Source organism: Bufo gargarizans, chromosome 1 (assembly GCF_014858855.1).
Source record: "Bufo gargarizans isolate SCDJY-AF-19 chromosome 1, ASM1485885v1, whole genome shotgun sequence".
Classification (NCBI taxonomy): domain Eukaryota; kingdom Metazoa; phylum Chordata; class Amphibia; order Anura; family Bufonidae; genus Bufo; species Bufo gargarizans.
The window spans coordinates 400,557,345-400,701,523 of NC_058080.1; the positions used below are offsets into that span (position 1 = coordinate 400,557,345).

The 144,179-nt window shown below is 44.1% G+C and overlaps 1 protein-coding gene across 2 annotated transcripts; it reads right to left on the bottom strand.

The window, feature by feature from the left end:
- Window positions 1-14,124: 14,124 nt before the first annotated feature.
- Window positions 14,125-71,330, bottom strand: SNX30 (sorting nexin family member 30). Of its 2 annotated transcripts, none has more exons than XM_044285941.1 (9): window positions 70,866-71,330; window positions 37,354-37,542; window positions 34,579-34,689; window positions 30,588-30,746; window positions 28,866-29,061; window positions 25,776-25,987; window positions 19,349-19,435; window positions 17,930-18,082; window positions 14,125-15,154 (listed from the first exon to the last, which is right to left on the bottom strand). In XM_044285941.1, the coding sequence occupies exons 1-9, from the start codon at window positions 71,034-71,036 to the stop codon at window positions 15,095-15,097; spliced, it is 1,338 nt and encodes a 445-aa protein (XP_044141876.1). In that variant the 5' UTR covers window positions 71,037-71,330; the 3' UTR covers window positions 14,125-15,094. The 2 variants fall into 2 exon arrangements, with proteins under 2 accessions (XP_044141876.1, XP_044141884.1); XM_044285949.1 differs by having other exon boundaries at window positions 25,776-25,975; window positions 70,866-71,329.
- Between the last annotated feature and the right edge of the window lie 72,849 nt (window positions 71,331-144,179).

The window sequence follows — 144,179 nt, forward strand, 5'->3', positions numbered from 1 at the left end:
AGACACTGAATGTTTGCACTTGTCAAAATGATGAGGCAACAGTAATAGAGTTTTTGTCCTTATCCTGGACTTGTGCTTACTTATCCTGTCCCTCACTGTCTGCAGTGGCGTCGCCGGGGGGGGGGCCAGAGGGGGCCACGGTCCCCCATACATCACGCTGTGCCTCCCCAACTTCCATTGCGCTCATCTCCATAGTCATCTGCCTTTGCTGCGGCGGTGCAGGGGAGGGAGAGGCGTGTCCCTTCCCCTTCCTCTGATAGGCTGCCGGCCTAGTGCCTGCAGCCTATCAGAGGCCGGCGCAGGTGGCGCGATGACATCATCACGCTGCCTAAGCCATACAGCGCGGGACACAGGCCGGAAGAGGCCTGCATTGCTGAAATGGAGGTAAGTATAAGTGTTTGGTTGTTTTTTTACAATAGTTTTACAGGCACATTAGGGGGGCTCTTGTTACTGGCACATTGGGGGGGCTTATTACTGGCACGTGATGGGGGGCTTATTACTGGCACCAGTGGCACGTGATGGGGGGCTTATTACTGGCACGTAATGGGAGCTTATTACTGGCACGTAATGGGGAGCTTATTACTGGCATGTGATGGGGGGCTTATTACTGGCACGTGATGGGAGGCTTATTACTGGCACATGATGGGGGCTTATTACTGGCACATGATGGGGCTCTTGTTACTGGAACATTGGGGGGGCTCTTATTACTGGCACATGATGGGGGGCTGGGCTCTTATTACTGGCACATTGGTGGGCTCTTGTTACTGGCATGTGATGGGGGGCACTTATTACTGGCACGTTATTGAGGGACATTTATTACTGGCACATTATTGGTGGACACTAGAGGGGCATCTACTGAGGCCACAAAGAAGAGGTATTTTATATGGGGGGCTCTGTACAGTAGCATTTTATACTGGGACACATTATGGTGGGTACTATGGGGAAGGGGGGAGAGCAGTACTATGGAGTCATCTACGGGGGGCACTAAGAAGGGGTATTTTATACTTGCAAATTATGGGGGACACTGAGGTCATCTACTGGGGAACGATATATGGGGCATTTTATACTGGTACATTATAGGGGGCACGAGGAGGAAGGGGGAGAGGAGCACTATGGGGGCATTTACTGGGGGCACTATATAGGGGTATTTTATACTGGCACATTATGGGGGACATTAGCTTAACTGAGGGCATTACAAGGGGGTATTTTTTGCATTGTCACATTATAAGGAGAATTATTTCTACTGGGGGGGCATTATGGTGGGCTTTATTACTCCCCCATGGTATGACCCCCTAGTAGCAGCACCAGCCTCTCCATGCTCTGTGACCCCTCTGCCCCTTCTCCAAATCCTTATTATGAAATCTCTCTCATTAGGATAAAACACAACATCAGCTCCACCGAGTTCCCGGCCAATGTGGTGAAGTGGTGTCCGAGATCCCCAAAGCCAAGCCAAGTAATTGTAAATTTTCATGTGAAATATGTTTATGTTATACACATATAGCCTACACTGTGCCACACAATGTACAGTATACCGCTACACTGTGCCACACAATGTACAGTATACCCCTACACTGTGCCACACAATACAGTATACCTCTACACTGTGCCACACAATATACAGTATACCTCTACACTGTGCCACACAATATACAGTATACCTCTACACTGTGCCACACAATATACAGTATACCTCTACACTGTGCCACACAATATACAGTATACCTCTACACTGTGCCACACAATATACAGTTTACCTCTACACTGTGCCACACAATGTACAGTATACCTCTACACTGTGTAGTCTGTTCTATAAGCACCCTTGTTCTGTGGCGGCGGCCAGAAAATAATCTGGAAGTGCCCCTCCCGAGACCAGGCTCTGGATCCGTCACTGGTCTGGACCGCTCACAGGAGTGTACATTTCTTCTAAACTGTAATCCGTATCCTCTGACCTGCAGAAATCAGCACTCGCTCGGTAACAACTAACAGGCAGTGCCTGTAGGCTGTAGCCTGGCCCTGTTACCGAAGCTAGCCGAGTGGTGTAAGGTTAAGGTACTAGTAGAGATGAGCGGCCGCTGAATCCTGATTTTAAGTTAAAGTTACTGCAGGATATGGATTACAGTTTAGAAATGTCAAATGTACACTCCTGTGAGAGGCGGGGAGGGAGATCGGATGACACTGCTATAGGGAGGGGGATCTGTGGATGACACTGTTATAGGGAGGGGGATCTGTGGATGACACTGCTATAGGGAGGGGGATCTGTGGATGACATTGTTATGGAGGGGGAAATGGGGATGACACTGTCATGGGGTGGATCTGTGGATGACACATATAGCATAAGATGCTATATACGGTATGTGTCATCCACAGATCCCACCATAGCAGTGTCATCCACAGATCCCCCTCCCTATAAAAGTGTCATCCACAGGCAACTAGGACATGTTGAAATCTGAGTGATTCTTATTTTTGTTTTAAACCACAGACAGCAGGACTTTTCTTCCCTGTTGCGATTTTAGGTAAAGTATAGCAGCATTTCTAAGTGTACTTGTGTAAATGTATCGTTGTTATAGCTGCCCCCCCTACTTTTGTCCTGGCCCCTAGTGTGCCCCCCAAATATTTGAAAGCTAGAGACGCCACTGACTGTCTGCATCGTTTCTCCCACATACACAAGACCACATGGCCATTTAATTAGATAGATCATGTAAAGAATCCTTCTATTTTAAAGGTTTGCCCTGTGTGGGGATGATAAACCTCCGAACCTTTAATTATGTGAGAACATTGCAGACAGTGGAGGCACAGAATTGTGCCTTTTTTCAGTCCTCAATGTGCTCTTTTTTACTCCCTAAATCTGCATGCACCAATTTATCTCTGAGACTAGGATTCTTTTTATTACAAATTAATGGTGGATTTTTGAACTCCTCCACACTAGGATAGGCTTTAGTTAAAATATGCCAGTGTTTCCTGACTACATTGTCGAAGTTCACATTATAAGGAAGGAATTTGTGTATAAATGCTACCCTTTGCTGTTTGGTCCACATAGTGTTCTGAGATGGAAGGTTAAATTTAGCTTTATCCAAAATGGACCTAGGGTACCCTCTTTCACTAAATCTCTCAGACATTTTTAATGTAGTCTTGAGTCCTGTGTTATTGGCTCAGAAACAATCTGTCTAATTCTCTGGAACTGCAATTTAGGTATTGCTTTTTTTCAATGAGGGTGGATGGGTCAGGTCAGTCTCTTTCCTGAATAAATCAGTTGAGAGACGACCATGCTCCTCTTTCATAACAACAGTGTCCAAAAAACGTATTTTATGCTTGTCACAGGTAATAGTGATCATCAAACCTTCACAAACCATATTCAGATATTCAAAGAAACTGGATAGGATCTCATGTGGCCCCGGCCACACGCAAAAATATTGTCTATGAATCTTTTCCAAATTATAACATTTTCTTGATAATGCATATTATTCCAGACATATGATTCTTCAAAAGCTGACAAACGCATTTGAGTAGGGCAGGGCCACATTCGATCCCATCGCAGTTCCCCATCGCTGTAAATAATAAGCATCTTCAAACATGAAATAATTTTCAAACAACTAAACGTAGCATTTGCAGAAAAAATTATTGTTGTATATTGGAATAGTCACTTGTTAACAACACTTCTGCCACCGCCTAAATCCCTTTCTCATGGTCTATCGATGTGTAGAGACTCACAACGTCTATTGTCACTAGCCAACTATCCACGGGAATGGAATGGAGATTCGCAATAGCTTTCAAAAACTGCGCCGTATCCAGTCGAAACGAGCGGGTGTTTTTTTATCAACGGTGTAAGCACCTTTTCCAAGGTAATTGATAAAGGAGACAAGATAGAATCAACTGAGGCCACAATAGGGTGGCCCGGGGGATCCTGTGGTATGAGACCAGCACAGTGAGTGCTTATACATGTTCTTACAGGTTTTACCAATCCCTGGCTTCTCATTAAGACCTCAGTAATAAATCTGTATACGGGTGATTCACCTAGTCCGTGGACTGTGCGGGAGCTCTGTACGTCATCCTTTAGTTGAAATGTCTCCAGCAACTCAGCTTCACCTCCAAAGTTGTGAGACTGCTGGAGGCAGGAGCCCAAGGTGCGGGAACCCAAGCCACGCCCACCCTCTATGTCGGGTAGTGTGAGGGGCGGATCTTCACCCACCAGACATCTGCAGCGTGTGTTTGCTGGATGAAAGCCCTTTCTTCTTAAAGAGGCAGAAAAGTGGAGAGTCTAAGGCGCAACTGGCAACAAGACTACAAAGTCTTGTCGCCATTTTGCAAATCTAAGTCGCATTGGCGACCATTTTGGTCTCCATCTGGAGCCCTACAGAGGTTCACTGGATGGTGCAAGCTACTCATAAGCCTCAAAAATAAGAAGGCTAGATTGGACTTGCTAAAAAAACATCTTAAAAACCAGCACACTTCTGGAAGAACATTCTTTGGACAGATGAAACCAAGATCAACCTCTAACAGAATGATGGAAAGAAAAAAGTATGACGAAGGCATGGTACAGATCATGATCCAAAGAATACCACGTCATCTGTAAAACACAGCGGAGGCAGTGTGATGGCTTGGGCATGCATGGCTGCCAGTGGCACTGGGTCACTAATGTTTATTAATGATGTGACACAGGACAGAAGCAGCCGGATGAATTCTAGGGTTTTCAGAGACATATGGTGTGCTCAAATCCAGCCAAATGTAGCCAAACTGATTGTCCATATGTATTATGAAACGCCGACCAATGACCCAAAACATAAAGCCAAAGCAACCCCCAGAATTTATTAAAGCAAAGAAGTGGAATATTCTTCAATGGCCAAGTCAGTCACCTGATCTGAACCCAATAGAGCATGCATTTCACATGTTAAAGACTAAACTTCAGACAGAAAGGCCTACAAACAAACAGAAACTGAAAACCGCTGCAGTAAAGGCCTGGCAGAGCATTAAAAAGGAGGAAACACAGTGTTTGGTGATGGCCATGAGTTCAAGACTTCAGGCAGTCATTGCCAAAAAAAAAGGGTTTTCAACCAAGTATTAGAAATTAACATTTTATTTACAATTATTTAATTTGTCCAATTACTTTTGAGCCCCTGAAATAAAGGTTGATGATTGAGTTAAAAAAATGCTTTAGTTCCTCACATTTTCATGCAATCATTTTGTTCAACCCACTGTATTACAGCTGAAAGTCTGAACTTCAACTGCATCTGAATTGTTTTCTTCAAAATCCATTGTGGTAATGTACAGAACAAAAATTAGAAAATGTTTGTCTCTGTCCAAAGATATATGGACCTAACTGTATATATTATGTACTACAAGTGTCCTCGCTACTGACTATATACTATGTACTACATGTGTCCTGACTACTGTATATGCTGTATACGTCCTCACTATTGACTATATTAATTATATACTATATCACTATATCTGTGGTGTTACATAGGACTGCAGGTATCATCACTAATGGGATGGTCACCACCAGAATAAAAAACAGGGGTACTATCAGCATTGTAGGGATTTGCTGGTAGGCAGGGTAAGCGGACGCAGTACAGAGGCAAAAAAGTGTTTGAAAAGCAAAGCTTTTGTGTTTATTCACACATAAGGTATAGCATAAAACGCAAGTCACTTTGCAGTCTAGGTGTTTGTTCACACAGATGAAAAGTTCATAAAGCAAGAAAGTCACCTTATCTCCTGGGTGTTAGTTCACACCCTGCTAGCAGTTCTGCCTCGTCAAGTGCATAGGAAAGGCTTTAGGCAGCCTGTTTCCCTTACACCCGGGTCTCAGCCCTCCAACTCGGCACAAGTCTCAGATGCCAACACATAGATCCCCTCTGCTGATCCCAGCTGTCTTTTAAAGGCAGCTAGGTGTTGCTAAAACCCCGGACCGGCACCTGAGATCCAGTCCGGTGTTTGACCCCACCTGGCTGCCAATCAGTCCAGCAGCGCACACTGGGAGGAAAATACCTGTTTTCCAAGACAATACCCTTCAGTGTGTCACAGCATGTATGAAAGATCAATAACACAAGAGAGAAAGGTACATGTAAAAGACCGACGCACACCTGAGAAGCAAAAAAAAAACAAAAAAAACTTTACTGGACCGTAATAAAACCAATTAAAAACACCACAATTTTCTGGGGGTCTCAGAAAACATATATGCGAGAGATCCTCCCCCTACAGTGTGGTTTACAATAGAACTAGTGAAAGAGCTCAGCACTAAAATACACCAGGTAGAAAATATATATAATATAGTATTCATATATAAACTCATAAATAAACCAAATACATAAATACTATTTAAGTGCCTGATATATATACATAAATAAATAAAGATGTAGAATTTCATTATGTGACATCGCATGAACAAAATGAAGTAGAGGACCAGGGCTAGTGCATAAAGTTGCAACCAATTGGTATAAACACCATAAAACCTGTTGAGAAAGAAAAATGCCTCTTTCAGAGCACTGTGGGATTAGGCTACTGTCACACTAGTGTTTTAGTTTTCCGGTATTGAGTTCCGTCATAGGGGCTCAATCCTGGAAAAAAATGCTTCAGTTTTGTCCCCATTCATTGTCAATGGGGACAAAACTGAACATAGCGGAATGCTCCAAAATGCATTCCGTTCCGGATCCAGTAAAAACGCTAGGGTGAAAGTAGCCTTAATCCCCATGCATATCACTGCTATGAATTAAGCAGCTTAATTAGGGGTAATATCATTTGGTAGAATGGTCCATTAAATAGCCTAGATCAGTGATGCCAAACCTGCGGCCCGCGCAGTGACCGGACTTTATCAGCGCAGGGCGTGCTGCGAACGGCACAGGCAGCAAAGCGATGCTGCCTGTGCCTACAATCTCCCAGCCCAGCGCCGCCTCCTAGCAAATTTATTCACTGCACTTGCCTCTGTGAAATTGAAGAGAAGCGCCGTAATCTCACACAGGCGCATTGGCAGAGGCATCTGAATGGCGCATGCACCGTCTTCCAGGCCTCTGCCAGTGCGCCTGTGCGAGATTACAGCGCTTCTCTTCAATTTTACAGAGGCAAGTGCAGTGAATAAATTAGCTAGGAAGCGGCTCTGGGTGGGGGGGATATCTGTGGACGGCACTGAAGGGGGGGATATCTGTGGACGGCACTGAAGGGGGGGGGGGATATCTGTGGACGGCACTGAAGGGGGGGGGGGATATCTGTGGACGGCACTGAAGGGGGGGGGGGATATCTGTGGACAGCACTGAAGGGGGGGGGGGGGGGGATATCTGTGGACGGCACTGAAGGGGGGGGGGGGATATCTGTGGACGGCACTGAAGGGGGGGGGATCTAGGGAGGGCTGTGGGGATGTTTGGGTGGGAGGTCCGATGGGTATGTTGGGGGTGGGAGATCCGGGAAGGGGGGCCCAGTTTTTGCTATGGGGCCCAGTCATTTCTAGCTACGCCCCTGATTGGTAAGATTGGGCGGGCACTGGAGAGATAGAGCGCCCTGCTGTAGGAGAAGCCGGCGGTAGATGAAAGGCGGAGGGGCCAGCTCCTGGTGGTGTCAGCGTGCAAATTTTCCTATTTGTAGTGGAGATGAGTGGTACCCGGTGGGGTCTTCTGCTGTTGTAGCCCACCCGCCTCTAGGTTGTGCGTGTTGTGGCTTCACAAATGCTTTGCTGTATACCTCGGTTGTAACGAGTGGTTATTTCAGTCAACGTTGCTCTTCTATCAGCTTGAATCAGTCGGCCCATTCTCCTCTGACCTCTAGCATCAACAAGGCATTTTCGCCCACAGGACTGCCGCATACTGGATGTTTTTCCCTTTTCACACCATTCTTTGTAAACCCTAGAAATTGTTGTGTGTGAAAATCCCAGTAACTGAGCAGATTGTGAAATACTCAGACCGGCCCGTCTGGCACCAACAACCATGCCACGCTCAAAATTGCTTAAATCACCTTTCTTTCCCATTCTGACATTCAGTTTGGAGTTCAGGAGATTGTCTTGACCAGGACCACAACCCTACATGCATTGAAGCAACTGCCATGTGATTGGTTGACTAGATAATCGCATTAATGAGAAATAGAACAGGTGTTCCTAATAATTCTTTAGGTGAGTGTATAGTACAACTTAGATAAGTGATATACATGGTGGCACAACAGCACCTGGAAGATCCTCACTGCTCATACCTATGGTGGAGCACAGGGAAAGGAAGTAGGTCACGGGAAAGAAACAAATGTACCGTAAGTGCATGTGCAATGCAAGGATAAAGTCAGAGAACTCCCTAGAATACACATAAAGGAATGCATAGTGTATGCATCAAAGTAACAACATACCAATGTTAATACAATAAATACAACCCTAAGAAGATGATAAAAAATAAGGGCCAATACAGTCACGGCAAGCAAAATATAAATTAAAAATAATAAGAAAAAATAATTACAGCGAACATGATGCATACCTTTCACATAAATGTTATAGGCTGAGGCTACTTTCACACTAGTGTTTGGGGCTTCGCTTGTGAGTTTCGTTCAAAGGCTCTCACAAGTGGCCCCGAATGCTTCCGTCCAGCCCTAATGCATTCTGAGTGGATGCGGATCCGCTCAGAATGCATCAGTCTGGCAGCGTTTGGCCTCCGCTCCGCTCAGCAGGCGGACACCTGAACGCTGCTTGCAGCGTTCGGGTGTCCGCCTGGCCGTGCAGAGGCAAACTGATCATTCCAGACTTACAATGCAAGTCATTGGGGACGGATCCGTTTGAATATGACGCACTATGGCTCAATTTTCAAACGGATCCGTCTGAGGCTACTTTGACACTTAGAATTTTTTTTACAATATAATGCAGACGGATCCGTTCTCAGACGGATCCGCTCTGAACGCAAGTGTGAAAGTAGCCTTAGCCAGTGCTTGTGCCAAAGTACCATTTATATAACTATATAAAGATAATGACAAAATGAAATAAAGCGGTATATAAATAATATTAATAGTATTAATGTAGCGCACAACAAATATAGCCTTTGCATTATGGAAAGACCTTCAGTAAGGTGCATAACAATACAGAATATAAACCCATAACAGGGTGATCAAAAATGCAAATAAAAAATAAGGACAAATACAGTCGTGGCAAAGGGACAGATATAGGCTTAGCCAGCACATGTGCCAAAGTACCGCTCATGCGCTTTAAAAAAAAAAATATATATATATATATATATATATGTATATATATATATATATATATATATATATATATATATATATATATATATATATATATATATATATATATATATATATATATATATATATATATATATAGAAAAGCACTAGCAATGAAAAAAAAAAAAAAAAAAAAAAAAGAGAAAAAGCCCTATATAAATATTAATAATATTATTAATATAGCGCATAACAAATAAAGCCCCTGCATTATGTGAAGATGTTCGTCAAGGCACATACATTAAAAATGCTAAATAGGTAAATAAGAGTTAGAAAATAAGTAAATAGATAATATGGGGCCATGTAAAGCTCAAATGAGCAAATAGAGTCCCAACCTGCACCACCATAGGGACTGGCATAAGAAAAAAGAAAGAAAAATTATGATAAACATTAGAAAAGAAGGACTACATAAAAAGTTACATCCAAAAATGAATGAAAGTCACAGCACTGCATTATCAGAAATAAAAACTAACTAGGACTGCAGGTAATGTCTACTACCTTATCTCTACTTAGGGGGTGATCACTGTTATTTGTGGTGTTACGTCAGACTGCAGGTAAAGGCCCATTTACATGGAGCAGGCAGTTATCGGGAAGGTAGCGTTCCTTCACGACAATCTCCTGCTTGTCCGTGGAAGTGACTGCTGCTATTACATGCAACAATCCCTTCCATGGTATGAGGAGGAGCGATCGCTATGTCATCTCTCGTCCCTATACAGAATCATTGTTTAGACAGCACAATCTGCTGCCCACAAGTGATGATCTACACGTAGGTGGGTGCACTCAATGAGCGAATGTTGTGTGCGTTCATGAGGTGATCAACAGCACCTTTTAACTGGCCAATTATCGTGAACGAGCGTTTGTATGAATGTTCATGCATGATAATCGCCCTGAATATCAGGCCTTAAATGTATACGTCCTGCTACACACAATGATTCCTTTCTTTAACTCAAGGTTAAAGGCTGCATACAGTAATGTACGCATACATATCTTCTATTCATCATTTCACATTTTGAGTGGTGTGGCCAATGCCCAAGGACTCAGGTGAGAGGCACTATTTTCTCTCTGTGTTCAATCTGTTTTTTTTTTGCAGACCGTATACAGGTACTCCGTTGTGCATTCTGTTTCCATATTTCCGTTCTGCAAAAAAAATAGAACAGGTCCTATTATTGTCCGCATTACGGACAAGGATAAGACTGTTCTATTAGGGGCCTGCTGGTCCGTTTCGCAAAATATGGAATGCAAACGGATGTCATCTGTATTTTTTGCGGATCCGTTTTTTGCAGACTTCAAAATACATACAGTCGTGCGCATGAGGCCTTAGCATGTATGCCATCACCTTTTGTGTGTCTCCTGGCCAGTGAAGTACGCATCTTTCAGCAGATTTTTACCAATGAAACCTGTTACATGTGCACTTGGCAGCTGAAGACATCTGTGTTGGTCCCAAGTTCATATGTGCCAGTATTGCCGAGAAAAATGATTTTTTAATATATGCAAATTGGCCTCTAGGAGCAATGGGGGCGTTATCACTCCTAAAGGCTCGGCTCTCTCTGCAGCTGCCATGCTCTCTGCACTTTGACAAGATCAGGCAGTGAAAACGTCGTCACACTCGGCCCTGTCAAGCTATCCTGAATTGGCTCAATGCAAATGAGCATGTAACGTCATTTCACCAAGGGTATATGAGGGATCAGTCCTGTCACACTAATCTAATCAGTTTCTATGAGGAGATAACTTCTAGACTGGACCGGGGTGAGCCATGGATGACTTGACTTCTCCAAAGCATTTGACATTGTACCACATAAAAGGTTAGTATATAAAATGAGAATGCTCGGACTGGGAGAAAACGTCTGTAAGTGGGTAAGTAACTGGCTCAATTATAGAAAACAGAGGGTGGTTATTAACGGTACACACTCAGATTGGGTCACTGTCACTAGTGGAGTACCTCAGACCCTATTCTCTTCAATATATTCATTAATGATCTTGTAGAAGACTTGCACAGTAAAACATAAATTTTAGCAGATGACACTAAACTGTGTAAAGTAATTAACACGGAAGAGGACAGTATACTGCTACAGATGGATCTGTATAGACTGGAGGCTTGGGCAGATAAGGTTTAACACTGACAAATGTAAGGTTATGCACATGGGAAGGAATAATGCAAGTCACCTGTACATACTAAATGGTAAAACACTAGGTTAGGCCTGTTACACACGACCGTATGTATTTTGTGGTCAGCAAAAAACAGATCCTCAAAAAATACAGATGACATCCGTGTCCATTCCGTATTTTGCAGAACGGAACAGCTGGCCCCTAATAGAACAGTACTAACCTTGTCCGTAATGCGGACAATAATAGGACATGTTCTATTTTTTTGGAAATATAGAAACGGAATGCACACTGAGTACCTTCATTTTTTTTTTTGCGGACCTACTGAAATAAATGGTCCCGTATACGGTCCGCAAAAAAAACGGAATGAAAATACGTTTGTGTGCAAGAGGGCTAACACTCACATGGAAAAGGACCTATGAATTTTAGAGGACAATGGACTTGAAGAAGTGCTCCCACACACTTTTTTTATTCTCTGACCTGTTAGAAAGGTATGTGATGTAAACTATAGTGAAGGTAATCTTACCAGTGACTCTATTTGTCAGTTATAACCTACCTTCTGATCCCCAGCTGTGTCATGTGACCAACACTCTGATCGCCAACTGATACAGGAAAGGAAGTCTGTTACTCTCGGTTCTTTCCTAGAAGACCGACATAGAGGCTCCTATAAGAATACATAGAGAAATTTGCTTCCTATCCACACACAAGATGCTGTGTTATTTGAAATGTCAGTGTGTCAGTCATATGACAGCTGAGGATCAGAAGGGAGATTATAACTGAAATACTGTAGCTGGAAAGAAGATTACCTTCACTAGTTTACATCAAGTACCTTTATAACAGGTGAGAGTCTAAAAAATTATGTGGCAGTGCTTCTTTAACTGTTGCAACCAGTGTCAGGCAGCTGCTGTCAAGGTCAATTAGATTATGGGTTGCATCAAAAGGGGCATAGATGCCAGTGATGAGAACATAGTCCTGCCACTTTACAAATCACTAGCGAGACCACACATGGAGTACTGTGTACAGTTCTGGGCTACTGTGAACAAGGCATACATAGCAGAGCTGGAGAGGGTTCAGAGGAGGGCAACTAAAGTAATAACTGGAATGGGTGGACTACCGTACCCAGAAAGATTATAAAAATTAGGGTTATTCCCTTTAGAAAAAAAGTCAACTGAGGAGAGATCTAATAACTATGTATAAATATATCAGGGGTCAGTACAGCGATCTATCCCATCATCTATTTATCCCCAGGACTGTGACGAGGGGACATCCTCTGCGTCTGAAGAAAGAAGGTTTGTACACAAATATAGAGGATTCTTTACGGTAAGAGCAGTGAGACTATGGAACTTTGCCTGAGGAGGTGGTTATGGTGAATTCCCTAAAATTAAGCGTTCAAGAGGGGCCTGGATGAATTGTAATGTTACAGGTTATAGCGAATAGATTTCTGGAGAAGGGTTGTTCATCCAGGGAGTTATTCTGATTGCCTTATTGGAGTGTGGAAGAACATTTTCCCCTTAAAATGATAAAAATTGGCTTCTTTCTCATGTTTTTTTTGCCTTCCTCTTGATCAACTTTACTTACTTTACTTATACACTGTTACCGTTTACCATGTAAAGATCATTCTGTAAGAACCATTCTGTCCCAATCAGAAACACTTGACAGTGCTGTTGTATTGTGTTTTCTGGTTTGAGAATGACTCAATAAAATGTGGATTTTAGGGATTTTGAATATTGGAACTTTAATACTTGAATCCAAATACCGACTAATGTCTTGAAAAACACAAAATTATAAATAGCCTCCTCTAACCATTAAGATTACATTCAAAAATTCCCATTTGGAAAAAGAGGCTAAAACCTCTTTTATTTACTATAAAAATATCAAAAAGGTTTTATTAAGGATAAGAATAATTCCCTATATCAAAACAGAATATTAAAGGAATAACACCAAAACTAATGATAAAATACTCATTCTAAGCTGTACCAAGGACAAAATGCCCCTGGACAAGAATCCCATAAATATGTAATAACATGTACCAAAAGATAGGAATAATAGAGTAAATGTATAGTAAATGAAGCTCATACAGATAGTAATGTATAGTAAATGAAGCTCATACTATCTGTATGAGCTTTGTTTGCTATCCTTTAGATATCTAGTATTGCCATCTTTTGGTAGTTATTACATCTTTACGGGGGTTCTTGTCCAGGGGTATTTATGTGATTTTATATTGTAAATTATTATCCCTGATTAAGCTGTTTTGATATTTTTCTAATAAAGAAAATGATTGCTATGCTTTTTTTGCCGTGGAAAATTTTATAGGAGGATCAATGTGATAAAGAGATTTTCCAAGTTGAAACTTCTTGGGGGAAACTTCTGTGATTTTCTCATTGGGGGCAAACTGCAATGACACTGATAAAAATACCTTTTCAAGCTCCCATTTAATCCAGCGCCACTGCCCTCTGAGCTGGGTTGCAGCCATGAAATGTTTTTTTTGCCTGCAGCAGTAACGTTCCACACACTGCTTCATCCACTCACTGGCCTAAGCCATGCACTACATGAGACCACTGAGCCCAGCGATTGGCTGCAGCAGCATACAGGATGTCACCATTTCAGCCGCAATACACCACAGCTGAGAGGATGGAGTTGAGACACAGGAAGGAGCATTTACGTTTTCTCTTTTTTTATCATCCTCCCTGCAGTTTGCCCCTCCAAAAAAGTTTCAACTCTGACAAACTTTTTAACAATTGTTCCTAAGTTCATTTTGCTGGTTCGTGTGATAGATTTCATCCTTCAGTGTTCGACTGTAAAATTAAAATCTAATAAAACACTAATGCAAACAAGCTTTCAAATATATTTTATTATTTAAAAAAGTCATAAACATATTTCATTTCTGCTTCTGCACAGACTTCAAAAACATTAACAAAAAGTCTCAATCAGTTGTTCCCTTTGATGCACTTTAATTAAGGCCCCAATGTAAACTTAATTTTCCCTCAATAACCTGGCTGAGATGGGCAGAGATACAACATTTAGCGGTTTTTACGACATCGATCTCTGGGGGAAGTAAAAAAATACCATTGAAGAGGAACTACTTCATGCCACCATTACAGCTCATGCGAACAGGAAGGAGAAGGACTATACACAAATTTTCAGTACAAACGGCTCTCTTTAAAGGTAGGTTAAAAAATTACGGTAAGCTGTGTTCGGCCTCCTTCACACACACATGTTTTCGGTGTTTATAAGCTTGTTTTTTTGTGGCTAACATTTTTCTGACATCCTATAGAGAAGCCTATGGGACACACATCAAAAACAAAAAAATAAAATTATACACAGAGCATGCCACAAAACAGTGTGCATGTAGACATTCTGATAATTTGCTATAGATTTCAAAGTAACATCTGGTCGCAGTGATTTTGCAAAAACGTGTGTGAATCCAGCTTTATGGTGACATTTTAATTGCACTCAGCACGTTCTCAACTGTTGATTTAGTTTTCACTTAGTGTTAAGGAAATTGAAAAGCTCCTTCAGATTAAAGTGGTTGACCCTCGATTCAGAAGATGGGTTCAAGCCTCTTCTCAGCCTAGTTAAACCAGCTGCTGTTGAAATATTCCATGAGAGAGCTCTATACACATTATAATCATAGAAATAGGGGAGGAAATGAAAATGAGAAAAAGTTGTTGTTTTCGCACTGTAACATAAATTTAAGTAAAACGTCTTTAGCTTAATTAGTCCCACATCACAGATTTGTACAGTGTGAGATTTAGTAGACTCAAGCTTAGTGCAAGACGGTCCCCAGTTTCTTCCAGCTTCTTCACTTGGGCTCTGGTTTGTCTTGCAGCAGAGGTATAATAGACTCCCATGCTGTAAGGCACTAATGGGGAGAGAATTAGTTAAAAAAAAAAAAAAAAAAAAAAAGTGTTAAAATAAAAAGAAAAGAACATTCAATAAATCACATTTAATCTGCAAGTACAAGCCAGAGACAAATGATCGGTACTATAAAAAACGGATACAACTAGATGGATGTTTCCACCATTACAGTCATTATACATGATGTGTAAACTTTTAACCGATACAAGAGCTAGTCTTTAAATCAAAAGGGACACTTTTGAAGTGATCCCCATTAACCCCTTCATGTAATCAATCCAGCTATATGTGCTATAGCAACATAAATGGATCTGATCCTTTTAAAAAGGCAAATCAAGCTGCATAGTGCTATGCCATTCAAAAAAGATGGGTGGGCAGTGTGTCAGCCTGATAGTCCTGAAGTGAGCTCCCCATCACAAAATACACCAAACACATGCTGGAGGACATGACCTGTGCTCTCCCAGAAAGCCTCTATATACAGATCACTGCTAATGCTGATCTAATGGCCAGTGGCAAAAAAAAAAAAAAAAATCTGAAAACCACCGACCCACCCAAACAATTTTCTGTAAAAAAATATATTTTCCATGGGCATCACAGAAGCCTATAATCATGTGTCAACATCACAGAAGACACTGCATGTTATATTAAATCCAAACAAATCATTAATTCATTAGTTTTTGTCTCCCCCCGCATACAGACATGCATTTACATAACCACCAATATATCTCACAACCAGCTAAAGGCAGGGTGCACACCAGAAAAAGACAGACGTTTCTTCTTGGGTATTACAGCACCGATTTACATTAGGTGGGGCACAGTACACATAGTTGGTACTGTTATACACAGTGGATTATGTAGTATTCCAAAAGTTTAAACGTTGCTGTGGACATTCAGTCTTCAAATGCCCTTGGTCTTAGAAGGGTTGAAACAATATAAATAATATGTATGCTTAGACAGACATATAAAACGACAAATTACAAAAATAAGATACTGTAGAGTGCTCCGCTACAGTAGTTCCCAACATTATTACTGTGGGGAAACCTTGACGATAATTTGCTCTTGGAGAAGTCTAATCTCTAGTGATCATTCCCCATCACAGATACTAGCTTTGTACGAGCATGCAACTGCAAATATCTGGGATGCTAGCAGAATGTGAATATTCATATTACCAGACAGCAGATACAGGTCCTTCTCAAAAAATGTGCATATTGTGATAAAGTTCATTATTTTCTGTAATGTACTTATAAACATTAGACTTTCATATATTTTAGATTCATTACACACCAACTGAAGTAGTTCAAGCCTTTTATTGTTTTAATATTGATGATTTTGGCATACAGCTCATGAAAATCCAAAATTCCTATCTAAAAAAATTAGCATATCATGAAAAGGTTCTCTAAACGAGCTATTAACCTAATCATCTGAATCAACTAATTAACTCTAAACACCTGCAAAAGATTCCTGAGGCTTTTAAAAACTCCCAGCCTGGTTCATTACTCAAAACCGCAATCATGGGTAAGACTGCCGACCTGACTGCTGTCCAGAAGGCCATCATTGACACCCTCAAGCAAGAGGGTAAGACACAGAAAGAAATTTCTGAACGAATAGGCTGTTCCCAGAGTGCTGTATCAAGGCACCTCAGTGGGAAGTCTGTGGGAAGGAAAAAGTGTGGCAGAAAACGCTGCACAACGAGAAGAGGTGACCGGACCCTGAGGAAGATTGTGGAGAAGGACCGATTCCAGACCTTGGGGGACCTGCAGAAGCAGTGGACTGAGTCTGGAGTAGAAACATCCAGAGCCACCGTGTACAGGCGTGTGCAGGAAATGGGCTACAGGTGCCGCATTCCCCAGGTCAAGCCACTTTTAAACCAGAAACAGAGGCAGAAGCGCCTGACCTGGGCTACAGAGAAGCAGCACTGGACTGTTGCATGTCATTCGGAAATCAAGGTGCCAGAGTCTGGAGGAAGACTGTGGAGAGGGAAATGTTAAAATGCCTGAAGTCCAGTGTCAAGTACCCACAGTCAGTGATGGTCTGGGGTGCCATGTCAGCTGCTGGTGTTGGTCCACTGTGTTTTATCAAGGGCAGGGTCAATGCAGCTAGCCATCAGGAGATTTTGGAGCACTTCATGCTTCCATCTGCTGAAAAGCTTTATGGAGATGAAGATTTCATTTTTCAGCACGACCTGGCACCTGCTCACAGTGCCAAAACCACTGGTAAATGGTTTACTGACCATGGTATTACTGTGCTCAATTGGCCTGCCAACTCTCCTGACCTGAACCCCATAGGGAATCTGTGGGATATTGGGAAGAGAAAGTTGAGAGACGCAAGACCCAACACTCTGGATGAGCTTAAGGCTGCTGTCGAAGCATCCTGGGCCTCCATAACACCTCAGCAGTGCCACAGGCTGATTGCCTCCATGCCACACCGCATTGAAGCAGTCATTTCTGCAAAAGGATTTCCGACCAAGTATTGAGTGCATAACTGAACATCATTATTTAAAGGTTGACTTTTTTTGTATTAAAAACACTTTTCTTTTATTGGTCGGATGAAATATGCTAATTTTTGAGATAGGAAATTTGGGTTTTCATGAGCTGTATGCCAAAATCATCAATATTAAAACAATAAAAGGCTTGAACTACTTCAGTTGTGTGTAATGAATCTAAAATATATGAAAGTCTAATGTTTATCAGTACATTACAGAAAATAATGAACTTTATCACAATATGCTAATTTTTTTAGAAGGACCTGTATATGATTATGGTCCGGGAGCTTGTTGTTTTACCTTCTCGTAGTACTGGACATTCTTGTCAGCCATTCCCATGAGCAGCTGGCGAAAATCTTGTCTCTTGTTATTTTGCCACCTCTCCATGTCGGCCTTCAAATCTGCATTAAAGCATTCCACCTTGTCCTGGCACTTCTCTACCTCTGTTGGCACCTGACATCAGAAGTAGGGTAAAAAAAAATTAATTATTAAAAGACAGAAATAGCATGTAGGTTTCTAATATTAAAGGGGTTATCCAACACTATTAAATGCTCCCCCATATGTGGGACCCCTCACAATGAATATACTTACTTGGCTCCTCGCGCCACTCCTGGTCCCCACACCGCCGCTGCTGCTTCTCTACATGGACAGATTAAAAAATCCGGTGTCACGGGGGGCCAGTGGGTACAGGGACGAGCCTCCCTAACATCACGGGTGACGCTATGGAGGCTCGTCCCCATCTGTCATTGGGTGCTCCCCCCCCCCAGACACTGGACGTTTTCATTCGCGCACGCAGAGAAGCAGCAGCGGCGGTGCAGGGACCAGGAGCGGCACAGTGAGAGGGGGGCCAGGTAAGTATATTCATTGTGAGGGGCCCCGGCATATGGGGGAGCATTTTATAGTCTTGGATAACTCCTTTAAATATTTAGACATATGGTGGCCAAAAGAAGACTGCACATAACCGGTAGACCTCAGGATAGAGACCTGAAAATCTTCCTGTCAGTCTACCAGGCTGTTCTCTATGCGGCTTCAACAAAAGTAGCAGGAAAACTGCCACTCTGCAGGTATGAACAGTCTTGTTTGGGGGGGGAAGGAAGACTATGGCGCAAAAGCTGTAAATATTTAACTGTTGCTGCCATCAATATTATGGTCGCAATGGGATTTCTGAAAAAGGGACATGCAAAGATTTATAGCAGTACCTTATATGCTCTTGCCTAGGATAGTGGGTAAATGTATGATACATGGAAGGCCAAACACTCGATATGCAATGTCCAGGAGAAAGTGGTCCAAATGTATACAGGACCACCGGTCCATTTACTTCTAAGGGACTGATGGAGATGGTCGAGTCTGATAGCTGTGGTCCACCACCACTCCAGTGACACAGGGTACCCAAAGACCCCGATTCCCCTGATCGGTGGGGGTTCCAAGAGTCACATACTTATCTATGCTGTGGTAGGTGGCAAGTGTTGTCTGTGAGTCAACTCATTTCATTCTGACTGCTTATTATTAGAATAGTTTTGTTAAAAAGAGCACAATTCTAATAATACATATAAACAGCCTCCCTAATTAGGAATTTTTAAACATAATATAAAAGCATCCAGATAGCAGTAATCTACTACTGGTAAACACTCAGTCATAGAAGAAATAAAAAGTGCAATCACTTAGAAATTCAAGACATAAAGAGCTAGTGATAAATGGAAATGAAACACGGAAACTCACTCCTGTTCTCTCTTCTCTTTTCAAGGCTGTAGCTTCCAGCTTGGCTTCATACTCCGCTTGTACTTGATCCCTTTTCTTCAGTACATTCTAGAAATACATGTATTCAGTTACTGGTCATCTTAGTTTTCCCAAAAAGAACAACAGATTGGATTTTATCAATGTGTTGCAAATGAAAACTGTCAAAACAAGGCCCTTAAAGCTGTTCCATAGTCAGCTGTGATGCAGAAAGTCATCGGGTTCACAACATTCATTAGCGCTTGAGGTACTCATCAGTAGCATGAAATATATGGCATATCAACCAAATTGAGACTCCATAAGCCATCTTTATATAACACAAAGCTCTGCAGCAAACTATACATCAGCAGGGAAGAAGGCTTTGTTTTACAAGCTACATTTTTTCCTGCAAAATATTTGGTATGTAATTAAAGGGAGTCTGTGACTGTGATTTTGGACTATTATCTATAGCAATCCATGCATAGTACTGCAGATAAGGAGTCCAGATCACTATTTTTATTTTTCCTACTGCCTCCCCATTCCCCCGCTGTCAGCACTCAAAGCTGCACTGAAATACACAATCCACTCATGCACACCACTCCTGATAAAATATTTCAGTACAGCTTTGAGTGCTGACAGCAGGAGAAGGGGGGGGGGGCAGGAGGAAAATAAAAAATTGTGATCTGGACTCTATCTGTAGTACTAGTCAAAGATTACCGTACAGCCCTTTAGTGTGCCTTGATATGCTTCTGATTACATATGCCTACATAGCATATAGGATTTTATAAAAGGACATGTGCAGAGATATTCTCCCCTAAAGACACTGATCTAGTGGGAAATCTCTCTATACACAGGGAGTGCAGAGGAGCAGAGACTATATGGCTGTATTCCAAATATACAATAAAGTAACATTCAGCAAAGTAAGAAAACTTAACTCTATAACTCATCAGGGTGTCAGAAATAATTGTTCTCCGCTTAGGGATCCAAAGATTTTTATTGTACTCACAAAATCCCATTAAAAAGGGCATATCACAATAAAACCATGCAGGGACATCAAGAGTCCATGTGTATCCATGCCCAATGAGTTCGCCTGGCAGCTTTTTGCCCCAATATTAACTTTTTTATGGATATTTTGCAAGTGCAATAAACATTCCTATGGTACAAAGCAGGGTCTACAATGTTTCATAATTAAATTGGTTTTCTGGATTACCATGGATTTTAACTCCTTGGCGACCGCCAATAAAAATATACAAAAAAATTGCTAATTCATCATTTGTCGTCACTACACCCCCCCACAAATTTTTATAAAAAAGTGATCAAACTGTCACACACTTCAAAATGGTATCACTGAAAAGTACAGATTGCCCCACAAAAATGAGCTCTTATACAGCTCTGTACACATAACTACAAAAAAGTTATAGGGGTCAGAATATGGCGATTAAAAGTTTTTATTTTATTTTTTCAGATTAAAACACAAAGAAAAACTATATGCAAGTGTGGTATTGTTGTAATTGTATTGACCTGGAGAATTAAGGTAACAGGTCAATTTTACCGTATAGGGAATGCTGTAAAAAAACTAAACTGTGGCAGAATTGCATTCTTTTTTCTAATTCCACACCATTTGGATTTTTTTTTCCAGCTCCCCACTATATCATATGCAATATTAACCCCTTAAGGACCCATGATGTACATGTAAATCATATCTTGACGGGACTTAAAGACCCATGACGTACATGTACTTCATGAGGTCTGCGGGGCTCTGAGGGAAGATCGGGGTGGAATCGCGGCACCATGACTGCTCTTACCGGCAGGCAGCCATGCCGGGAAAGAGCAGCATGGTGCCGATCCACCCCCTTGCAGATCCAAGCAGTGCAATTGGCCGATCAATGTGTCTGTCACATTGCAGCGCAGGAAGCTGTCAGCAGCTGCAGGGAGGGTTGGGAGGAGGTCAGTGGCCGGTGCTGAACTGGTCAGCACCTGTCTTCTCCTAGGTCAGGCATGGGACACCAGTGTTTTGGGTCCCCTGCCAGTGCTGCGATTGGCTGGAACGCCACAGAGTCTTGTCTACAAATGCTCGCAGTTTAGGGAATAAGATCAATGAACTTGAGTCTATAATGGCATCTGAGAATATAGATTTAGTGGCTGTTACTGAGACATGGTTCAATGGGAGTAATGACTGGGATATAACAATACCAGGGTTCTCTCTATATAGGAAAAGACAGAGAAGGCAAGAAAGGGGAGGGGTGGCCCTGTATGTGAAAGATAGCATAAATTCTAATTTAATACAAGTTAGTGAGACCAATTTAGAGTCAGTTTGGGTTACGTTGCAGCTTGATAATCATAAGGTAACTCGTGTAGGTGTGATATATAGACCACCTAGCCAAGTCAAAGAATTAGATGATCTACTAGTTGAGGAAATAGCTAAAATGACATTGAAGGGGGAAGTTATCATTATGGGAGACTTTAATCTACCTGATGTAAACTGGAAAACTAAAATAGCTAGTTCTGCCAGGAGTACAGATATTCTAAATTCCCTACTGGGATTATCTCTACAGCAAGTGGAGTGGAGGAGCCAACACAGAAGGAGGCCATTTTAGATTTAGTATTCACAAATGGGAATTTGGTATCTGATATTATTGTAGGGGAAAGCTTGGATCTAGTGATCACCAGTCAGTGTGGTTTACTATAAGTACAGTGACTGAGTCACACCACAAAAAAAACTAAAGTTTTAGATTTTAGAAAAACTGACTTTTCTAAAATTAGATTAGTGGTATGCGAGTCCCTATCAGATTGGAACAGTTTCAATGGAGTCCAGGAGAAGTGGGACTACTTAAAAGTGGAACTATTGAAGGCAACAGATAATTGCATTAGGCTTATCAGTAAAAGCAAAAAAAAAAGGAAGAGCTCATTGTGGTACTCAGCAGAAGTGGCCAAAACCATTAAAAACAAAAAGATAGCATTTAGTAATTATAATAAAAAAAACAACAACGAGGATGACAGCCAAATTTATAAGATTAGGCAGAGAGAGGCCAAACAAGTTATAAGAGCTTCTAAAGCACAGGCAGAAGAGAAATTAGCTCATTCAGTGAAAAAAGGCGATAAGACATTCTTCAGATACATAAATGAAAAAAAGGAAACTAAAACAAGGAATTACCAAATTAAAAACAAAAGAAGGAAGCTATATGGAAGAAGATAAAGAACTAGCTGACTGCCTCAATGAATACTTCTGTTCAGTTTTTACAAAGGAAAATGAAGGAAAAGGACCTCAGTTAGGAAAGAAGACTAATTAATCTTTTGAAGCATGTCTTTACAGAGGAAGAGGTTCTAAGTCAGCTGTCTAAAATTTATACAAATAAGTCACAGGGGGCATGATGGGATACACCCAAAAGCTATTAAAAGAGCTTAGCGGTGAACTAGCAAAACCATTAACAGATTTATTTAACCAATTACTGGTAACAGGAGTCGTCCCAAAAGAGTGGAAATTAGCAAATGTTGTGCCCATTCACAATAAAGGTAGTAGGGAGGAATCTGGCAACTATAGGCCAGTAAGCCTGACATCAATAGTGGGGAAATTTATGGAAACCATTCTTAAGGAGAGGATTGTGGAACATCTAAAAGCCAATGGATATGTGCAATGCGTACATTTTATTTCAATCTTCAGGCCACAGAGGAACTTTCCTTCAGTTCCAAGTGGTGGTAATCAAGGCCCTAATTTTTCAAACCCAGGCTGGGGAGGGTCCCAGTACTTCAGGAAGTCATGGTGCCCGAGTTGTCCCGGGGCAACATTTCCAGGTCAAGTCCCCCAGACAGCAAGGACGGGTGTGTCACAAAAGAGGGATAAGGAAAGACACCATTTACCAATACAAAACCTGACCTGAAAAACCTGGCCTGTGCATGCAGGACTGCTTCAGAATCTACCATTCTTCCATGGAATATTAATTTTTATGCTCCCTGAAATATTTCCACTTTATTAATCCACCACGCTTCAATATCCACTTTCCAACAACCACTACATATTATTTTCTGTGAGACACCTGTTGAGTAAAAAGTACCATTTCCACCACTTAAAATGTTCGTACGGGGGTGCCGTTTCCGAAATGGGGTCACTTCTTGGGGTTTTTCATTTCTGGGGACCACAGGAATTTTTTTTAATGCGACATGGCAGCTAAAATCCATGTCTGCCAATTCAGGCCTGCAAAAAACATATTTTGCACTTTGCCTGTAGAGGCCTGATGTGCGCCAAAACAGCAGGTTACGAGCACATATGGGGTGTTCGCAAAATGGGGAACATATACTGGGGTGCATTTTCTCCATTAACCCCTTGTGAAAGTGAAAAATTAGGGTCTGCTAGTAATTTTTCATTTATACAAATGTGTGCTTTGAAATTCTCTCTAGTCTTTCTGCCTTCTGTGAAACGCCCGTTTAGTAAAAAGTACCCTTTCCACCACTTAAAATGTTTGTACGGGGGTGCCGTTTCCAAAATGGGGTCACTTTTTGGGGTTTTTCATTTCTTGGGACCTCAGGAAAAAAAAATTATGCGACATGGCAGCTAAAATCCATGTCTGGCAATTCAGACCTGCAAAAAACATATTTTGCACTTTGCCTGTAGAGGCCTGCTGTGCGCCAATACAGCAGGCTATAATTTTTTGAGCACATATGGGATGTTGGCGTATTCAGGGGTAAATGGGTAAAAGTGCTCACTACACACCTTGAAATATTCCTTGAGGGGTGTAGTTTCCAGAATGGGGTCACGTTTTAGGGGTTTCCATTGTAGGGCCACCTCAGAGTGTCTTCATATGCGACATAGCTCTCAATTACCATTCCAGCTAAATCCGCTCTCCAAAAGCCATATGGTGCTCCTTCCACTCTGAAGCCTGCTGTGCGCCCATACTTCGGTTTTTGAGCACACATGGGGTGTTTCTGTAAACTCCAGATTCAGGGTAATAGATTTTGAGTTTTGTTTGGCTGTTAACCCTTAATGTGTTAAAGAAAAAAAATAGATTAAAATGTAAAATATGCTAAAAAAAAAAAAAGTGAAATTTTGAAATTTCATTCCCATTTTCATTTAATTCTCGTGGGGCACCTAAAGGGTTAACAGTTTGTAAAATCAGTTTTTAATAGCTTGAGGGGTGTAATTTCTAAAATGGTGTGATTTATGGGCGGTTTCTAATATGTAAGCCCCAGAAAGTGACTTCATAACTGAACTGGTCATGAAAAAAATTGGGGTTTGGAAATTTGCTGGATTTGCTTCTAAACTTCTAAGCCTTCTAATGTCCCCAGAAAATAAAATGCAATTTTCAAAATGATTCAAAACATGAAGTAGACATATGGGGAATGTAAAGTAATTACTATTTTTGAAGGTATTACTATCTATTATAAAAGTAGGGAAATTTAAATTTGATATTTAATTTTTTGGGTAAATTTGGTATTTTTTTTATAAATAAAAATGAAATTTTTTTTTTACTCCATTTTACCACTGTCTTGAAGTACAATATGTGATGAGAAAACAATCTCAGAATGGCCTGGATATGTAAAAGCGTTTTAAAGTCATAACCACATAAAGTGACATGTCAGATTTGCTAAAAATGGCCTGGTCCTTAAGGTGAAAAATGGCAGGGTCCTTAAAGGAGCATTAGAAAGTACAACTTGTCCCACAAAACATAAGCCCTCATAAGACTATGTGATTGGAAAAATAAATCATTATGGCTCAAGAAAGCTGGGGAGTGAAACCCAAACACGAAAACAGAAAATCTAAGGTTTAGTAGATTTGATTATGTAATTGTTTACATCATGTACATCTTACATTGCTCGGCTATTTCCTCTGGTCCTATAGAAAATGAATAGGGCGGCAAAGTGCATGCTTGGCCTGTCACATCAGAAACAGGTCCCCATTCTCGGGTATTAGGTTTTTTGACTGAGCCAATCATTACTTTATTATACTGTATATTAATGATTTTAAACCTGACCAGCTTTGAAGTGCTGTATTCTCTTCAAACAGCTGATTGGCGGGGGTGACGGGAGTCAGACCCCTATTGATATTGATAACCTATCCTAGAGAAAGGTCATCCATATAGGAAACTGGCCAACCCCTTTAACTCACATGGATTATTGGCTACAATAAAGGGTTATTCTCATCTGGACAATTATGGCATATCCAGAGGTGGTACCCTCAACTATCTCAACAACAGGGTCCCGTCTCGTGGCAGCAGCAAATAGAGAGGTGGTTGCGTATGCGTATTCTATGGGTGTTCCAAAAATAGCCGAGTAAGCACCCTCAGCTGTTTTCGGAACTCCCATAAAACAGAGGACTGTGCATGCGAAACCACCTCTCCATTCACCGCTGCCACGAGATGGGGCCACAGGTTCCACCTCAGTATAGGCCATAAATGTCTATATGAGAAAAACCCTGTAATGCAGACCCGGTAGCGTTTACCTTCATAGATTCAGAGTAGAGGGTATACTCTCTCAGTACTGGCAGGAAATCTTCTGTCATATCTTCAGTAAGCTCCTCCAATGCTGTACTGCAGTTTCCAATGCAAGCAGACACTCCCTCCAGGGGTTCACGCAGCTCCCCTTCTAGGCCACTCCAAGTAGAATACACTGGGCCATACTCTCGAAGCTCCACCAGATATTCTGAAATAGGACCTTAAGTCAATCAGAGACTACTAAGTAAAGATCGTTAATACAAACAACATTACAGTCAAAAGACGGCAAGATTAACACAAGCTTTAGAAGAAGTTTAACAGTTTTCTTTACATTAACAAACAATATTGGGGGATATTAAGACTGGCATCTCATATGCCAGTCCTAAATTGATGAGCGCGCTTCCTAATAATTTTGCACATCTTGGGCTGTCCTAAAAACAGGAAATAAAGTCCATGCCTTCCATGAACGGGTATAGATTTGCGCAGGTCCGTTGTTTTAGTCCGCATCTGATTCACATTTTTTACAGGTCGGTTGTGGACCCATTCACTTCAATAGGGCTGCAAAAGATGCGGACAACACGGTCCGTATCAGTATGTCGTTCCGTGGCACCTGCAAAAAAAAAATAGAACATGTCCTATTCATCTGCGTATTACAGACAAGGATAGGTCAGTTCTATTATGGGCCGGACGTTCCGTTCCACAAAATGCAGAATGCACAAGCCCAGTATCCATGTTTTGCGGACCCGCAGTCTGCGGACTGCAAAAGCGGTTACAGCTGTGTGCAAAGCCCTAACTCTGTTCAGAAACTTGCAAGATAGCCCTGTCCTCCTTTCAAAAGTGCCGACAGGTGAGAAAGGGTACAAATTGTGTTGCTAATATAACGGGTCTCAGACTTTGCTCCTTTCATGCAAAAAAAATAATAATATATATAAAAAACTGGCACAAAGCTGTTGATAAGGCAATGCTTACATTCTGCAACCAATAAAAAACATAAGCCAACATGCCCTACATGTTTGCCAGTGTACACAGGGTAGGTTATCACCACAAAAAAAAAACATGTGGGCTCACAATCCTGAGACGAAGAGCATACTGAAACCAAATAGTAATACTTTAAAAGGATCACAAAGTAGTAAGGATGCATTTTTACAGTAGGTGGATTTTCAGTGCAGGTTCCACACTGAAAATCTGCAGCACACTACACTATAGATTGGAAAAAAAGGTGTCCTTTTGTAAAATAATATTCTAGCCAGTATATTGTAAATTGGGCAAAAGGAATGTAAATGTTGGAAGAGTATATTCAATAAGCCAGATCTTTTTCCAGTTGCACAAATATTCTAAAATAAAACCTAAAAACAACCCAGATGCTGACTGACTGTGTACAGTATGTGTTGCTGATCGGGAAAGAGACCTGGCAGAACCTTTTCTCTTAGAAGAACAAAAAGGATCAGGCAAAAGAAAAATCCAGACAGACAGTCAGAAGCTCCTCATACACATTAAACTGCAAGCCCAAACCACTGTCCCCAGTGGGTCTGACAGAATATACAATAATGTGTATGAGGGCCTTCAAGGGGTTGTCCAAGTAATTTTTTTGTTCTTTGGATGTTTCTATCTAAGCAAATGTAAAAGATTTTCAATTCACTGCCTCTGTGCACCGAGCGTCACTGTGAAGACTGTGCTGGTTGGAGAGACAGGCCAAGCCCCATGCACTGCCCGATATGTTGGCTAAGTTGTCTGCCCTGTGTCTACCCTCCCACTGGATTCTTCAGAAAAGTTTAACGCATTCTACTATCAGCAGCACAGACTCAGGTCTGGAGGCTCTGCCTCAGGTACTGAGCAGCTACAGGGTTTCTGCTTCTCCAAGCACTGAGGAGGCAAATGCTGTGCTCAGAATCTTCCCTCCCCTCACCCTGCAAACACAGAGCTGACATAGACTCTGTACTGTTCTGTGGGCTGTGAGGAAGTGTCTGCAGAACATTGCACAAGAACAGGTAGGGGGAAGATCCTGTGTGCATCAGCAATGACCCTGTACTGTAACAGCTGGTATTTTTTTTACTCCCTTAGCAAAGCAGGCGGAGGGGAAAGGCAGTCTTTGTAGACACCCACAAATATTCATGAGAAAAACCTCAGAGATTGTTGTTACACACCCCACAGCTCTGCAACTGCAGGTCAACAAAGGGCCAGAACAGAACTAAGGAATATATATAATATTATATATATTTATATTAATACATACACACAGACATATACACACACAAACTTTTTTTTTGCCTAACACTTGCTTAGCGCATATATATATATATATATATATATATATATATATATATATATATATATATATATATATGTATATCTGACCATCAGATTTACAATGCCAATTTTTTTTTTTTTTTTTTTTTTTATAAAGCTCGACAAAGCTCTCAAAGAAGACCTTCACCTTCACTGAACGAGCAGCAGACTGTCGGGAAGGAACGCTTCATTCCCAACAATTGGCTGGATTGGAGTGTCTAAACCCGCTTTAAGTATAAGTTGCAATAAGCTGTATGTTCAGAGTTAGTTTTATCCATATAAGGCTACTTTAACACTCGCGTTTTGGCTTTCCGTTTGCGAGATCCGTTCAAGGCTCTCACAAGCTATAAAAAAAACGGATCAGTTTTGCCCTAATGCATTCTGAATGGAAAAGGATCCGCTCAGAATGCATCAGTTTGCCTCCTATCAGTCTTCACTCCGCTCTGGAGGCGTGCACCAAAACGCTGCCTGCAGCGTCTTGCTGTCCGCTTGACGAAACTGAGCCAAACGGTTCCGTCCTAGCACACAATGCAAGTCAATAGGGATGGATATGTTTTCTCTGACAATAGAAAACTGATCCGTCTCCCATTGACCTTCAATGGATTTAATGAGGGATCTGTCTTGGCTATGTTACAGATAATACAAACAGATTCGTTCATGACAGATGCATGCGGTTGTATTATTGTAACGGATCCGTTTTTGCAGATCCATGACGGATCCATCAAAAACGCGAGTGTGAAAGTAGCCTAAAACAAAATCATCAATTAAGAAAATAAGATTACTTAGATCACAGATAAAAGAAAAGAACATACCTACTTCCTCCTTGATAATGCGTTGTGCTATCCTGTCAATGGTTCCAAGTTTTAGTGCAAATGTGTCCAAATACTCTGTAATTGCTGAAAATTCCATAGGTCGATTTTTCAGTTTGTAACCACTTGTCACATATCGTACAGACTCCCCCATCTTGGAAAGCAAAGTGGCACCCTGCTTTTTGTGGCTGTTCAGATCCTAGAGGGGCCCAAAATTAAACTGGGTTTACTAAAGACTTACTTTCAAGCATTTAACTCGAGCGATAAAATGGTACATCATCTCAGCTTGTAAAATAGTGCAATCATGTTACAGAAAAGTATTCACTCAGGCTATCCTTTCTATGACCTTAGTGCGCTTGGCAGCTGAAGGCATCTGTGTTCGTTCCATGTTCATATGTGCCTGCATTGCTGAGAAAAAAAATAAAAGTTTTAATATATGAAAATGAGCCTTTAGGAGCAACGGGGGCGTTACTGTTACACCTAGAGGCTCTGCTTTCTCTACAACTGCTGCACCCTCTGCACTTTGACATGGCCAGGCAATGAAAATATCATCACACCTGGCCCTGTCAAAGTGGAGAGGGCATGGCAGTTTCAGAAAGAAAAGAGCTTTGAGGTTTAACAGCGTGCGACGATCTGTAGTTCTACTTTACACCAATTTGATAAATCTCCCCCATAATCCTGACAAGTGCTCTAATTTCCTATTACTGTTTACTGTTGTAACTGGGATAATGACTGGCAAGATTGGAGGTTTTCTTCCAAGCACACTTTACCAAATGTATGTATGACTGGAGCAGGAGGTCCAGGGTGACAAATATGAGCATATTGCCCATATGTAGGGTCCTTAGGGAATATTGTGGACGATTTACAAACTTCAGAGGGGCATGCTACTCACTGAGCAAGGGTACAAATGGTAAATTAATTGGCACCATGAAAAAATACAACTTGCCCTACAAAAGAAAAAAGGCCTCAAATAACTATGAACAGAAGAGTAAAAAGTTATGGCTGGGGAGAAAAAAAATAGTAAAAATGAAAAAAAAAAGTTTACAGATAAAAAAGACATTATTATTTATTATTAAAGCACCATTCATTCCATAGCGCTGTACATATGAAGAGGGGTATACATACATAATACAGACAATTGCAATAAGCACAAACACGACAAATTACAAACTGGTACAGAAGGAGAGTGGAAACTGCACACGAGGGCTTACAAACATGTAGCTTATTCAATTATATGGGTCAGTGTCAGACTGGGGATTCTTGGGAGGAACCATAAGAGCAAATCATTCTAAAAGCCCAACCTCCATCTATACAGAACAGGTGCATGTTCACTGGGGATGAGGCTGTCTTTTGGAAGGGTGGTATACAATTGTCTCCTTAGAACCAAGGAGTCTGAGTGCTGAGATCCACACTGAACGTTGCTGAAGATGAACCGGAGACAGGCGCATACAATTTCTGAGTCCGTCTTCAGCAACGAGGAGAGACAGGGCTCTGTGTAAGCGCTTTGTTCTCCTTATCAGTCGGGGTCTCAACACAGATCAAAAACTTTGATATGTCATTATTATTTTTATTTTTTTTAAAGCATAGTTACTGGAGTCTTTGCCATGGATCTACAAAAATCACAGAAAAACTGCAATAAAACAGATTCAAATCACAAAGTGTGAATAAAACCGTGGAGAATTTTCATGACTAGCAACAAAATTGTTCTTTTTTGAAAAAGCTAACCTTAGAAGTAAGAAAAACATTGAAGTGTTCATTGAAGGAGAGTACTGGATGGTCTGCAATCCTTTTGAGGAACTTGTCCAAAGCCCTTCTCCTGGTTTCCACAAACTCTTCTGAAAAACGATCTACAACACCTTTAACAACAAATTTCTCTGGAAGAGGCTGAAAAGAAAACACAAACCATATCTGGGTATGGCAAACTGTTTTACAGACTATGAACCACCATAAAGTTTAAATGAGGCCTTAAAATCATTATGACAATTAAAAGGCCTAAAAACTCAAATATATCAGTAAAAAGGCCTAGTAATAGAAATATGCACAGGTTTTTATTGAGTAAGCATAAAGCAAGTTTATGTCCCAATGTAAGCAACTTCCAGCATATTCCCACTGAGTGCAGAAATGATGTTTCTCCGGCATAGCACCACCACTGTCCAGGCGCTCTGAATGTCCTGAAATTAAGTCCCAATCACTTGAAAAGGGGCAAGATGCAGTTTTCTGCACCGCTCCTGAATCATTCATGCAGCTGTTCCAGATTGCTAGAATACTGGCTACTGCACAACTATTAGTATTTTATAGGGGAATGACTGTTTAAAATGGATTTCTGGGATTTAAAGGGGTTGTCCAATACCTTAAAGTCATTCGCATAAAGCAACAAACAAAAAATAAGACACTAACCTATTCACAGAAGCTCCGTTCCAGCAACAACCCAGCTGCCTCCAGTCCCCTGTAGACTGAAGTTTGACATACCGTTTGTCATCACGTGCACTGGTGCATTCATTCACTGCCACAGGGACCAGAAGCAGCGGAGACGAGACCTTTGGCACTAAAACAGGGAGCTGCTGAATTAGGGCCATTAATAAAATTACTTGGAGGGGAGAGGGATTGGACAACCCCTTTAAAATATTGATGACCTATCGTTCAACTGAATTAGGGCTTGTTCACACGACCGTGCCTTTTTTTTGCGGTCTGCAAATTGCGGATCCGCAGAAAACAAATGCCGCCCGTGTGCCTTCCGCAATTTGCGGAACAGAACAGGAGGCCCATTTTAGAAATGCCTATTCTTGTCCACAAAACGGACAAGAATAGGACAGGACTCATGATTTTTGCGGGGACAGAGCAACGGATGCGGACAGCATTGAAATGAATGGTTCTGTATACGGACCGTATGAGGAACGCAGAAAACGTCCCGTATACGGAACACAAAATACAGTTGCAAGAAAAAGTATGTGAACCCTTTGGAATGATATGGATTTCTGCACAAATTGGTCATAAAATGTGATCTGATCTTCATCTTAGGCTACTTTCACACCTGCGTTTAGGTGCGGATCCGTCTGGTATCTGCACAGACGGATCTGCACCTATAATGCAAACGCTGGTATCCGTTCAGAACGGATCCGTCTGCATTACTCTGTCAAAAAAAACTGTCTAAGTGTAAGTCAAACGGATCCGTCCTGACTTACAATGTAAGTCAATGGGGACGGATCCGTTTGGCTCTGCATCGCCAGGCGGACACCACTTTTCACAAGAAGCATTGCCTGATGTGAATGATGCCTCGCACAAAAGAGCTCTCAGAAGACCTACGATTAAGAATTGTTGACTTGCATAAAGCTGGAAAGGGTTATAAAAGTATCTCCAAAAGCCTTGCTGTTCATCAGTCCACGGTAAGACAAATTATCTATAAATGGAGAAAGTTCAGCACTGCTGCTACTCTCCCTAGAAGTGGCCGTCCTGTAAAGATGACTGCAAGAGCACAGCACAGACTGCTCAATGAGGTGAAGAAGAATCCTAGAGTGTCAGCTAAAGACTTACAATAGTCTCTGGCATATGCTAACATCCCTGTTAGCGAATCTACGATACGTAAAACACTAAACAAGAATGGATTTCATGGGAGTATACCACAGAGGAAGCCACTGCTGTCCAAAAAAAACATTGCTGCACGTTTACAGTTTGCACAAGAGCACCTGGATGTTCCACAGCAGTACTGGCAAAATATTCTGTGGACAGATGAAACCAAAGCCGAGTTGTTTGGAAGAAACACACAACACTATGTGTGGAGAAAAAGAGGCACAGCACACCAACATCAAAACCTCATCCCAACTGTGAAGTATGGTGGTGGGGGCATCATGGTTTAGGGCTGCTTTGCTGCATCAGGGCCTGGATGGATTGCTATCATCGAAGGAAAAATGAATTCCCAAGTTTATCAAGACATTTTGCAGGAGAACTTAAGGCCACCTGTCCACCAGCTGAAGCTCAACAGAAAATGGGTGTTGCAACAGGACAACGACCCAAAGCATAGAAGTAAATCAACAACAGAATGGCTTAAACAGAAGAAAATACGCCTTCTGGAGTGGCCCAGTCAGAGTCCTGACCTCAACCCGATTGAGATGCTGTGGCATGACCTCAAGAAAGCGATTTCACACCAGACATCCCAAAAATATTGCTGAACTGAAACAGTTCTGTAAAGAGGAATGGTCAAGAATTACTCCTGACCGTTGTGCATGTCTGATCTGCAACTACAGGAAAAGTTTGGTTGAAGTTATTGCTGCCAAAGGAGGTTCAACCAGTTATTAAATCCAAGGGTTCACATACTTTTTCCACCTGCACTGTGAATGTTTACAATAAAAACATGGTAGCATTTAATTATTTGTGTGTTATTAGTTTAAGCAGACTGATTGTCTATTGTTGTGACTTAGATGAAGATCAGATCACATTTTATGACTGCAGAAATCCTTATCATTCCAAATTTGTGCAACTGTACGTTCATGTGAACGAGCCCTTAGACTGAGCATGCAGTACTTTCCCGTCCCCTAACAGTGTATGCCACAGCTTTCTTTTGTCTGTATGCTAAACAGCTGCAGATATATCTACATTTTTATTCATATGTAATTTATCAAGTTTGAGCACTAGGGGGCCAGACTGAGTCCTTGGAACACTGCCTTTGTAACACTCCTCTGCTCTGCACACTCTCCCCTTCCCTTGATTGACAAGTAAAGACATTAAACATGGTGAGGGCAGAAGCAGCAGATGCAATTATGCTTCTCGTATCTTTGACCCTCACCTCTGGCTCAAACTTTGCCTTTACACTGAGAAACAAATATTGAACTTGATATAGAGAGTATTATGTAGGAGTATTATTAAAGAAATAAAATTGATCCCAGAGCTGTGTCTTAGTATGATCATAATATATATATTTTTTTTCTTCACTTACTTTTTATATGTCAAGATTTGTTTCTCAATGTGAAGGCAAAGTTTGAGCCAGAGCTGAGTGTCATAGATATGAGAAGCATGACTCCATCTGCTGCTTCTGCCCTCACTGTGCTTGGTCTAGCCCTGTCAATTAAGGGGAGGGAGCGTGTTTAGAGCACAGGGGTGTTATAAAAGCAGTGCTCCAAGGACTCACTCCAGCCCACTGGTGCTTGAATGTGATCTCTTGGATATGAATAAAAATGTAGGTCTGTGCAGCTGTTTAAGGGCACTTAAACATTAGCGGCAGGGGAGTCCGGCAGGCTGTTCCGGCGGGTGAACAGCCTGTCGGATCCGTCCTGCCGCTAGTTCACGTGTGCCCCCGGACTGCCGCTCCGTCCCCATTGACTATAAAGGGGGCGGGGGCAGAGTTCCGGCGGCAGCACGGCGAGAGGCAGCCGGACTAAAAGTACGACACACAGTAATTTTAGTCCGGCTGCCTCTCGCTGTGCGCTGCCATCGAAACTCTGTCCCCATTATAGTCAATGGGGACGGAGCGGCAGTCCGGGGGCACACGTGAACTAGCAGCAGGACGGATCCAACAGGCTGTTCACCCGCCGGAAAAGCCTGCCGGACTCCTCTGCCGCTAGTGTGAAACTAGCTTAACATACAGACAAAAGAAAAGTATTGTTTTAATCAGCACAAACAACCCTACAAGGCAGAATGCTTGGTTTATTAGGGTTGATCATGCTGACAGAGGCTCTTTAAAGACTTCTGTATCTAATCCTGTCAGCAGCAGAATACTACCTACGGGAATGAAGTGAGTGGGCTGGGTTTCTTCAAGTTTATTCCGTAACCAATCAAAATCCTGGTACCTTCTTCGTATGGAATACTCAGGGAGGTCAAATTCTGATCTTGTGGTCTGTAAAAAAATAGAAATAAAATAAAAATATATAAATTGAGCAGATTTATTTTAAGTGGAATACTAGGTGGTTTCCTTTATCGCAGTGGTTATCCAGTTGAAAGAGCCTAATTACGTTTGACTGGTGTGGTCATTACCACCTTCTCTAATCTCACTGCCATCACAATAAGGGTTTATTCACACGTCCGCAACGGAATTGCAGACCCATTCATTTCTATCGGGCAGCAAGATGAGCTGCCCCGGATTCGGAATCGCGGATCCGCACTTCCGGGTCCGCCATTCCGATCCTGAAAAAAAATAAGACATGTCCTATTCTTATCCGCGATTGCGGACAAGAAAAGGCATTTTCTATGAGAATGCTGGCGATGTCCGCGTTTTGCGGATCCACGGATGCGTGGATCCGCAAAACACACACGGACGTGTGAATGGACCCTAATAAGATATGCATCTTCCTTTTTACAAATAATAGTAAATGAGAAAAAAAAAAAAAAAAAAAAAAAAACAACTTATGTCTGCATATCTCTTCTGAGAGCTTTAAAAACAAGTTAATTGGAATTCAAAAAGTTTTTTTTTTTTCAATCTTTCCAGTGACATAGTCTGTCCCTTGGCTGTAGTAAGTGATATTTTATTTGCCTCAGTTATGACATGCTCACCTCTGTGTCTGAGGCTCTGTTTGGGGCCTCCTTAGTAGAGAAAAAGACCAGATGTAATATCATCAGGGACAGGGTAGGTCGAGAAGGCCCCTGGCTGCCATCAAAACTACTCAGCACCCCATGACTGCATTATCAGGTTGCTCCCTCTGTCTAACCTCTCAGAAGCCACAGTTGGTATTAACTGCTGCATCGGAGGGGTTAAACTGCTGGGAATAGAGTTCTCTCTAATCTGAGCAGTAACAGCTGGATTAAACAGGTAGCCCCTGCAAGTGATGGGGTTAACCAATACAAGTTAGAAACCGTAAAATAAAAATATATTAAATAACCCCTACCATTTGTGGGACCCGCACCCATCAGACAATAGGGGCATATCCTAACGGTGTAACCTCATTGTCGGAGATGGCAAAACCCCTTTAAAGACTGTTACACTTAAGAATGTTTAAACATGCTTTAGATATAGGGGGAGGCAGGGACCTCATGAATATCATGATTAGTGTTGTACTTTGTTTTCTTTATTGAGAATCCCATTATACTGTTTAAATATGACTCCCTGCATCTCAGGTTTAACCATAAAACCAAGGATTATTGCAACGCAAAGTGCAGCCAGCTGTTAAATAAAGGTGTAGGATGACTCCAGTGAGATGTTTTAAAGGAGATGTGCAACTTTTGGGTGTTTTGTCAGACCTGAGGAGGAAAACATACTTACCCGTTTCCCAGCTCGTTCACAGACCTGCTCCTCTTGCGCCACATGACTTTTTGTCATGACGCAAAGGGAGCAATTCACCACTGTGGCCAGCGATCGGCTGCAGTGGTGTCAAACATGAAGTTTACGTCCACAGGGCTCAGCGTAGCAGCAGAGACCGGGGAGGGAAGGAGCTGGTAGCCAGCAATGGGAAGCAGGTAAGTATGCATCCCTTCACAGTACAGCACAGGGGTAGGGTGTTGCCAAAAGGTGCACAACCCCTTTAATGCATCTCTTTCTTGAATATCATCCCTGTTACACAAGGGGTTGTCACATGGGTAACTTACAATCAAGTGCAAATGCTTACTTCTCCTGCTGATGCTGGGCTGTGCTGGTGCATGTGAAATCCACAGGAACACCCACAGATTCTCACAGGAGATGACAGCACTAAGTATTTCTGAGTGCAGTTAAAGCAAAGCGGATACCAATAAACAAACAAGTGCAATTATATTATGTGCTGCATTAGACCTCTTTCATACAGCCGTAGTGCCCCCGTGGCAGTATTGTGGGTCACATACGGCGGTTCCGCAATACACGGGTAACCGGTTGTGTGCATTCCGCATCACGGATGCGGACCCATTCAAGTGAATCCAGAGATGCGGTGCGGAAGCACGGAATGGAACCCCACGGAGGCACTACGGAGTGCTTACGTGGGGTTCCGATCTGTGCTTCCGTTCTGCAAAAAAAAAAAAAAAAAAAAAAAATAGAACGGACAGATCACGGACCCATTCAAGTTGACGAACGTTGCACGGAACGGAACCAATACGTTCGTGTGAAAGAGGCCCAACGGTAAAATATGGGGTTATTGATTTTTAGTGCACAAAGGTGTCCATAGACTAAGGTGAAAAATGGCAGGGTCCTGAAGGGGTTAATGGAAACCTGTCAGGACATGTGAGCACCCCTGCCCTCCTACCACTAATTGACAGCCCTATTACCTTGCGTAGAGAGATAGAGGTCAGTAGTCAGCGGATAGGCGGGGTGAGCCCCCATATGAAGAATACTATGGATCCTGCTTCATCGCACTGGAGGTGCACCAAAACAAATATGAGTTGGTCCATAATACACACACATTACAGAAAAAAGGTCTGCAATCTGCGGGCCTGACATTACCGCATATTGAGCAGCAAAAATGCCAGGTTCCATTTAATAACTACAGTACAAAATTCTCAGGGAAAACAGAACTTTATTTTTCAGCACCTATGAAAAATGTAATAAACCTGAAGAGAGCAAAGTGAGGAACAATACTAATACACTTATTCCGTGGTTTACCTTGGTCATAACCCGGTAGGTTATATAGGTTTCCATAGTGCACACGTGTTTCTTTGGGTCATCAACTGTAACAAATAGGTCCCTTGTCTCGCCGTCCATGTCATCATCTAGCTGCAGCCTGTTAAGAAGGGAGGATGAAGAAGCTGGGCTTGAGGTGTCCGCAGGAGTACCATTTGGCAAACTAAGGTCCTATGGCAAGAAATAAATAAATAAATGATATGTATTAGTATGGTGTTTTAAGTGTGGTCCATCGCTATTTACATAATTTAATAACGGCTATGTATACATTAAAGCAAAAAGGTGTAACATTATAAAAATTATTATTAACACTACTAATACAGTCTAGACTTAATTCACAACACCATTCAGCCTTTCCGTTCTCCTGCTCCGTTTAGGGGCAGGAAAACGGAAAGGACGGATTCAGCGCATAACGGAGCCCTTAGGACCTCATAGACTATAATGGGGTCCGTTATGTTTCCACTCAGAAGAAGATTTTTGAAGCGCAGACAAAAGTCCTCCGTGCACAACTTTTGTCTCAGCTCCAAAATCATCTTCTGAGCGTTATAGTCTATGGGGCCCGTAGGCTCCGTTTGGCTCAGTTATGTGCCGTCTCCGTCCTTTGTTTTCCTTCCCCTAAACGGAGCAGGAGAATGGAAAGGCTGAACGGTGATGTAAACGAAGCCTTACAAAAAAAAAAATGCTGCAGTTGTGGCACCGTAAATATAATGCTATGTTCTTACACTCGGGAATAGAAACGTTAATATTTTCATCCAAAATGAATCAGTTTTCAGTATAAAGCAGTACCCTAGTAACGGGAAAAAACACCTTATTTTTCTGACTGTGCACACTATGCGGCAATTACTGGAGAGCACAGACTTGCTGAACTTATTGGCACATTTATTTATAGATGTGCTGCACTCACGTGGGTGACATATTGTTTAGTTCCCAGCAGCTTTTATGTTTGCATATAGGAGAGAAAGCATATGGTAAACATATACAGCAGGGAAAGCAGCCATTTATCATAACCCTTAGGGTACATTCACACGACCGTATAATTTTAATCGGCATCCGTTTCGCATTTTGCGGAATAGATGCGGATCCATTCATTTCTATGGGTGATTCAGTATGTTGTCCGCATCCGTGTTTCCGCATTTCTAGTCCGCAAAAATATGAAGCTTGTCCTACTATTGTCCGCACAGATCGGTCCGCAGCCCCATTCAAGTCAATGGATCCGCAAATTGCAGATGACATACGGAATGGTTTCCGTATGTCATCTGTTTTTTGCGGATCCGTTTCCGTATTTTTGAAGGCCTTAAAAATGCTTTTTTTTTCCCTTCAATTTTTTGCAGACCGTAAAAAAACGGAAGACATACGGAAGTCATTTGTCCACAAAATGCGGACACACGGTTCCGTTATTTGCAGACCGCAAAACGGAAAAGGAATACACACGGTCGTGTGAATGTACCCTTACAAATAATAAAAAGCATACACAAGAGCATGGCGCTGTTACTGCCTGTCGGCTAAAAGGCAAAAGTAAGCATGCACCGAAACCTAAATCTTAGGGCTCTTGCACACGAATGTTGTGTATCTGTCCATGCGGCGGCCGGGATGGATCAAGACTCATTCAACTTGAATGGGTCTGTGATCCATCCACAACGTTAAAATAAAATAAAAATAAAAAAGAACAAGTTCTATTTTTTTGCAATGCGGGGGGCACGAACAGAAACACCACTGAAGCAATCAGTAGTGCTTCCATGGGGTTCCGATCTGTGCTTTTGCGGACCCAAGTGAATTCACTTTAGAAAAAAGACAACTGAGGGGAGATCTAATAACTATTTTACAGCATAAATCTATCGGGGGTCAGTACAGAGATCTCTCCGATCCTCTATTTATCCCAGGACTGTGACTGTGACGAGGGGACATCCACTGCGTCTGGAGGAAAGAAGGTTTGTACACAAACATAGAAGAGGATTCTTTACGGTAAGAGCAGTGAGAATATGGAACTCTCTGCCTGAGGAGGTGGTGATGGTAAGTACAATAAAGGAATTCAAGAGGGGCCTGGATGTATTTCTGGAGTGTAATATTACAGGCTATAGCTACTAGAGAGGGGTCGTTGATCCAGGGAGTTATTCCGATTGCCTGATTGGAGTCGGGAAGGAATTTTTTTTATTTTATTTTGGGGGGGGAATTGGCTTCTACCTCATGAGTTTTTTTTGCCTTCCTCTGGATAAACTTGCAGGATAACAGGCTGAACTGGATGGTCAAATGTCTTTTTTTGCCCTTATAAACTATGTTACAAAAGTCAGTTTTTGACAAGGTTTTCAATTTTTTCGCTCACCTATTTTTCCGTTGAAATATGAGGGCTTTTTTTTGGCACCATTAAAACACAAACAGTAAAAATTGTAAAAGAATGATGGGGTTACTGAGTGCCTGCTGCTTTACACAACAGACACTCTGTTGCATATTCCGTGATTGGCGACGATGACGATCATGGACTTTAAACCCCCAATAATGCCTTGGTCAGTTGTGACCCCGACATCTGATCAGTCAATTACTGGGAGGCTGTGCTCAAAGTGACTGAATGACTCCCCCACGACAAGATCGCGGGAGCTGTTGGCTTCTGCTATAGACTGCCATCACACAATTGTATATTCAAGTCCCCTAGGGAGACAAAAAATAATAATTTTGGAAAAGAAAAAAAAAAAAAAAAAAGTTTCAAAAATATTAAAATATAAAAGTATTTATCCTGCACAGTGAACAGCAGAACAGAAAAAGAAAAAAAAAATCAAAATGGGCAATTTGCTGTCATACACACCCCATAAAAAAACCTTCAGATTGCCACGCAAAACATGAGCCTTCAGACCGCTCTGTAGATATATAGCTCGCTGATTATCTTACTGTTTTGCATCCGGTTATTTACAGGTTATCAAAAATCCATAAGTCACTAATTGACCCTCCGGGGCGACCTATTGTTTCAGGAACGGATTCTATCTTCTATATATATATATATATATAAAAGACACTTTAGAATTTTTGCGTAAATTGGAACAAGTTGATTTATGAAATGTCACACATATCTTTCCCCCTGAAGAAGCTAACGCGAAACGTGCGTTGGGGTTATCCAGTTCACCACTCGGGTATTTAATGTCATAGCGTTATTGTGGATGTCTTATCAATCCGATTCTTGTACTTTGTATCTTGGCGTTTTGCACTTTATATATTTTTGTACTGTTTTTAGATCTCCATCCGGTTTCATTATCTGTGACTTTGCCTGCTATTCTGGTTATCCGGTCTTTGTTATTTATTTATTGGTGTTTATTTATGAAATGTTGGGTCTATCGTTTTGGTGTCCCTTGATGTTACTTCTTTGTACACAACTATTGATCACAACAAGGGTATGTTGGCTGTATTACGGATGTTGTAAATGTCGTCCCTTTCATCACAGGCTTGTGATTTTGCAATGTCTCTTTGGAATATCATTCTGAGACATAATTACTTTTTGTTTCAGGACACCTATTATATACAACAAGGGGGTGTGGCCATGGCGTCCAACGTGGCCCCGACATATGCTAATATTTGTATGCGTCGGTTTGAGGAGGATGTGATCTATGTATCCCACCACTTCGATCCCGGTCATTGCGGCTGGGTGCCTGCTGCATTATACGCATCAGGGGTCACGCAGCAGCCCACTCCCATTCGAGAAGAAGCTTGGCTGTCATAAGCCTGATGAGCTCCTGCTTTTCCATGGAGTGGAGACTTATGCAAAGACAGATTATACCACCGTTAAAAAAAGACCAGAACAAAAAAATAAAAATAAAACTGTAGCATAGCCCAAGTCCCCCTATAGCCATATAAACAGCCATAAAAACGACTATTGGTGGTCACTAGGGGTTTAATGTAGCTGGCTCTTGGTAACATCTGCTCCAAATACACCAATTTCCCGCTGGGCTTTATCCCCTAGGCAGCTTCAGCCAATTAGAAGAGGCAGAGCTTCAGGGCGAGGGACAGGCACTGCAATCACAAGCCAAAGCTCTGTCCTAATGGGGGTAAGCTAATAAGCAGCAAGCACTGCGGAAAATAGACAGCAGGTAAAAACACTATAAAAACCTCTAGACACTGATTTACATATCATTTGTAGCTAATAAAAATTGGACAGGTGATTTGAATAGACATTGTACTGTAACGTTTATAGACTGAGGATTACATTTTAAGATTAGAAACCTGTACATAAAGCAATGTACCTGCAAAATTACTCAACATAATACATAGTGCAATATGTAAGGCAGTGCATGTGTGGTCAATGCTGTGTTACTAACTTACACAACACTTTATATCACGAGGGGCAGACATGGAAGCTTCCAGTCAGCAAAAAAGTGAACATGTGTCCGGGAGACTTATTATGCTAAAGTGAAGCTAGATAACAGAGGAAGTTAAAAAGATACGGAAAGAATAACAATTGGGGCAGAAAAGTGCAACATATGCTTATCATGACGGAAGGATGTTACCACTAGAGATGAGCACATTTTTCCAAAATTCAATTCGCCAAATTCTTTGAAAAAATTTGGTTCGATCAGAATAAAAAAAAACTGCCATTTGCTGGCTGCAGAGAGCCTTTATAGTGGTGTAGAACCCTGTGCCTTGCAGTTACACGCATAGGGAGTCTGCTGTGCTAGTGAAACAATACTGTGAGTCCGTATGACATGCAGATGACAGGCGTCGCTCTTCATGTGTGGAGCATCTGCACTGAAATCCGCAGGTGCGCGCAGGCAAATCTGTGCGCTCAATCTACATCAATTAGTGCAGATTTGCATGCGGATTTTACTAAGTGAATGAAGAAAATCCGGTCAGGAAAAAAATAAAAATAAATTGACATGCTGCGGATTTTAAAATCCGCCCCGCAGGTCAAAATCCGCACAGAAAAAAAATCTGCATCGTGTGCACTGAGAATTTAAAATTCTCATAGAATACAATGTACATGACCTACAGTGCAGATTTTCCGCACGCAAATCCACACGCAATCCTGATCGTGTGCATTTAGCCTTAGGCTACTTTCACACTCGCGTTTTGGCTTTCCGTTTGGGAGATCCGTTCAGGGCTCTCACAAGCAGACCAAAACAGATCAGTTTGCATTCTAATGCATTCTGAATGGAAAAGGATCCGCTCAGAATGCATCAGTTCAGTCACCATTCCGCTTTGGAGACGGACACCAAAACGCTGCTTGCCAAACGGGTCCGTCCCCATTGACTTACATTGTGTGCCAGGACGGATCCGTTTACATTGACAATAGAAAACGAATGCGTCCTCCACTGTCTTTCAATGGTGTTCAAGACAGATCCGTCTTGGCTATGTTAAAGATAATACAAACGGATCCGTTCTGAACGGATGCAGACAGCTGGATTATCTAAACGGATCCGTCCATGACGGATCCGCACAAAACCCAAGTGTGAAAGTAGCCTTAGAATCACTGCACATTTCACTTATTTCGGCAGTCATGGGGTCAAAACTGACCAAATAACTCTAGTATGAACTTAGCCTTACTGGTCGATAGAAGAAGCGCACTCCTTTTACACCCTTGTCAGCTGATTCCACATAGATGTCTACAGAACCTGCTCTATTAAACGCTGATACAAGTAGAGCCCCCCTGACAGAGTGGAGAGGGTGTCAGCAATAAGTTTGTGTTGACGTCACCGATTATTTTGCCCTTCCTCTGATCCGTCAGAACAATAACCCCCCAAAAACGGATCCTGCCTGTTGAGTATCAGCCTTCACTCGGTCAGCATTTTGTCAGTTATCCATCAGTAATGCTAATGCAAAAAACAAAAACAAAAAACCACAGGGGTGGATCCAAAATAGAGATGACATAGTCAACCATTCAAGAACCACTGGGTTACTGGTCAAGACACGACCGCTAGATGACACTGGGAGCTCAGGCCTCTCACTGCGACTCCTGCTGCCATGCGGCACGCCCCCTTAGGCCCCAGGCACACGGCCGTTCACGGCAGTGTGCGGGCCGTGGAACCGCGGCCTGGATCCCTCCTGAGAGCAGGAGCGCACGGCATCACTGGTTGCTATGACGCGGTGCGCTCCCTGCTGCCGGCACAGTACAGTAATACACTGGTATAGATCATACCAGTGTATTACTGTATTGCGGCGGCAGCAGGGAGCGCACGGCGTCATAGCAACCAGTGACGCCGTGCGCTCCTGCTCTCAGGAGGGATCCAGGCCGCGGTTCCACGGCCCGCACACAACGGCCGTGTGCATGGGGCCTTACTCTGCTGCGGCCTGTGCGAGAAACATTTAGGCCTCTGTCACTCCTCTGTGCAGGGCCTGGCACTTCTCTGCCCGACATACTGTTAGATCAGATAAATAAAAAGGAAATTAAGACACCCAAATAAGGGCTGTAATTTTCGCACTTCATCACACAACGGCAAATACTTTCCCACTAATATATGCAAAATAGGGCTTTAGAACATATAACTGCACCGCTGAACGGCAAATAAACATTTTGTGCCACTAATACATGACAAAAAGGGCTGTAATTTTCTCACTTCACCACACTTAACCAATCATTAGTAACAGGAGTCGTCCCGGAAGATTGGAAATTGGCAAATGTCGTGCCCATTCACAAGAAAGGTAGTAGGGAGGAATCGAGCAACTATAGGCCAGTAAGCCTGACATCAATAGTAGGCAAATTAATGGAAACCCTATTAGGCTACTTTCACACTAACGTTCGATCGGATCCGTTCTGAACGGATCCGATCATAATAATGCAGACGGAGGCTCCGTTCAGAACGGATCCGTCTGCATTATTTTGGCATATAAAAGCTAAGTGTGAAAATAGCCTCGGACAGATCCGTCCAGACTTTCAATGTAAAGTCAATGGGGGACGGATCCGCTTGAAGATTGAGCCATATTGTGGCATCTTCAAACGGATCCGTCCCCATTGACTTACATTGTAAGTCTAGACGGATCCGCACGGCCAGGCGGACACCCGAACGCTGCAAGCAGCGTTCAGCTGTCCGCCTGTCCGTGCGGAGGCGAGCGGAGGCTGAACGCCGCCAGACTGATGCAGTCTGAGCGGATCCGCATCCATTCAGACTGCATCAGGGCTGGACGGAAGCGTTCGGGTCCGCTCGTGAGCCCCTTCAAACGGAGCTCACGAGCGGACCGACGAACGCTAGTGTGAAAGTAGCCTTAAAAGGATAGGATTGTGGAACATCTAAAATCCCATGGATTGCAAGATGAAAAACAACATGGGTTTACTTCAGAGAGATCATGTCAAACAAATCTTCTAGATTTTTTTGACTGGGTGACTAAAATAATAGACATCGCTTATCTAGACTTTAGTAAGGCTTTTGACACTGTCCCACACAGAAGACTTATCAATAAACTGCAGTCATTGAGCATGGACTCCCATATTGTTGAGTGGATTAGGCAGTGGCTGAGTGACAGACAGAGGGTTGTAGTCAATGGAGAACATTCAAAACAAGGTCATGTTACCAGTGGGGTTCCACAGGGATCTGTACTGGGACCAATTTTGTTTAATATCTTCATAAGTGATATTGCAAAAGGCCTCGATGGTAAGGTTTGTCTTTTTGCTGATGACACAAAGATATGTAACAGGGTTGATGTTCCTGGAGGAAAACGCCAAATGGAAAAGGATTTAGGAAAACTAGAAGAATGGTCAGAACTCTGGCAACTGAAATTTAATGAGGATAAGTGCAAGATAATGCACCTGGGGCGTAAAAACCGAAGGGCAGAATATAGAATATTTGACACAGTCCTGACCTCAGTATCTGAGGAAAGGGATTTAGGAGTAATTATTTCAGAAGACTTAAAGGTAGGCAGACAATGTCATAGAGCAGCAGGAAATGCTAGCAGAATGCTTGGATGTATAGGGAGAGGTATAAGCAGTAGAAAGAGGGAGGTGCTCATGCCGCTCTACAGAGCACTAGTGAGACCTCACTTGGAGTATTGTGCGCAGTACTGGAGACCATATCTCCAGAAGGATATTGATACTCTAGAGAGAGTTCAGAGAAGAGCTACTAAACTAGTACATGGATTGCAGGATAAAACTTACCAGGAAAGGTTAAAAGGACCTTAAGGCCTCTTTCACACTACAGTATGTTGAATTCAGTGTTTTGCGTTCCGTTTTTCACGGATCCGTTGTTCCGTTTTTTGCTTCAGTTGTGATTCCGTTTCCGTTCCGTTGTTCCGTATGGCATATACAGTATACAGTAATTACATAGAAAAAATTGGGCTGGGCATAACATTTTCAATAGATGGTTCCGCAAAAAACGGAACGGATACGGAAGACATACGGATGCATTTCCGTATGTGTTCCGTTTTTTTTGCGGACCCGTTGACTTGAATGGAGCCACGGACCGTGATTTGCGGCCAAATATAGGACATGTTCCATCTTTTCAACGGAACGGAAAAACGGAAATACGGAAACGGAATGCATACGGAACACATTCCGTTTTTTTGCGGAACCATTGAAATGAATGGTTCCGTATACGGACCGTATACGAAACGCAAAAAACGGACCGCAAAACGGAAAAAAAAAAACGGTAGTGTGAAAGAGGCCTAACATGTATAGCTTGGAAGAAAGACGAGACAGAGGGGATATGATAGAAACTTTTAAATACATAAAGGGAATCAACTCGGTAAAAGAGGAGAGAATATTTAAAAGAAGAAAAACTACCACAAGAGGACACAGTTTTAAATTAGAGGGGCAGAGGTTTAAAAGTAATATCAGGAAGTATTACTTTACTGAGAGAGTAGTGGATGCATGGAATAGCCTTCCTGCAGAAGTGGTAGCTGCAAATACAGTGGAGGAGTTTAAGCATGCATGGGATAGGCATAAGGCTATCCTTCATATAAGATAGAGCCAGGGACTATTCATAGGATTCAGATATATTGGGCAGACTAGATGGGCCAAATGGTTCTTATCTGCCGACACATTCTATGTTTCTATGACGGCTAATAAGCCCTTTTTTTCCCCATTAAATACAAGCCAAAAAATGCTTTAGAACATATAACTGCACCGCACATAAGATGTAGAAATATTTCCTTGTAATACTGTTCTGTTTCAATACTGTAGAATAATTCCTCCCTATCCTTTCCCTGAACTTCTATACAGCAAAATAAAAGTTATAAAGTCTTTTCTACCACTGTCCCTAGCGCCTGCTGACGTCTCTCCCTGCACTAAGTACACTGGAAAATGGCTGAATCCAAGATGGTTGAGGTTATTTATAGAGCTGTGACATCACAGGGCTGGCTGCTGATTGGCTGCATGCATGGCATTGTGGGTGATCACTCGTTCCCAGAGTTCTTTGCTCCATGTCCTCACACATGTAGCAGCCATTTTAGGAAAAAATGTGATTCGTTACCACGAAGCGAGAGGAAATTTGGATTCGGTGCGAATAGAATTTTTCCTAAAATTCGGATCGAATTCCACTTTGTCAACTTCGAGGAGTTCACATGACCGTTTAATTTATTCTTATTCTGATCCATCTAAAGAAGAGGGGGGAAAAAAATGATCTTGTGCATCAATTATGCACATTTGTCATCCTTTTTAGCCATTTCAATTTGAAATCAATTTTTTTTTTAGACTGAAAAAAAAAAAAAAAAATCTTGCATGCAGTACTTTTCTGTATATAAAAAAAAAAAACAAACAGAGGGAAATTGCTCAAATAGATGCCAAATGTGCATAACCGATGCGCATGATTTTTATTTAATTTTTTCAGGATCCCGTTTTGTTTCTTTTTCTGATGGATCAGAAGAACGGAAAATGAAACGGTGATATGAACTTCCCATTATCAAGTAGGTACTGTATAAAGTTAAATGAGGGAGACACAGCTTGGGCTTCACAAGACAGACCAAGTTCGTACCTGTGCCTTACTATCTGTGGTGGAAGTCCATGCCTAAAATCTCTCTTACTTCTAGAAATGACTGAACATCGGGGCGAATGCCCTACGGGCCGCTCTGTTCATTGGGGGGCCCTGACAAGTAGAGCAGAGAGAAGGATGAGGCAGCTCTTTAGCTCAGTGCTGTGAAGTAACTTGTCCCGCTATGTGATTAGGACAGGTTTTGAGTGTACTAATAAGGCGGTAGCTATTTTATTTCCCCTGATGATTGCTTCCTAGACAAAATGAGCCATTATAACTGATGAAAGGTATTTGGAAATACATTTATAATAAAGTAATATTGAAGTATTTTCTTAATTCCCAGGTAACCCCTTTAATCACAGCATTAGCCTCAGATGTCTGCTGTGTAAAATAGTAGAAAATCTGTAGCTATGGTGCCCCTCGAGAGGGAGCCATATTTAAAAGACCAACTTCTGCCATACATGTATGGCTGTGGTCGGAAAGGGGTTAAATACAATTGCAAATTATTTAGTCACAACTAGCATATTTTTATGTTGACTTTGCCAAGTTCTTTTTGGTGCACAGACTGCCAGGGAAGGCATTTAATTTATGACCAGGCCTGTATCTGGTCATAAATTAAATACCTGTTCCCAGGGCACAGTACTCACCAGGACTGCTACAAGGGGACATCCACTGCGTCTGGAGGAAAGAAGGTTTGTACACAAACATAGAAGAGGATTCTTTACGGTAAGAGCAGTGAGACTATGGAACTCTCTGCCTGAGGAGGTGGTGATGGGGAGTACACTAAAGGAATTCAAGAGGGGCCTGGATGTATTTCTGGAGTGTAATAATATTACAGGCTATAGCTACTAGAGAGGGGTCGTTGATCCAGGGAGTTATTCTGATTGCCTGATTGGAGTCGGGAAGGAATTTTTTATTCCCCTAAAGTGGGGAAAATTGGCTTCTACCTCACAGGGTTCTTTGCCTTCCCCTGGATCAACTTGCAGGATAACAGGCCGAACTGGATGGACAAATGTCTTTTTACAGCCTTACAAACTATGGTAGTTTATGAATAAAGGTGATGACAGCAGATAGGCTTTTGTCCTGTAAGAACTTGAACAGCAGTGGTCATGTGTGGCTCTTCTTCCTGAACCTGCATTTTCAGCATGTTGCTGTGGATTAGGACTGCCACACTAGTGTGATCAGCTTACTGGCAGAGTTATATTAAACAGTTGAGAAATTCAGCAACTCTCACTAAAAAATGTGCTACTCAAAAAAACAGCTATTAGACACAGGGTCTATGTCATTCTCACATTCCACAGAAGAGACACAAACTGTCACAATAAGCACTTCTGAAACTTAACACAGAGACGCCAAATGCATTGTCAGCACCCTTGTCCTAGACTACCACTGCAGAACACTCGCCTAGGCATATGCCTATAGACCGTATGCAGTATACTATGGATTTATTTATCCTTTCTGGGAGTATAATGCTTTACATTCCAGCAGAAAAGCAAATCAGGTATGCTGACATCCAATCAAATGTATGCTGTTGCACCGCCTTGACCCCAATCTATGAGCGACAGCCAGGTAGACCCTATACACATTAGATAGTCAACCCATCCAAGAGAAATCGGTGGGTTCAGCCAATTTAGCTAATGTGGGTAAGCAGCTTTAAAGGACCCTTTACACAGGCTGACAACTGGAGCAATAATCGCAAGGAGCGTGCGTTCCTAGGAAAGCTTGTTCCTGATCATTGCCCTGTGTAAAGGTGTCGCTGATCACATGCTTGTTCATCGGGTAAAGGCATCGCAGGTGCAGAAACCTTACCCTAAGTTCACACCTGAGCGTTTTACAGCGCGTTCAAACGCGCTGTAAAACGCTCAACACATGAAACGCTCAACGCTCAACACATGCTTCCCTATGGGAATGGTTCTCACCTGGGCGTTTTACAGCGCGTACGATCGCGCTGTAAAACGCCCAACGCATAATCAAGTACTTGAGCTTCTTTGGGGCGTTTTGACGCGAGTTTGTGGCCATAGGACACTGCAGTCAATCACACAAACGCGCGTCAAACGCGAGTTTACTATTACAAAAAACGCGCATAAAAACGCGCGTTTGAGAAACGCTCAGGTGTGAAAGCAGGGTAAGGGCTGTTTCACACGAGCGGATGCCGTGCGTGACATCCACTCCGTGAATGACAGCCAAGACCCGATGCAGACTGCAGAGGCACGGAGCAGTAACATGACTGATAATGCTCCGTGCCTCTCTGTGACCTCTTTACTACGAAATCACAATGACAACTTTATCTCGCTGTGATTTCGTAGTAAAGAGGCCACAGAGAGGCACTGAGCATTATCAGTCATGTTACTGCGCCGTGCCTCTGCAGTCTGCATCGGGTCTTGGCTGTCAGTCACGGAGCAGATGCCACGCACGGCATCCGCTCGTGTGAAACAGCCCTTAAAGCAACATTTCTGGACAGGCGATCGTGCTGTGTAAATAATGATTCTCTATGGGGAAGAGCAATCATTTACCCCCCTACAGCAGAAGTGATTGCTGCATGTAAATGCAACTTTCACCTTCTATGACGAGCAGGCAATAATCAGGAATGCTGAATGCGGGCGAGTGCTGCTTGGATGAATTAATTGCTAGACATTGATGTGAAATTGGTAGCTAGAGAACTTACATAAATGGTCACATTCTCGGATTTCAGAGCCGTTTCCAAGCTACTTTTTCCTCTTTAGGCCTCATGCACACGGCCGCTGTTTTGGTCCGCATCCGAGCCGCCCATTCACTTCACTCCGTGTGCTGTCCGAATCCGTTGCTCTGTTCCGTGGCCCCGCTAAGAATAGGCATTTATATTGAAGGCTGTCCGTGCCGTTCCGCAAATTGCTATCTATGTTTTGCGGCTCCGTGATTTGCGGATCGCAAGACACATCACGGTCATGTGCATGAGGCCGTAGAGTAACATGAAAATCTCTTACCAATAAAATCGCTGCAAAATCACTACTTAACAAGGGGTTGTCTCACTTCAGCAAGTTGCTTTTATAATGTAGAGAAAGTTAAAGAGAGTCTGTCACCAACCTGACTGGTTTTAAACCAATCACATAGTTCTGTGTCATGTCTTTGTGTCCCACTGATGTTCTTTGTTTTGTTTTTCAGATCATCCAAATCGCCCAAAAAGTTGTTTTTACGATATGCTAATGAGCCGTCGCAAGTGCCCAGGGGCAGAGAGTTTGCTGAAAATGCCCAAGTTCCCCCGCCTCACTCGCGCCTAACTCCGCCCCTCAGTAAACTCCGGCCAGCCCTGTGGCTCTGCGCCATCATATATCCCTATAGGCCATTCGCGCATCACTGACAGGCCCGGGCATGCGCAGTGTTCTGCCCAGAGTGGGAAGAGGCACAGTGATATGCAGTGCGCATGCGCCAGTTACTGGGCGATGCACGAACAGCCTATAGGGAAATATGGTGTCACAGAGCCACAGGGCTGGCCTGAGCTTACTGAGGGGCGGAGTTAGGCGCGAGTGAGGCGGGGGAACTTGGGCACTTTCAGCAAACTCTCCGTCCCTGGGCACTTGCGACAGCTCATTAGCATATCATTAAAACGATGATCTAAAAAACAAAACAAAGGTAACATCTGTGTCATGTCTTTGTGTTCCACTGAACTATGTGATTGGTTTAAAACCGGTCAGGTTGGTGACAGACTCCCTTTAATACAATACACATTATACACTGCTCGTTTTCATGATTACGACCACCTGCAATCCATTAGTAGTGGTCATGCTTGCACACTATAGGAAAAAGCTAATTCAAACAAAATAAATTAAGTCCAGCTCACTCACCAGCATCCGTGCACGGAACAAGTCAAGGTCGGCTCTTCTCACGTGTGAAGTTATGAGTAAGAGCTGGGAGGCTTGAAACATGTAAACCTGACCGGAGGTGGTGGGAGGCGATATCCACTGTTTGTTTTCTACGATTATGAACGCAAAATAAAGACAAGCTATGAAATGTTATCTGGTGCTGGGACTTTTCATTTTTTCACATCTAGGAAAAAACACTGGCCTCTCTGGAGGCTGGGACTGTGGAAGTGCACATACGCTAGTGCTTTTTCCTATATTGTGCAAGCACGGCCACCACTGATGGATTGCGGGGTAGTAGTAACCATGGAAACAAGCAGAATATGTGATGGAAAAATGAATCCAGGCAGCAAAGGAGGCAATATGGATAATAATACATAAGTAAGTGCCTTGTAGTAACTTTCTTTGTATAATAAATGTTATTTGCTGAAGTAAGAGAACCCCTTTAATCTCTAGCGATTAAATCGTTCAAGCTACTCAATGCCTTCCATGTGGACAGCGATTTCACAGCCATATTTGTGTAGTGTGACAAACAGTCAAGGTTTTAGCCTTAGGCCTCATGCACACGACCGTATTTTGTTTCCGTGTCCCATCCGTTTTTTTGGGGGATAGGATGCGGACCCATTCATTTCAATGGGTCCGCAAAAAACGCGGACAGCACACCATGTGCTGTCCGCATCAGTATGTCCGTTCTGTTGCTCCGCAAAAAAAATATAGTGCATGTCCTATTTTTTTCTAGTTTGCAGACAAGGATAGGCATTAGTACAACGGATCCGCAAAAAAAAAAAAAAAAAAAAAAACACGGATGCCATACGGAACGTCATCCGTTTTTTTTTGCGGACTGCAAAACACATACGGTCGTGTGCATGTAGCCTTCGTCTCGGGTAGCTGCAAACAATGTGGCTTAGCACTACATATCTGAATACAGTTCTGTGGGAATCTAAATACGGCTCTGTAGAAGGACCCACAGCAGATGCTGTAGCATTACAGAGCCCAATACATGGACATATTAGGAAGTGACCTGAATCTCCTGGGCCACAGTTCAAAATCTGTAAGTCTGTGTTCTCATGATGATGCAGTTTTCTGCCACATGTGATCACAAAGCATTATTGGTACTGCTTGTGTGCAGACAGTTGTTAGGCCATGTCAGACACCAGGAATGAAACATTGATGGCTTATTCTCAGGACAGGTCGTCAATAACAGTTCCGAGGACGTTCATCTGCCTAGAATACAGACCATGCCAACCTTTGTCCAGCTGTCTATACACGTGTGCAGTTCTGAGAGCATCCAGATATAAAGAACCTCTTTCCGTTAAATAAACACAATGGGGGAGGGGGGCTCTGGACCTTCTGGCCAGAACATAGAGATGCCAAGTATCAGAGGTCTCTGCATTTGGCAGCCCACCAATGTACAAGTCCTATAAACAAAGGCACTCCACTCCAATTAGATACAAATCAGTAACTTCATTAAATTATACAATATAATTAACAACAAGCAAAACTTGATAGGGAAAACAACTGTACAGAAAGGGGCAACAGCTCTAGGATCAGTACATAAAGTGCTAATACAGTACATAAATGAATCCACAGTGGAGCAAGTAACGATGAACTGGTTCAGTACATCGTGTGAACATACCTGTAAAGCTCCCACTGGCCACCAATAATGATAACACTGAGGTGGGTGGCCTGTGGCAACTGCACCATAATGAATATAATCAACCCCCTAATACAAATGTACACGGCGAGTGCCAGCTGTACCATACAGACAGCATCTGGCCTCAATTATAGGGGAACGGCAGTCCCGCCGAAACCCATCAATTAACCCCTCAGGTTTAATTATATTCATTGGTGGTGCAGTGGCCTCAAGCCCCTCCACCCTCCTCAGTATTATACTCATTGGTGGTGCAGTGGCCACAGTGCCACCCTCTTCATTGTTATATTTGTTGGTGGTGCAGTGGCCACAGGGCCCCCCCTCCTCAGTATTTGCAGGCGAGTAGCATCGTCGTCCAGGAGCAGGAGAGGTAAGTGTTTTTTTTTATTTTATTTGCTCTGTGGCAGTGGGGGCATCTGAAATGGCACTGGAGGCATAATAATGGGGGCTCATAATTGGCATGGGGGGGCTAATCTGAGGTCTTAATGGGGTCTTATTAACATTAGGGGTCTGATCTGAGGTCTGGTTAAGGGGCTTATTAACATTGGGGGTCTGATTGCTGGCCTTATCTGAGATCTAATAAAAAATATATGTTTTTCTTATTGAACTTCTGTAAAACCTAGGTGCGTCTTATAGGGCGAAACATTGTGAACTAAGTATCATGACCTATACAGCGGCGCCCAGGGATCTCACTGCACTTACTATTATCCCAGGGCGTTGCTCCATTCTCCCGTTATGTCCTCCGGTATGTTCGGGGACTTGATTATAGTAGGCGGAGTCTGCCTTTGTTCTGCTGGGCGTCTCCTTGTCCTAGGCTGCAGCGCTGGCCAATCGCAGCGCAGAGCTCACAGCCTGGGAGAAAAAACCTCCCAGACTGTGAGCTCTGCGCTGCGATTGGCCAGCGCTACAGCCTATGAGAAGGAGACGCCCAGCAGAACAAGGGCAGACACCGCCTACTATAACTTACAGAGCGAAGGTACCGGAGGACATAACGGGAGAACGGAGCGGTGCCCGGGGATAATAGTAAGTGCAGCGAGATCCCTGGGCGCCGCTGTATAGGTCATGATACTTAGTTCACAATGTTTGGACCAATGAAAGGTCCTCTTTAAGCCAGATTTATCAACTGCGACTTTTGAAAAAGTAAAAAATTGTCAAAATCTTACTCCTGTAAAGGAGAACATGGAAGGTGAGAAAGATATTTCAAACCAGCAGTTCAATATAACAAGATCTCTAAGGGTCTAGTGTAAGTAAACGACTTACGAAGGTGAGAAAGATCTTAAAAGAGGAGTTAGCCTTAAAGATGCACCACATTTATCAATGTGTGACACACCATACACTTGAGCAAATTACAGCAACACTGGTACTCCTGCAAAATTGCCCTCAAGCTGAAGTCATGAGGACTGCTTTGCATGGCTGTGTTGGTTTATATACGTACATCTATATGTGATAATATGACTAAGCTGTGTAAATAGACTCTATTGATTATAAAGGGTACCCTTGACATGCAATGTCTGCTGCCGACAAAATAAGCACGAGCAACACAGCTATGCCACCATAAGGCAAAATAAATCCAATTGCCTTGCAAGGCTGGTTTGTTTGCAATCGCCAACTATTCTGGTTAGATGATCTTAATATATGAAATCAGGAAAGGTTTTGTCACTTTCTGAAATAAAGACCTAGCAAAACCTCCCATTTGCTTAGAAAAATAAAATAAAATTTCATTAGTCACAAGGCTAAAAAAGAAGGCTGATATCCCAAAAAGTACTTCTCCAGGAATAATACTGATGACATATCCTCAGGATGAGGGCTCATGCACTTGTACGTATTTTCTTTCTGTGTCCGTTCATTTTTTTGTTTTATTTGGAAGGGAGGGAGGGGGGGGGGGGGGGGGGACTGTATGTGGAACCATTTATTTTAATGAGTTTGCAAAAAATAAATAAAAAATAAGACGGGCGTTAGTCCTTGTGCATTCCGTTTCTGTATGTTCATTCCGCAAAAAAAATTGAACATGTCCTATTATTGTCCGCATTACGGACAAGGATAGGACTGTTCTATTAGGGGCCATCTGTTCCGTTCCACAAAATACGCAATTTGCGGAACGGATGCGGACCTATTCTGTGGACCAGTGAATGGACCTTAACAGTCAGAGCACTGTATTGCTGGATGCAGAAAACAAATTTCCCAATGAACAACTACAGAAAAGACAACTGCATCATCCCAAAGTACAAGCGTAAGGTGTTTATTCACCAGGACATGTGAGGTCTTTAAAGGGGTTCTCCGGGAATTAAGAAAATAAAATTACAGAAAATACCTCCTCTCTGTTCTGCTGGTCAGGAATCATGATCCTGAATACAGGTGAATCTCTGTGGGAATGGAGATGATGAGGAGACATGAGAGGAGGGTGAGGTGTGGCTAATGAGCAGCAGCACTTGTATGCAGTCTCCATTACCACAGCAACACATTACCATAGTCTGTCCTGTCCGTCCACTCTGTACTCCATGTCTCCTCATGACCTCCATTCCTACAGAGACTCAGCTGAAGAGCTTATTAAAATGTATTCAGGATCATAATCCCTGACAAGCAGATCTTTACCGCAGTGTTGTGAAATAACTTGTCCTGCTGTGTGTGTGTACTAATAGGATGGCGGCCATTTTGTTTCACCTGATAATTGCACACTGTGTGCTGTCCGCATCTTTTCCGGCCCCATTGAAAATGAATAGGTTCGGATTTGTTTCGCAATGTTGAGGAACAGATCCGGATCCATTTTGCAAACATGTGAATGGACCCTTACTGTGGCTTTTACCAAAAATGCCAGGTAACCTAAGCCTTAGGGCACATTCACACAAACGTGTTTTGATCCACGTCCGAGACGCATTTTTTGTGGCTCGGATGCGGACCCATTCACTTCAATGGGGCCGCAAAAGATGCGGACAGCACTCCATGTGCTTTCCGCATCCATTGCTCCGTTCAGTGGCCCCTCAAAAATTATAGTATAAATAAATAAAATAAAATAGATAAGTACCACCCCTCCACACACACCCACAAAATTGCTGTGAAAGATCCACACTAGATCCCTTGGTAACACATTACAAATGTTACTTGGGGTATTACAGGAGAAAATTAGGTCTGTGGGATGGCCATGAAATTGCTCAAAATAAAAACAAAAGTTTATAATCGCCTCGCTGATGCCCTGCTACTGCCGTTTGGATGGTGCCTGGGTCCGTACTGCTCTACATTTCCTGCTCTTGAATCCACTGGGAAAGGAGTTCAGCCAATCACTGGCTGCAGTGATGACCTGTCACAACCAGTGACTGCATGGATTTCCCAGCCATTTCCTGCCGTGCCGTACTGTTAACAGGAAGTGGAATGCAGCTACAACCTGGGCACTGTTGGAACAGCAGCAGCAGGGGATTATAAACTACCGTCACCTTATATTTCCAGGGCCATGGAACAAATTACTTTACTGTAACATCCCTTTTATGCCAATCACTTAACACCAGTAGAATACTGGAAGAAATGTGGATCAAATGACCATTGATGACAGATAAAGTTGGTTCTGCTGATTTCCGTAGATCTTAGGCCCCTCTATGCCTCCTGAAAACCACTCAATGCCCACCACATGTTATGTGAACAGAGTTTAATGCTGTCCATTCACAAGATGACAGTGGGCCAACATGGCCAATTTTGGCTGGCTATCATTGGAAAAAACTTAACACGAGGTTGGCCAAAACTACACGTGTATGGCATGGCATGATATAGGACTTTGCCCAAGCAGCAGGGAGTCAGTTGTCAGATTTGAAATGTTTTATTTTAAAAAAAAATTTAAGCTTTTTGTTGTTTTTTTTGCTTTTTTTTCAAACATTTGATCATCTAATCGCTTGTCCCACAGACTGCAATGAATTACCACTGCAGCCTATGGGAGATGTAGTGCATTCCTATGGAGCCCAGGGGAGGCTGTTCAGGCCCAAGGAGCATTGTGCTTCCAGGGAATAGCCTCTCAGATGCCATTGCCACAACTGACCACGGCATCTGAGGCATTAAATGTCAGTGAACAACGATAACAGCAGGCGGCTATGGCGCCCACTCAACTTCTCAGAGGGTGCCATGTTTAAATACTGGACTGGTAGGGGTTAAAATACAATTTCTGGGGAAAACAATATAATTCCTATGAGTAAATATGCCGCACACTATAAATTCAATAAATGTAGGAAAAGGAACTGAGCATGTGCATCACAGAACGGGAACTTGTCACCTCATCTATGACTCAAACTGCCCACAGTACCTTTTTCATGTGCTCAGGCTACTTTCACACTAGCGTTGTTTGAATCCGGCGTTCAATTCCGTCACCGGAACTGCCCGTCTGATCCGGAAAAACGTGTGAAAACAGATTACATGTGTCAAATTTTTCGGGTTTAACATGTTTCGGGTTTGACGGCACACACGGCGCCGAATCCAGCGTTAATGCAAGTCAATGGAAAAAAGGCCAGATCCGGCGTTCAGTCAAAGTGTTCCGGATTTTTGGCCGGAGGTAAAAATACAACATGCTACGGTTTTCTGAAAAGCTTGATCAGTCAAACAGACTGAACTGAAGACATCCTGATGCATCCTGAACGGATTACTCTCTATTCAGAATGCATGGGGATAAAACTGATCAGTTCTTTTCCGGATTTTAACCCCTAGGACGGAACTCAGCGCCGGAAAAAAAAAAAAAAAAAAAAAAAAACGCCAGTGTGAAAGTATTCTTATGGTGCTCCTGAAGAGACCTTTGTTGCCTTTTTCTAACTTGCTATTGTGCAGAAAATCAACCTGTATTCCTCTTCCTGTTGCATGCAAATGATCCTTTCAAGTCTCTGGCACATGTGTAGTGAGGACTTCAAACCATGGACAGTACACCCTTTCACTGGGCAGATACCAAAAATGCGAATGAACGGCGCCTGCACAGGAATCTCAGGAGACCAAGGGATGACTTTCAGCACTCAAGATGCAGGAGGCAGGGGCCTGATGGGGAAACTTAAACTTCTAGGTGGAAAGAGATCACCTCCTTGACTTGAAGATTATGTGCATGTGGAAGGAAGAAGAATAAAAGTCGATTTACTGCACAACAATACGTTCGAAAAAGGCAACAAAGGCCACTTAAAGGGGTTATCCCATCTTAGACAATGGGGGCATATCACTAGAGGTGGGACTCGCACCTACAAGGAGAACGGAGCCGGGGAGAGTCGTGGTTGGAGGACCCCGGGTTTCCCGGGGTCCGTCCACCACCATGCGCAGCTCCCCGCCTTTCCCATTGAAGTGAATGGGAGCACACCGCGCATGCGCGGCCACCGTTCTTATTCATTTCTATGGGGCCAACGGAAATAGCAGAGCCAGCGCTCGGCTATTTTCGGCGGCTCCATAGAAATGAATGGAGGGTGGCTGTGCATGCGCAATGCGCCCTCCTCAACTTTCTCCGCACCATTCTCCTTGTAGGTGCGGGTCCCAGTGGTGGGACCCGCACCTATCAGACAATGGGGGCATATGCTAGCGATATGCCCCCATTGTCTAAGATGGGATAACCCCTTTAAAGAGCACCATAAGCACATGACATAGGAACTGTGGGCAGTTTGAAAGCCATAACCAAGGTGACAGGTTCCGTTTAACTAAGGGCCTTGGAGCAGCAGCATGAAGCTACTAAGGCCCCGATTTATCAAGACTGGCCTATGCTACACTGCCCACAATCCAGTCTGAGATCTATGCCAACTCAGAGCTGCTGTAGATTTCAGTCTTCGTTTACACCAAAGTTTCATAAATAATAAGGAATGTGTCATGGCCAGTGGCCCTGCCCACGCCCACCCCATTTTTGGGAACTGGCGAGGGCAGCATAAAAATGCTAGTTGCAAGTAAAAAAGTTGCCATGGCATTTAAAAAGTTGCAAAACTAGGGTTTTGTGACTAACACCAAAATAAATGATAAATTCACCCCTTAGGGCTCATGCACACAAACGTATTTTCTTTCCGTGTCAGTTCCATTTTTTTTGCATACTGTATGAGGAACCATTCATTTTAATGGGTCCACCAAAAAAAACTGAAGGTACTCCGTGTGCATTCCGTTTCTCCGCATTTCCGTTCTGCAAAAAAATAAAACATGTCCTATTCTTGTCCGCATTACGGACAAGAATAGGACTGTTCTATTAGGGGCCAGCTGTTCCGTTCCGCAAAATACGGAATGCACATTGAATCATCCGTATTTTTTCCGGATTCATTTTTGCGGACCGCAAATTGCATACGGTCGTGTGCATGAGCCCTTAGTCTAAATGAACCTTAACAAGGGCAGAAGCACAGACAATTATTACCGTCGTACTGAACATTCCCGCTAATTCGCAATTTGTCCAACAGAAGAAAAGATTCATATGGCACTCACCCATAAAATGTAACTTTTCACTTTATTGATTCCATAGAAAGGTTAAAAAACTGCCATGCGGGTCAGAAGAAGCAAGATTCCTTGCAGTCCACTAACTGTCCGATTGTGAGCAGAGTTGATTACTGAAATACAAGTAGCAATCACCTCTGATGCGTTCATCCGATGACCGCATGTTAGCTCATTCATCAGGTGTTCAGTGGCACCTTTACGCAGAGAAATTCATAAGAATGTTCAGTCCCAACAATGGGCCCGTGTAACAGGACTGAAGGGCTGCCTACTCACTTAAAGGGGTTCTTCAGGAATTAAGAAAGTGAAAATACTTAAATATTACTTTATTATTAATATATTCTCAAATACCTTTCATTATTTATAATGGCTCGTTTTGTCTGGGGAGCAATAATCAAGGGAAACAAAATGGCCACCTTCCTATTAGTACATACAAAACCTGTTCTGATCACACATGAGGACAAGTTACTTTACAACACTGAGGTAAAGAGCTGCCTTCGCCTCCTCCGCCTCTCTACTTGTCAGGGATTATGATCCTGAATACAGATAAGAACTTTACCTGAATCTCTGGGAAATTTAGTTCATGAGGAGACATGAAGTACAGAGAGGATGGACAGGACAGACTGTGGTAATGGAGACTGCATACAAGTGCTGCTGCTCATTAGCCACACCTTGCCCTCCTCTCAGGTCTCCTCATCATCTCCATTCCCACAGAGATTCACCTGCATTCAGGATCATAACCCCTGACAAGCAAAACAGAGAGGAGGATGAGGCAGCACTATGGCTCATTGTGGTGAAGTAACCTGTCCTCCTGTGTGATTAGGACACGTTTTGTGTATATTGATAGGACGGTGGCCATTTTATTTCTCCTAATGATTGCTCCCTAGACAAAACAAGCCATTATAAGTAATGAAAGGCATTTGTGAATATATTTACTATAAAATAATATTTAAGTAATTTCATTATTTTTTTTTATTCCTGGAGAACCTCTTTAAAGATCAGATTACACACTCTGTTGTAGCTAATCCTAATTACTTTATTAACCACTTCAACCCCGCTAGCTGAAACCCCCTTCATGACCAGGCCACTTTTTACACTTCTGCACTACACTACTTTCACAGTTTATCGCTCGGTCATGCAACTTACCACCCAAATGAATTTTACCTCCTTTTCTTCTCACTAATAGAGCTTTCATTTGGTGGTATTTCATTGCTGCTGACATTTTTACTTTTTTGTTATTAATCGAAATTTAACGTTTTTTTTGCAAAAAAATGACATTTTTCACTTTCAGCTGTAAAATTTAGCAAAAAAAAAAACGACATCCATATATAAATTTTTCGCTAAATTTATTGTTCTACATGTCTTTGATAAAAAAAAAAAAATGGTTTGGGTAAAAGTTATAGCGTTTACAAACTATGGTACAAAAATTTGAATTTCCGCTTTTTGAAGCAGCTCTGACTTTCTGAGCACCTGTCATGTTTCCTGAGGTTCTACAATGCCCAAACAGTAGAAAACCCCCACAAATGACCCCATTTCGGAAAGTAGACACCCTAAGGTATTCGCTGATGGGCATAGTGAGTTCATAGAACTTTTTATTTTTTGTCACAAGTTAGCGGAAAATGATGATTTTTTTTTTTTTTTTCCTACAAAGTCTCATATTCCACTAACTTGCGACAAAAAATAAAATATTCTAGGAACTCGCCATGCCCCTCACGGAATACCTTGGGGTGTCTTCTTTCCAAAATGGGGTCACTTGTGGGGTAGTTATACTGCCCTGGCAATTTAGGGGCCCATATGTGTGGTAAGTAGTTTGAAATCAAAATGTGTAAAAAATGGCCGGTGAAATCCTAAAGGTGCTCTTTGGAATGTGTGCCCCTTTGCCCACCTAGGCGGCAAAAAAGTGTCACATGTGGTATCGCCGTACTCAGGAGAAGTTGGGGAATGTGTTTTGTGGTGTCATTTTACATATACCCATGCTGGGTGAGAGAAATATCTTGGCAAAATACAACTTTTCCCATTTTTTTTATACAAAGTTGGCATTTGACCAAGATATTTCTCTCACCCAGCATGGGTATATGTAAAATGACACCCCAAAACACATTGCCCAACTTCTCCTGAGTACGGCGATACCAGATGTGTGACACTTTTTTGCAGCCTAGATGCGCAAAGGGGCCCAAATTCCTTTTAGAAGGGCATTTTTAGACATTTGGATCCCAGACTTCTTCTCACGCTTTAGGGCCCCTAAAAAGCCAGGGCAGTATAAATACCCCACATGTGACCCCATTTTGGAAAGAAGACACCCCAAGGTATTCAATGAGGGGCATGGCGAGTTCATAGAAATTTTTTTTTTTGGGCACAAGTTAGCGGAAATTGATTTATTTTTTTTTCTCACAAAGTCTCCCTTTCCGCTAACTTGGGACAAAAATTTAAATCTTTCATGGACTCAATATGCCCCTCACGGAATACCTTGGGGTGTCTTCTTTCCGAAATGGGGTCACATGTGGGGTATTTATACTGCCCTGGCATTTTAGGGGCCCTAAAGCGTGAGAAGAAGTCTGGAATATAAATGTCTAAAAAATGTTACGCATTTGGATTCCGTGAGGGGTATGGTGAGTTCATGTGAGATTTTATTTTTTGACACAAGTTAGTTAGTGGAATATGAGACTTTGTAATAAAAAAAAAACAAAAAAAAACAAAACACAACAACAACAATTTCCGCTAACTTGGGCCAAAAAAAAATGTCTGAATGGAGCCTTACAGGGGGGGTGATCAATGACAGGGGGGTGATCAGGAAGTCTATATGCGTGATCACCCCCTTGTCATTGATCACCCCCCCTGTAAGGCTCCATTCAGACGTCCGCATGCGTTTTGCGGATCCGATCCATGTATCAGTGGATCCGTAAAAATCATACGGACGTCTGAATGGAGCCTTACAGGGGGGTGATCAATGACAGGGGGGTGATTAGGGAGTCTATATGGGGTGATCAGTGGTTCATAAAGGGTTAATAAGTGACAGGGGGGGGGTGTAGTGTGGTGTTTGGTGCGACTTTACTGAGCTGCCTGTGTCCTCTGGTGGTCGATCCTAACAAAAGGGACCACCAGAGGACCAGGTAGCAGGTATATTAGACGCTGTTATCAAAACAGCGTCTAATATACCTGTTAGGGGTTAAAAAAAAAATCACATCTCCAGCCTGCCAGCGAGCGATCGCCGCTGGCAGGCTGGAGATCCACTCGCTTACCTTCCTTTCCTGTGAGCGCGCGCGCGCCTGTGTGCGCGCGTTCACAGGAAATCTCGGCTATCGCGAGATGACGCGCCGATGCGTCCAGGAGGAGTAAATCAACCACCTCCCGGACGCATCGGTGCGTTAGGCGGTCGGGAGGTGGTTAACATCTACACTGCTCAGTATTCTTCTTCAATTTCCTATATCTACATCGGAGTGATTCTGAGTGCGTGTAGGTCTGCTTACTCACTTGAAGGCTATGTACACCTTGGGGGCAATTTAATTTTTATTATTGCATTGTACTCATTTTGCACTAAAAATAAACTTTTCAAATTGTCTTTATTAAAACTTTTGAACCACTGTCTTTGTGCAGCCTTGAGTTTCCCTAGTAGCAGGCTCTGAATGTTCACTCTTTTCCATCAGGCAGCTCAGAGGACAGCTCCTTATCTCTGACCTCCTAAACACTCATTATAGCTCAGTTCTTAGCTTACTGATAACAATGTGGCTTAGGGTACTTTCACACTAGCGTTAAACTTTTCCGGTATTTAGTTCTGTCATAGGGGCTCAATACCGGAAAAAAAAGCTTTCGTTTTGTCCCCATTCATCGTCAATTAGGACAAAACTGAACTGAACAGAACGGAATGCTCCAAAAATGCATTTTGCTCCGTTTAGTTGCGTTCCTAGACCGGAGAGCAAACCTTAAATGTTGTACTTTGCTTTCCGACCTAGGGATGCGGAGCAAAACGGATCAGGCATGACCCCCAATGCAAGTCAATGGGGACGGATCCGTTTTCTCTGCCACAATCGAAAACGGCTCCGTCCCCTATTGACTTTCAAATGGAGTTAATGACGGATCCGTTTTGGCAATGTTAAAAATATGTTAAAGATAATACAACCGGATCCGTTCAAACGAACGCAGATGGTTGTATTATCAGTAACGAAAGCGTTTTTGCTGGACCCTGCCGGATCAGGTAAAAACTCAGGTATGACAGTAGCCTTAAATAAGCATTTACAACCTTTTAGTCATTTACAGACAAGGTTTGGCACAAAGTCAAAGTGAAAAGTGAAAGTGAAAACAGGATTCGCACAGCTAGAAAAACAGATAAACCTTTGGGACAGAACGGCTCGATATTTTTAATAAAGACCAATTGAAAAAAAATAAAGGATTTTTAGCCCAAAATAAGTAAAATGCAATCATAAAAATTGCCCCTGAAGGTGTATATAGCCTTTAAGAATCAGATTACATCATCTGTTATAGCTAATCCGGATTACTTTAATTACATCTATATTGCTTAGTACTTTTCTATAATGTCCTATATGGTACATTGGAATGATTCTAAGTGAGTGAGTATAATTTTTTTTTTTTTTATCTCCAGGATAATCGCTACTGAAGTAAAGCCATGGCCTAATAGCAACTAGTACCTTATTTCAATAGATGTGTTCTATCTTCTGAAAATAGTTTATTTGGTATGCAAATGAGCCAGTAAGGTGCCCAGAGGGGCGTCACTCTTGCAGGAAGGAACCCAGGCACGCCTCCTGCCACAATGTGTCCACCCACCCCTCCTACATCACATTTAAGCCATAACTCTGCCCCCCTTTTCTCTGCTCTCAGCACGAGGGTGGGCTTGGGCACGAGCAGGAGGCGTGCCTGGGCTCCTTCTTGCAAGAGTGACGCCCCTCTGGGCACCTTACTGGTTCATCGACATACCAAATAAACTGGATAGAAGATAGAAAACATCTATTGCTGAAACAAAGGCACATCTGGAAATAAGGTACTAAGTGCTATTAGGACATTACTTTACTTCAATAGCGATTATCCTGGTGACAGATTTCCTTTAAGGCCCCTTTCACACGGGTGAGAATTCCACGCGGGTGCAATGCGTGAGGTGAACCCATTGCACCCGCACTGAATCCAGGCCTATTCACTTTAATGGGGCTGTTCAGATGAGCGTTGATTTTCATGCATCACTTGTGGGTTGCGTGAAAATCACAGCATCTATATTCTGCGTTTTTACACGCAACGCAGGCCGCATAGAAATGAACGGGGATGCGTGAAAATCACAAGCATCCGCAAGCAAGTGCGGATGTGGTGCGATTTTCCCGCACGGTTGCTAGGAGATGATAGGGATGAGCAACCCCATTAAAAACAGAATGCTTACTAAAATGTGGCTTCAGGGTTAAAAAAATAAAAAATTAACTCACCTCATCCTCTTGTTCACGCAGCCGGCATAGTCTTCTTTCAGGACCTGAAAAAGGACCTTTGATGATGTAATCGCGCTCACCACGTGGTGACGTCAGCACAGGTCCTGTTGAATGAAGATCCTTCACGTGGTGAGTGCGATTACGCCATCAAAAGGTCCTTTTGCAGGTCCTGAAAGAGAAAGAACACGATGCTGGCTGCGCGAACAATAGGATGAGGTGAGTTAATTATTATTATTATTTTTTTAACCCCCTCAATCCACATTTCACTAAGCATTCTGTATTAAGAATGCTATTATTTTCCTTTATAACCATGTTATAAGGGAAAATAATAAGATGAATAGAACACCTAACCCAAACCCGGGTTCGGGTCTGGGTACCACATTCATTTTTTTTTTTTCCCGCGTGTGCAAAATAAATTGCACTCGCGTGGAAAAAAACTGAACATCGGAACGCAATCTCAGTCAAAACTGACTGCAATTGCGTGCCTACTCGTGTAGTTTTCCCGCATACGCGACGCATCACCGGGATGCCCGTGTGAAAGAGGCCTAAGGTTCTATGTGTATTCTATAGGCAGACATGATTACAACTAGTCTCTATCTGCCAGCTCAAGGAAAACATTGTCATACTGTAGATGTAGAGGGGAAAAAAATCCAGATACGGATGTAGTAGAGTTAACACCCATGATTTATGAGACGCGTTATCTAAACTGAATGCGTTAATCAAACATCTTCACTTGCTTTTCAATGGCTTTTGTCTGAAGATAACGCGATGAGTTAAGAAATTTGAGTGCTAACTCAGCTACTGTACATGTCATAAAATTGCCAGATATAAGGTCATCACCCATGTGTGCACACAGCGCCTTGTTATTTAGTTATATGAAATTACAGGTACACTAACATTTCAAAACTTTCCTAATTGCCTATGAAAGTAAATGTGAAACAAGCTGTTATTTAACCCTTTCAACCCCAGGCCAGTTTTCACCTTCCTGCCCAGGCCATTTTAAGCAAATCTGACACGTGTCACTTTATGTGGTAAAACCTTTAAAACGCTTTTACTTATCCAGGAAATTCTGAGATTGTTTTCTCGTGACACATTGTACTTCATTATAGTCGTAAAATTGAGTTAAAAAAATTTGATTTTTATTTATTAAAAAAAAAAATACAAAATTTACCACATTTTTGCTAATTTCTAAACTTCAATTTCTCTACTTTTATAATAGATAGTAATTACTCCAAAAATAGTTATTACTTTACATCCCCCATATGTCTACTTCATGTTTGGATCATTTTGTTAATGCCATTTTATTTTTTGGGGACGTTGGAAGGCTTGGAAGTTTAGAAGCAAATCTTGAAATTTAAGAAAATTTCCAAAACCCACTTTTTAAGGACCAGTTCAGGTCTGAAGTCACTTTGTGAGGCTTACATAATAGAAACCACCCAAAAATGACCCCATTTTAGAAACTACACCCCTCAAGTTACTCAAAACGGATTTTACTAACTTTGTTGTTAGGTGTTCCGCAAGAATTAATGGAAAATAGAGATGAAATTTCAGAATTTCTCTTTTTGGCAGATTTACCAACTTAATCAATTTTTTTGGCACAGTTTTTTTTTTTGTTATTTATAATGTTCATATGACAGGTTAGATCATGTGGTATTTTTATAGAGCAGGTTGTTACGGACGTGACAATACCAAATATGACACTTTTTGGTTGTTTCAGTTTTACATAATAATTTTTATTTATTTATTTTTATGATTTTTATTTTTTGAGCAACTGTCTTATGTAGGGGCTGATTTTTGCAGGATGAGATGACGGTTTGATTGGCACTATTTTGGTGTGCATATGACTTTTTGATTGCTTGCTATTGCACTTTTTGTGATGTAAGGTGACAAAAAAAAAAAAAAAGCCATTTTTTACACCGGTTTTATTTTATCTTTTTTACGTTCACCTGAGGGGTTAGGTCATGTGGTATTTTTATAGAGCAGGTTCTTACAGACACGGCGTACAATAAAAGCCTTTTTGAAAGAAAAAAAATATATATAAAAATAATTTTTTTGTGTCTCCATAGTCTGAGAGCCATAGTTTTTTTTATTTTTTGGGCGATTGTCTTAGGTAGGGGCTCATTTTTTGCGGGATGAGGCGACAGTTAGATTGGTACTATTTTGGGGGGCATACGCCTTTTTGATCTCTTGGTGTTGCACTTTTAGTGATGTAAGGTGACCAAAAAATAGTTTTTATATTTTTTTTTTACGGTGTTCACCTGAGGGGTTAGTTCATGTGATATTTTTATAGAGCTGGTCGATACCTAATATGTCTACTTTTCATTTTTTACAATATTTTTTACTTTATTTAGGTAAAAATGTTTTTTGTTAGTTTTTTTAACTTGAAACTTAATTTTGTAAAACTATTTTTTTTTTACTTTTCTTTGTCCCACTCTGGGACTTCAACTTTTGGGTGTCTGATCCCCTTTACAATGCATAACAATACTTCTGTATTGTAATGCATTGGCTGTAAGTGTATTAGTCACTATAATACACTTACAGCTTCCTGTGAGATCCAGGAAGCTGGATCTCACAGGCTGTCACGAAAGGCAGCCACGATGCCTAAGGAAGGCATTGGGCTGCCTTCCCTGCCATCGGGTCCCCGTTACAGCAGCGTGGGGATCCGATGGCTGCTCCCCCCCATACATCGCGGACCGCGGCACATCAAAGGTTAATGCGCCGGCAACGGCCACTGATCGGGCGGGCGCAGCTCCTGCACCCGCCTGATTAGCCCGCCATAATAGTACAGCGTTGGGTGGCAAGTCACGTCCCGCTGCGGCGTACTATTACGGCGCTGGTAGGGAAGGGGTTAATAAATCAACAATTCCATAACACAACTCTGACACTACAGCCCTGAGTGTAGTGGAGTCCTGGTGCCAGAGCTTCTGCAGCACAGCTGATTGGTGGAGGTGCTGCGAGTTAGACCCCTGCCCTGACCAAATCTCCAACTCCTTTTGCTAAAAACTTAGTGCAGCAGATGAAAGACATCATGCTTACTTCCCTTTGAAGACTGAAGACGTCTAGCAGCTCAAAATTGGGAGAAGCCAGGGGGACACAGGTACAACCATCTACTGTTCGGAGAAGTCTGGCCAGATGTGGTTTTCACCGAGGAATTGCGAGAAAAAAGCCATACCTTCGATGTGGAAACAATATCAATGGGTGTTTGCACACAACAGTGAGGGATGGTGGAGGTTTCCTGCAAGTTTTGGGCTGCATTTCAGCAAATGGAGTTGGGGGATTTGGTCAGAATTAGGCTACATGCACACGACCGTGCAGTTTTTTGCGGTCCGCAAATTGCGGATCCGCTAAAAACAGAAGCCGCCCATGTGCCTTCCAAAACAGACAAGAATAGGACATGCTATATTCTTTTTTGCGGGGCCACGGAACGGTGCAACAGATGCGGACAACACACGGAGTGCTGTCCGCATCTTTTGCGGCCCCATTGAAGTGAATGGATCCGCACCCGAACCGCAAAAAATGCGGCTCGGATGCGGACCACAAAAACGGTTGTGTGCATGAGGTATTAATGGTGTCCTCACTGCTGAGAAATACAGGCAGATACTTATCCCTCATACAATACTACCAGGAAGGCATCCGATTGGCTCCAAATTAATTCTGCAGCAGAACAATGACCCCAAACATAGAGCCAATGTCATTAAGAACTATCTTCAGGGTAAAGAATAACAAGGAGTCCTGGAAGTGCTGATATGGTAGCCACAGAGCCCCAATTTCAAAATCATCGAGCATGTCTGGGATTACATGAAGAGACAGAAGGATTTGAGCAAGCCTACATCCACAGATCTGTGGTTAGTTCTCCAAGATGTTTGGAGCAACCTCCCTGCACAGTTCCTTCAAAAACTGTTTGCAAGTGTATCGTGAAGAATTGAGGCTGTTTTGAGGGGTGGTCACACCAAATACTGATTTGATTTAGATTTCTTTTTTGTTCATTCACTTTGCATTTTGTTGATAAATCAAGTATTAACACTTCTATTTTTGAAAGCATTCTTTATTTGCAGCATTTTTTGCACACCTGCCTTTTTGCACAGTACTGTGTGTATATATTGTCACAAGGCAACACTTCTCTGTAGGCATCTGTCGAAACTGTTAGGCCCCTTGCAGACGAGCGTGTCCGCATTAGGTCCAGATGCGTTGCGTCTGCGATCAGGGAAAATCGTGCAAGTGCGTATGCAAATTCAGTCAATTTTTTTCCACGCGAGTGCAATGCGTTTTGCACCCGCGTGAGAAAAAAAAAAACTGATTGCGGTACCCAGACCCGAACCTGGACTTCTTCACTGAAGTTCGGGTTTGGGTTAGGTGAAGTGAATGGGTCCGGAATCCGGAAGTGAACGGGTCCGGATTCAGTGCAGGTCCAATGCGTTCACCTCAAGCATTGCACCCGTGCGGAATTCTCCCCCGTGTGAAAAGGGGCCTTAGAGACACCACCTTAGCCTGTATACCAGAATCCACGTGATCTCATGATCTGTCACAGGGGAAACAAGATCAGTACCAGAAGCAGCAATATGGTTTATATACAGGAAAATAAAAATATTTGCCTGCTTGTTCAGGAGGCTGCTAATCCTGTAGAGTATACAGAGTAAGGCGCTGTTCACACAGTTTTTGCGGATCCGCTGATGGCAGACCCAAACATGGACACGGCCATGTGCATCAGTGTTCTCCATGGACAGCACACGGTGATGGGGTAATTTACACATCAATGATTTTCCACCAAGACATGCACTACTTTTGTCTGTGATAAAACCAAAACATGCCCATTAAAGTCTATGGGGCACATTTAGGCCTCGTTCGCATTTACATGTCAGTTTGACGTCCATGAAAAAAAAAAAAAAAAAAAGTGTCAATGTTTCATCCGTGAAGGATCCGTGTGTCCGTTTTTACCCTCCATCTGTAGTCCACAGACACTGCTCAGCTGAAAGGTAATTTCCAAAGCAACTTCTCTCAGTCTTCAGTGAAAAACGGATGCAACATGGATACCATGATTTTCACTGATTTTAACGGGCGAGTTTGATCCACATCATGGACTAAAGTAGTACATGTCCCCATGTCTTTTTTTTTTTACTGACCGACGGTCAGCAAAAAAAATAACTGATATGTGCACAGACACATTAAAATAAATGGTGTCCGCATAAAACGCGGACAGCACACGCCAGTGAAAAACTGAAATGTGAACGAGGCCTTACTTCGGCCAGCTTTTTAAGCTAGTCTTAGTTTCCCCTTTCGCTGCCATAAGATTTGTCTAAATTATGATAAGGCATGCGCCTCGTCACAAACTAGCCACAGCTCTGGCAGTCCTTGCGCCTGGTGTAAAAACGACTCTGGCTGGAGTAGCTTTTCGCCAACATTTACGCCTGGCATAAATTTAAGTAAATGTGCATGCCCTATGCCACCCAACTGTCGAACATGGCATAAAAAACGGCTGGCCGTGTAACTAAATATTGTCGCATGGCCAGTTAATAATGGGACTGGTAACTATTTTTCCATAAACAGTCGCAAGTCCGTTAATAAATGACCCCCTACTAGTGGAATCTCAGAGATTTTCATGGACCATTGGTAGGAGATGTTCTAGAAACTCATTTTCAGCCTAGCAGTGTCCATGAAATATGGATGATACATGGAGGGTAAAAATGGACACCCGGATCCTTCACGTGTGCTACTTTCACACTAGCGACACGGACCTCCGGCAGGCTGTTCCGTCGGGTGAACAGCCTGTCGGATCCGTCCTGCCGCTAGTCAACGTGTGCCCCCGGACTGCCGCTCCGTCCCCATTGACTATAGCGGGGGGCGGGGTTCCGGTGGAGGCACGGCGAGAGGCTGCCGGAATAAATGTCGGACATGTCGTATATTGTCACCGACATCATCGTGGATGTAGACATGTGAAAGAGGCCTTGTGCTTACCTAAAAGTCCATCTAAATGTAAGAAGGTGGTATCTTGTCAGTTAGCAATCATTTCGGGCAATTTAGGCGTAGTTCACACTTCCCTGTTTTGGTCAGTGATTGTGCCTCCACAGACACAAGGTTCTGGCTCACAATCCCGGACGTGTGACAGTGGCCTTACTCATAATAAAAGTGTCATATGGTCACAAGGGTCAACAAGTGAAGCATAGCTGTCAGAAAGTGGTAAAGGCAGAGGACCCCTTTAACCACAGCCAGAAGCTGCGGATGCAGAGCAGTTTGGCTGCAGGACCAAGACAATGGTTGTAAAGCCACCAAACCCCCTGAGACAACTGTTGCCATGTTCTCAGTCTCTTACCTTGTCACCTATGCTGCTGGGCTCAGTGTGGATTAGGTCGGGGCTAGGGGTGTCACCAATCACAAATCCATCGTCTTCAGCCCCAGGGGAGCAGCTCAGAGGGTGCTTGATGTCATGCAGCGACTTCTGGCCAGACGACGGCAAGGACTTGGGAGTACTCGAACCTGACATGATGAACAGAGCCTCAGCACCGAGGAGCCATTGCCACCCAGAGCTCAGAAGAGAGGCGGAAAGCGGTGGGCGGCGGAGGCTCCACAGTGTTAGATACGGCGGCGGAGAACTAGCAGCTGGCAGGCGGCCCACGGGATTCCTGCCCCCACATCATACCGGCTGTCTGTCCCCAGGAGTAATGGGCGCAGTCCTGAGGAAGGACAGCTCGGCCACTTCCAGCTTCTCACAGACTCCTCCTTTTTCGCTTTCTCTCTCTTTTTTCCTCCATCCCGGTTTTATCACCCTCCCACTCTCTGTGACTAAGAGGAAGTTAACCCTCGGCCATGGTTCCAGGAAGTGTTCAGCTGCAGGAAGCTAGAGGCACTCAGGATACCCCCATGGGGTCAGGGAACACGTTTTTGGGATAGGATACCTTCTTCCTACTGAAACATAGGCCCCTATTGTCAAATTCTGACTTTTTTTTTTATTTCTTCATATCAGTTTTTTTTTCTATTGCTGCCCTCCCACAAGTGACAACAAGATGGCCACCTGACAGGAACAGCCACCCAGCTTCCTGGAGAGAGGACTAGATTTGCATTGGTGGGAGAGAGCCTATGGGCCTATATTCTGATGACTGTATTGATGGGTCCGCAAATTGCCGACCCTTTCATTTCAATAGGTCAATTTAATAATGCTGTCCGCATCCGTTCTTCCTTTCTATGGCCTCGCAAAAAAAGACCTATTCCGCAAAACAAACACGGTCATCTGAATGAGCCCTAAGGGCTTATTCACATGGCCTTTTCTTTCTCTTCCATGTGTGGTTTTAAAAAAATGGACCCGTACAAGTCAATGGTGATATTCACACTACCGTTTTTGTATTTTATTCCCCCACAGGTCCGTTTGGCCAATCCAAGAAACTGTATGCATGTCCTAAACGGGTCTGTCCAATTATGGGAGCAAGAAAATATATCTGGTTGTGGACAAAACAGTGAAACAGTTGCTCCAAATTAATATTATATGATTATTTATTGCTTAACCGCTTAGTGCCCAGCAAATACTCTTTTTCACGGTGGCCTAACGGGTCTCGTGTGCAAGGAGGAGCAGGAACTCAGTTCTGTTATGACTGCCACGCTCCAACTCTAACATCCCATATTCGCAGATCCTGGCCATTTAAATGGGTTTTCTCAACAGGCTATTTGATACTTACCTGGTCCGGGCGCGCCGTCCACTTCCTGGTTTCGGCACTCGGCAGGGGGCGGGCTCCATCTTGATTGATGTCTTCTCCCGGCCGGGCAGCGCGCTGTACTGAATGCGCACGCCGAGTCCGCGCATGCGCCCTGGTGACTTCTTCCTGGCCAGTATAGTATACTTGCCAGGAAGAAGTCACCAGGGCGCATGTGCGGACTCAGCGTGCGCGTTCACTACAGTGCACGGCCGTCCGGGAGAAGAAAAGAAAAGTCGTCTGCGCACGCGCGGCCACCGCGATTCCTGAGAAGAGCGGTGGCCGTAACTAGGGGAGACGGAAGACAACAGTCAGGTAAGTATAGGTTTATTTTTTTCTAAGGGGTGAGGATTTGTTAATAAAATATATTTAGAAAAATGATCACTGTTAAATCAGTAACAGATTTAACAGTGATCATTAAGATGATAACACCCCTTTAAGCCCTTAGATGCTGCGGGGAATAACAAGTGTGGTGTCTTAAAGGGGTTGTCCCATGAAAAATATTCTACAGTTTTCAAACCAGCACATGTATCTGAATACTATTGTGATTGCATGTAATTAGAAATGTATTATAGCCAGTGAGCTATTCAATGAAATGTATCTGTAGAGTTTCACCTACTGTTTGTTCTTTTTCTTATTTCTTTGTCCTGCTCACTGAGAAGGCCGCACATGCTCAGTTTCATCCTTCTACTGCCTCTTGAGCTGTGATAAGGAGAACATGGATACGCCCCCTTTTTTTCAGCAGAAAGGACACTCCCCTTGATCTGTTAGCTTGATATAAATCTAGCAGAGCAATGAATGGGGAGATCTCTTGATCCATGTGAGGTACAGGGCTGGTTCTAGATTTGTTAGGAAGAGATTGTCATGTACTGTATGATTTTACATAAATCATGGTATAACCCCTAAGTGGTTTTAGAGCATGGGGGGCTTCCTCTGTCATCCATGGGCATCCTAGCGAATACGATCACGGGGTGCAAATGTTTTTACATGGCAGCCAGGGATCTGTTAAAGGCCCCTAGGTCTGCATTCTGTTTATGCCTTGTCCTACTGACAGCATAATAAACTGCATTATAAAATAGTACAGTGTATTATGTGAGTGATTAAGGGATTGCTTGTCAAAGTCCCCCTTTAGAACTATTAAATGGTAAGTAAGAATTAAATAAAGTTTTATTGGAGAGAGAGCAGGAGTCTGCACACAAACTCCTGCGGCAATATACACAGGACTCCTCCTGACTTCCCCTCGGTCTAGATATAGCTCCCTGCTTAGAAATCTAATAAGGCAGGATGAGACTGCCCGATAATATACACGGCTTATTGAGACAAGTGCAAAAGTGCCAGATATCCATTATAATCCCTAACTCTGCTACCAACCTTACTGTAAATATATAGTACGCTATGCCTTCAGTGCCTTGAAAACTGCCACGATTACTGCAGAACTGTTTACCTTTTTGATACAACAATGGGGCCACAAAAAGCTCAGAGCGCTGCTGATAAATTGCATGAATTTGCTAGACAACCGGAAGATGAAGCGCGGTCGCCATTACCGCAAAGGAATATGCACACTAGAGCAAGTACAACGTCTGACGTACCGACTCAAGCAACTTCCCAGGAAGGTGATCATGAAGAACCTACTCTTAAACAAGTAACTGCTCAGGTTCTGGAAGCCATTACTGCATGCAAGACTTCCCTCACAGGAAAACTGGACGAAGATTGATCTGGGACTATTACGTCAAGACCTGCATAATCTGCGAGAAAGGGTTCAGCACACTGAAGAACGCATATCTCGCATAGAGGATTCCACCGCTTCTGTTCCAATAGCCAGTTCTAACCTAAATGCCAAAGCAGAGGTATGGAAACAGAAAGCAGACGACCTAGAGAATAGGCTCCGCAGAAACAACATCAGAATCATCGGTTTGCCTGAAAGAGCTGAAGGCTGTGCCGGATGAATTTGTAGAAAATTGGATGACGGAGCTTTTTCCAGATGCAAATTTTTCTTCAGCATATGCAAAGGAGCAGGCACGTTGGGTACCAGCAAAACCTCCTCCACCGGGGGCACCACCTACCCCATGCTTGCAAGTTTCCTCAACTGCAAGGACAGAGACAGGATACTGGCGCTAGCTAGCAGGCGACAAGAAATGAAATATGAAAATGCCAGAGTCTCCATCTTTCCAGATTTCTCTATGAAATTACAGAAACAACGCGCTACTTTAATGGATGTTGAGAGAAGCTAACATCCCATACTCTATGGGCTATCCTGCCAAGCTCAGAGTGATAGGCGGCGACAGAGCGGTCTTCTTTACCTCTCCTGGAGAGGTCTCCGAATGGCTGACCCTACGACAAAGATCCCTGTGACGCTAAGACACCCTGCTCTTCTAGACCCTGTCATCATATCATATGACATCCACGGACTGGTTTGCTTTTATTGAGTCATATGCTTGTTGTAATTTTCCATAACTCATCCCTCATATTTCGTCTTACTCTCGCTAATGACATAGGGCTTCTATAGAGCTATGTACAATGGATAACCCATTTCTGTGACTGCAGCCCGTATGCCTCTGCCACAAACATTATAGGCAGGGGCATCCCGGACTTACTGGCCTATAGTCTGCAATACGAATTTATTGCCGACCTATCATTGTTAAAATAACGTAGGTGAACTTTTGTTTCTTGGGTTCTACAATAAGTATGTTCTGTTCATTGTTCAAAGTTATTCATGTTGTCAGATTGCATGCTAATATATCAACTGCACTAGTCCTTATCTCTGATCTCATATATTTGTCTCTGAGCCCATGGCTGAGTTAAAAATATTATTGTGGAATGTTAGGGGACTGGGGACTCCACAAAAGAGATCTATGGTGCTTGTTTCCATCAAGCACTCTAGCCCACAGATTGTATGCCTCCAAGAGACGGATCTTATTGCTAACACATCCCACATATTAAGGAAACCTTGGGTGCAATGGGCCGCACACTCATACCATACTTTTTCTTCGCGAGGAGTGTCTCTGCTAGTGCACAAACAACTATGCTGGGAGGTGAAATGACCTGGTCACTGATTCAGACGGCAGATATGTCTGCACATTCTCTAATTGACAATGTACGATATGCATTATTAGGAATTTATAACCCACCCCCAGGTTCCATGCAGGTTTTACATATGGCGGCTACTTTTGCAGCCATGTATCCACAATCTAAGGTCATCTGCATGGGAGATCTCAACATGACACTGGATCCCTCTATTGACCGCTTTTTGGACAATGCAGATCCAATAACCGTAGGGAATCCCTATCGACTCAGCAGGTTTCTGATGGAATTTAGATGGTTGGACCTCTGGAGAGCTAAATATCCCACAGACAGGGTGTACTACTGCCACAGTAGCAGTCACAACTACCTGACCCGTATAGACTACATGTTAGGTAATGAGATAGTGATGTTAAACCTTCGTGCGATAGCATACCTACCCAGGGGGATATCAGATCATTCGCCAATACTGGGCACTCTGATGCGGAGCACACCCTTAATGTATTGGATGAATATACATCCATTCTGGCTGAATCTTTTGGGATCAGCGGATGGAATCTCTTACCAATTGCGAAAGTTTCTGGGATTACACACAAATGAGTCTAACTTAGCACTTGTGTGGGACACCTTAAAGGCATTTCTTCGAGGGTCCTTGCACTCCAGCATTTCTTTTATAAAAAAGGATACCAAACGTTCAGAGGTAGAGCTGGAGGCCTTATGCACTACACTAGAACAGCAATATATTAATCACCCAACAGAAGCCAACAGAACTGTTTGGCTTCAAGCGGGCAAACAATATTTAGCAACACTTAGGGACAAAGCCGATAGGAAACTATTTTTCATGAGGCAGATAGCATTCGAGCTGGGCAATCAATCAGCTAAATTACTGGCTCAATTAGTTCGTCGTAATTCACCCTCCTCAACGATCTTAGCAGTTAGAGACCACGCAGGACACTTACACAACACACAAGAGGCGATTCTCCGCACCTTTACACACTTCTATCAAGGTTTATACAGATCTAGCATAACAGCGACTAAGGCAGAGATGACTGCATATTTGGAGGGCATATCTCTACCCACTCTTACTATAACGCAACGTGCCCAATTATATTTACTCTGAATTTATTAAAGTTTTCAGAATAATCAAAGCAGAATATAGTCACTAAAGGAACACGCAGGATCCTTAGTCGATAAAAATCAAGAAGCAAAAAGAACAATTTTCATGTTTTACAAATATGCCATAACAATATACAGGCATTAAGAGAACACGGAGACTCCTCTGCCAGTAGCTACAAATTGGTAAACAAGGTGTTCATCCAAGTCAAAGCAGTATATGACCTTAAAGGACCAAATAGGATCCCCTGTTAATAGCAATACGGTGAAATAAGAATCTGTGAACCAATCACAATCTGAGTGAGCTAATAAAGAATAACAAAGATAGACAGAATAGAAAAGAAACAGGAGGGAGGAAAGGAAAACGGGGAAGGAAGGTGAGGGGTAAGGGAGAGAAACTCTGAGTGCAACCCCCCGGTTTACTCACTAACCAGGTATTTCTAGTCTCAGGAACCAGCCGAACACTATAATCTATTACTTTGAAGACCCCAGATCCTGTATTCTTGTGGAAAACTCAGGAGAACCAATAAAATCAAGAAGGGGCCTCCACCTAGCCTCAAATCTATCATCCCAATCATGTGAGGTAGCAATTAGTTCCTCCATTCTAATCAGAAACCTTAATTCCCAAGCCCATTCATAGAGAGAGGGAGCGCGATCCATCTTCCAGTGCCTCGGAATAGTCATCCGGGCCGCCGTGAGGAAAAATCTTAAAGCACTTTTCTTTACCATGGAAACCGAGCCAGGTATCAATGAGAGAAGCGTAAGATCAGGTGAGTTATAACGCATCTATGGTCTATTCAGACCCTAAATTCCCTGTAGGGGTCCCTAACTGAAAATAAAAATATTTCTTTATTAGTTATTATTTTAAAATAGATGAACCAAACAACTATAGAAAACTATTAAAATTATCAGTGTCTGGTGGAGGGTACAATTGGAGTGTGTAAGTGTATTTGCCTTTGTCACATGTAGCCACTATGGAGTGCAGTGCGTCCCATTCATTTATATGGGGTATAGCTGCACTTACAAGCATCTGCTGTTACTTTGTTTGTGCATTCATACAATGTGATGGCAGATTGGGCGCTCCTATTGGGATCCTTTTATCGTTCGGCCTTTATATTCAGGCTGGACAACAGTAGAACAATGTTGCTAGGTTTGTGTGTACTTTTGAAGCTGCCACTAGTCTGCTCAATTCACTTGTCTCTAGGCTACACTCTACACTTTTGTGCTACTGACTGCTCTATTTCATCCATAGAAGTCACTATTCGCACTAAACCGCTCATGTGGCATGCTCAATTCCACTCCTCAATGTCTGGTGCTGTCTCTGCAGCGTACTCTTTTATTACTAGTCCCTAACATTTCAGGCACTGTTTAAAATACAGGACGTCATACCACCCCTCCCGACATGTTTCGCCACGCTCAGTGGCTTCGTCAGGGGATGTGGGGTATGTGGACGGTTTGCCGTTATTACTAATAATATCCCGAGGGTTCCTAAAAGGGACTTTATTTAATAATCAGGTGAGTTAGTAACCACTTTCCCTGAAAACTGCTTAAAGACGTCTAGCACTTGATCCCAGAATCTTTTAATCTTAGGGCAACCCCACCAAATGTGAAGCATAGTGCCAACTTCCGATTTGCATCTCCAACAAATATCAGTAGTTGAAGGAAACATTTTATAGAGGGTGGAAGGGCAGTAGTACCATCGGGACAGTATTTTGACATTCTCTTCCTGAGCCTGAGTCGAAATCGATAGACCGTGAGAGAGTGTACACATTTTATCAACCTCCGCTGGGGAGAAAGTGCGAAGAAGGTCCAATTCCCACTCAACATGCCCAATTAGATCAACCAATTAGCTTAGAAAAAATAACGCAAGCAATATCAGACCTTAATAATGGGGAATTGCCTGGCCCAGATGGGCTCCCTAAGGAAGTGTATGCGAAATATGTGGAATTACTAGCCCCTCAACTGTTATCCACTTCCAATTCTCCTTTGAATGGGGACTCTTGCCCAAGACTTTTATGGAAGCCACTATTGTACTATTACTTAAACCTGATAAGGACCCTTTGGAGTGTGGTTGTCACCGCCAGACATCTGAGAAGCTCTGACAGACGTTCTTCAGAACCTCCTGCTTGAGGTTCTTTTGTTTTGCTTTCATTTTGTCATCTCGTTTACCTCTCTCAACTGTCATCTAGTTGCACTGATTGCATCCCTTTAAATCCCCTCCCATACTGCATCACTTTGCGGTTTATACAACTTCCTGGAGTGTGTGCATGCTGGATGCTACAACTGATGCTTCTACAGATAAGTATGTTCATTTATTTGTGTTTTCCTGTTTGCTTGATCCTAGGTGACCCTGACTCCCTCCGTATTAAGTGTAGGGAGCCGGTGGTCGTGTCCCCTCACTATTATAGGGTGTTCAGGTATCATACAGTCGAGGAACGAGAGTATGCAATTATCTACCATAGAGATTTTTGCATAGGCTGAGCAGTAAGGGAGAGAGCTAGGGCTGTTACAGGGCTTACCCTTTGGTTCCTTAGTTTTGGATCAAGTCAGTCGGATCTTCATTTGTGTCTTCTAGTTTTCTGTAACACCTTCCGTGACATTATAAACCGCCAAAACCGTCTCAAGCATGGATCCGGTTTCACTTTTGACTGAACACATGCAGGATCTTTCATTGGAGGTAGCAGATCTCCGTAAAACTGTATCTCAGTTTCAAGTGACCGGTTCAGCTTGCGTTCATGGAGTTTGTTCTGAGCCTAAGATCTCGCTCCCGGATACGTTCTCCGGGGGTAGTGAGAATTTTGTTAGTTTTAGAGAGGCTTGCAAACTCCATTTTCGCCTACTTCCCCATTCCTCTGGTGATGAGGAGCAGAGGGTGGGGATCATCATCTCGCTGCTCAGGGATAACGCTCAGTCTTGGGCCCTTTTTCGCTGCCGCTGGGGGCACGGCCCCTCCGTTCAGTGGATGATTTTTTTTTAGCCCTGGGTCAGATATATGATGATCTGGATCGTATTGCTCTGGCTGAGTCTAGACTACGTCTTTTATGCCAGGGTAAACAGTCCGCAGAGATATACTGTTCAGAATTTCGGAGATGGGCAGCTGATACTGGTTGGAATGATGCTGCACTCCGAAGTCAATTTTGCCATGGTCTTTCAGGGGATTGAAAGATGCATTTGCCTTTCATGAGAGACCTACCTCCTTGGACTCTGCCATGTCTCGGACCGTTCGTATTGACAGGCGTCTTAGAGAGAGAGGAGGGATCACTCCTTCCTGTCATACTCAGTCCAAGGACAGTGCGGCGGTCTCATTCAGTGCGCAGGGGTCTCAGTCTCTCTCAATCCCCTCTGAGCAGGAGCCCATGCAGCTGGGTTTGCTTGCCTCTGACAATAGAAGATTTAGCTCTCAGAGAAGGGTTTGTTTCTGTTGTGGAGGTATAAATCATTTGGCAAATGTTTGTCCCTCTAGGAGATTCAGGCAGTTTTTTGAGAGTAATAAAGAAACAAAAAGAAAAAAAATCCTCTAAAAACGTTCCTTCTGTTACTATTGGCAAGGTTGATGCGGAAATTGAAGGTTTTCTGTTTGCTTGTTGTTCCCGTTTTGTCCTACCTGCCAGGGTGGCGCTAGAGAGCAAGAACATTTTTTGTGAGATTTTTGTAGATAGTGGAGCAGCTGTCAATCTCATTGATAATCAATTTGCTATAACACATGGTTTCCAGGTATGCACTTTGGGAAAGGATATACCTGTTTTTGCTATTGATTCCGCTCCACTTTCTCAGAAATCGTTAAAGGGCATAGTTCACAATATCCGTTTGATTGTGAGTGATACTCATGTTGAGGATGTGTCATGTTTCGTCCTAAGCGGGTTACCTACTCCTCTAGTGTTGGGGCTACCCTGGCTCACTAAACATAACCCCACCATTGATTGGCAAGCAAGGCAAATAAATGGTTGGAGTGACTTTTGCAGAGAGAATTGCCTCACGACATCTGTTTCAGAGGTTTCTACTAAGACTGTACCATCTTTTGTCTCTGAATTTTCGGATGTGTTTTCTGAGAGTGGTGTTCAGGAGCTGCCCCCTCACAGGGAGTACGATTGCCCTATTAATCTCATCTCAGGCGCCAAGCTGCTTAAATCTCGTTTATACAATCTCTCCCAACCTGAAAGGGTCGCTATGCGTGCTTATATCTCTGAGAGCCTGAGAAAGGTACACATACGACCCTCGAAGTCACCTGTTGCCGCTGTTTTTTTCTTTGTTAAGAAAAAAGATGGTTCTTTAAGACCATGTCTGGATTTCAGGGAGCTGAACAGTATCACAATTCGTGACCCTTATCCGCTTCCTCTGATCCCAAACCTGTTTAACCAGATTGTTGGGGCTAAAGTTTTTTCCAAGTTGGATCTAAGAGGGGCATACAACCTGGTCAGAGTCAGAGAAGGAGACGAATGGAAGACGGCCTTCAATACCCCTGAGGGCCATTTTGAGAATTTGGTTATGCCTTTTGATTTGATGAATGCTCCAGCCGTCTTTCAGCATTTTGTGAACAGCATTTTATTATCATTTAATGGGGAAATTTGTACTAGTGTATCTAGATGACATTTTGATTTTTTTCTCCTGATTTCAAAACTCATAAGGACCACCTACGTCAGGTCTTGCTCATCCTGCGGGAGAATAAATTGTACGCTAAACTGGAAAAATGTGTGTTTGCGGTTCCAGAAATTCAATTTCTGGGGTTTCTTCTCTCCGCTTCTGGTTTTCGCATGGACCCCGAGAAGGTCCGCGCTGTGCTTGAGTGGGAGCTTCCTGAGAATCAGAAGGCGCTGATGCGTTTTTTGGGTTTTGCCAATTATTACAGGAAGTTTATTTTGAATTATTCCTCTGTTGTTAAACCACTCACTGATATGACTAGAAAGGGGGTAGATTTTTCCTCCTGGTTGGTAGAGGCGCGTAAGGCCTTTTCTAGTATCAAGGAGAGTTTTGCTTCCGCTCCCATCTTGGTACAACCTGATATCTCTCTGCCCTTCATAGTTGAGGTGGACGCTTCTGAGGTGGGTGTGGGTGCGGTCTTGTCTCAGGGTCCCTCTCCTGCCAAATGGCGACCATGTGCCTTTTTCTCGAAGAAACTCTCCTCCGCAGAGAGAAATTACGATGTGGGAGATAGGGAGTTGTTGGCCATCAAGTTAGCTTTTGAGGAATAGTGCCATTGGCTAGAGGGAGCCAGACACCCTATTACCGTGTTTACCGACCAAAGAATCTGGCCTACTTGGAGTCAGCCAAGCGTCTGAACCCGAGACAGGCCAGATGGTCTTTGTTCTTTTCAAGGTTTAATTTTGTTGTCATGTTCCGCCCTGGGGTTAGGAATGTGAAGGCGGATGCCTTGTCACGTTGTTTTCCGGGATGGGGAATTTTGAAGACCCGGGTCCCATTTTGGCTGAAGGTGTGGTGGTCTCTGCTCTTTATCCTGAATTGGAGACAGAAGTTCAGGCAGCCCAGGCAGAGGCTCCTGATCTTTGTCCTCCTGGGAGGTTGTTTGTGCCTCTCGCTTTAAGACACAAGGTTTTTAAGGAGCACCACGATACTGTCCTTGCTGGGCACCCAGGGGGTAGAGCCACAGTGGATCTCATTGCTCGGAGATTCTGGTGGCCGGCGCGTCGTTGAGGGTTTTGTGGAAACCTGCGAGACCTGCGCTCGTGCCAAAGTCCCTCATTCACGGCCATCAGGTCCTCTCCTCCTGTTACCCATTCCTTCCCGTCATTGGACACATCTGTCCATGGACTTCATTACGGACCTGCCTTGTTCCTCGGGGAAGACTGTGATTCTGGTGGTGGTGGACCGTTTTAGCAAAATGGCGCATTTCATTCCTTTTCCTGGGTTGCCCAATGCTAAGACGCTGGCGCAGGCATTTATTGATCACATTGTCAAATTGCATGGTATTCCTTCAGACATAGTTTGTTTCCAGATTCTGGAAGGCTTTCTGTTCTCGCTTGGGGGTTCGGTTGTCATTCTCTTCTGCTTTCCACCCACAGTCGAATGGCCAGACGGAGCGAGTCAATCAGAATCTGGAGACATATCTGCGCTGTTTTGTGGAGGAGAATCAGTTGGATTGGTGTTCTTTTCTCTCCCTTGCTGAGTTTGCTTTAAATAACTGTTGTCAGGAGTCCTCTGATAAGTCACCATTTTTTGGTGCATATGGGTTTCATCCGCAGTTTGGGACATTCTCTGGAGAGGGGTCTTCTGGTTTACCTGATGAGGAGAGATTCTCCTCGTCTTTGTCATCTATTTGGCAAAAGAGTCAGGATAATCTAAAGAGCATGAGTGAGAGAGATAAGCGTGTGGCGGATAAGAGACGTGTGCCTGGTCTGGACCTGAATGTTGGTGATCTGGTGTGGTTGTCTACTAAGAATATCAAATTGAAGGTTACCTCCTGGAAGTTGGGTCCTAAGTTTATTGGGCTTACAAAATCTTGTCCGTCATCAATCCTGTTGCCTACCGTCTTGATCTTCCTCAGACTTGGAAGATCCATAATGTTTTTCATAAGTCCCTATTAAAACCTTATGTCCAACCCATTGTACCCTCCTCTTTGCCTCCTCCTCCGATTGTGGCTGATGGTAATCTTGAATTTCAGGTCTCTAGGATTGTGGATTCTCGTGTTGTCCGCGGTTCTCTCCAGTACCTCGTTCATTGGGAGGGTTATGGTCCTGAGGAGAGGATGTGGGTCCCAGTGACGGACATTAAGGCCACTCGTCTCATCAGGGCTTTCCATAGGTCCCATCCTGAGAAGGTAGGCTCTGAGTGTCCAGAGTCCACTCGTAGAAGGAGTGGTACTGTCACCGCCAGACATCTGAGAAGCTCTGACAGACGTTCTTCAGAACCTCCTGCTTGAGGTTCTTTTGTTTTGCTTTCGTTTTGTCATCTCGTTTCCCTCTCTCAACTGTCATCTAGTTGCACTGATTGCATCCCTTTAAATCCCCTCCCATACTGCATCACTTTGCGGTTTATACAACTTCCTTGAGTGTGTGCATGCTGGATGCTACAACTGATGCTTCTACAGATAAGTCTGTTCATTTATTTGTGTTTTCCTGTTTGCTTGATCCTAGGTGACCCTGACTCCCTCCGTATTAAGTGTAGGGAGCCGGTGGTCATGTCCCCTCACTATTATAGGGTGTTCAGGTGTCATACAGTCGAGGAACGAGGGTATGCAATTATCTACCATAGAGAGTTTTGCATAGGCTGAGCAGTAAGGGAGAGAGCTAGGGCTGTTACAGGGCTTACCCTTTGGTTCCTTAGTTTTGGATCAAGTCAGTCGGATCTTCATTTGTGTCTTCTAGTTTTCTGTAACACCTTCCGTGACATTGGTTCATATAGACCTATAGCATTATTTAATGTAGATTACAAAATCTTGACCAGAATTCTGGCCACTAGTTTAAATAAGGTAATCCTATTGTTGGTTCATCCGGATCAGACGGGATTTATACCCGGGAAATCTACCACTGAGAACATTAGACGGGTTCAGGTAGTTACACAAATTGGATTCTCCCTAAACGAGGACTGGGCCTTGGCTTCGTTAGACGATGCCAAGGCATTTAATTATATAGAATGGGCCTATCTGATTCACTGTCTGAAGGGGTTTGGATTTGGTCCACAATTCCTTAAATGGGTTACTATGCTGTACAGTAACCCAATCAGCAGGTTATTGATCAATGGAGAGTTATCCGGAAAATTTCCTCTTCATAGGGGTTAGAGACAGGCTGTCCTCTGTCTCCACTCCTGTTTGCACTGGCTCCTGTTGAGTCCCTGGCAATTAGGATAAGGAGCAGCGTCACTATATCCAGGGTCACCATGAGGGAGAGAGAAGTCCGTGTGGGTCTCTATGCAGATGACATGATTTTATATTTATCGTCACCTGACTCTTCCTTTAAAAATGCTGTGGCTTTAATAGATGAATTTGGGGAGTATTCAGGCCTACGAATTAACTGGGAGAAATCTGTCTACATGCCTTTGGGCAAGGCTGGTTGGACTGGTGCCCCCCATGTTAAGAGAATAAAAGTAGTGAATACATTCAAATATCTAGGGGTACACATTACTAAAAGATATTCACAGGCTTTGTGTCTTAATATTTACCCCTTAAAGGATCATATACAAAATAAGCTCCAGAACTGGAAAACATTACCCATATCGGTGGCAGGACACATCAATCTAATTAAAATAATTATACTCCCTAAGGTGTTATACGTCATTCAACACTCGGAGGTTCATATACCTAAATCAATATTTAGGGAAATAGACTCTTTGACTAGAATTTTTATATGGGGAAGATCACGTGCTAAACTAAGTCTAGACACATTAAAAAGGCCAAAAACAGATGGAGGCATGGCTTTACCAGACTACTATGTATACTATTGCTTTACCAGACTACTATGTATACTATTAAGCGGGTCAGCTAAGGCTTATCAAAACCTGATACTGCGGAAGACCTACCCATTTTAGAATATTTTCTAAAGTGTTTCCTAAATTGTCACTTAATATGGTCGGTCCTGAAAATGCCTCCTAAATTCCAGCTGCTGCCACTGCATAAGGCTACTTTCACACCTGCGTTTAGGTGCGGATCCGTCTGGTATCTGCACAGACGGATCCGCACCTATAATGCCAACGCTTGTATCTGTTCAGAACGGATCCGTTTGCATTACCATGAACAAAAAAACTAAACAAAAAAAATATTATTTGTTTGTTCTTGATAATGCAAATGGATCCGTTTTGAATTGCATTGAAAGTCAATGGGAGGCGGATCCGTTTTCAATTGTACCATATTGTGTCAGTAAAAACGGATCCGTCCCCATTGACTTACATTGTAAGTTAGGACGGATCCGTTTGGCTCAGTTTCCTCAGACGGACATCAAAACGCTGCAAGCAGTGTTTTGGTGTCCGCCTCCAGAGCGGAATGGAGGCTGAACGGAGGCAAACTGATGCATTCTGAACGGATCCTTATCCATTCAGAATGCATTGGGGCTGAACTGATCCGTTTTGGACGGCTTGTGAGAGCCTTGAAACGTATCTCACAGGCGGACCCAGAAACGCCAGTGTGAAAGTAGCCTAAGCTGGTACAATCTGGAGGGAAGCAAAATCATTGACCCAGTTTACAGGGGTTGTTTCAGATATACCTCTGTGGACCAATCAATTGCTGCCACAGGTACAAGTAGTCATGGGGGCTAAAAGATGGCAAGCAGCAGGGGTTAAAACTCTTGATGATATACAGTTCCTTGCAAAAGTATTCACCCCCTTGACTTTTTTTGTATTTTGGTGCCTCACAACCTGGAATTAACATGGATTGTTTGAGAATTTGCATAATTTAATTTACAGAACATGCCCACAACTTTGAAGATGTTTTTTTATTTTTATTGTGAAGCAAACAACAAATAGCACAAAATAACAGAAAAAGTCAATGTGCATAACTATTCACCCCCCTAAAAATACTTTGTAGAGCCACCTTTTGTGGCAATCACAGCTTCAAGTCGCTTTGGATAAGTCTCTATGAGCTTGCAACATCTTACCACTGGGATTTTTGCTATTTCTCCTTGCAAAACTGCTCCAGCTCCTTCAAGTTGGATGATTTGCCCTTGTGAACAGCAATCTTTAAGTCTGACCACAGATTTTCAATTGGATTGAGATCTGGGCTTTGACTAGGCCATTCCAACACATTTACATGTTTCCCCATAAACCACTCAAGTGTTGCTTTAGCACAGTGTTTGGGGTCATGATCCTGCTGGAAGGTGAACCTCCGTCCTAGCCTCAAATCACACACAGAGTGGTACAGGTTTTGCTCAAGAATATCACTGTATTTAGCACCATAGAAACATAGAAACATAGAATGTGTCGGCAGATTGTCAAGGAACCATGAACCAGACGTACAACAAGAGATAAGTGGAAGTAAGAAGGCTTTATTGAAAATCAAGCTGTAAGCAAAAGTCCAAACGGATGGCTAAACCGAAGCAGGGTCTTGCGTAGACAGAGGTCAGGAACCAGGGGGGTGGTCAGACGAAGCCTGGATCAGGAACCAGCAGGGTAGTCAGACGAAGCCAGGATCAGGAACCAACGGGGTAGTCAGACGAGGCCAGGATCAGGAACCAGAAGCAGCAGCAGTCTTAGAAGCATGTGAACACAGGAGGACCAAGCAAGGAACTGAAGCCACAGACCTCCTATATATATGAGCTAGGCATCCAGCTCCTCCCAGTGGGAAGAAGAAGCCGCAGGGTGGGAGGCTACAAAAAACCCAGAAACCAAGATGGCCGCCAGCACATGTCAAACGAAGGAGAACAGTGGAAGGTAAGACCATGACAGTACCTCCCCCTCAAGGGCCCCTCCTCCGCGGAGTAAGGAACGGTTTCTGAGGGAAGCGTGCGTGGAAGGCTCGGAGCAAAGCAGGAGCATGGACATCTGCGGAGGGAACCCAGGAACGCTCCTCTGGACCATAACCACGCCAATGGACCAAAAACTGCAACCGAACACGGACCAGGCGTGAGTCCAGGATATTGCTCACCTCATATTCCTCACGATTGCCCACTTGGACCGGACGGGGCCGAGGAACCGAGGAAGTGAAACGATTACACACCAATGGCTTCAACAGGGAGACATGAAACACGTTGGAGATCCGCATGCCAGGAGGAAGCGCAAGGGCATAGGCTACCGGGTTTACCCTGCGAAGCACTCGGAAGGGACCAACAAAGCGAGGCGCCAGCTTGGGAGTGGGCACTCGAAGGTTGAGGTTGCGGGTGGACAACCATACACGGTCTCCGACCTGGTAGGAAGGAGCGGGCGCTCGTCTGCGATCAGCCTGGAGTCTCTGGCGCTGCGCAGAGACCTCAAGGGACCTCTGGATCTGTACCCAAGAAGCACGTAGGACGGAAAGGTGATCCTCCACAGCCGGAATATCCTGGGGAGAGAATACCTCCGGTAACACGGCAGGTTGGAACCCATAATTGGCCATGAAGGGAGACGTCCCAGAGGAAGAGTTCACCGCCGTGTTCCTGGCAAACTCAGCCCAAGGCAGGAGGTCAACCCAATTGTCTTGGTGATCGGAGACATAGCAACGAAGGAATTGCTCCAAGGCCTGATTGGATCGTTCTGCGGCCCCATTGGACTGAGGGTGGTAGGCCGAGGAGAAAGAGAGATGAATCCCCAACTGGGAGCAAAAGGCGCGCCAGAACCTGGACACAAACTGACTCCCCCGATCCGACACAATCTCCTTGGGCAAACCGTGCAACCGGAAGACCTCCCTGGCGAAAATCGTGGCCAACTCTTGTGCAGAGGGTAACTTCTTGAGAGGAACACAGTGGCACATTTTGGAAAACCGATCCACAATCATGAGAATGACCGTATGGCCTCGGGATGCAGGGAGGTCCACAATGAAATCCATCCCCAGGTGTGACCATGGGCGCTCCCCGGTGGCTATGGGTTGCAAAAGGCCCAACGGAAGGTGCCGAGGGGACTTACTCTGGGCACAAACGGAGCATGCCGCTACATATGCGGCGATGTCGGAACGTAGAGAAGGCCACCAGAACAGACGTGAAACAGCCCAGGACAGCTGATTCTTTCCAGGATGCCCCGCGGCCTTGGAGTTATGGTAGGTTCGCAACAACCGAGTGCGCAACTCCTCAGGCACAAAACACCTGCCGTTGGGTCTCCCAGAGGGAGCACCAGATTGAGCCGCCAAAATCTGCTCACCCAGGGGAGAGGTCAGGCTGGTGCGAATGGCGGCCAGGATCTGATTCGGAGGTATGACCGAAGTCGGAATCGACTCCTCCCCGGACAGCTCGGAGTACTGCCGTGATAAGGCATCCGCTCTGATGTTCTTGGAACCGGGTAGGTAGGAGACCACGTAATTAAAACGTGACAAGAACAGAGCCCATCTGGCCTGACGTGGTGTCAATCTCTTGGCCTCAGAAAGGTAGGTCAGATTCTTGTGGTCCGTCAGGATGAGAACCGGAACCACCGAACCCTCGAGCAAGTGCCTCCATTCTTTAAGGGCCTGCACGATGGCCAATAACTCCCTGTCACCAATCTGATAGTTGCACTCCGCGGAAGACAGTTTCCGGGAGTAAAACCCACAAGGAAGCAGAGGACCCTCTGGTGTTCTACGCTGAGACAGAAGGGCGCCTACTCCCATCTCAGACGCGTCCACCTCGAGGACAAAGGGCAACCCAGGGTTGGGATGCGACAGAATCGGAGCCGACACAAAGGCGGACTTTAGAGCCTCAAAAGCTCGGATGGCCTCGAGCGGCCAGACCTGGAAATTACTGCCCTTCCTGGTCAGATCCGTGAGAGGCTTGGCTAGCATGGAAAAGTCCCTGATGAACTTCCGATAATAATTGGCGAAGCCCAAAAAGCGCTGCAGGGCACGGAGACCACTGGGCTGGGGCCACTGTAAGACAGCCGAAACCTTCTCAGGATCCATGGAGAACCCCTCAGCGGAAATGATGTAACCTAAGAAGGTTACCTGGGATTGGTGAAATTCGCATTTCTCAAGCTTACCGAACAGCCTGTTCTCTCGTAACCATTGCAACACTCGTCTGACATCCATAATGTGGGCCTCCATGGATTCAGAATATACCAAGATGTCATCCAAATAGACCACCACACACTGCTGCAACAGGTCACGGAAAACATCGTTGATGAATTCCTGGAAGACTGCGGGCGCATTGCACAACCCAAAGGGCATAACCAAGGATTCATAATGACCGGTCCTGGTGTTAAACGCGGTCTTCCACTCATCGCCCGCCTTGATCCTTACCAGGTTATATGCCACCCTCAGGTCGAGTTTGGTAAAGACCGTGGCCCCTTTGAGGCGATCGAACAGCTCGGAAATCAAGGGTATCGGGTAAGCGTTCTTGATCGTGATGCGATTGAGACCCCTGTAATCAATGCAAGGCCTCAACTCACCGCCCTTCTTTTTCACAAAGAAAAATCCAGCCCCTGCCGGGGACGAGGATTTGCGAATGTGTCCGCGTGAAAGCGCCTCCCTCACGTACTCCTCCATGGCCTCATTCTCCGCTACCGACAGTGGATAGACTTTGCCACGAGGAGGAACGGCACCAGATTGTAACTCTATGGCACAATCGTATGGGCGGTGCGGAGGTAGGGCAACCGCGCGCACCTTATCGAATACATCCCGGTACTCTTCGTATTCAGGAGGCAACAGAGAGTCCGAGGAAGTACACAGCAACTTGACAGGCCCATGGATGCAACTAGCCCCACACTGCGGTGACCACGAGAGGATCTCGGCCGATCTCCAATCGAAAGTCGGATTATGCTTCTGGAGCCAGGGGTACCCCAAGACCACCGAGTAGTGTGGAGACGAAATCACCTGGAGACAGACCGACTCTCTGTGAACGGCACCAATGGCTATCCCCACTGGAAGGGTCTCATGAGTCACGTGTGGCGGCAGAAGGGGTCTGCCGTCTATCGCCTCAAGAGCCAGTGGGGAACCTCGAGGCTGCAGAGGAATGGAATTGGCGGCAGCGAACACACTATCAATGAACAAACCACCAGCACCAGAGTCCACCAACGCCTGGGTCGTCACCGAGCCCCCGACCCAGGAGAGGACAACAGTGATCAGTGGTTTGTCAACACGGGAAACCGGGGACGAGGAGACTCCACCCAAGATCTGCCCCCGACAGGATCTCAGGTGCGAGCGTTTCCCGGACGGTTCGGACATGCCAACCGAAAATGCCCACCGAGACCACAGTACATGCATCGGCCCTCGCGTCTCCGGAGTACCCTCTCCCCCTCGGACAGGCGAGCAAACCCCAGCTGCATGGGTTCACCCCCAGACAAGTCATCCCCAGGAGGCGTGGGAGGAGAGGGAGGCACGGGTGGGACAGCAAACGTAGGCGCCAATCTGTTAGAAGACCTCCGCAGGCTCTCCTTAAAGGAAGGTCTCTCCCTGAGTCTGGTGTCAATCAAAATCAGGAAAGAAATAAGAGACTCGAGCTCCACTGGTAGGTCCTTAGCTGCAACCTCATCCTTCAAGGCATCCGAGAGACCATGAGAGAAAGCAGCGACCAGAGCCTCATTATTCCAGCCCACCTCTGCTGCCAGGGTACGAAACTCAATGGCGTATTCAGCTACGGATCGTGAACCCTGTCTGATGGACATAAGGAGCTTCGCAGCAGAGGCAGCACGAGCCGGCACATCGAATACCTTCCGAAGAGAAGCAACAAAACCGGAAAACTCGGCAACCACCGGATTGTTGTTCTCCCATAAAGGGCTGGCCCAGGCCAAGGCCTTGTCCGAGAGCAGCGAGATCAAGAAGCCCACCTTTGATCTCTCAGTAGGAAAGGCATGTGGCAGCAACTTGAAATAAATGCCCACCTGGTTAAGGAAACCTCGGCACTGAGTTGGCTCTCCCCCAAAGCGCTGTGGAAGGGGAGCAGAACCGGTCATACCCCGAGACACCGCAGGCGCAGCAACAGGTGTCGGGGTAGACTCTGGCGCAACAACCGGAGCGGCAGTAGGAGCGGGCCCAGGAGCGACAACCGACCCATCGGCAACGGAAGCGAAATGAGCCGTGCGTTCAAGCAGGGTTTGCAACGCCACAGCGAACCGACCCAACAGGTGATCCTGCTGATCAAGTCTGGCAACCAGCGTAGGTAGCGAGGATGGCCCTGTACCGTAAGAATTCATGGCTTGGTCCTAATGTCAAGGAACCATGAACCAGATGTACAACAAGAGATAAGTGGAAGTAAGAAGGCTTTATTGAAAATCAAGCTGTAAGCAAAAGTCCAAACGGATGGCTAAACCGAAGCAGGGTCTTGCGTAGACAGAGGTCAGGAACCAGGGGGGGGGTCAGACGAAGCCTGGATCAGGAACCAGCAGGGTAGTCAGACGAAGCCAGGATCAGGAACCAACGGGGTAGTCAGACGAGGCCAGGATCAGGAACCAGAAGCAGCAGCAGTCTTAGAAGCATGTGAACACAGGAGGACCAAGCAAGGAACTGAAGCCACAGACCTCCTATATATATGAGCTAGGCATCCAGCTCCTCCCAGTGGGAAGGAGAAGCCGCAGGGTGGGAGGCTACAAAAAACCCAGAAACCAAGATGGCCGCCAGCACATGTCAAACGAAGGAGAACAGTGGAAGGTAAGACCATGACACAGATAAGAACCATTTGGCCCATCTAGTCTGCCCAATATATCTGAATCCTATGGATAGCCCCTGGCCCTATCTTATATGAAGGATGGCCTTATGCCTATCCCATGCATGCTTAAACTCCTTCACTGTATTTGCAGCTACCACTTCTGCAGGAAGGCTATTCCATGCATCCACTACTCTCTCAGTAAAGTAATACTTCCTGATATTACTTTTAAACCTTTGCCCCTCTAATTTAAAACGGTGTCCTCTTGTGGTAGTTTTTCTTCTTTTAAATATGCTCTCCTCCTTTACCGAGTTGATTCCCTTTATGTATTTAAAAGTTTCTATCATATCCCCTCTGTCTCTTCTTTCTTCCAAGCTATACATATTAAGGTCCTTTAACCTTTCCTGGTAAGTTTTATCCTGCAATCCATGTACTAGTTTAGTAGCTCTTCTCTGAACTCTCTCTCTAGAGTATCTATATCCTTCTGGAGATATGGCCTCCAGTACTGAGCACAATACTCCAAATGAAGTCTCACCAGTGTTCTGTACAGCGGCATAAGCACTTCACTCTTTCTACTGCTTATACCTCTCCCTATACATCCAAGCATTCTGCTGGCATTTCGTGCTGCTCTATTACATTGTCTTCCCACCTTTAAGTCTTCAGAAATAATTACTTCTAAATCCCTTTCCTCAGATACTAAGGTCAGGACTGTGTCAAATATTCTATATTCTGCCCTTGGGTTTTTACGCCCCAGGTGCATTATCTTGCACTTATCCACATTAAATTTCAGTTGCCAGAGTTCTGACCATTCTTCTAGTTTTCCTAAATCCTTTTCCATTTGGCGTTTCCCTCCAGGAACATCAACCCTGTTACATGTCTTTGTGTCATCAGCAAAAAGACAAACCTTACCATCGAGGCCTTTTGCAATATCACTTATGAAGATATTAAACAAAATTGGTCCCAGTACAGATCCCTGTGGAACCCCACTGGTAACATGACCTTGTTTTGAATGTTCTCCATTGACTACAACCCTCTGTTGTCTGTCACTCAGCCACTGCCTAATCCACTCAACAATATGGGAGTCCATGCTCAATGACTGCAGTTTATTGATAAGTCTTCTATGTGGGACAGTGTCAAAAGTCTTTCCTTTAAGGCCCCCTGCACACGGCCGTGTTTCACAGCCGTGTGCGGGCCGTGGAACCGCGGCCTGGATTCCTCCTGAGAGCAGGAGCGCACGGCGTCACTGGTTGCTATGACGCTGTGCGCTCCCTGCTGCCGGCACAGTACAGTAATACACTGGTATAGATCATACCAGTGTATTACTGTATTGCGGCGGCAGCAGGGAGCGCACGGCGTCATAGCAACCAGTGACGCCGTGCGCTCCTGCTCTCAGGAGGGATCCAGGCCGCGGTTCCACGGCCCGCACACGGCTGTGAAACACGGCTGTGTGCAGGGGGCCTAACTCTGACCAGTCTCCCAGTCCCGCTGCTGAAAAACATCACCACAGCATGATGCTGCAACCACCATGTTTCACTGTGGGGATGGTGTTCTTTGGGTGATGTGATGTGTTGGGTTTGCGCCAGATATAGTGTTTTCTTTGATGGCTGAAAAGTACAATTTTAGCCTCATCAGACCAGAGCACCTTCCTCCATACATTTTGGGAGTCTCCCACTTGCCTTTTCACAAAATTACAACGTGCCTTTTTGTTTTTAGCTGAAAGTAATGGCTTTCTCCTGGCCACTCTGCCATAAAGCCCAACTCTATGGAGCGTACAGCTTATTGTCGTCCTATGTTTGTACAGATACTCCAGTCTCTGCTGTGGAACTCTGCAGCTCCTCCAGGGTTACCTTAGGTCTCTGTGCTGCCTTTCTGATTAATGCCCTCCTTGCCCGGTCCGTGAGGTTTGGTGGGCAGACGTCTTTTGGCAGGTTTGCTGTTGTGCCATGTTCTTTCCATTTGGTTATGATGGAGTTAATGGTGCTCCTGGGGATCATCAAAGATTTGTATATTTTTTTTATAACCTAACCCTGACTTGTACTTCTCAACAACATTGTCCCTGACTTGTTTGGACAGTTCCTTGGTCTTAATGGCAGTGTTTGGTAAGTGATGCCTCCTGTTGCAGACTCTGGGGCCTTTCAAAAAAGGTGTGTATATGTAATGACAGATCATGTGACAAGAGTGCACAAAGGTGGACATCATTTCACTAATTATGTGACTTCTGAAGGTAATTGGTTGCACCAGAGCATTTTATGGGCTTCCAAACAATGGGGGTGAATACATACGCACTTGCCAATTTTCCTTTTTTTCTATTTCCAAACAACAGTTTTATTTATATATTTTTCTCATTTCACTTCACCGACTTAGACTATTGTGTTCTGATCCATCACATAAATTTCAGATTAACAAAACATTGAACTTAAGGCTGTAATGTAACAAAATATGAAAAAAATCAAGGGGTTGAATACTTTTGCAAGGCACTGTATATGATCAGGGTGTATTAATGACGTTTAAGCATTGTCTCAGAAGTATAACATTCCACGCACTTCTTTTCATATTTACAACTTAGGTCAGCCATACAAGCCGCATTTTCAAGCACCAACAGCGTGATCTCGAAATTTCCACTAATAGGGGTATTTAAAACCCAGGGCCCCAGAGGACTGGTGTCAGCAATGTATTCCCATTTAGTACAAGCAAAGATCAAGAACACCCCTCTCAAAGTAATAGATAAATGGAAAAGAATGATACCCACGCTCACAGAAGATTCCATAACAGAATTATTGGAATCGCGTTTACAGGTATCGCCAGCAGTTATTAATACAATAATACAATTATATATTATACCATATCTAGTACTGGTATTTAAACATCGTAAAAGGTCTGGGTATTGTGGTGCAATTCTCCAAATACATTCGAGATTGCGACAGGTGTTGACTGCAGCTCAGAGAACAAGGGATCGGTTGGTATAGTTGAGTCACATCAATGCTTTATTCAAACTTCCAACAAGGGATGGGGAATTCTATAATAGTGCAGTGGATGACTAAACATTTTTTGTAATTTAATTTGTTGTACCCGTGTGTATTATGACATGCAATATGATTGTATGAAGTTCATTAATTTCTTGTATCAATAAAAGAGTTTAAAAAAAAACATGCTCAATGTGACAGGTTCTCTTTAATCTCAGACAACCCTTTTAACCTCTTCCTGCCACAGTCATTTTCCACATTTGCGTTTTTGCTCCATGCCTTCCAAAATCCATAACTTTTTTTTATCTTTCCTTTTACACAGCCACATGAAGGCTTGTTTTTGCGGAACAGATTGTACTTTCTAACGGCACTATTTAATATTCCATATTATGTTTTGGGTACCTGGAAAAAATTATTAATGTGGTAAAATATTTTTAAAAAAACACAATCGCACCAATAGTTTACAGGTTTTGTTTTTATGACATTCATTTTGGGGTAATTACATTTATTCTGTGGGTCAGTACGATTACAGCAATACAAAATGTTTATTGTTTTTGTAACGGAAGCACATGGAGATCTGTAGATCTTGCTTGGGGCTACTCTTAAGGGTATTATCTAAGTGGCCCCCATGGTCTTCGCCATTCAACCCCTTCACAGGGATCTGGACTACACTGCAGGGGAAACACCAGGCTGCTACCGCTTGGAGCAGTCTCTGTTCAGAGAGTTCACTGTGAAGGACCAAAGGATCAGGCAAAACTAGCCATGAAGAAGCTGAGGTTAGGGTAAGCAGATCTCAGTAAACAGTCCAAAGGTGGGGGCAGGTGCACAGGGTCAACACTAGTAAAAGGCAGAGATCAGGCAACAAAGGGTCAAATACAGTTAACAGACTGAGGTTGTTAGAAGGGCTAGTCACACCTACTGCTAAGGCACTCTTCCACAGGGGAAAGAGTCTTGAATACCCTAGGGAGGCTAGCCATAGGCTGGACATATTAGGATGTGAAACTAAAGGGGGCAGCAACATTTTTTTAAACTTAACATTTAATGATGTCAGTAAAAAAAATCCCAGGTGCGGTAAAATGGACCCCTTACAAACATGAAACACAGACAGACAACAAAGGACCTGGAATGCGTGTAACATACCAGGTCACCTTTGATGTAGTCCCTAGCACCACCCCTAAACAAGTTGGAGTGGGTCTGACAGGACAAACCAAAGGTAGGTAAATGCAAGACTACAGATGTGTACTCAAAGAAGCTCGTAGTACACTACTAGGTCTAATAACGCTTTCTTACATATTAGGATGTGCATGCTGGACCTTTAAGAGCTGGAGGTAGCGCATGCCCTACAGGCAGACAGACGCTGCAGGCAAAGAGTAGCTAGACACCAACAGGCACAGACTGCCGGAGCTACAGACCACAGGCATCACAGTTTTTTTATGATAATATTTTAGGGTATGCATATCTTTTTAATCACTTTTTATTATAGTTTTTTGTGAGGTAAACCAAAAATAATAAAAAAAATTGTTACAGTGTTAACCATACAAGATTTTATATTTTAAAGGGGTTGTGTCACTTCATCGAATGGCATTTACCATGTAGAGAAAGTTAATATAAGCCACTTACTAATGTATTGTAATTGTCCATATTGCCTCCTTTGCTGGCCTGATTTGTTTTCCCATCACATTAGCATTGCAACAAATGTACGCAATGATCTATAGTACTTCTCATATTACAAACATAGAGGGAGACCCACCTACCACCAAGCCCAGCCATATCCCCATGGAAGAAAAAAAGGAACAAATACTAAAATTTAGGCTACACCCTATATTAAGTCCAAATGATATCTCAGCAACTTATGGAAAGCCAATCTGGAGGAATCAATCCAAAGTGACCATCATTTCTTTGACTGCACCTCTTTTCTTATACACCTCTTCTAAGCTTATCAGCCAATTAATCTTAGATACATATTTTCCCCTATTAGTTCTACAAACATAGAAACATAGAATGTGTCGGCAGATAAGAACCATTTGGCCCATCTAGTCTGCCCAATATATCTGAATCCTATGAATAGCCCCGGCCCTATCTTATATGAAGGATGGCCTTATGCCTATCCCATGCATGCTTAAACTCCTTCACTGTATTTGCAGCTACCACTTCTGCAGGAAGGCTATTCCATGCATCCACTACCCTCTCAGTAAAGTAATACTTCCTTATATTACTTTTAAACCTTTGCCCCTCTAATTTAAAACTGTGTCCTCTTGTGGTAGTTTTTCTTCTTTTAAATATGCTCTCCTCCTTTACCGAGTTGATTCCCTTTATGTATTTAAAAGTTTCTATCATATCCCCTCGGTCTCTTCTTTCTTCCAAGCTATACATATTAAGGTCTTTTAACCTTTCCTGGTAAGTTTTATCCTGCAATCCATGTACTAGTTTAGTAGCTCTTCTCTGAACTCTCTCTAGAGTATCTATATCCTTCTGGAGATATGGCCTCCAGTACTGCGCACAATACTCCAAGTGAGGTCTCACTAGTGATCTGTACAGCGGCATAAGCACTTCACTCTTTCTACTGCTTATACCTCTCCCTATACATCCAAGCATTCTGCTTGCATTTCGTGCTGCTTTATTACATTGTCTTCCCACCTTTAAGTCTTCTGAAATAATTACTCCTAAATCCCTTTCCTCAGATACTGAGGTCAGGACTGTGTCGAATATTCTATATTCTGCCCTTGGGTTTTTACGCCCCAGGTGCATTATCTTGCACTTATCCACATTAAATTTCAGTTGCCAGAGTTCTGACCATTCTTCTAGTTTTCCTAAGTCCTTTTCCATTTGGCGTTTCCCTCCAGGAACATCAACCCTGTTACATATCTTTGTGTCATCAGCAAAAAGACAAACCTTACCATTGAGGCCTTTTGCAATGTCACTTATGAAGATATTAAACAAAATTGGTCCCAGTACAGATCCCTGTGGAATCCCACTGGTAACATGACCTTGTTTTGAATGTTCTCCATTGACTACAACCCTCTGTTGTCTGTCACTCAGCCACTGCCTAATCCACTCAACAATACGGGAGTCCATGCTCAATGACTGCAGTTTGTTGATAAGTCTTCTATGTGGGACAGTGTCAAAAGCCTTACTAAAATCTAGATATGCGATGTCTACTGCACCTCCACCGTCTATTATTTTAGTCACCCAGTCAAAAAAATCTATAAGATTTGTTTGACATGATCTCCCTGAAGTAAACCCATGCTGTTTTTCATCTTGCAATCCATGGGATTTTAGATGTTCCACAATCCTATCCTTTAATAGGGTTTCCATTAATTTGCCTACTATTGATGTCAGACTCACTGGTCTATAGTTGCTCGATTCCTCCCTACTACCTTTCTTGTGAATGGGCACGACATTTGCCAATTTCCAATCTTCCGGGACGACTCCTGTTACTAATGATTGGTTAAATAAATCTGTTAACGGTTTTGCCAGCTCACCACTAAGCTCTTTTAATAATTTTGGGTGTATCTCATCAGGCCCCTGTGACTTATTTGTCTTCACTTTAGACAGCAAACTTAGAACATCTTCCTCTGTAAAGACACATGCATCAAACGATTTAATAGTCATCCTTTCTAGTGGAGGTCCTTCTCCTTCTTTTTCTTTTGTAAAAACTGAACAGAAGTATTCATTAAGGCAGTCGGCTAGCCCTTTATTCTCTTCTACATACCTTCCGTCCTTTATTTTTAATTTAGTTATTCCTTGTTTTAATTTCCTTTTTTCATTTATATATCTGAAGAATGTCTTATCCCCTTTTTTCATAGACTGAGCTAGTTTTTCTTCTGCCTGCGCTTTAGAAGTTCTTATAACTTGCTTGGCCTCTTTCTGCCTAATCTTGTAGATTTCCTTATCTTCATTGCTCTGGGTTTTTTTATAATTACAAAATGCTAGCTTTTTATTTTTAATGATTTGGGCCACTTCTGCCGAGTACCACAGTGGTCTCTTCCTTTTTTTGCTTTTACTGACAAGTCTAATGCAATTTTCTGTTGCCTTCAATAATGCACCTTTTAAGTAGTCCCATTTCTCCTGGACTCCATGTATTCCGTTCCAGTCTGATAAGGACTCATTTATGACTAATTTCATTTTTGAAAAGTCTGTTTTTCTAAAATCTAAAACTTTTGTTTTTGTGTGGTGGGACTCTTTCACAGTTCTTATATTAAACCACACTGACTGGTGATCACTAGATCCCAAGGTTTCGCCTACAATGACATCATATACCGAATCCCCATTTGTGAATATCAAATCCAAAATGGCCTCCCTCCGGGTTGGCTCCTCAACCATTTGTTGTAGGGATAACCCCAGTAGGGAATTTAGAATATCTGTACTCCTGGTAGAACTTGCTATTTTGGTTTTCTACAATAATCCAACCAGTGCTGGGCAACTAATTTCAGGGTCATGTATGGCCAGTTTCAGACGAGCGAGTTAAGGGTCCATTCACACGTCCGCAAAATTGATCCTAATCCGTTGCGGAACGGATCCAGACCCATTCATTTTCAATGGGGCTGGAAAAGATGTGGACAGCACACAGTGTGCTGTCCGCATCTGCACTTCCGTTCCGCATCCGCACTTCCGTTTCACAAAAATTGAACATGTGTCACAGTTTTGTTGCTGTACGCCATGATACGTTAGCCGTGCATGCTGTTGCCAGGGGCAACGTGTCGGTATGTCTGCATGTGTGTGCACTGCCCCTTATATCTTAGTTCCTTCCCTGTCTGGTGCTGGAGGGGTTAACTTCCTGGCTGGGTGTGGCCACTTGCTGTTTATATTTCCTGTGGCTTGCAAGCTGGAGTCAGTAGTCCTCCAGCCTTGGTGTGTGCTGGAGCTTGCTCTTGTCCAGCTTATTCCATCTGTCCAGTGCTTGAGGGCCTCCTTGTGGAACATCAAGGTCTCAGCAATGTCTTTCCTTTGTCATTCCCGTGTCTCATTCCCTTCACTACCCTACTTTATGTGTGGTGTCTTTTGTATGGGTATGTGTTATGTCTGGTCGTTGTTACATGTCTGGTGGTGTTTGGTGTCCAGCATGTTTGCTAGACATTCCCCTGTCTAACGTTGTTCCCTCCGAGAGGGGGGTTTCAGGGTTCCCCGGAGGAGGAAGACAAAATGCGGAACGCACATGTCAGGTGACAGTGCAGCGCCAGCCGGGAAGACAGAGGAGCACGACTTCTGCCGGAGAGGAATAGTAGCCGTGACGCAGAACAGGTAAGTATGTTGGGGCCTGTTGTTTACAAAAAGGGGGGGGGGGGACCTAACCTGGGTAAAGGTATTTGTATACACATATATATTAATGCCAAGAATGGCCTAGACCTATCTTGACCCAGATATAAAGTGTATATTAAAACTTCACTTTTAATTTGACATAATGATAAAACGGCTGTGAGCCATAACAAACAATTAAAACACTTTGTTTCCACCCCAAAGGGTTGACGACTTAGTTGCTGCCAAGGTGAGGGAGATGTGCACTATCTCCTATTTACCACAACTATATGTGCAGAGCTTGAACATTGGGGGGCAATGTGTGGATGGACTAATGTAATCAAACTACCTGTAGTTGCCTGCAAAAACTGATTAAATGGAATAGGTGACTGTGCTCCTACACACAAACGTTCACAGCACAGCACACTTGTCTGACACTACGTCAGTAGCTGTCAAGACGCATTCACACACTGCACACACGCTGCTAAGCGCTCCACCTAGCTACAAAAAAACTTGCTATATTCAATGAAATGTCCTACACAAGGACTTCTAAGGTAATAAGCAACATTGAAATGGACAACGATTGTTTAAAACAATCAACTGCCCCCCAACCAGATCACTGGCTTCTTCAGGGGTTTGGGCAGAATTGAAGACAACAGACATGATGGTGGTATATATGCTGCAATTCTGTGATTGATTTGTGTGGTAGCTAATTACTGTTAAGCAAGCTATACCAAGTGACAAATGAGAACGCAAGAGATTTTGAATATTTGCCCTCCCTATTGTGTTGTTGACAAATGAAAACAGGGCAGAGGAGGTCTCCTTATGACATCATGTGCAAGCTATCACTGCGCTCCAACTTAGAAAATCAGCGAGAGGATGTCCTGCGCAGGAAGCGGGTGCGTGAGCACTCAATCTCTAGTAACCGAGACACTGAGTGCCTTTACCCATGCGCACCAACTAAAAAGTAAGGGAAATCAAGACATGCCCGGTGCGCATGTCCTGCTCCGGCAGCCAATGCATGAGCAAATCAATAAATTAAAAGAAATTTTTTTAAGTGCTCTGCTGCCCATGCGCCAAATATATAAAAATGCATTCTAGTATTGACTGCCACAGTATGACTAAGGCAAATTGTGCTGCCAGCACAAACTGCATAATTGTGACTTTCCCACCATGCCAGCCACTAGCTGTCATCTATGTTTATTTGCTCACTAAACTGAAAACTAACCATAAATATGTATTCCAAGATTGCCTCCCTGGTTCACAGGGTTGACAAATGTCCTAGATTTTTTGATGAACGGACAAAAACCACAGTCTCCACAGGGAAAGGTGCCAACAGTCCCCGATCTCAACCAAGTTACCTTTGGAGGTTCTGACCGAAAGAGACTATGGACCAAAATGTCCTTGAGATTTTTTCCCCTTCCGGGATGTTCAGTTGTGACCGCTCTAAGATCGTTATCAGCCCTCAACACATGCCAGTGCTTTGTTAAGATCTGAAAAATCTGTTGATTTTGAGCATCAAAGGTACCGATACATCTAACGACCTGTGTGGAGGGGGGCGGCCGGTTCCGTAGTCAGCAAGTCCTCATGCCTCACACTCTTGTAGGACCTTTTTGGGATATTCTCTAGCTCTAAACTTGTTATACAGGTTATTACTTTTCTGTATAAATCTTGCGGCCTGGGGATCACTCTGTGTCCATGACTAAGAGCCTGCTGGCTCGAAACATGTCGGTCTGATGTCGGGAGTCTGTGTCCACCACACTGTAGGTACCTTTTGGATATAAAATAAAGATTGTGCAAGATCACATTTAACTACGTGCTGGAAATCTTTCATCTGCTGAAGCTCTATAATGGAAAATAATAGCATTCTTTAACCACCTCCCGATCGCTGTACGCACGGATGCGTCCGGGAGGTTTCGCGCATGCGCATCGCGGGCCGGAATTTCGTCAAGGAACATTTCGTCAGCAACCTGCCAGCCAATGATCGCGGCTGGCAGGTTGCTGATTTTTAAAAAAAACAATGACAAGCCAGATAGCAGATCATATTTGTAAATATGATCTGTTATATGGCTGCCTGCACCTCTGTTGGTCCTTTTCGTCGGTTGGATCCAGCAGAGGAGCAGGCTACACAGTGAGTACACCAAACATCACATACTAGCCCCAGATCACCCCCCTGAACCCCAATTAACCCTTTGATCACCCCTTTGATCGCCCCTGTCAATCACTAGTGAAAGGAAAAAAGTGATCAGTGCAAACTGTCACTTTTTTTTTTCACTGGTATTGACCGTTAGGTTTTAGGTATAGTTTAGGCCCCTTGGTTAGGTAGTTTAGGGATCAGTTAGCGCCCAGCCCACCGAACAGCAGTCCGTTATTCGCTGATTAGCGTATCGCTAATCAGCATTTGTACTTTTATAGTATCTGGAAGTGATCAAAACTGATCACGGTCAGATCTATAATTGTATTAGTGTCACTTTAGTTCGCCCTCCACCCAAAACGCAGTGTTTGCCCGATCAGGCCTGATCGGTCGCCCACACGTGCGTTCACCCACGCCCGCCCCACCGCAGTGACAAAAAATATTTTTTTTTGATCACTGCACATTCACTTTACACGCGCTGCGGCGATAAAAAAAATCCGTTTTGATATTTTTTATCAACCGCAGCGGCCTCCGGTACTTCGCTAGCCTCCCATTTGTAAGACAGGCTTGCTTTTTTTTCTTGGGTAGTCTCAGGGAATACCCCTAAATTTAGTTGCCCAAATGTCAAACAGGGGGTATTCTTCTGAAGAGGCCTACAGGCTTCTGACCCAGTCGGATGAGGAATGGTAACCCTCATCTGATGAATCTAGCGGGTCAGAATACGAACCTGTAGAAAGCAGTGGCTCTCTGACCCAAAGTTCGGACGAGGAGGCTGAGGTCCCTGATAGCACCAGGCGTACCCGGCCCCGTGTCGCTAGACCGCAGGTTGCGCAGGATCCGCTTCAAGAGCAGCAGAGTGGGGCTGGTGCTGTCGGATTACGTGGTGAGGCATACACCAGCAGCGCAGCCCTTCCTGGACCTAGTACCAGCACTGCCGTAGAACATGGTGAAGTAGCGAGCACCAGAAGGGCAGTTGAAGCTGGTACGGTGGCACGTGCAGTAGTGACCCCGTCGCAGCCACCGCAAAGACGTGCCCGTAGAGCCCCTAGAATCCCTGAGGTGCTGGCAAACCCTGATTGGCAGTCCCCAACTTCAGCCGCACCTGTAGTTCCCCCTTTCACCGCCCAGTCTGGAGTTCGGGTTGAGACAGCTCAGATCGGTTCGGCCCTGGGATTTTTTGAGCTGTTCTTGACTGCGGAGCTCTTAGACTTAGTTGTGGCAGAAACAAATCGGTATGCCACACAATTTATAACCGCTAACCCGGGAAGGTTTTTTGCCCAGCCTTTCCGGTGGAAACCAATCCAAGTTTCCGAAATAATTTTTTTTTGGGCCTTCTCCTCAACATGGGCCTAACTAAAAAGCATGAATTGCGGTCATATTGGTCCACGAACCCAATTCATCACATGCCCATGTTCTCTGCTGCTATGTCCAGGACACGATTTGAGACCATCCTGCGTTTCCTGCACTTTAGTGATAACAGCACCTCCCGTCCCAGAGGCCACCCTGCTTTTGACCGGCTCCACAAAATTCGGCCCCTCATAGACCATTTCAACCTAAAATTTGCAGATTTGTATACCCTTGAGCAAAACATCTGCGTAGACGAGTCCCTGATACATTTTACCAGGCGCCTTGGCTTCAAACAATACATCCCAAGCAAGCGCGCCCGGTATGGGGTCAAATTGTATAAGCTCTGTGAAAGGGCCACAGGCTATACCCACAAATTTTGTGTCTATGAGGGAAAAGATCAGACTCTGGAGCCGGTCGGTTGCCCTGACTACCTGGGGAGCAGTGGGAAGATAGTCTGGGACTTGGTGTCACCCTTATTCGGCAAGGGGTACCATCTTTATGTGGACAATTTCTACACAAGTGTGGCCCTCTTTAGGCATTTGTTTCTAGAACGGATTGGCGCCTGTGGTATCGCGCGAACTAGTCGCGCGGGCTTCCCCCAACGGCTCGTTAGCACCCGTCTTGCAAGGGGGCAGAGGGCCGCACTGTGTAACGAAGAACTGCTCGCGGTGAAATGGAGAGACAAGCGTGACGTTTACATGCTCTCCTCCATTCACGCAGACACGACAATACAAATTGAGCGAGCAGCCCGTGTCATTGAAAAGCCCCTCTCAGTCCACGACTATAACCTTCACATGGGAGGGGTGGACTTCAATGACCAGATGTTGTCTCCGTATTTAGTTTCCCGCAGAACCAGACGCTGGTATAAGAAGGTGTCTGTATATTTAATTCAATTGGCTCTGTATAATAGTTTTGTTCTCTACAGTAAGGCTGGGAGAACACGATCCTTCCTCAAATTTCAGGAAGAGATCATCGAGAACCTCCTGTACCCAGGAGGTTCCGTGGCCCCATCCACCAGTGTAGTGAGCCGTCTACACGAGCGACATTTCCCCAATGTCGTTGCTGGTACCTCAACCCAACCGTCACCCCGAAAAAGATGTCGTGTCTGTAGCAAGAGTGGAATAAGGCGTGACACCCGCTATTTCTGTCCTGACCACCCTGCCCTATGCTTAGGGGAGTGTTTCCGGAAGTACCACACACAGGTACACCTAGCATAGGGATCATCTCACCAGGACAGGCACACAGGGCTATTAGGGCCCATTCACTCACACAGCTGCTGCAAACGTCTCCTTTCACCTGGGACAAAGTGCATAACGCACTTTGCCACATCTTTGGGCGATTTGCGCTTTGCACATTGACCCATGGGGAAGGAGAGGTTTGTTCTATAAAGATTTTAAAAAAACAAAAAAACACCAGTAAGCAAAAAGGTTAATGTTTAGTTCAAAAAGTTAAAGTTTATATGTTCTGTTCCAAAGTTAATAAAATTATTGCGTTGCGGCCTGGTTTTTTCTTTTTCTTTTTTTTTCTTTTACCTTCCAGGTGGACCAACCGATCGACTAGCTGCAGCACTGATGTGCATTCTGACAGAAGCATTGCGCTGCTGTCAGATTACACGCAAGTCGGTGTATGCGGCGCTGCAAGACGAGATTTCTACTCTGCAGTAACAGATACGTTTGCCAAGGCATACGAGCTGAGGAGGAGTCGGCGTTCCTATGCTTTGGCAAACACTTTGTATATAAAAAAATAAAATAAAAATTCCCGGCAAAGATTTATTCATCCACATCGTTTGATGTGAATGGAGAAATCTGGTTTGCCAGGGCATACGAGCTAAGTGGGTATGGATGTTGGGCGGAGCTCCTATGTCCTGGCAGACGCCTTTCCCCTCCTTTTTTTTTTTTTGCAGAGATTTTTTCATCCACATTGATCAATGCGAATGAAGAAATCTGTGCCGTTCATTTTTTTCTTTCAGCCCAGAGGCTGAACGGAAAAAAAAATCTCATTACCTGTATGCTCAATATAAGGAGAATAGCAGAAACTCCTAATGCTGGCCATACATGTAATGATTGCGGAGACCCTCAAATGCCAGGGCAGTACAAACACCACACAACTGACCCCATTTTGGAAAGAAGACACCCCAAGGTATTTGCTGAGGGGCATATTGAGTCCATGAAAGATTTAAATTTTTGTCCCAAGTTAGCGGAAAGTGAGACTTTGTGAGAAAAAAAAAAATATATCAATTTCCGCTAACTTATGCCCAAAAAAAATAATTCTATGCACTCGCCAGGCCCCTCATTGAATACCTTGGGGTGTCTTCTTTCCAAAGTGGGGTCACATGTGGGATATTTATACTGCCCTGGCTTTTTAGGGGCCCTAAAGCGTGAGAAGAAGTCTGGGATCCAAATGTCTAAAAATGAACTCCTAAAAGGAATTTGGGCACCTTTGCGCATCTAGGCTGCAAAAAAGTGTCACACATCTGGTATCGCCGTACTCAGGAGAAGCTGGGGAATGTGTTTTGGGGTGTCATTTTACATATACCCATGCTGGGTGAGATAAATATCTTGGTCAAATGCCAACTTTGTATAAAAAAATGGGAAAAGTTGTCGTTTGCCAAGATATTTCTCTCACCCAGCATGGTTATATGTAAAATGACACCCCAAAACACATTCCCCAACTTCTCCTGAGTACAGCGATACCAGATGTGTGACACTTTTTTGCAGCCAAGGTGGGCAAAGGGGCACATATTCCAAAGTGCACCTTTCGGATTTTGCAGGCCATTTTTTACAGATTTTGATTGCAAAGTACTTCTCACACATTTGGGCCCCTAAATTGCCAGGGCAGTATAACTACGCCACAAGTGACCCCATTTTGGAAAGAAGACACCCCAAGGTATTCCGTGAGGGGCACAGCGAGTTCCTAGACTTTTTTATTTTTTGTCGCAAGTTAGTGGAATATGAGACTTTGTAAGAAAAAAAAAATAATAAATCATCATTTTCCGCTAACTTGTGACAAAAAATAAAAAGTTCTATGAACTCACTATGCCCATCAGCGAATACCTTAGGGTGTCTACTTTCCGAAATGGGGTCATTTGTGGGGGTTTTCTACTGTTTGGGCATTGTAGAACCTCAGGAAACATGACAGGTGCTCAGAAAGTCAGAGCTGCTTCAAAAAGCGGAAATTCACATTTTTGTACCATAGTGTGTAAACGCTATAACTTTTACCCAAACCATTTTTTTTTGGCCCAAACATTTTTTTTTTATCAAAGACATGTAGAACAATAAATTTAGTGAAAAATTTATATATGGATGTCGTTTTTTTTGCTAAATTTTACAGCTGAAAGTGCAAAATGTCATTTTTTTGCAAAAAAATCGTTACATTTTGATTAATAACAAAAAAAGTTAAAATGTCAGCAGCAATGAAATACCACCAAATGAAAGCTCTATTAGTGAGAAGAAAAGGAGGTAAAATTCATTTGGGTGGTAAGTTGCATGACCGAGCAATAAACGGTGAAAGTAGTGTAGTGCAGAAGTGTAAAAAGTGGCCTGGTCATTAAGGGGGTTTGAGCTAGCGGGGTTGAAGTGGTTAATACAGAATGCAAAGTCAAATGTCAATTGAGGGTTAAAAAATAATAAAAACATTACCCCATCCACTTGATCGCGCAGCTGGGATCCTCTTCTTTGTTCTTCTTGAAGGACCCGCAAAAGGACCTTTGCTGACGTCATCACGCAAACTACGTGGTCAGCGCGATCATCAAAGGTCCTTTTGCAGGTCCTGAAAGAAGAAGAAAGAAGACATGCCAGCTGCGCGAACAAGAGAATGAGGTGAGTTAATTTATTTTATTTTTTTAACCCCTCAAGCAACACTTTAGTTAGCATTCTGTATAAAGAATGCTATTATTTTCCCTTATAACAATATTATAAAGGAAAATAATAAAATGAATAGAACACCTAACCCAAACCCGAACTTCAGTGAAGAAGTCCGGGTTTGGGTCTGGGTACCACATTCAGTTTTTTCTCACGTGCGTGCAAAACGCATTGCACTCGCGCTGAAAAAACTGAACATCGGCACGCAATTGCAGTCAAAACTGACTGAAATTGCGTGCCTACTCGCGCGGGTTTGCCGAAATGCACACGAGACGCATCCGGAGCAAATCCGGGACACATACTATATACAGTATGTATGTGACTGTAAACAATATTATAAGTGATAACTAACATGGGTTTATCAAGGACAGAAGTTGTCAGACGAACCTGATTTGCTTTTATGAGGAGGTGAGTAGTAGCCTGGACAGAGGGGCGGCTGTGGATATAGTGTTTCTGGATTGCAAAGGCTTTTGATACTGTCCCTCATAGACGTTTAATAGGTAAAGTAAGGTCTATAGGCTTGGAAAATATAGTTTGTAATTGGATTAAAAACTGGCTGAAGGATCGTGTCCAGAGAGTGTCACGACTATGTGTTTGGTCGTGACTCTTTGTGTCGCATGCAGTTGTCAGCGGTCTGCTCTTGGTTTGTCTACCGCAGGTGAGGGCAGTTAGTATATTGTCTCACGTGTGGTTGCCGCTGGCAACATGATGTTTGTTGGCAGTGTAGCAGCCTGAGCTGGTTGCTAGGCGGCTCGCTGTCAAGGCATGCGTTTGCATCTGCAACGTGTCTTTGTATGTGTTCACTTTCTATGTTTGGTGTACACGGGATTTAGTTGTGTGTACATTTCCCCTTTAAGTGACACTTACCTTGTCTGGTGTTGGAAGGGTTAACTCCTTTCCTAGTATGTGTGTGTGGGTGTGGCTGCTTGGGCTATTTAGCTCCTGCTGGATGCCTGTAGCTGAGGGGTACTCCAGCCATGCTCTATGCTGGAGTCATCCTCCTGGTCTTATATGCCATCTATCCAGTGAGGGCCACCCTTGTGGTCATAAAATATATGTTATGATGTTAAGAAGATGTTTTTATGCTATCTATGTTGTTTGCAGCTATGGGTGTCCTGGATACCTGTGTGAGTTGTGGGTGTGCTGTGTCCTTAATGTTTGTGTGGACATCAGTACTTGTGCACGGGTTCCAGTCAGCGTGTCTGTGGCAGGTAGGTGTGGTACTGGTTTAACTCACCTGCCATATCCATATGCTGTATATGTTTCCCCTCTCCTTGCTCCTTGGCAAGTGAGACTCCTGTTCGTCCATGTCTAGGAGGAACAGGTTGTCTTTCCCTGCTCCAGGATTTCCTGAGGGCTAGTAGGGACCCTAGGTTCTGGAGTATGAGCCCTCCTACCATCTGGGTTGGCTCATACGGTTAGGAGTCAGGGTCAGAATTAGGGACGCGCTAGGAGGTGACCTGCTCCCTGATCCTGTTGTCCTGGCCTAGCAGCTACCCTTATCCTATTGACATTGCACGGTTGAGGGTTTCCCCCACTCCCATCCGCGACAGAGAGTTGTGGTCAATGATTCCTATTCAGAATGGTCCAGGGTTATAAGTGGTGTACCCCAAGGTTCAGTGCTGGGCCCTTTATTATTTAATTTATTTGGTCTATAAAATGTATCTGCCTACTCGCGCTACCGTGGCCACTTGACACTCCTTACCCGTAAGGGAATCGCTGCTAGGTTCACAAACACAGTCTGCTGCTTTGACTGCTAAAATTTAAAGGGCTTCTGTCACCCCCCAAAAGTCATTTTTCGTTTTTGGGCTACTTAAAATCCTTATACTGCAATTTTTCAATATATAGTGCTCTTACCCTTTTTCATTCAGTATATTCTTTAAAAACTGCACTTTTATAATATGTAAATTACCTCTCTACCAGCAAGTAGGGCGGTTACTTGCTGGTAGCAGCTGCATCCTGCTTTAAAAAAAACGCCCCCTCCTCCTGTTGATTGACAGGGCCAGCGAGCGCCTGCCCTGTCTGCGTTCTAAATCTCACGCCTGCGCCGTAACGGTCTTCAGTCGACGCAGGCGCACTGACAGGAGGACGCTCGCTCGGCCGCTCCTTCCTTAATGCGCCTGCGCCATTGACATCACATCTACACCCGGCACAGGCGCACTGAGGAAGGAGCAGCCGAGCGAGCGTCCTCCTCTCAGTGCGCCTGCGCCGACTGAAGACCGGTGCTGCACCGGCGCGAGATTTAGAAAGCAGACAGGGCCAAGCGCTCGCTGGCCCTGTCAATCAACAGGAGGAGGGGCGTTTTTTTAAAAGCAGGATGCGGCTGCTACCAGCAAGTAACCGCCCTACTTGCTGGTAGAGAGGTAATTTTCATATTATAAAAGTGCCGTTTTTAAAGAAACTACTGAACGAAAAAGGGTAAGAGCACTATATATTGAAAAATTGCAGTATAAGGATTTTAAGTAGCCCAAAAACGAAAAATGACTTTTGGGGGGTGACAGAAGCCCTTTAACCACTTCAGCCCCGCTAGCTAAAACCCCCTTCATGACCAGAGCACTTTTTACACTTCTGCACTACACTACTTTCACCGTTTATCGCTCGGTCATGCAACTTACCACCCAAATTAATTTTACCTCCTTTTCTTCTCACTAATAGAGCTTTCATTTGGTGGTATTTCATTGCTGCTGGCATTTTTACTTTTTTTGTTATTAATCAAAATGTAACGATTTTTTTGCAAAAAAATGACATTTTGCACTTTCAGCTGTAAAATTTAGCAAAAAAAACGACATCCATATATAAATTTTTCACCAAATTTATTGTTCTACATGTCTTTAATAAAAAAAAAAATGTTTGGGCAAAAAAAAAATGGTTTGGGTAAAAGTTATAGCGTTTACACACTATGGTACAAAAATGTGAATTTCCGCTTTTTGAAACAGCTCTGACTTTCTGAGCACCTGTCATGATTCCAGAGGTTCTACAATGCCCAGACAGTAGAAAACCCCCACAAATGACCCCATTTCGGAAAGTAGACACCCTAAGGTATTCGCTGATAGGTATAGTGAGTTCATAGAACTTTTTATTTTTTGTCACAAGTTAGCGGAAAATGATGATTTTTTTAATTTTTATTTTTTTCTTACAAAGTCTCATATTCCACTAACTTGCGACAAAAAATAAAAAATTCTAGGAACTCGCCATGCACCTCACGGAATACCTTGGGGTGTCTTCTTTCCAAAATGGGGTCACTTGTGGGGTAGTTATACTGCCCTGGCAATTTAGGGGCCCAAATGTGTGAGAAGAACTTTGCAATCAAAATGTGTAAAAAATTACCGGTGAAATCCGAAAGGTGCACTTTGGAATATGTGCCCCTTTGCCCACCTAGGCTGCAAAAAAGTGTGACACATCTGGTATCGCCGTGCTCAGGAGAAGTTGGGGAATGTGTTTTGGGGTGTCATTTTACATATACCCATGCTGGGTGAGAGAAATATCTTGGCAAAAGACAACTTTTCCCATTTTTTTAATACAAAGTTGGCATTTGACCAAGATATTTTTCTCACCCAGCATGGGTATATGTAAAATGACACCCCAAAACACATTCCCCAACTTCTCCTAAGTACGGCGATACCAGATGTGTGACACTTTTTTGCTGCCAAGGTGGGCAAAGGGGCACATATTCCAAAGTGCACCTTTCGGATTTCGCAGGCCATTTTTTACACATTTTGATTGCAAAGTACTTCTCACACATATGGGCCCCTAAATTGCCAGGGCAGTATAACTACCCCACAAGTGACCCCATTTTGGAAAGAAGACACCCCAAGGTATGCCGTGAGGGGCACAGCGAGTTCCTAGAATTTTTTTTTTTTTGTCACAAGTTAGCGGAAAATGATGATTTTTTTTTTTTCTCTTTTTTCCTTACAAAGTCTCATATTCCACTAACTTGCGACAAAAAATAAAAAATTCTAGGAACTCGCCATGCCCCTCACGGAATACCTTGGGGTGTCTTCTTTCCAAAATGGGGTCACTTGTGGGGTAGTTATACTGCCCTGGCAATTTAGGGGCCCAAATGTGTGAGAAGAACTTTGCAATCAAAATGTGTAAAAAATTACCGGTGAAATCCGAAAGGTGCACTTTGGAATGTGTGCCCCTTTGCCCACCTTGGCAGCAAAAAGTGTCACACATCTGGTATCGCCGTGCTCAGGAGAAGTTGGGGAATGTGTTTTGGGGTGTCATTTTACATATACCCATGCTGGGTGAGAGAAATATCCTGGCAAAAGACAACTTTTCCAATTTTTTTATACAAAGTTGGCATTTGACCAAGATATTTTCTCACCCAGCATGGGTATATGTAAAATGACACCCCAAAACACATTCCCCAACTTCTCCTGAGTACGGCGATACCAGATGTGTGACACTTTTTTGCAGCCTAGATGTGCAAAGGTGCCCAAATTCCTTTTAGGAGGGTATTTTTAGACATTTGGATCCCAGACTTCTTCTCACGCTTTAGGGCCCCTAAAAAGCCAGGGCAGTATAAATACCCCACATGTGACCCCACTTTGGAAAGAAGACACCCCAAGGTATCCAATGAGGGGCCTGGCAAGTTCATAGAATTTTTTTTTTTTCGCATAAGTTAGCGGAAATTGATTTTTTGTTTGTTTTTTCTCACAAAGTCTCACTTTCTGCTAACTTGGGACAAAAAATGTAATCTTTCATGGACTCAATATGCCCCTCAGCGAATACCTTGGGGTGTCTTCTTTCCAAAATGGGGTCAGTTGTGGGGTGTTTGTACTGCCCTGGCATTTGAGGGTCTCCGCAATCATTACATGTATGGCCAGCATTAGGAGTTTCTGCTATTCTCCTTATATTGAGCATACAGGTAATGAGATTTTTTTTTCCGTTCAGCCTCTGGGCTGAAAGAAAAAAATGAACGGCACAGATTTCTTCATTCGCATCGATCAATGTGGATGAAAAAATCTCTGCCAAAAAAAAAAATAGGAGGGGAAAGGCGTCTGCCAGGACATAGGAGCTCCGCCCAACATCCATACCCACTTAGCTCGTATGCCCTGGCAAACCAGATTTCTCCATTCACATCAATCGATGTGGATGAATAAATCATTGCCGGGATTTTTTTTATTTTTTTTTTTACATACAAACGTATCTGTTACTGCAGAGTAGAAATCTCGTCTTGCAGCGCCGCATACACCGACTTACGTGTAATCTGACAGCAGCGCAATGCTTCTGTCAGAATGCACATCGGTGCTGCAGCTAGTCGATCGGTTGGTCCACCTGGAAGGTAAAAAAATAAATAAATAAATTAAAAAAAAACAGGCCGCAACGCAATAATTTTATTAACTTTGCAACAGAACATATAAACTTTAACTTTTTTAACTGAACATTAACCTTTTTGCTTACTGGTGTTTTTTTTGTTTTGTTTTGTTTTTTCACCTTTATAGAACAAACCTCTCCTTCCCCATGGGTCAATGTGCAAAGCGCAAATCGCCCAAAGATGTGGCGAAGTGCGTTATGCACTTTGTCCCAGGTGAAAGGAGAGGTTTGCAGCAGCTGTGTGAGTGAATGGGCCCTAATAGCCCTGTGTGCCTGTCCTGGTGAGATGATCCCTATGCTAGGTGTACCTGTGTGTGGTACTTCCGGAAACACTCTCCAAAGCATAGGGCAGGGTGGTCAGGACAGTCAGGACAGAAATAGCGGGTGTCACGCCTTATTCCACTCCTGCTACAGACACAACATTTTTTTCGGGGTGGCGGTCGGTTTGAGGTACCAGGAACGACACTGGGGAAATGTCGCTCGTGTAGACGGCTAACTACACTGGTGGATGGGGCCACGGAACCTCCTGGGTACAGGAGGTTCTCGATGATCTCTTCCTGAAATTTGAGGAAGGATCCAGTTCTCCCAGCCTTACTGTAGAGAACAAAACTATTGTACAGAGCCAATTGAATTAAATATACAGACACCTTCTTATACCAGCGTCTGGTGCGTCGGGACACTAAATACGGAGCCAACATCTGGTCATTGAAGTCCACCCCTCCCATGAGCAAATTATAGTCGTGGACTGAGAGGGGCTTTTCAATGACACGGGTTGCTCGCTCAATTTGGATTGTCGTGTCTGCGTGAATGGAGGAGAGCATGTAAACGTCACGCTTGTCTCTCCATTTCACCGCGAGCAGTTCTTCGTTACACAGTGCGGCCCTCTGCCCCCTTGCAAGACGGGTGGTAACGAGCCGTTGGGGGAAGCCCGCGCGACTAGTTCGCCTGGTACCACAGGCGCCAATCCGTTCTAGAAACAAATGCCTAAAGAGGGCCACACTTGTGTAAAAATTGTCCACATAAAGATGGTACCCCTTGCCGAATAAGGGTGACACCAAGTCCCAAACTGTCTTCCCACTGCTCCCCAGGTAGTCAGGGCAACCGACCGGCTCCAGGGTCTGATCTTTTCCCTCATAGATCCGAAATTTGTGGGTATAGCCTGTGGCCCTTTCACAGAGCTTATACAATTTGACCCCATACCGGGCGCGCTTGCTTGGGATGTATTGTTTGAAGCCAAGGCGCCCGGTAAAATGTATCAGGGACTCGTCTACGCAGATGTTTTGCTCTGGGGTATACAAATCTGCAAATTTCAGGTTGAAATGGTCTATGAGGGGCCGAATTTTGTGGAGCCGGTCAAAAGCAGGGTGGCCTCTGGGACGGGAGGCGGTGTTGTCACTAAAGTGCGGGAAACGCAGGATGGTCTCAAATCGTGTCCTGGACATAGCAGCAGAGAACATGGGCATGTGATGAATTGGGTTCGTGGACCAATATGACCGCAATTCATGCTTTTTTGTCAGGCCCATGTTGAGGAGAAGGCCCAGAAAAGTTTTAAATTCGGAAACTTGGACTGGTTTCCACCGGAAAGACTGGGCATAAGAGCTTCCCGGGTTGGCGGATATAAATTGTGTGGCATACCGATTTGTTTCGGCCACGACTAAGTCCAAGAGCTCCACAGTCAAGAACAGCTCAAAAAATCCCAGGGCCGAACCGATCTGAGCTGTCTCAACCCGAACTCCAGACTGGGCAGTGAAAGGGAAAACTACAGGTGCGGCTGAAGTTGGGGACTGCCAATCAGGGTTTGCCAGCACCTCTGGGATTCTAGGGGCTCTACGGGCACGTCTTTGCGGTGGCTGCGACGGGGTCACTACTGCTCGTGCCACCGTACCAGCTTCAACTGCCCTTCTGGTGCTCGCCACTTCACCAGGTTGTACGGCAGTGCTGGTACTAGGTCCAGGAAGGGCTGGGCTGCTGGTGTATGCCTCACCACGTAATCCGACAGCACCAGCCCCACTCTGCTGCTCTTGAAGCGGATCCTGCGCAACCTGCGGTCTAGCGACACGGGGCCGGGTACGCCTGGTGGTATCAGGGACCTCAGCCTCCTCGTCCGAACTTTGGGTCAGAGAGCCACTGCTTTCTACAGGTTCGTATTCTGACCCGCTGGATTCATCAGATGAGGGTTCCCATTCCTCATCCGACTGGGTCAGAAGCCTGTAGGCCTCTTCAGAGGAATACCCCCTGTTAGACATTTGGGCAATTAAATTTAGGGGTATTCCCTGAGACTACCCAAGAAAAAAAAGCAAGCCTGTCTTACAAAGGGGAGGCTAGCGAAGTACCTGAGGCCGCTGCGGTTGCTAAAAAATATCAAAACTGATTTTTTTTATCGCCGCAGTGCGTGTAAAGTGAATGTGCAGTGATCAAAAAAAAAAATTTTTGGGTCACTGCGGTGGGGCGGGCGTGGGCGAACGCACGTGTGGGCGACCGATCAGGCCTGATCGGGCAAACACTGCGTTTTGGGTGGAGGGCGAACTAAAGTGACACTAATACAATTATAGATCTGACCGTGATCAGTTTTGATCACTTTCAGATACTATAAAAGTACAAATGCTGATTAGCGATACGCTAATTAGCGAATAACGGACTGCGGTGCGGTGGGCTTGGCGCTAACTGATCGCTAAACTACCTAACCAAGGGGACTAAACTATACCTAAAACCTAACGGTCAATAACAGTGAAAAAAAAAAAGTGACAGTTTGCACTGATCACTTTTTTCCTTTTCACTAGTAATTTTCAGGGGCAAGAAGGGGTGATCAAAGGGTTAAATCGGGTGCTGGGAGGTGATCTGGGGGCTAAGTGTGGTGTTGGTGGGTACTCACAGTGATGTGTGCTCCTCTGCTCCTCTGCTGGAACCAACCGACCAAAAGAAGGAGCAGAGGAGCACAGCAGCCATATAACCACATCATATTTACTAATATGATGGGTTATCTGGCTGCTGATTAGTTTTTTTGAAAATCATCAACCTGCCAGCCAATGATCGTGGCTGGCAGGTTGATGACGAACTTGTTCTTTAAATTTTGCCGGCCCGCGATGCACATGCGCGGGCCGGCTTACCCGGAAATCTCGCGTCTCGCGAGAGGACGCACCGGCGCGTCCACCCAGAAGAGCACGACCGCCGAGAAGACGCAATCCTGCGTACGGCGGTCGTGAGCAGGTTAAACACACGTATGTAAAGAGAGTCTGGTTTCTGAAACAACCAGAATGGGAACCTGCGCTGATTGCAGTGTAGTCAAGGGTTTAGAAATACAGATGTAAAGTGATATGAGTTGGTACCTTTTAAGAGAACGATCTATACATGGAAGATCCTCCTTGTTATTGCAGGGAAGCTGGTGACCGGATGGCTTCAGGTTCAACCTTCTAGCGTGAGTGATGCTCCGGCCGGCAGCAAATCACTCGTGCGAGGGAACCACCAGTTTGAAGTCCGGGAATTTCGGCGTGTGACGTCACCGCACTCTGTATGGATGCCTTCAGGGGACAAAAAACGCGTTTCTGAGCCAGTCGGGCTCCTTCGTCAGGGATGGTGAGATTTGTCAGTTCTGAGAATAAATAGGCACTCGTTCCCATGACAACCACTGGTTTGTTATAACAAGGAGTATTTAACCCCGTTCGGTTTATGGGTTAATATCATGCATTAATCAAAAGCAAATAGTTTGATTTCCTGATTTAAGCCATATGGGGCTAAACTATTTAGTTTCAAAATCCATTTACTTTCTTTCCGTGACATTTCCTTAATGTAATTGCCACCTCTCTTATTGGTGGGCACCTTTTTAATGCCTCCAAAGATGGATCCCGCAAAATTGCCTGCATGCGGGCATCCATACAGAGTGCAGTGACGTCACACGCCGAAATTCCCGAACTTCAAACTGGTGGTTCCCTCACACGAGTGATTTGCTGCCGGCCGGAGCATCAGTCACGCTAGAAGGTTGAACCTGAAGCCACCCGGACACCAGCTTCCCTGCAATAACAAGGAGGATCTTCCATGTATAGATCGTTTTCTTAAAAGGTACCAACTCATATCTAAACCCTTGACTACACCGCAATCAGCGCAGGTTCCCACTCTGGTTGTTTCAGAAACCAGACTCTCTTTACATACGTGTATTTAATTTATTTATTAATGATATTGAGGACGAGATTAATTATTATTATTATTATTTATTATTAAAGCGCCATTCATTCCATAGTGCTGTACATATGAAAAGGGGTATACATACATAATACAGACAATGGCACTAATCATAAACAAGACGAGTTAGAAAATGGTACAGAATGGTACGGGTTTTCAGGTTTCTTTTGAAGGATTACACTGTTGGTGAGAGTCTGATATGTTGGGGTAGCGAGTTCCAGAGGGGGATGCACGGGAGAAATCCTGGAGGCGATAGTGGGAAGAGGTGATAAGAGGAGAGGAGAGAAGGAGGTCTTGTGAGGATCGGAGAGTGCGTGTGGGGATGTATCTGGAAAGTAGCTCAGAGATGTAGGGAGGGGACAGGTGTGGAAGGCCTTGTATGTATTTGTTAGTACTTTGAAGAGAATTCGCTGGGCAATGGGGAGCCAGTGAAGGGATTGGCAGAGGGGAGAGGCAGAGGAGTAATAGGGGGAGAGGTGGATTAGTCGGGCAGCAGAGTTGAGGATAGATTGGAGGGGTGTGAGAGTGCTAGATGGGAGGCCACAGAGGGGAAAGTTGCAGTAGTCCAGGCGGGAGATGATGAGGGCATGTACAAGCATTTTCGCAGATTCAAAGTTGAGGAAAGCGCAGATGCCGGAGATGTTTTTGAGTTGGAGGCGGCATGTGGTGGAAAGGGCTTGGATGTGCGGTCGGAAGGAAAGGGCAGAATCCAATGTCACTCCAAGGCAGCGGACTTGGTTGACCGGGGATAGTGTGCAGCCATTGATCATGATAGATAGGTCTGTTGGGGGGGGGGGGGGGGGGGTTGAGCAAGATGGGGGAAAGATGATGAGTTCTGTTTTATCCATGTTAAGTTTTAGAAAGCGAGAGGCGAAGAAGGATGATATGGAAGATAGGCATTGTGGGATTCTGGATAGTAAGGTGGTGATGTCTGGACCAGAGAGGTAGATTTGTGTGTCGTCAGCATAAGAGTGATACTGAAAGCCATGGGACTCTATGAGCTGTCCCAGGCCAAAAGTGTAGATAGAGAAGAGCAGGGGTCCTAGGACAGAGCCTTGCGGGACACCGACAGAGAGGGAATGAGACGAAGAGGGGGTGCGGGACTGGGAGATGCAAAATGTCCGTTCTGTGAGGTATGATGTGATCCAGGAGAGGGCCAGGTCAGTGATGCCAAGAGATGCGAGAGTTTGCAACAGAAGGGAGTGGTCAACAGTGTCGAAGGCAGAGGACAGGTCAAGGAGAAGGAGGACAGAGTATTGTTTATTGGTTTTGGCTGTTAGTAGGTCATTGGTGACTTTGGTAAGGGCAGTCTCAGTTGAGTGGTGGGGTCAGAAGCCAGATTGTAGGCGGTCAAAGAGGGAGCAAAAGGAGAGGTGAGAGGACAGTTCAGAATGGACATGTTGTTCAAGTAGCTTTGAGGCATACAGAAGAAGTGATATGGGGCGATAACTGGACAAAAAAGATGGGTCAAGTGAAGGCTTTTTGAGGATGGGTGTAATAGTAGCATGTTTAAAAGCAGAGGGGAAGACCCCAGAGGTTAGTGATAGGTTAAAGAGATAAGTTAGGGCTGGCATAAACACTGTGGTGAGGTTAGGGATGAGGTGGGATGGGATTGGGTCAAGTGCACAGGTGGTGAGATGTGATCTGGAGAGTAGAGTGGAGAGTTTTTCTTCTGTAATAGTGGAGAAGCTGGTTTTGAGAGAAGAGGACCGAGCAGTTGTGTGGAGGGTCTGTGGGGACTGTGTACTGAAGCTTTCTCTGATGTTGACTATCTTTTGTTTGAAGTATTTGGCAAAGTCCTCAGCTGATATGAGAGGAGAGTGTGGGGTGCTGGGGGACAGAGAAGGGAGTTAAAAGTGTTAAAAAGTTGTTTAGGGCTGTGAGCCAGGGAAGACATGAGAGATGAGAAGTGGGCCTGTTTTGCTTCAGCGAGTGAGGATTTGAATGTGAGGAGGGATTGCTTGTATGCGGTGAAATTATCTTTAGAATAGGATTTCTTCCATCGCCGCACAGCAGCCCTGGAAGCTTGTCTGAGTTTTTTGGTCAGGTTGGTGTGCCAGGGTTGTCTGTAAATTTTTAGGGTTTTGTTGTGTGTGAGGGGGGCAACAGTGTCCAGAGCTGTACTTATTGTGGTGTTTTATAGGGTGGCGGCAGCATCTGGGTCTTGGAGGGAACAGATAGTAGAGAGTGGGAGAAGAGAGTCAGAAAGCAAGCGAAAGTCGAGATGTTTAAGGTTCCTGCGGGGGTGTGCTAGTGTGTGGACCGGTGGAGCAGCAGAAGAGACCAATGAAGAGATGGTGAGTAGGTTGTGGTCAGATAGGGGGAGAGGCAAATTAGAAAGGTTAGAAAGGGAGCAGAGGCCGGTAAAGATAAGATCCAGAGTGGTACCATCTCTGTGGGTGGGAGCTGAAGACCACTGTGATAGTCCGAAGGAAGGAGAGTAACAGGAGTTCAGAGGCGGCCGAGTGGCAGGTGTTAATAGGGATGTTGAAGTCACTCATGATGATAGTGGGGATGTCGGCAGAAAGAAAGTGTAGTAGCCAGGTGTTGAAGTGGTCAAGAAAATGAATAGCACCATTTCAATTTTTTTTTTTATTTTTTTTTTTGAGTTTTGAAAATACTTTATTCTGATTCATGAGCAGAAAATACAAAAGATGCATCAACCCCACAACAGGGTACTTATTACACAAATCATACAATCAGAGGTGCAAACATATTTAAGTACCTACAATAGTGGGGAGGGGGGGAGAAAAAGGAAAAGAGGGGAAAGAAAAAGGAAGGGGGGGGGGTTAGGAGTTTTCCTACTTTCCCTAAATCACTTGCTGAAAAGCCCTGTCCTATTTTAGGAGGAGAAGCCTCTATATTTTTTCCATGGGGACCACGTGGCCTCGAAACACCTGTGTTCTTTTGGACTCCCACCCTGCAATCTGCTCCAATCTATACAGTGCATCACACTTCGCAGTCCATTGGGAGATGGACGGGGCCCTACGACTTAAATGCTATCAGAACTCTCGCAGCCGCTAACAGTTGGCCTAGCAAGGAGGCGATATGTCTATTACCTTTAGCCTCACCCATTAAGCCTAGCAAACACCCTTTAGCTGAGGGTACAAACTTTACACCACTAATCTGTGAACATATTGTGCAAATCTGTTTCCAGTACCCAGAAATATCAGGACAAGACCACCATATGTGCAGTAGGGAGCCTTCTGCATTAAAGCACCTCTTGAATCACAGTCCGGGTAAATGAGATGTAATCTTTGGGGCGTGTAGTACCACCTAGTGATCAACTTATAAAGGTTTTCCTGCAATTTTACACATCTGGATACCCTGGGTGCGTTAGAGCAGATCTGCGGAGAAGTGGACATCTAAATCCTTTTCCCACCTACAGATGAAGCAATATGAGTAGGGTCTGGTCTGGGAAACAAGCACAGAGTATAACCGCGCTACTTTTTTCATAGGGGGTACCTTGGAAAGTGTCATTTTTACAAATTGTGTCATAGAGGCACATGGAGAAATTTTCTTCTTTCCCAAGTATTGTTTAATATACAGTTTGTGGATAAAGGATAACGTTTGCAGTTTAGGGTGAGTTTCCCATCCGTCTACTAAATGACCCGATGGGTCGAATAGGTCAACTAACTGGAAGGACAACTCTTTAAGATCCCCTGGCAAAGTAGAGCCAAAGATTCCCCCAGAGCTCCACAGAATATCCCTCACCTGAAGCACAGGCGACACCTCGTGGCTTGAAAGTAGCACCTTAGATAAATCAGAATGCCATAGCTTCAAAGTATTTTTCGTCATGAGGCTAAGTGGCCTGATCTGCTGAGGCATATCTCTAGGGGGCGAAAGAAGGAATGATCTCAGAGGGAGCCTCCTATCACCAGATTCTGCCAGAATGTCAAGTCTGTTCTCTGAGCCCCTAATCCATTCCAGACATCTCGTCCCCTGAATAGCCCAATAATACTCTGCCATATCAGGAAGACCCATCCCCCCTAGCCTATTTGGCTGTATCATTGTTGAGTGCGGTATACGGGGTCTGGAAATCTAGAAAAACATTGTTTCAGTTGGGCAAAAAAGGATTTTGGCAGGTGGACAGGCAATACCGACATGTAGTACAGTATTTTGGGGACTAATACGGACTTAATCAATGTACGCCTTCCAAACCACGAGGTGAAGGGGATGCTCCACGAGTCGATAGTGGCTGAAATTGACTTATGTAGATTACGGAAATTATCCTCAAATAGATCACTTGGATCTGAGGTTATGTTTACCCCTACAAACTTAATGGAGCGCGTTGTCCAGCCATATCCATATTGCTTCTCCAAGGTCGACTGCAATTCCCTACCGGCCGTGACATTTAAAGCTTGGGATTTCGTGGGGTTAATAAGGAAGTTGGACATGGTCCTAAACTTCTGGAACAGGTCCTGTATAGCAGGAAACGCCTCCGCTGGATTGGTTATGATAACCAAAAGATCATCGGCGAAAGCCGCCAACTGGTGATAGGTGCTTCCCACCCTCAGTCCCTGGACTTTATCCTCCTGACGTATCACTTGAAACAAGCACTCTACCACAAGAATAAAGAGCAGGGGGGACAGGGGGCAACCCTGCCTTGTACCATTGCCAATAGTAAAGCTGGGAGATAGAGTGCCATTTACCATTACTCTGGCCGTGGGGGAAGCATACATAGCCATTGTAGCACTAATGAACTGGGGCGGAATCCCGAACTTAGACAGGGCCAGACGCATAAAAAGCCAGTCTATTCGGTCAAACGCTTTCTCTGCGTCTGTCCCTAGGAGGACTAGAGGAATGGATTTTTCCCTAGCATGGTGTATAATATTGACTATCCTAGCAGTATTCATCCTTCCCTCCCTGCCAGCCACAAATCCCACCTGTTCCGCATTGATCAGACTGGGTAAAAAGGGTTGTAACCTAAGAGCAAGCATTTTGGCATACAACTTCAGGTCTGCATTCAAAAGCGAAATAGGCCGGTAGCTGGCACAGGATGAAGGATCCTTACCCTCCTTCGGCAGGATAGTAATTAGGGCAGACAACATTTGTGTCGGTAGCGGGTTACCCTTATACACCTCATTATATACTTTAAGCATTCTGGGTAACAGTATTGAGGAAAAGGTGGTATAATATCCCGCGGTTAATCCATCTGGCCCAGGGACACTTATGTCTAGGGACTGTACTTAACGCCTTGTTTCAATTCTTGCAATGAAAATGGCTTAGCAAGGGACTGAGCTTGATCTTGGGAATAACCGGGAGGCGCAAACCTGAAAGCCACTTTTTAATATCCTCTGACCTTATTCCAATTTCCATCGCACTACCATTCTCCCTAAGGTTATATAGCGAGCTGTAATAGGTACAGAATTGCTTTGCAATAAGGTCAGTTGACATAAGTGATCTAGCAGATGCATCCTGATTAGAGTGTATATAAGACTTGACTCTACGTTTTTTCAGACTGGACATCATGAACTTCGATGCCTTATCCCCATGCGCATAGTATTTAAACTGCGCCGACAAATAAAGTTTGGCCACCCGGTTATTCAGTATGTTCTTAAGCTCCGCCCTCAACCTATTCAATCTATCCAATACTTCTGGCGAAATCTGTTTTTTGTGCAATAATTCCAATGCTTGTATCTGGTCCTGCAACAACACAATAGAGGCTTCCCTTTTCTTTTTAATATGTGAATTCAGCGCAATAAAATGCCCTCTCACAACCGCTTTGTGAGCTTCCCAGACCAGACCCGGCGACATATCCTCCGTCTCGTTGAGACTGAAGTATTCCTTAAGATGCTTACTTATATTAGAACATAGTCATGTTTGCTCAGCAAAGTCTCATCTAATATCCAGGTAAACTGCGTTCTGGGGAGAGACCTAACCCTAATCGTCAAGTATACAGGGGCATGATCTGACAATAGAATATTACCTATTGACGCTTGAGAGCAATCGCTTAGAGACCCTGGGGGGACAAACAAGTAGTCTAGCCTCTGGTATGAAACATGTGCCACTGAATAGTATGTGTAATCTTTTGAGGTAGGGTTCATAGCCCTCCAGGCATCCACTAGTCCCAAATCAGCTAATGTTTTCTTAATTCTCCTAATAGAGACCTGGGATAATGACGAGGAGCCCGTTGATGTATCTAGCTGCGGATTCAATGCTGCATTGATGTCATCCCCTACTACTACGATACCTTCAGCAAAATCCTGCAGCTTTGCTAAAGTTTTTTCCATCCACACTGCCTGGGCCACATTAGGAGTATACAGATTGCCTATTGTAATTTTCTGGTTACCTAAGGTCCCCTTCAAAAACACGTAACGGCCTTCTTCATCTTGGAGGGTTGAATGCACCACCAGCGGAACATTTTTATGAATCGCTATAGAAACCCCTTTCGAGGCCCCAGAAGAAGAAGTGCTGTGGAACCACTGGTTATATACCATGTGTGATAGACGCGGAACATGTTCTCTCTTGAAATGGGTCTGCTACAAGAGAGTGATGCTCACTTTTTGTCTATTAAGAAGCTGGCAAATTTGAGTACGCTTGGGCGGTGCATTCAATCCTCTCACATTATAAGTACACAGTTTTAACTCAGCCATACTGTAGTATCATTAGCAATCATTACATGCCCATAATACATTTTACCAATATACCGTCGGGATATTGCCTCGGGAGTAGGAAGGAGGGGAAGGAAAAGGAAAAAGGGGGAAAAAGGTACAAAACATACAAAACATATAAACCTCATTAAGATTACCAAAGATAAAGCCTTAATGACCCACTGTCTGATTCTAACAGCGCATTTGAAAACCTGAAATGCTACTGTGGTCATCCAGAGGGGGTAGAGAGGACCAGAGAACGGGTCCTAAATGTGAAGAACGAGTATAGAAATGTTAATAGTAAGACACATCTCTAAAATCACATGTTAGTAGAATCAATAGTGAATTCACCCTGCAGCAACATGAAAGAAAACGCCCAGGGGGCAATGCTGATACTATCGCAGCACAGGGAACATGAACATAACCAACTAAGAAGGATTATGCATAGAAAACTTAACTCCCAACTGTCCATAGCGACGGACAACTCATGGGAACTCAGGCACAGATACAGGCCCTGTCAGGCCCTTAAAGTCCCACATCAGGTGAGGAACGTAGCGAGACTCTTCATTCGATATCCATTCCTGGTGCCGCCATCATGGGGTCTCCCGATCTCCTCCCCCTGCGGCGATCTTTCGGACGGCTCACCGGGATCCACGGTTCCACTCCCGGTAAGTCCGGTAAATCGGTCAGGTCTCTCGCTGGGTGCCAATTAGGGATGTCCATAGAGTCCACTCCCAAAACATCGCACACTAATGGAATGTCTGCCGGAGAACGCACAGTTAACTTTCGGCCTGGCGCATTAATCAGTAGTCCGAAAGGATGGAGCCAACGATAAGTAATGCTCTTGCCTCTTAGAACATCCAGGAGCGGTTTCAACATCCTTCTTTTCTGAAGGGTGATTGGGGATAAGTCCTGAAAGATCTGCACCTCTGCATTTCCAAAAGGAATAGATTTCTTGGATCTGGCTGCTCTCATTATCTGGTCTTTAGATAAGAAGCTGGATAGCCGGCATATCACGTCTCTTGGAGGTTCCCCCTGTTTCGGAGGAGGGCGCAAGACCCTATGTATTCTATCCATGGTGAGATCCCCCACTGAATCGGGGCCCACCAGCGCTGTGAAAATTTCAGTCACCGCACCCCGCAAGGCCTCAGGCCCTATGTCTTCCGGCAGGCCTTTCAGCCTGAGATTATTGCAGCGACCGCGATTGTCCTGATCCTCCACCATCTCATACAGGTGATTAATGTGCGCCTGTGTTCTGTCTAGGCTGCCAGCCACCGCCGCGCTGTGCAATATAATAGCCTCTTGCTGACTTTCCACCCCTTCCACCTTCTCCTTCACTTGCCTGAGATCATGCTTAAAGTCCTGCAGGTCTTTACGGAGGGGGGAAATAGTGTCTGCCAGGAGTTCCTTCATAAACTTCCGCGATATCGACAGATTTTTTCCTTCCAGCTCCTGCTCATGGTCGCTTTCTCTGTCAGAATCTGCCGAAACCTCCAACGCTGCAGGGGTTTCCGCTCTCTGCACCATCTTGGAAGCCTGCTTGCGTCCTGCCGCGCTCTGTTTGTGGACAAATTTGTCCATTTCCCCGTGCCCGGTGCTGGGTTTGTTCGGTCCCAGAGTGTATTTGGACCTATCTCTCAACGTCTTGCCCATTTTCTGGCTTGTAAACGCTCAATAGAAACTCGTTTTCACAGGACCCAGAGCAGAGCTCACAGCGGCATGTGTGTCTCGCTCTGCTGCCAAGCTCCGCCCCCCCACCATTTCTATTTTTGCAGATGATACTAAGCTGTGTAGAACTGAACAGTCTATGGAAGATGTCCATATACTACAAGCTGACTTGAACACTCTGAGTTATTGGGCTTTAACTTGACAAATGTGGATAAATGTAAAGTTATGCATCTTGGTAGTAATAATCTCGGTGCTTTATATGTCCTAGGTGAGTCTCTTGTAGAGAAGGATTTGGGTGTCCTTGGGCGCCAGTCCATAGAAAGGACGCACTGCAGCTGGAAAAAGTACAGAGGAGAGCGACTAAAATGATAAGGGGCATGGAGGGTCTTAGTTATGAAGAAAGACTTAAATAATAGATTTTATTTAGTCTTGAGAAGAGACGTCTAAGGGGGGACATGATTAACCTATACAAATATATAAATGGGCCATACAAAAAATTTGGTGAAAAACTGTTCCATGTAAAATGCCCTCAAAAGAAAAGGGGGCACTGCTTCCGACTGGAGAAGAAAAAGTTCAGTCTTCAAAGCTTCTTTACTGTAAGAACTATGAATCTTTACAATAGACTTCCTCAGGACGTGGTCACAGCAGGAACAGTGGACAGTTTTAGAAAGGGTTTAGATGAATTCTTAAAAGTAAACAATGTTAATGCTTATAAAGATGTGTAGAAATCTGAGTCTCAATTCCTTCTGGGATTCGCGTACCCACCTATCCCTTGGTTGAACTTGATGCTCTTATGTCTTTTTTCAACCGTATTAACTATGAATGGAGTTCATGAGGAGACATGAAGTACGGAGAAGAAGGTGGGGATGTGGCTTATGAGCAGCAGCACTTGTATGCAGTCTCCATTATCACAGTCTGTCCTGTCCGTCCTCTCTGTACTATATGTCTCCTCATGAACTTCATTACTACAGAGATTCAGCTGAATATTATATTAAACTCTATTCAGGATCATAATCCCTGAGGAGTAAAGCAGAGAGGAGGATGAGGCAGCTCTTTAGCTCAGTGTTATGAAGTAACTTGTCCTCCTGTGTGATTAGGACAGGTTTTGTGTGTAGTAATAGGACGGCAGCCATTTTATTTTTACTGATGATTGCTCCCTAAACAAAATGAGTCATTATTACTAATGAAAGGTATTTGAAAATATATTTATAATAAAGTAATATTTAAAAGGGTTATCCAAGTTCTTAAACAACCCCCCATGTTCAGGGCCCCTCACAGGTAATATACTTACCTCGCTCCCTCCGCCACTCCTGGTGCCCGCACCGCCGCTGCTGCTCCTCCCTGTACACAGATAAAAACATCAGGTGTCGGAGGGGAGCAGCCAAAGGCAGCCGGGGACAAGCCTCCCTAGCGTCACCCACGATGCTAGGGAGGCTCCCCCCTGCCCCAGCCTACTATTGGTTGCTCCCCCCCGACACCGGATGTGTTCCGTTCTGCAAATTGCGGAACGGACATGGGCGGCATCCGTGTTTTTTGGATCCGCAATTTACAAACCGCAAAACATGGAGCGGTTGTGTGAATGCGCCCCTTATTTTATATTTTAACAGTACAGGTGTTTTTGCACACAGCGATGCCTATGATGTTTATTTTTTATTTGTTTATTTTTTATTTATTTACAAAAATATACAAGTCTACATGTAAAGAACTATGTCAACACAGTATACGTCTCAAAAGGATATTTAATTAGTACATAAATTCTAAATTTTTATTCACATGATTGACAATACACAACAATTAACCACAAGGGCACGTGGCATAATAAATAACTCCAGTTGTGGTGCAATTAATGAAATCTACTATGTTGTAAACTTATTGACCCGTTGAATCACAAAAACGATCCGTTTTCATCACCACTTTGCGCACACACTGCAATGACCACAATGGATCGAGCCCCATTTCGGGCCACGAGAGTTGAATAGGAATCGTGATTTGGGTGGCACATAATGACTCTGCACTAATAGCTCATTTAGATTTTTGCTGGGTTTAGCTACAAATGCTGGAGCCAGTGGAAGCACCCATTCCAAATCCCAATCCGATCTCAGGATAGGCCAGAATTTTGTGAAAATCTGTCTCATATTGTACCACTGTGTATTAAAATTGGTGATCATACGAACCACTTGGGAAGATGAAGAAGCGTCCCTGTGTCTAGGAGTAAGTGATGTTTCCCGTTTCGTGTTCTTCTCACGTTGATATCCCCGCTGAATATCTTGAGGTGAGTATCTTGATGTGAGTTGCAAATCCATTTGGCCCGTAAGAATTGTCCAGTAGGTATGGGTGCCTTCTGGTGCCTAGGGTGAAAAGAAGAAGCATGAAGTAGGGTGTTAACAGCAGTTTCCTTACGATGCACAGATGTCTGTAACTGTCCATCTTACGACACATCAATCCTGATGTCCAAGAAATACATTTGTTTCAAGGACACAGTTTGGGTCAGGACTATATTCCAATGATTGGTGTTTATAGCCATGAAAAACAAGTCTAGAGCATTCTGCCATACGAACAAGATGTCGTCAATAAAACGCCTCCATGACAACACCTGTCCCTGGGCTTCATCCATGACAACCTGAACAAACTCACGTTCCCAGTAGCCAAGAAAAAGGTTATATTTATACATGTTAGTTATTTTGTTTTTACTTCACTTTCACGTTAGGCACAAGGACATAAATATTTAGGTATATTACCTCCATTCAAGACACGATACATGTCGATATACTAACATCATTGCCAGCCTTATTGCCTTCCCGGCAATGCATACACCGATTCATTAAGACCTTTGCCAGCCTTGCTGCCCTCACCAAATATGGCGTTTGTGGTGCGCATGGACCCTCTGCGCATGTGCCGAGGGTGCGACGCTGCCCCGGGCTCCGTGATGACGGATATCGCGTGTATACTCGCGCGAGTTCCCTCCTCCGGACCTCAGGGTTGATGGGCGCCTCCTGTGCGCATGGCGGGAGTTCCATGAGCCATATAGTGAACGGCGCAAGCTTTTATCAACACACAGGTGAGGCTTGGCTCTTAATTTACTCTCCAAACCTATCAGCGGTTTGTGTATACACTTGTACAATTTGTGATTGGTCAGACACTTTAATGTGATGGCCACTTTTGTCCTACATATACTCAGCATCACCACCAGTTTCATTACCCCTTGAGGAAGCAGTACGTGAAACGCGCGTCGGGGTGTGGACTGGTGGTGCACCTCTGTGGTGGGAATCTTTGTTCGGGTCAGTACATTGCTCATGGTTATGACTTACTCATATGTTAGTCAGGAATTTAACTTGGATACGTATCCCTTATTAAGTGTTGTGATTTACCCACATATTATCTGTGTATTCAGCTTGGTGAATCTCTTTTGCTAACATATATAGCCCCTGCTGTGATCTAATCATATGTTATTTATGTACTCAGTCCTGGTATTTATTAAGTGTTCACTGGTGTGAACTAAATGAATGATGTATTTAGGCTCCATTCACACGTCCGCAACGTGTTTTGCGGATCCACAAATCCGTGGATCCGCAAAACACGGACAGCACATTGCCGACACTAATAGAATATGCCTGTTCTGGTCTGCAATTGCAGACAAGAATAGGACATGTTCTATTTTTTTGCAGAACGGAAGTGTGTCAACATTATAAATCCCCGAAACGCGTCTGGTACACATTTCCCCCCTTAAGGAAAGCAAGGCTTATAACTCCGGCGATCTGGACACTGCAGTACAAAAAGGATCTATTTAAACTTATCCACTACGACATCAGAGACGCCAGAAACACGTGGACCAAACAAATCCAAGTGGCGCCAAGATTCAAATTTAAAGCAGCAACCCTTGAGACCGGGACCTCAGAAGCTAAACGAGCCGAGTCGAGGGTGTATTGTCCAGCTAAAAGACCGCCGGGTAAGATAACATTGCCTTCATAGCGATCGCTTGCCGAATATACAGCGGGACGCCGCTGTACTTACCAGTAGCTCTTTTAACATTATTGCAACCAGCGAAACAGCTACATTGCTTTGAACTGTTTACCATACGCACACAATGTTGCAGACTCACTGAAGTGGAGTCTAATATTCCTCAATAGGAGAATTCTCCATTCAGTTAAATACTGAAGCTTCACAAATAAAGACTGGTCAAGTTTGGAAATTCTGATATTTAAATAAACAAAAGACATTAACAGAACTATTATATGAATGAACTTCTACCAGAGTGGAGAAATAATGAAATAATTTACTTATTTATTCTGGGATCGATGTGTATGTTAGCTATTTAATACAATCTTAATACCATTTTTAGAACCAAAATTTTATTTGCTGCCGATTTTATTGCTTATCTACTTTATCGATTATTAATTCTATTGCATTTCACTTGCTATATCAATTTTACTGTATTTTACATGTATTGTTGTAATAAAGATCCCTATACTTAAGAGAGTGCCCCACTTCTATCTATTAGAAATTTTTTATGTATGTACTAATAAAATATCCTTTTGATACGTATACTGTGTTTACATAGTTCTTTACATGTAGACTCGTATGTTTTTGTAGGTTGTACATATGGCCACATTAGTACTCGACTGCAGAGCAGACACATCACGACTGTGTCCTGTGGTCATACCCTAAAGGAAAAACTGATAACTGAAAACAAATGAGAAAAACAAACTGATTTAGTAATATCCACTTTCCAATATCAACATATTTGAAAAGTTTTCATTTGCAGCCCATCAGTTAGAGTATGAAAGGTATTAGTGAAAAGGGAGAAGATTCTGCGTTCATTGATAGCTATCATGGGTCTCCTCTGACCACCCCCACACTCTTGTTCTATCTACACTGTCATGATACATTATACTTAAATGTCTTGAAGGAAGACAGAATTACTTTTGGTAGTAATAACTGTAGCAGGTCTGACCAGCAGTGTGTCACGGTCCCTCAGGTGATGTCAGGAAATCAAGGAGATTGGCTAAGCGTGGAGGAATCTAACAGCCTCCTTGATTTCTCTTGATTCAGTGTTGATAGGGTTAATGACCATTTCCCTTTTCTCAGCTGTTGCTCAGTGGTCATCACTTCCACCCTTCTGACTATGTGGTTGATAGCTTCATTTGGGTTTGGCTGAGCTGGTGTGAGATCCTCGCTGGTGTTCCTGTTCTTCCATCTCTACAGAAGTTAAGTGTCGCGTTTGTTTGTATTTGTTATATTCCCTGTTGTTGTATCTGGGCCTGAGACAGAGACTTCCATTCGTCCATCTGGGGAGGAATAGGTTGTCTCTGGTCCTATACTTATTCCAGGGCTTTATAGGGAAATCAGGTATCCTGCTTATGAATATTCCTACCTTCAAAGTCCATTCATATTGATAGGTAGACAGGGCCCGGATTAGGGTTGTCTAGGAGGTGCTTTGTTTCTTCCCTAGTTTCCAGGCCCAGTAACTGTTCCCCTTCCCTCCGGTGTTCAGTGTGGAGTTTCACCCCCACACTGATCGTGACACAGTGGTTGTCTGCTCATTTCAAGATTGTACATTTATCTATTTTCACCATGTGTTACATTTTCTACAGTTCAACACAGAACCCACGATTCAGGCAATAGACTGCACAGCCCCACTGTCTTATTAGAAATGTCAATGGAAAACATTCTTGTGTAGTGACATTTGCCCCTATTGCTACTATGCAAAGCCGTAATCTCCCTACTTTACTGCACTTTGAAGAATTAACTTGCATGCCGTTGTTGATGCTTATACTGGTTTATAGAACTGCATTTTTTGTGTTTATTGTAATATATTCCGTTCATTTCCACTGTTATAGCACTGCACTGTGGTAAGGGTTAATGCACAGTTCACTAATACTAAGAGACTTTGTGACTTTCCAGTTTGTACACTGAGAAGCTAGGGACTATGAGGAGCTGAGTTTGGGAGATAAACAATCAGACACAGTAATCTTTTCACACTCTGGTTTAGCTCTGTCAGGTGGTGGTTAACCATTGGAATCTGCTTAGTCATTCCCACCGACTTGTATTGAGGCACAATACAAGTCTATGGCAGCCATGAACTGTCTTTAGATAGGGAACAGTGTTTAGTAGGTGAGACTTTACCAGTGTTTAGTAGGTGAGAATTTGCTAGACTGCATGAGTGACCAGAAGGACGTTGAGACGGAGATACCCAGCCCGATGACTTAGCCACCGATCCTGGGCCACTAACCCTTTGGCCAGGGTACCAGCCTTCTGAGAGAGAGAGAGGCACTGCTAGCTCTGGCATTTCCTTCATACGGAAATTTTTCACTTGAGTTACTCCAGTAAAGAGAAGCACACTGGATTACTGCAAACCCTGATTCTGTGGACTTATTTCCCATTGGGGTGCACCACACCTTACCGTCCCCTCCAGAGAGCAGCAACACATGGTGACACCTTGACAGTGTCTGGGGGATCCCGCATAATGTTGGGGCCACCTCAAAAACATAATACTTTGTCAAATGTTTCATGTCACATTATGTAAAGCAGTTCTAAGAAATCAGAAATGTAAATCTGCTGCATTTCTTAGACCAAACACTGCACCTTTGACCTGACCTCACAGCATCAGAAATCATTATGATGCAGTGATCTTGGGTCAGAGAAGCAGTGTTGAGTCCAAGAAATGCAGCCATCATGTGGAGTGTGTTCCCTGGACAGAACATGCTCCTGTAAAAGATGCCTCTGTTGTCTTAAAGGGCTTGTCCAGGATATGTTAAAATATAACTGAAAGCAGGGGAAAAAAACATTACTCAAAAATCCAGTATCTGGTTAATGGCGCTAGGCTTACTTTATTCTGATATCCATTAACCGCCTCCGGCGGGCCGGCAAAAGTTCGAGGGGGGTTACATCATCAGCCTGCCAGCCAATGATCATCGCTGGCAGGCTGATGATTTTCAAAAAAACAAATCAGAAGCCAGTTAACACATTATTTTTTTAAATATAATGTGTTAAATGGCTGCTGTGCTCCTCTGCTGATTCTTCTCGTCCGTTGGTCTCAGCAGAGGAGCACAGTTCACAGTGAGTACACAAGACACAACACTTAGCCCCCAGATCACCCCCCATCACCCCAATTAACCCCTTGATCGCCCCTGTCAATCACCTAGTGAAAGGGAAAAAAGTGATCAGTGTAAACTGTCACTTTTTTTTTTCACTGGTATTGACTGATAGGTTTTAGGATAGTTTAGGCCCCTTGGTTAGGTAGTTAGCAATCGGTTAGCGTCCAGCCCACCGAACCGCAGTCACTGATTCGCTGATTAGCGTATCGCTAATCAGCATTTGTACTTTTATAGTATTTGTAAGTGATCAAAACTGATCACAGTCAGATCTATTATAGTATTAGTGTCACCTTAGTTCGCCCTCCACCCAAAACGCAGTGTTTGCCCGATCAGGCCTGATCGGTCGCCCACACGTGCGTTCACCCACGCCCGCCCCGCCGCAGTGACAAAATATATATATTTTTTTGATCACTGCACAATCACTTTACAAGCGCTGCAGCGATAAAAAAAAAAATCAGTTTTGATATTTTTTATCAATCGCAGCGGCCTCCGGTACTTCGCTAGCCTCCCATTTGTAAGACAGGCTTGCTTTTTATCTTGGGTAGTCTCAGGGAATACCCCCTAAATTTAGTAGTCCAAATGTCAAACAAGGGGTATTCTTCTGAAGAGGCCTACAGGATTCTGACCCAGTCGAATGAGGAATGGGAACCCTCATCTGACGAATCCAGCGAGTCAGAATATGAACCTGTAGAAAGCAGAGGCAGTCTGATCCAAAGTTCGGACGAGGAGGTTGAGGTCCCTGATACCAACAGGCGTACCCGGCCCCGTGTTGCTACACCACAGGTTGCGCAGGATCCGCTTCAAGGGCAGCAGAGTGGGGCTGGCGCTGTCGGATTACGTGGTGAGGCATACACCAGCAGCGCAGCCCACCCTGGACCTAGTACCAGCACTGCCGTACAACATAGTGAAGTGGCGAGCACCAGAAGGGCAGTTGAAGCTGGTACGGTGGCACGTGCAATGGTTACCCCGTCGCAGCCACCACACAGACAGGCCCGTAGACCCCCTAGAGTCCCTGAGGTGCTGGCAAACCCTGATTGGCAGTCCCCAACTTCAGCCGCACCATTAGTTCCCTCTTTCACCGCCCAGTCTGGAGTTCGGGTTGAGACAGCTCAGATCGGTTCGGCCCTGGGATTTTTTTAGCTGTTCTTGACTGCGGAGCTCTTGGACATAGTCATGGCAGAAACAAATCGGTATGCCACACAATTTATAGCCGCCAACCTGGGAAGCTATTATGCCCAGCCTTTCCGGTGGAAACCCGTCCAAGTTTCCAAATAAAAATATTTTTTTGGGCCTTCTCCTCAACATGGGTCTAACCAAAAAGCATGAATTGCGGTCATATTGGTCCACGAACCCAATTCATCACATGCCCATGTTCTCAGCTTCCATGTCCAGGGCACGATTTGAGGCCATCCTGCATTTCCTGCACTTTAGCGATAACACCACCTCCCGTCCCAGAGGCCACCCAGCTTTTGTCCGGCTCCACAAAATTCGGCCCCTCATAGACCACTTCAACAACAAATTTGCAGATTTGTATACTCCTGAGCAAAACATCTGCGTAGACGAGTCCCTTATACATTTAACCGGGCGCCTTGGCTTCAAACAATACATCCCAAGCAAGTGCGCCCGGTATGGGGTCAAATTGTATAAGCTCTGTGAAAGGGCCACAGGCTATACCCACAAATTTCGGATCTATGAGGGTAAAGATCAGACCCTGGAGCCGGTCGGTTGCCCTGACTACCTGGGGAGCAGTGGGAAGACAGTCTGGGACTTGGTGTCACCCTTATTTGGCAAGGGGTACCATCTTTATGTGGACAATTTTTACACAAGTGTGCCCCTCTTCAGGCATTTGTTCCTAGAACAGATTGGCTGCTGTGGCACCGCGCGACCTAGTCGCCTAGTCGTTACCACCCGTCTTGCAAGGGGGGAGAGGGCTGCCTTATATAATGAAGAACTGCTTGTGGTGAAATGGAGAGACAAGTGTGATGTTTACATGCTCTCCTCCATTCACGCAGACACGACAATACAAATGGAACGAGCAACCAGTGTCATTGAAAAGCCCCTCTGTGTCCACGACTATAATTCGCTCATGGGAGGGGCGGACTTCAATGACCAGATTTTGGCTCCCTATTTAGTTTCCCGACGCACCAGACGCTGGTATAAGAAGGTGTCTGTATATTTAATTAAATTGGCTGCATATAATAGTTTTGTTCTCTACAGTAAGGCTGGGAGAACAGGATCCTTCCTCAAATTTCAGGACGAGATCATCGAGAACCTCCTGTATCCAGGAGGTTCCGTGGCCCCATCCACCAGTGTAGTGAGCCGTCTACACGAGCGACATTTCCCCAATGTCGTTGCTGGTACCTCAACCCAACCGTCACCGCGAAAAAGATGTTGTGTCTGTAGCAGGAGTGGAATAAGGCGTGACACCCGCTATTTCTGTCCTGACTGCCCTGACCACCCTGCCCTATGCTTTGGGGAGTGTTTCCGGAAGTACCACACACAGGTACACTTAGCATAGGGATTGCATCTCACAGGACAGGCACACAGGGCTATTAGGGCCCATTCACACAGAGCTGCTGCAAACCTCTCCTTTCACCTGGGACAAAGTGCATAATGTACATCACCACATCTTTGGGCGATTTGCGCTTTGCACATTGTCCCATGGGGAAGGAGAGGTTTGTCCTATGAAGGTAAAAAAAACAAAAAAAACAGCAGTAAGCAAAAAAGTTAACTAAAGTTTATATGTTCCGTTCAAATGTTATTATAAAGTTAATAAATTTATTGCGTTGCGGCCTGTTTTTTTTTTTTTTTCTTTTTACCTTCTAGGTGGACCAACCGATCGACTAGCTGCAGCACTGATGTGCATTCTGACAGAAGCATTGCGCTGCTTTCAGATTACACAAAAGTCGGTGTATGCGGCACTGCAAGACGAGATTTCTTCTCTGCAGTAAAAGATACGTTTGCCGAGGCATATGAGCTGAGGAGGCGGCTGTTTATATATGCTTTGGCAAACACTTTGTATATAAAAAAATAAATAAATAAATCCCGGCAATGATTTATTCATCCACATCGATTGATGTGGCTGGAGAAATCGGGTTTTCCAGGGCATACGAGCTAAGTGGGGTATGGATGTTGGGCGGAGACACCCCAAGGTATTCCGTGAGGGGCATGGTGAGTTCCTAGAATTTTTTATTTTTTGTCATAAGTTAGCGGAAAATGATGATTTTTTATTTTTTCTTACAAAGTCTCATATTCCACTAACTTGTGACAAAAAATAAAAACTTCCATGAACTCACTATGCCCATCACGAAATACCTTGGGGTGTCTTCTTTCCAAAATGGGGTCACTTGTGGGGTAGTTATACTGCCCTGGCATTTTAGGGGCCCAAATGCGTGCAAAGTATGAAAGTTTGAAATCAAAATCTGTAAAAATAGTCTGTGAAATCCGAAAGGTGCTCTTTGGAATGTGGGCCCCTTTGCCCACCTAGGCTGCAAAAAAGTGTCACACATGTGGTATCGCCGTACTCAGGAGAAGTTGGGGAATGTGTTTTGGGGTGTCATTTTACATATACCCATGCTGGGTGAGATAAATATCTCGGCAAAAGACAACTTTTCCCATTTTTTTATACAAAGTTGGCATTTGACCAAGATATTTAGGATGTCTACTTTCCGAAATGGGGTTTTTCTACTGTCTGGGCATTGTAGAACCTCAGGAAACATTACAGGTGCTCAGAAAGTGAGAGCTGCTTCAAAAAGCAGAAATTCACATTTTTGTACCATAGTTTGTAAACGCTATAACTTTTACCCAAACCATTTTATTTTTACCCAAACATTTTTTTTTTATCAAAGACATGTAGAACAATAAATTTTGATAAAAATGTATATAGAAATGTAGTTTTATTTGAAAAATTTTACATCTGAAAGTGAAAAATGTCATTTTTTGGCAAAAAAATCTGTAAATTTCGATTAATAACAATTAAAGTAAAAATGTCAGCAGCAATGAAATACCACCAAATGAAAGCTCTATTAGTGAGAAGAAAAGGAGGTAAAATTAATTTGGGTGGTAAGTTGTATGACCGAGCAATAAACGGTCAAAGTAGTGTAGTGCAGAATTGTAAAAAGTGGTCTGGTCATTAAGGGTGTTTAAGCTAGGGGGGCTGAGGTGGTTAAAATGTATTGGGTTACATAATCAGTGACTAGCGAGAAATCTGCATAAGCTTTTTAAGTCCCAAACTCTCTTGTTCACAACAAAAAAGTTCAATCCTCTTCTGCTCTAGCACTGTTACTTTAGTGGTCCCCACCAGTCTTTTTTTACATACCTGTACACCCAAGTGATCACTGCAGCCAAATACTGGCATCAGCCGTTTAACTACTAGATATCAGTAATAGCCACTGAGTGGCCCTACCTTCACGCCCACATTACCAACATGCAGACCTAATGAATAACTAGCAGTAGCTATAGGATCTAGCATCTCAGATGTAATACAGACCCTAAAATACATATTATAATACTGTAGTACTCACACAGACGCCTTGTATCCAGTAGCCCACACCTGTGTTTTTGGTCCCTGTTTATTTCCCTTATCATAGAGTATTGCCTTTTCTGAGGTGGTACTAGGCTGGCGATCAAAACTATAGGACTATTGCCAGTCATTCCTCTGGAATTACTGTCCCCTGAGGAACCAGTCGCTTTGCTGGGGAAACGCAGCGTCGGGACTTTACAATCTTTATGATTGTTTAGGACAACAATTCACCAATAGGGCTCGGACAAGTATCGGCATGGGTTTAGCCACCAAGAGGTGGGGTTACCCCTTTCAGGGCGGCTGCTCTGTGAGTTTCAGGGACATTGCAGGGATAGGAATGTTGATCCCAAAAACCTGGACGAGAGAGTACAGCTGTTAAGATACACGTGTCATCAAACCGTGAGTAAGAAGGACAATACAGTCCCACCTCATGATAACCTGTCCATATACTGACTCTGACTGTGGTGAACTATCAAGTTTAGTATAATTATTGTTCTATATAACAATAGGGGTTTTCAAATATTTTTAGTTAAATATTAAAATAATAAAAGTTATATTTTAATAAGGGAAGATATTTTGGTTACTGGTTACTTTGAAGTTAATGGTGCTTAGTTATGATACAAAGCACAGCTATATACTCGAGCGCAGGTGCCTTCTCAAACAGCTAATCAGCTGGGGTTTCGGGTGTTGGACCCCCACGATCAGATACTGATGACTAGAGTTGAGTGAACACCTGGATGTTCGGGTTCGAGAAGTTCGGCCGAACTTCCCGGAAATGTTCAGGTTCGGGATCCGAACGCGACCCGAATTTCGTCCCGAACCCCATTGAAGTCAATGGGGACCCGAACTTTTCGGCACTCAAAAGGCTGTAAAACAGCCCAGGAAAGAGCTAGAGGGCTGCAAAAGGCAGCAACATGTTGTCACAACCAGACAGCTGAGAAGCTCTGACAGAAGCCTTTCAGAACCTCCTCCTTGAGTTTTCTTTGTTTTGAATTTCAGTTCCTCATCTCGTTAGCCTCTCTCAGCTGTCATGTAGTTGGACTGATTGCATCCCTTTAAATTCCTCCCCATAATGCATTAGTGTGCGGCTTATACAACTTCCTGGAGTGTGTGTGCATGCTGATCCTATCTTCCAGCCGTCTACAAGATAAGTGCTGTACATTTATTTGTGATTTTCTGTTTGCTGGATCCCAGGTGACCCTGACTCCCTCCGTGTCTAGTGTAGGGAGCCGGTGGTCGTGTCCCCTCACTATTGTAGGGTGTTCAGGTGGTATATAGTCGAGGTACGTGGATATGCGATCATCCACCATTGGGATTTTCGCATAGGCTGAGCAGACAGGGAGAGAGCCAGGTCTGATGCAGGGGTCTCCTTTGTTCCTTAGTTTTGGATCCAGTGAGTCATATATTCATTTTGCATTGTCTTGTTTCCTGTACACCTTCCGTGACATTATAAGCCGCCAAAACCGTCTCAAGCATGGATCCGGTTTCACTTTTGACTGAACGTTTCCATGGTCTTTCATTGGAGGTAGCTGATCTCCGTAAGACTCTTTCTCAGTTTCTAGTGACCGGTTCAGCTTGCGTTCATGGAGTTTGTTCTGAGCCTAAGATCTCGCTCCCGGATACGTTCTCCGGGGGTAGTGAGAATTTTGTGCGTTTCAGAGAGGCTTGCAAACTCCATTTTCGCCTTCTTCCCCATTCCTCTGGTGATGAGGAACGGAGGGTGGGGATCATTATATCGCTGCTCAGGGGTAACGCTCAGTCGTGGGCCTTTTCGCTGCCGGTGGGGGCACGGCCCCTCCGTTCAGTGGATGATTTCTTTTTAGCCCTGGGTCAGATATATGATGATCCGGATCGTGTTGCTTTGGCTGAGTCTAGACTACGTCTGTTATGCCAGGGTAAACAATCCGCAGAGATATACTGCTCAGAATTTCGGAGATGGGCAGCTGATACTGGTTGGAATGATGCTGCACTCCGAAGTCAATTTTGCCATGGTCTTTCAGAGGGATTGAAAGATGCATTTGCCTTTCATGAGAGGCCTATCTCCTTGGACTGTGCTATGTCTCAGGCCGTTCGTATTGACAGGCGTCTTAGAGAGAGAGGAGAGATCTCTCCTTCCTGTCATACTCAGTCCCAGGACAGTGCAGCGGTCTCATTCTATGCGCAGGGGTCTCAGTCGCTGTCAGCCCCTTCTGAGCAGGAGCCCATGCAGCTGGGGTTGATTGCCTCTGACAATAGAAGATTCAGCCCGCATGGGAAGGTTTGTTTTTGTTGTGGAGGTATAAATCATTTGGCAAATGTTTGTCCCTCTAGGAGATTCAGGCAGTTTTCTGGGAGTAATAAAGAAACAAAAAGGAAAAAATCTTTTAAAAATGTTCCATCTGTTACTATTGGCAGGGTTGAGGCGGAAATTGAAGGTTTTCCGTTTGCTTGTAGTTCCCGTTTTGTCCTGCCTGCCAGGGTGGCGCTAGAGAGCAAGAACATTTTTTGTGAGATTTTTGTAGATAGTGGAGCAGCTGTCAATCTCATTGATAATCATTTTGCGATAACTCATGGTTTCCAGGTGTGCACTTTGGGAAAGGATATTCCTGTTTTTGCTATTGATTCCGCTCCACTTTCTCAGAAATCATTAAAGGGCATAGTTCACAATATTCGTTTAATTGTGAGTGATGCTCATGTTGAGGATGTGTCATGTTTCGTCCTTAGCGGATTACCTACTCCTCTTGTGTTGGGGCTACCCTGGCTCACTAAACATAACCCCACCATTGATTGGCAAGCGAGGCAAATAATGGTTGGAGTGACTTTTGCAGAGAGAATTGCCTCACGACATCTGTTTCTGAGGTTTCTACTAAGACTGTACCATCTTTTCTCTCTGAATTTTCGGATGTCTTCTCTGAGAGTGGAGTTCAGGATTTGCCCCCGCACAGGGAGTACGATTGCCCTATTAATCTCATCCCAGGCGCCAAGCTGCCTAAATCTCGTTTATACAACCTCTCCCAACCTGAAAGGGTCGCTATGCGTGCTTATATCTCTGAGAGTCTGAGAAAAGGACACATACGACCCTCGAAGTCACCTGTTGCCGCTGGTTTTTTCTTTGTTAAGAAAAAAGATGGTTCTTTAAGACCTTGTCTGGATTTCAGGGAGCTGAACAGTATCACTATTCGTGACCCTTATCCGCTTCCTCTGATCCCGGACCTGTTTAACCAGATTGTTGGGGCTAAAGTCTTTTCCAAGTTAGATCTAAGAGGGGCATACAACCTGGTCAGGGTCAGAGAAGGAGACGAATGGAAGACGGCCTTCAATACCCCTGAGGGCCATTTTGAGAATTTGGTTATGCCTTTTGGTTTGATGAATGCCCCAGCCGTTTTTCAGCATTTCGTGAACAGCATTTTTTATCATTTAATGGGAAAATTTGTATTAGTGTATTTGGATGACATTTTGATTTTTTCTCCTGATTTCAAAACTCATAAGGAACACTTACGTCAGGTCTTGCTCATCCTGCGGGAGAATAAATTATACGCGAAACTGGAAAAATGTGTGTTTGCGGTTCCAGAAATTCAATTTCTGGGGTTTCTTCTCTCCGCTTCTGGTTTTCGCATGGACCCCGAGAAGGTCCGCGCTGTGCTTGAGTGGGAGCTTCCTGAGAATCAGAAGGCGCTGATGCGTTTTTTGGGCTTTGCCAATTATTACAGGAAGTTTATTTTGAATTATTCCTCTATTGTTAAACCACTCACTGATATGACCAGAAAGGGGGTAGATTTTTCTTCCTGGTCGGTAGAGGCGCGTAAGGCCTTTTCTAATATCAAGGAGAGTTTTGCTTCCGCTCCCATCTTGGTACAACCTGATATTTCTCTACCCTTCATAGTTGAGGTTGATGCTTCTGAGGTGGGTGTGGGTGCGGTCTTGTCTCAGGGTTCCTCTCCTGCCAAATGGCGACCGTGTGCCTTTTTCTCGAAGAAACTCTCCTCCGCAGAGAGAAATTACGATGTGGGAGATAGGGAATTGTTGGCCATCAAGTTGGCTTTTGAGGAATGGCGCCATTGGCTAGAGGGAGCCAGACACCCTATTACCGTGTTTACTGACCATAAAAATCTGGCCTACTTGGAGTCAGCCAAGCGTCTGAACCCGAGACAGGCCAGATGGTCTTTGTTCTTTTCAAGGTTTAATTTTGTTGTCACGTTCCGCCCTGGGGTTAAGAATGTGAAGGCAGATGCCCTGTCACGTTGTTTTCCGGGAGGTGGGAATTTTGAAGACCCGGGTCCCATTTTGGCTGAAGGTGTGGTGGTCTCTGCTCTTTTTCCTGAATTGGAGGCAGAGGTGCAGGCAGCCCAGTCAGAGGCTCCTGATCTTTGTCCTCCTGGGAGGTTGTTTGTGCCTCTCGCTTTAAGACACAAGATTTTTAAGGAACACCACGATACGGTCCTTGCTGGGCACCCGGGGGCAAGAGCCACAGTGGATCTCATCGCTCGGAGATTCTGGTGGCCTGCGCTTCGTAAGTCGGTTGAGGGTTTTGTGGCAGCCTGCGAGACTTGCGCTCGTGCCAAAGTCCCTCATTCACGGCCATCAGGTCCTCTCCTTCCCTTACCCATTCCTTCCCGTCCTTGGACACATCTGTCCATGGACTTCATAACGGACCTGCCTCGTTCCTCGGGGAAGACTGTGATTCTGGTGGTGGTGGACCGTTTTAGCAAAATGGTGCATTTCATCCCTTTTCCTGGTTTGCCCAATGCTAAGACGCTGGCGCAGGCATTTATTGATCACATTGTCAAATTGCATGGTATTCCTTCAGACATAGTCTCTGATAGGGGCACGCAGTTTGTTTCCAGATTCTGGAAGGCTTTCTGTTCTCGCTTGGGGGTTCGGTTGTCATTCTCTTCTGCTTTCCACCCGCAGTCGAATGGCCAGACAGAGCGCGTCAATCAGAATCTGGAGACATTTTTGCGCTGTTTTGTGGCGGAGAATCAGGAGGATTGGTGTTCTTTTTTGTCCCTTGCTGAGTTTGCTTTAAATAAACGTCGTCAGGAGTCCTCTGATAAGTCACCATTTTGAGCATGAGTGAGAGATATAAGCGTGTGGCAGATAAGAGACGCGTGCCTGGTCCGGACCTGAATGTTGGTGATCTGGTGTGGTTGTCTAATTGAAGGTTCCCTCCTGGAAGTTGGGTCCTAGGTTTATTGGGCCTTACAAAATCCTGTCTGTCATCAATCCTGTTGCCTACCGTCTTGATCTTCCTCAGACTTGGAAGATCCATAATGTTTTTCATAAGTCCTTATTGAAACCTTATGTTCAACCCATTGTACCCTCGCCTTTGCCTCCTCCTCCGATTATGGTTGATGGGAATCTTGAATTTCAGGTCTCTAGGATTGTGGATTCTCGTCTTGTCCGCGGTTCTCTCCAGTACCTTGTTCATTGGGAGGGTTATGGTCCTGAGGAGAGGATGTGGGTCCCAGTGACGGACATTAAGGCCACTCGTCTCATCAGGGCTTTCCATAGGTCCCATCCTGAGAAGGTGGGCTCTGAGTGTCCGGAGTCCACTCGTAGAGGAAGGGGTACTGTCACAACCAGACAGCTGAGAAGCTCTGACAGAAGCCTTTCAGAACCTCCTCCTTGAGTTTTCTTTGTTTTGAATTTCAGTTCCTCATCTCGTTAGCCTCTCTCAGCTGTCATGTAGTTGGACTGATTGCATCCCTTTAAATTCCTCCCCATAATGCATTAGTGTGCGGCTTATACAACTTCCTGGAGTGTGTGTGCATGCTGATCCTATCTTCCATCCGTCTACAAGATAAGTGCTGTACATTTATTTGTAATTTTTCTGTTCGCTGGATCCCAGGTGACCCTGACTCCCTCCGTGTCTTGTGTAGGGAGCCGGTGGTTGTGTCCCCTCACTATTGTAGGGTGTTCAGGTGGTATATAGTCGAGGTACGTGGATATGCGATCATCCACCATTGGGATTTTCGCATAGGCTGAGCAGACAGGGAGAGAGCCAGGTCTGATGCAGGGGTCTCCTTTGTTCCTTAGTTTTGGATCCAGTGAGTCATATATTCATTTTGCATTGTCTTGTTTCCTGTACACCTTCCGTGACACATGTAGGTAAATCCCCTGCAAACAAATGTGGATAGGGAAATGGATTAAAATAAAAATAAAATAAATAAAAATTAACCAATATCAATTGGAGAGAGGTCCCATAGCAGAGAATCTGGCTTCACGTCACCCACCACTGTAACAGTCCATTGTCAGTTATTTAGGCCCAGGCACCCAGGCAGAGGAGAGAGGTCCCGTAACAGAGAATCTGGCTTCATGTCAGCAGAGAATCAGGCTTCATGTCAAAGCAGAGAATCAGTCTTCACGTCACCCACCACTGTAACAGTCCATTGTCATATATTTAGGCCCCGGCACCCAGGCAGAGGAGAGAGGTCCCGTAACAGAGAATCTGGCTTTATGTCAGCAGAGAATCAGTCTGCATGTCATAGCAGAGAATCAGGCTTCACGTCACCCACCACTGTAACAGTCCATTGTCATATATTTAGACCCAGGCAGAGGAGAGAGGTCCCATAACAGAGAATCTGGCTTCATGTCAGCAGAGAATCAGTCTGCATGTCATAGCAGAGAATCAGGCTTCACGTCACCCAACACTGGAACAGTCCATTGTCAGATATTTAGGCCCAGGCACCAAGGCAGAGGAGAGAGGTCCCGTAACAGAGAATCAGTCTTCATGTCAGCAGAGAATCAGTCTTCATGTCAGCAGAGAATCAGTCTTCATGTCATAGCAGAGAATCATGCTTCACGTCACCCAACATTGGAACAGTCCATTGTCATATATTTAGGCCCCGGCACCCAGACAGAGGAGAGGTTCATTCAACTTTGGGTTGCCCCGCAAAATAATGGTAAAATGAAAATAAAAATAGGATTGAATGAGGAAGTGCCCTGGAGTACAATAATATATGGTTAAGGGGAGGTAGTTAATGTCTAATCTGCACAAGGGATGGACAGGTCCTATGGGATCCATGCCTGGTTAATTTTTATGAACGTCAGCTTGTCCACATTGGCTGTAAACAGGCGGCTGCGTTTGTCTTTAATGACGCCCCCTGCCGTGCTGAATACACGTTCAGACAAAACGCTGGCCGCCGGGCAGGCCAGCACCTCCAAGGCATAAAAGGCTAGCTCTGGCCACGTGGACAATTTAGAGACCCAGAAGTTGAATGGGGCCGAACCATCAGTCAGTACGTGGAGGGGTGTGCACACGTACTGTTCCACCACGTTAGTGAAATTTTGCCTCCTGCTAACACGTTGCGTATCAGGTGGTGGTGCAGTTAGCTGTGGCGTGTTGACAAAACTTTTCCACATCTCTGCCATGCTAACCCTGCCCTCAGAGGAGCTGGCCGTGACACAGCTGCATTGGCGACCTCTTGCTCCTCCTCTGCCTTGGCCTTCCACTTGTTCCCCTGTGACATTTGGGAATGCTCTCAGTAGCGCGTCTACCAACGTGCGCTTGTACTCGCGCATCTTCCGATCACGCTCCAGTGCAGGAAGTAAGGTGGGCACATTGTCTTTGTACCGTGGATACAGCAGGGTGGCAACCCAGTAGTCCGCACACGTTAAAATGAGGGCAACTCTGCTGTCGTTGCGCAGGCACTGCAGCATGTAGTCGCTCATGTGTGCCAGGCTGCCCAGAGGTAAGGACAAGCTGTCCTCTGTGGGAGGCGTATCGTCATCGTCCTGCGTTTCCCCCCAGCCACGCACCAGTGATGGGCCCGAGCTGCGTTGGGTGCCACCCCGCTGTGACCATG

Coding starts and splice junctions, on each gene's coding strand:
- SNX30 (XM_044285941.1), bottom strand. CDS start 71,036: ATGTCAGGTTCGAGTACTCCCAAGTCCTTGCCGTCGTCTGGCCAGAAG. Junction 37,543..70,865: donor CCAGCAGCATAGGTGACAAG/GTAAGAGACTGA, acceptor TTCTTGCCATAG/GACCTTAGTTTGCCAAATGG. Junction 19,436..25,775: donor TCTACTCTGAATCTATGAAG/GTAAACGCTACC, acceptor ATGTATTTCTAG/AATGTACTGAAGAAAAGGGA.